The 144,179-nt window shown below is 36.4% G+C and overlaps 5 protein-coding genes and 1 pseudogene across 6 annotated transcripts; 5 read left to right on the plus strand and 1 right to left on the minus strand.

The window, feature by feature from the left end:
* The first annotated feature begins 27,872 nt into the window (after positions 1 to 27,872).
* On the plus strand, positions 27,873 to 33,561 carry LOC140814027 (protein AUXIN RESPONSE 4-like; annotated as a pseudogene).
* On the minus strand, positions 33,225 to 34,413 carry LOC140814028 (protein SRC2 homolog). Its single transcript, XM_073172878.1, has one exon. The coding sequence runs from the start codon at positions 34,177 to 34,179 to the stop codon at positions 33,340 to 33,342; it is 840 nt and encodes a 279-aa protein (XP_073028979.1). The 5' UTR covers positions 34,180 to 34,413; the 3' UTR covers positions 33,225 to 33,339.
* Positions 34,414 to 36,978: 2,565 nt separating this feature from the next.
* Positions 36,979 to 39,474, plus strand: LOC140815187 (uncharacterized). Its single transcript, XM_073174307.1, has 4 exons — positions 36,979 to 37,147; positions 38,021 to 38,192; positions 38,774 to 38,890; positions 39,094 to 39,474. The coding sequence occupies exons 1-4, from the start codon at positions 37,038 to 37,040 to the stop codon at positions 39,265 to 39,267; spliced, it is 573 nt and encodes a 190-aa protein (XP_073030408.1). The 5' UTR covers positions 36,979 to 37,037; the 3' UTR covers positions 39,268 to 39,474.
* A 9,237-nt stretch (positions 39,475 to 48,711) lies between these two features.
* LOC140814411 (folate-binding protein 1-like) lies at positions 48,712 to 53,386 on the plus strand. Its single transcript, XM_073173371.1, has 5 exons — positions 48,712 to 48,896; positions 50,742 to 51,100; positions 51,466 to 51,788; positions 52,308 to 52,477; positions 53,039 to 53,386. The coding sequence occupies exons 1-4, from the start codon at positions 48,806 to 48,808 to the stop codon at positions 52,432 to 52,434; spliced, it is 900 nt and encodes a 299-aa protein (XP_073029472.1). The 5' UTR covers positions 48,712 to 48,805; the 3' UTR covers positions 52,435 to 52,477; positions 53,039 to 53,386.
* A 12,585-nt stretch (positions 53,387 to 65,971) lies between these two features.
* Positions 65,972 to 70,103, plus strand: LOC140815373 (homeobox protein knotted-1-like 1). 2 transcript variants are annotated; one of them, XM_073174498.1, is made up of 6 exons: positions 65,972 to 66,213; positions 66,409 to 66,864; positions 67,052 to 67,165; positions 67,328 to 67,499; positions 69,101 to 69,351; positions 69,736 to 70,103. In XM_073174498.1, the coding sequence occupies exons 2-6, from the start codon at positions 66,628 to 66,630 to the stop codon at positions 69,937 to 69,939; spliced, it is 978 nt and encodes a 325-aa protein (XP_073030599.1). In that variant the 5' UTR covers positions 65,972 to 66,213; positions 66,409 to 66,627; the 3' UTR covers positions 69,940 to 70,103. The 2 variants fall into 2 exon arrangements, with proteins under 2 accessions (XP_073030599.1, XP_073030598.1); XM_073174497.1 differs by lacking the exon at positions 65,972 to 66,213 and having other exon boundaries at positions 66,220 to 66,864.
* Positions 70,104 to 108,634: 38,531 nt separating this feature from the next.
* Positions 108,635 to 111,804, plus strand: LOC140814053 (uncharacterized). The gene is made up of 6 exons (XM_073172913.1): positions 108,635 to 108,816; positions 109,203 to 109,442; positions 109,546 to 109,719; positions 109,871 to 109,977; positions 110,100 to 110,359; positions 110,435 to 111,804. The coding sequence occupies exons 1-6, from the start codon at positions 108,715 to 108,717 to the stop codon at positions 110,935 to 110,937; spliced, it is 1,386 nt and encodes a 461-aa protein (XP_073029014.1). The 5' UTR covers positions 108,635 to 108,714; the 3' UTR covers positions 110,938 to 111,804.
* Positions 111,805 to 144,179: the final 32,375 nt, after the last annotated feature.

Below are 144,179 nucleotides of genomic sequence, written 5' to 3' on the forward strand. Positions count from 1 at the left end.
AACCTGGATAGCATCTTTCCATTTTATCCAATCCTGTCGATTTTTACATTCACCAAAAGATTTGGTTCATGATCTTCATTATCATTTATGATGTCGATTGCCACATTATAAGAAAATATATCATCAATTTCTTCTATATCTTTTCGGTTCCATATTTTTCCAGTATTAATGTAATTGATAGATATTTCACGATTCTCGTCAGTTTGTGGTTCTGACAGAACATTTTCATCATCATGTGTTTCTTCAGGAACATCATTATCTATTTTGTGATCATCATGTGTTTCTTCAGGAACATCATTCTCTATTTTGTGATCATCGTGTTTCTCTATGAATTTTCTTTTTCGAGGATTTTTATCCTTGGAACCGACTGGCCTTCGACGCTTCAGGCGTTTAATGACATCATGAGTATTTTCAATTTGTTTCTTTGGAATTTCAATTCGAGCAGGGGCATTTGCAGCATGTATATATGATTTAGTTACCCCTTTTGTGTCTGCAAATGCATCTGGTATTTGATTTGCTATTCTTTGCAAGTGTACAATTTGTTGTACATCATTTTCACATTGTTTTGTTCTTGGATCCATATGTAACAATGATGATACATACCACGTAATTTCCTTTTCGGTATGTTTCTGTTCTCCCCCTAACATTGGGAAGATTTCCTCATTAAAATGACAATCAGCAAAACGTGCTGTGAACACGTCTCCTGTCTGAGGTTCAAGATATCGAATGATTGATGGACTATCATAACCGATATAAATTCCAACCTTTCTCTGAGGTCCCATTTTCTTTCGTTGTGGTGGTGCAATAGGCACATACACCATACATCCAAAAATTCTCAGATGAGAAATGTCTGGTTCTTTACCAAATGCAAGCTGCAATGGGGAGTATTTATGATATGCACTTGGTCTGATACGAATTAATGCAGCAGCATGTAAAATTGCATGTCCCCATATAGAAATATGGAGCTTTGTTTTCATAATCATTGGTCTAGCAATCATTTGCGGACGTTTAATCAATGATTCAGCCAATCCATTCTGTGTATGTACATGAGCAACAGGATGCTCAACAATGATTCCCATAGACATACAATAATCATTGAAAGTCTGGGAAGTAAATTCACCAGCATTATCAAGTCTAATTTTCTTGATTGTATAATCGGGAAATTGATTCCTCAATTTTATTATTTGAGCAAGTAATCTTGCAAATGCAACATTTCGAGTTGACAATAAACATACATGTGACCATCTGCTGGAGGCATCAATCAATACCATAAAGTATCTGAATGGTCCACATGGTGGATGGATTGGTCCACAAATATCACCCTGAATACGTTCAAGAAACATTGGTGATTCAGTTTGGATTTTGGTTGGTGATGGTCTTATAATAAGTTTTCCGAGAGAACATGCTTTACATTGAAACTTATTATTCTGAAAGATCTTCTGGTCTTTCAATGGATGACCATGTGTATTTTCTATAATTATTCGCATCATTGTTGAACCAGGATGTCCTAATCGATCATGCCAATTGATCAGTATTGAAGAATTATCAACTACCATGTTTGATTCAATTGGACTTATATATGTATAATGCAATCCAGTAGGTAGCATTGGTAGTTTTTCAACTACATATTTCTTTCCTGATTTATATGTGGTAAGACACATATATTTCTCATTCCCTTCATTCATTGTTTGAGTATCATACCCATGGGAATATATATCATTAAAACTCAACAAATTTCTTTTCGATTGTGGTGAATATAAAGCATCATTGATCAAAAATTTTGTACCATTAGGTAACAAAAATTGTGCTTTACCACAACCTTTAATCAAGTCTACAGGACCTGATATTGTATTCACCATTGTTTTTGTTGGTTTTAGTTCCAAGAAATATCTTTTATCTCGGAGGATAGTGTGCGTTGTACCACTATCAGGTATGCAAACTTCATCTTTGTTCATAGTATTTTCCATATTTGAACTTCAAAAAAAAATATGCACCGAAATAAAATTACTGACAATACATTTATAAAAATACAATACAATACATATGCCAAAATATAACACACGATAAAATATTATCATACAATTACATGAAAAATAAAATGTTTTACATATTTATTCCACCCGCAAATTGATCATTGTCTGAGAAATCAATCAAAAAATCTCCAGCATCAAAATGATTTGAATTACTCAAAGGTTCACTGTTTTCAGCGAAGTTGGTCTCCTTTTCTTTCCCCTTTATTGATTCTTTATAAAGTTTGCAAAGGTGCTCAGGGGCTCGACAAATACGGGACCAATGTCCTGGAGTACCACATCTGAAACAAGAACTTTCAAATCTTTTTGAGTGATTTTCATTTACACTCATGTTCTCTTGATGCCTTTTCGGTGGATGATTTGGGACGTTCCTTTGAGATGAGTTATTGAAGTAACTATCTCGATTATTTTCAAAACCACGGCCGCGTCCACGACCACGACTATTTCCACGTCTCCGACCACGTCCACGACCACGACCACGACCTCGATTTCGTCCTCGACCAAAATCTTGTCTATAACTTTGATTTTGGTTGTCAGATTTAAATTCATTTTTGCTTACGACATTTGCTTCAGGAAATGCCGTTGAACCAGTAGGTCGTGCCTGATGATTTCTCATTAATAGCTCATTATTCTTTTCCGCCACAAGGAGACAGGCGATAAGTTCAGAATATCTCAAAAATCCACGCACTCTATATTGTTGTTGTAGAGTTATATTCGATGCGTGAAAAGTGGAAAATGTTTTCTCAAGCTTTTCCAATTCTGTAATCTCGTGCCCACAAAATTTCAACTGCGAGATTATTCTATACATCGCCGAGTTGTAATCGCTGACTTTTTTAAAGTCTTGGAATCTTAACGTATTCCATTCATCCCTAGCGATCGGAAGTATAACTTCCCTTATATGTTCGAATCTTTCTTTTAATCCCTTCCATAAAGCCATGGGATCTTTTTCAGTCATATATTCACATTTTAATCCATCGTCGAGATGTCGACGCAAAAATATCATGGCTCTTGCCTTTTCTTGTGATGTGCATATGCCATTTTCTTTTATGGTCTCATTTAGACCTAATGACTCAAGATGCATTTCTACATCGAGAGTCCATGGCATATAATTTTTCCCAGTAATGTCAAGAGCGATGAATTCGAGCTTTGTCAAGTTTGCCATGGTGGTACTAAAAATCACGATGCATTTTATTAGTTAATGAATATTGCAATACAAAATAATGAATAAACAACAAGTACAAGTATTCGTAAAAATAAAGAAAACACACGAGGAGGATATTCTCCGATAAATACAAGACTCGTGAGTATGATAACTAAAATAATTAAAAATAACCTTGCGAAAGTCATCTTCTTTTTTCTCCGAAAATTTGATGAAGAATAATTTTTAGAGAAGAAGAGAAAGTTGGGGTGATTGAATGAGTTTGAGAGATCATATTTATAGGGCAAAAACTAGCCGTTTTGTTACCGTTTATGACCGTTGGTGAATAAAAGAATAAATGTATGTATTTGTATAATTTTATGGTAATAATATGGTATATATAATATTAGACATGTTTAAATAATTATATATATCATATCATAATATTATAACGACTGTCATAATTTATTTTGTTTAAAAACCTTATAGGCTTTTATACTTGTCGTATCCCTTGCCGGGAGTGTGGGATGTCGTCTTAACATCCTCCCAGGATTTATAACAAGTTTATGAAAAATTTATTTTATTATTTCTAATAATAACATTATATTGTATATTAAATAAATACACAATAAACAAATAACAGTAAAATAAATATAATTACTTTTGTTACTTTTTTTTCTGTTTGGAGCTTGGAAAAATATGTAGGACTTTTAGAGCTTCGTGCTGCTAACGTGTTGTGAAAAATTAAAAATTTATGGTAAAAAGTAAAAATCTCAAACACTCAAAATTTACCAAACTACACACTTTATAATATTTTTCTCTCTACTCAATTGTGATTTTCTTCACAAATGAGAGATCTATTTATAGAGTTTCATTACACATAATCCAAAAATAAAATACATCATTACCTACATCATCACACACAAATTTCTAACTTTACAACTCTTATTTTCAACATTCAAATATTCAACTATTACTTTTTCAATATTTAAATATATTATTTTCAACAGCCAATACATTTATTCTTCATATCTTCTTGAAATTCCGGGATTCATCTATCTAAACCTAATTTAATTTAACTAAACCTAATATTCATATCTTCTTGAAATTCCGGGATTCATCTAGCTAAACCTAATTTAATTTAACTAAACCTAATTTATCATTTGAAATTTGAATCGGTGATATTTGATTTAACTAAATGAAATCCTTACAAAAATAGGTAAAATTTCATGAGATTTCATGAAACGTTTGATAAAAAAAAAATAAAATAAAAAATAAAATATTTTTACTAATAAATTTTTATAACTTACTCATAAATTTTAAATATTCTTCTCAAAATTTATAAAATATTATTTACCCAAAAATACGTATTATCAATTGACAAATATTTATATTATATATTTTTGAGAAAATTATTTCAAAATCAATTTTCAATATTTTATATTAAAAAATTATATAAATAATACATTTTTTATTTAAAAATTTGTTGTTTTAATAGTAAAACTTTATTTATCAAAATTTGATATATTCATTTTTAACGATAAACTTTAGAATTTTGCATTTATTAAAAAATTGTTCAATTAATTTTTTTTTTACATTTTCAAAAATAATTTTGTTAATAAAAATATAAATATTTATATAAATATTGTTAATAAACAATTCATTTTAAAAAAATTAGCCATTCAATAAATTTTAAAAATATAATAAAATAGTTTTAATAGTTAAAACAAATTTCAAATTACATTTAAATTTTTTACCAAAATCCCAAATCCAAATCCAAATCCAATCCAATCCAATTTTTTCCTTGTCTAAACATACTGATAGGGTTTGGCCCTCACCATTGTCACTAACAAATTTTATATAATTTTGAAGCCTCTTACTGTAAATTGATGCTCGTGTTTCCTGGAAATCGAATTTAAAAAATCAATGTGTTAAAATATATAGATTCGTATTTAAATCAATCTTAAAAATTAGCTCAAAGAGATGATTGTTATATATGTAAATTTTAGATATTTTATCAAACCGATGCGAACAACTAACACACCCTCTTACATCCAAGAATAAACATATGAAGATTGAAATTTACAAGACAACGAGTGACTCAACTATGAGTAGTCCAATATATAATGATAGAACATGATCTCTGATGCATTGTTAAAATTGAGATTTTCACATAACTCAACTTCAAAAGTTAGCTCAATATCGGATGATTGTTTAAGCTCATATATACAACTCCCTGAGATTTTATTCAACCAATGTTAGGCAACTAACCAAATAAAAGGAGTTGAATTTCATATTTATGGAATTTTGTAGTACTTAAATTGATTTTTAAATTCACTCATTTTGGAATGATAATTTCATAGTGCGGGATATATATTCGGGTTTTCTCATCGCTTTCCATATTGAGAAAATTTTGGAATTATCGAGATGAGGATTTCAAAGTTTGGTACATTTAAATTCGAAATTACATTTCAATTTGATAAAAATAAAAGAACACAAAGAGTCAAGAGTAAGTCTCATGTGAGACCGTCTCACGGATCATAATCTGTGAGACGGGTCAACTCTACACATATTCACACTAAAAAGTAATACTCTTAGCATAAAAAGTAATACTTTTTCATGGGTGACCCAAATAAGAGATCCGTCTCACAATTACGACCCGTGAGACCGTCTCACACAAGTTTTTGCCAAGAGTCAAACTTTGGAAGAACTATTCGAGTGTTATCACAAATATTCATAAACATAGAAGATTATCTTGAGACGAGAAATGAAAAATGATTGTCACATTAGATAAATGCATTTGACATAATTAACATGTCGGGATAAATAATTTTCTAGAGTTGTCTCGTAATTTTATTTGGAAAAACGCATCTTTTTGTTGTACAAATTACAGCGCCTGAATCAATATAAACAACAAAATATTATGTCTTATATTGTTCGTATAACATTCATACTGGAATGTATATCGAGAATGGGCTTGTGCTCGTTGAATTTTCCACAATTTATCCTCGGTCATAAACTTCATTTCGTATTCTAGACGTTTCCAAGATTTATGTTCTTCAACAAACTCTAGCACAAAAACCAATCGATCTGGTTCTTTTCTTGGAATTCCTTTGATATGAACTTCCAATTTGTCAATAATGATCAATCCTTGGTAAATTTCTATCATAGGTTGTTCTAAATAGTATATGGTATTACAAGGAAATTGATTCATTTGTTTCATAATATCAAATAATATTTCTACTTCCTTTCACCCTTCTGGACATCTAACCTTTCTTATTGTCAAAAAGCTTTTTAGTACCTTTTGGGTTTCTTGGACAAGTGTTTTCCCCACCTGTAGATAGTAATTCTATCTCTTTGAAAAGATTGTCTTCTTAATTCCAATCTAAGACTTTGATTCCTCTGTAGAATCGGTTTGTCTTGTATTTGGATATCTGTTTTCTGTATTAAGGGAAACTCAACTTTTTCTGAATAAATTGTCTGAGCCACTTTTCCAAAATATCTCAGCTATTTCAATAAATTCATTTGTAATAAAAAAATTTTGAATGATGTGTATTAGATAGAGCATATAAAATTTGATAGGTAATAGAATACGATCTATTACCCTTTTTCATCAGCTTTTTTTTGAAGTTCTGATGTAACGTCAAAACTCGACTGAAATCTCCATCTGCCGGGTTACAGAAAATTCTTGGATAAATTACTTCTACGATTTTCCTGCACAGAGATTTCTTGATATTGTTACTAGTACTGAATCTTGAAGGTTACCCGTTTGTTTATCACATATAGAGATATCAATATGTGAATCTATTCATTCTTTAAAAGTAGCTTTTATCATAATCTAGATTACTCCGATATGAATCCAGGACACGGTTCGTGCTACTTTTATATTGAGTTTTTGTAATTTTTCTTTAATTTCTTCGGAAGGAATTAGTTGCATCTCCATTCCATTTCCTGCAAGTTCAATCGGAATTGTCATTTCCCTTCTGGAAACTTTATAGATTAGATGATGCTTTCTATTCATAGGTCAAGACTTCCTAAGAATTTTTCTACATGTCCTATAGAGAGACACTGATAGGTCTGAAGACTAGGATTTTTTCTCGTGATCCTTTGGACCATGGTATGCGATATTGTTGTCATGTTAAAGAAACCAGACAAATCTTCATGTGTTTCGTGTCGAAACACCCCGTCTTCAGTCAGATTCTGATTATGTTCCATTAGATCCTTCATAACTTAAAACTTCTTCTTTTTCATATATACTTTCGTCTGAGACAATATCCTCAAATCGGTATACTTGAATAAGATCTTGATAATAAGATACTTCTTCAATATCCGGGGTTGGATCAAAGCGTTTAATACCTCTTTTTTCATTTTCTAGACAGTTGGTTAAGATATGACATCTTTCTCCACATGTCCAGCTGTTACAATCCTTAAAACTTTCATTAGTTCGAGTGTGAGTTCTTCTGAAAGTTTTCTTTGTAGGTGTTCTTCATGTGCTTCGAGATGTACTCAATGTTTGAGATGATATTATACTTCTTAATGGTCCACTTATTTGCCCAGATTTGTAAGATCTGGCATTTTGTCTAGACCAAACTGTTCTTGGTTTCCAAAAACTTCTTCCACTTCTGGCATAAGGATGAGTTCTAAAACTTTTCCTCCTCTGTCTTTGTGGTTTACTTCCAATAATTGTTGGAAGATCATTTTCTTTACAACACAAAGGAATACGTTTGTTAATATCCCTTAATCGTTTGTAATTCTTTTGTAATGTTGTCAGATGACACCATTCTGTCAATTTTTCTTTGAGAAAATAGGCTCTTTGTGCTAATGTATCTAGATTGACATGGATATATTCCCTTATTAGTATTTCTCTCCACGGACTTGGCATTTTGGCGAAGAAAAGTTGCATTGCTCTATCTTCTTCAACCCCTGAATTCCATCTATATTTAGTGAATAACATAATATATTCATCCACTAAACATATGTCATGTAATTCAAGACTATACAGAGCTTAAGTATATTTTTTTTCTATGTATCTTGACTATTAAAATAATCTACCCTTATAAATTGTGCTTTAAAAATGGTAGACATTCTTCCCGCTATCTCGCTAAGAGATTCTTCGAGTATGACTTATTCTTTGGTTTCTACTGATGTCATGTCCCAAGCAATTTTAACTGATCTCTTGAGACTCATTTCTAAGGCTTCATTTGATTTGTATGATGGGATAATTGAGTAAAAAAAATATTTAAATGATTATTTATACAAATATAAAGATAGTTGATATAATGTGATTAAATATACAGTGTTTGATATGAATGAATAGAAAATTGGTATAAATAATTGAGTGTTTGGTGCAATTGATTATAAAAGTAAAAAAATTTAAAATATACCTTAATTTCCTAAAATGCCCTCAATTGAACCTTCTTTCAATACCTATGCACAAGAAATCACCCAACCCTTCATGTGTCTCTCAGGCCAGAAGAAAACTTCATTATCTCTTCAAAAACCTTCGCATAAAAAAATTGAGTTGCTGCAAAACATCTACTCATTCGGAGACGGTAGCCGACTTCACCAACTTCATCCGATTTCACGGTCGATTTTTGACATATTTTTGCCTGCTTTTTAACAGATCTGCAAATCCATGATTTTCGATTTAATAATTTAGTTCCTCATTTTCAATAGGTTTGTTATTTTTTGGGGGCTACCGATTTCCTCAAAATTTGCACTACTCTCGTGTTATTTAGCAAATAAGATCAGCGCAGAGTCATAAATCTTGTGTATTAGAAATAATATCTTATAACTGAAAAGAAATAATTGTTATTTTCTTTTTTCTGATTATCTTCTCACCTAATAATTGACTTGAAGTAGAGATCCCATGTAAATATGTAAAATTAAAATCCAATTTTAGTTTTATTTCAATTTATCTGTAATGTGGATTATGTAAAATGTATGTTAGCATAATAAAATATTGTGTTGGTAAGAGTTATATTATGTATGAGGTTATTGCTCATGATGAATGAAACCTTCGGCATGTTTGATATTGTAGTTGTCATGGAATTCAGAAAGCCACCACAATGCCAGTGTGGTAATGGTTTCATGCTTTTGCGCTAGGCAGGTGAATTTGCCACTCGTCCAGGGAAGCATTACTACATTTGAATCATAGCATACATACCTTGAACCATTTTCATGTTTCGTGCGAGCAAGTCTCATCCACATGAACCGGCTTCGCAAGAAATATTGTGTGTAGCATAAGAATTGCTTTAAGTACTTCATCGAAGTAAGGGCTTACAGTGTGGCCACTTCAGAAATAGTCGTGTCCAATTATCCTATTATTTTTATGATGCGCTAATATTGACAAGAACATCGCAACCTTCTCCTCGACTCTAACATATCGAGAATCTAAAATCCCATTGACATGCCTTACCAAGTAACATATCCTTCCAAATGCGTTTCAACACATCATTAAGTTGACAACACACTGCACATCACTGGCTTCAATAATTAGGGGTGTCAATCGGATGGGTTGGGCCGGGTTTCGGGTCAACCCGCGAAATTTTTTTTTTTTCAACCCGAACCTGAAGCAACCCGAAAACCCCCAACCCGAACACGAACCCGTATAACCCGACTCAACCCGTCTAACCCGCCTAACCTGAATTTTATTAATTTTCTTTAATTTGTTTTAAAAAATTAATGAAAAAAATTCAAAAAAATAAAAACAAATAATAATATTTTAATTTAAACACATAATAACAAAATTTTCGATTTAAATTTGAAAGTTTAATCGTCGAAAATTAAAAGTATATTTACTAATCAAATAAAAAATTGTTAAAAAAATAAAAATATGCAAAATAAGTATTAAATGATGAAAATTTATCATATAAATATATAATAAATTTTGTTCAAACATACAATATATAAAAATATAGTTAATATTTTCAAAAAAAAAGTTCGCGGGTCAACCCGCGACCCAACCTGACCCAACCCGAAACCCGTCTAACATGCCACTAACCCGAATCCACCCAACCCGAAAAACCCCAACCCGAACATGATTTTTTTTCGTGTCGGGTTGACAGGACATGTCGGGTTGACGGGTCGTGTCGCATTTCGACACCCCTATCAATAATCCTATGCAAGTGGTTTACTTGAGTACATATTCTTTCTGCCACATTGTATGAAATATCTGTTCGGCGACACCTATGCTTACGTGGTACTATGAGCTTCTGGTAATACCGTGTTACAAGACTCAAGAACACAAATGAGGACATCACCTGTTGATATAAGACTAAAGCATCGTCAATATAATAATCTTCTCCATCCATGGCAAAAACAGCAGAAATGTCCCTGTCATATGATTAGTAAATTAATACAAATTCAATGAACTTGGGTACAACGCATAAACACTTAGGCCAGTTATTTCCTTTATTGTAGAAACTTGTAATAATATTTTTACACTTTGTTTATGGAAAATTATATATCAATTCGCATTGGTATACATGTATATAGTTGTTTGCGACTATATGATTTGAACATAATGAAAAAGCACTCGATCTTTCTCCTTTCAACTGACAAAATTTATCCACTTCCTTAAATTAATTTAAACTGACTGCAATAACTATATTCTAAGCACAAGAAGGATTTGTAATAAAAGGGCGAAGTAGATGATAGTACCGTGTGTATTTACGTCTTATTCACGATCATTTCTTTGTCAATGCAACCCCTTATAAAAAAAATTGTTGCTACAAGAGAAAATTAGTATTCAATAGTAGGAGATAAAACCAGAAAGTGGAAACAATCTCGAAACAAACACCATGCCATTAATATATACAATATTCTAAAATAAATTTAGATACACAATGGCGATAACAGAACTTTGAAACAAAAAAAACAAGTAAATTAAAGCACAAAAAAACAGTTCTTATGTTTGCCCAACACGCTGTATCGACACATCAAAGAAAACACAAATAAAAATTTTGAGCATTTATTCGAAAAAGAGGTTATTGACAACAAATGTTTCGAAAAAAATATGGACAAATAATTATTCCTTAAATCAATGTAGAGATCTCCATCTTCAGAAAATTAATTGTTGGTCTATGTTCATAACAACAAACTTCAAAACAAAGAATGGTTAAAATTCTTGAAGAAACTAAGCATTGTCATGAAGATCGACACACTTACCTTGGTCGATGCTTGCTATACCTTCTGAAATTTATTTTTCTTCATTTCATCGTACAATGGTCATGGAGGAAGAGGGTAAAATACCGTATTTTTTCCCTGCAAAAAAATATTGCCACTTCTCATTCTTGTAGGGTATATTTGGAGACAAAAACTTGTGTGAGACGGTCTCACGGGTCGTATTTGTGAGACGGAACTCTTATTTGGGTCACCCATGAAAAAGTATTACTTTTTATGCAAGAGTATTACTTTTTATTGTGAATATGGGTAGGGTTGACCCGTCTCACAGAATATGAGACGACTTTTCGAACCGGGGCAACAGGTGTTATTATTCAATTCCCGACTGAGGTTGTTTCCTGGTAAGTTAAAATCACGATGGTCTGGACCATTCACAGTGGAAACAGTGTACCCACATGGGCAATTGAGCTAAAATGCAAAAATGGCGAGACATTCAAAGTCAATGGTCAGAGGGTCAAGCATTACTTTGGAAATGAAGTGCGACACATGGACAACATCCCACTGGGAGAACCAAAGTAGACTGAAGAAAGTCAGGCTGATGACGTTAAACCAAGCGCTGTGTGGGAGGCAACCCACATTTATTTATTTTTGCATTCAATTTATTTAATTTTTATTTCGATTCCTTCGCTTATTAATTTTCGATTCAAGTATTAATTTGCATTTTGTTATTCTTTTGCAGGTATTTTATTTATATATAAAAAATATGAAGTACAGTTTTCCCCGCGCACATGCGCAACATTGGCCGAGGGCTCAGCGCACATGCGCCATTCCGAGCGTGCACATGCGCAAAATTTCCAGTAGCTTTAGCGCATATGCGCGCAAATTCCAGAAAGATCGGCGCATATGCGCCATCAAGGGCGCGCATATGCGCCCACTTCCAGCATGCCGGCCAGTAGCTTCCTCGCATATGCGCCGCTTCAAGGCGCGCATATGCGCGCGACTCAGTTCTTAAAAAAAAGGGGCATCGCGAAGCTTATTCAGAAATAACAACAGAAAGCCACCGTCCCTCTCAGAAAACCCTCGCCGCCGCACCTCTCTCGGAACCTCACGCCGCCGCCGCACCTCCCTCGGAACGCCACGCTGCTGCCGCCCTTCCTCTGAAAGCCGGTCACACTTCAATTTTCGGTAACTTTCTTGTGAACTCAAGGGTCTATTCGGATTTTCGATTCAAATCTCGAAAATAGTTGAACTTGGTGTAAATCTATATTGGAAATTTGTGAGATTGTGAAGTGGGTACGTCGAATTGGTATAAATTCTCTGTGATTGGGTTGTACGTTGAATTGCTTATTGGCTTATTGGTGTGGTGAAATTATATTGTTCAAGTTTGGGAAGTCCGATTGTCTTCAATTTTGGCCTATTGTGGGTTGAGTTTGGTGTTGATTGTTATATTTTGATTATTGAATTGAGATGGCACCGAAGAAAAAATCAAAGAAGGGCGCCTCTTCTTCTGCGAGCTTTGATTCGTACCGATTTTGGAATGAAGAAGCACAACAAGTGTATGAGAGCTCGATGACTCGGTCGATTATCCCAGAGAGGGGATTTAATTTATCGACATTACGTGGTTTTATTGAGCGTGAACTTCAAAGAAGACAGTGGGTTGAATTTGCTCAACCACCTCCAGACGCTGTGATTTCTGTCGTGAGAGAGTTATATGCCAATCTGCGGATACGGCATGATGAGTCAAAGGTACTTGTGCGAGGAAAATTGGTATCGTTTGATTCTCAGACGATAAATACGATATATCAGATGCCGAGCCTCGAAGAGGACGAGTACAGTGCATTCTTAGACGATGGGGTTGATTATTCAGAGGTAATTCGGACTGTGTGTCAGGCAGGCGCCGTATGGAAAATGAGCGCGAGTGGTCCAATCTCACTGAAGAAATCCGAGATGAATCCTAATGCAAGTACGTGGACGTCATTCGTGTCGGCTCGGGTTCTCCCATCCTCACATTACCACGACGTAACCAAAGACAAAGTTGCGCTTGTCTTTGCGATTTTGATGGGCAAATCTGTGAACTTGGGAAAAATAATATATGGATCGATCATGAGAGCCGGCATTGGATTAACTCCGGTCGCCCTGCCATGCCCCCACATTGTTACCGAACTCTGCAGACAGACCGGCGTCTCTTGGTCACCTGATGAGCAAGTACTTAAGCCGAAGGCTCCCATCGTTGCGCCCTATATGCCTCCCGTTGATTCAGATGACGAGGACCTGCCACAGGCACCGCTTCAACCACTACCACCACCGGCAGCAGCCAAAGAGCGCAGGGGAGACAGATTGAGGCGATTAGAGATTGAGATGCAGGATCAGAGGAGATTACTAGTTGAGCAGTGCCAGGTGCTGGATTCGCTTCAGTACCGCACATGACTATGCCATGGGTTATATGATGGACTTCACGTCCGTTCTTGCTCAGCGGTTCCCACCTTTAGGTCCAGATGATCCCATGTTTTCCCAGCCACCTGCTTGGCCACCACAGCATCCACCACCACCACCACAGTATCCAGGACCTCCTCCACAGTACCCACCCCAGCACATGGATGAGGACGTTGATGATGATGACGGCGAGCACTGACGCTCGTCGTGTGAGGTATGCTTGTCTCGTTTATTTCTTGTTTATACATTGAGGACAATGCATATTTTAAGTTTGGGGGGGTTGATTTTATCTGATAATCTGAGTAGATTATTTGCTTTAGTTTTTTTAAATTTTTATGTTCATTTATTTATTTTATAAAAAAAAAATCGTTTATTTATTTTCATTGCATGTTAGAATTGTTAGGACTAGTCATGGATAAGCTATTGTGAGGCCGATCATGAAAATAAAATCGTGAGTCTGAAGCATGAATGTATTCGTGATTACTTGGGAGTCACATTTTATTGCACTGTCATGTTTGTCGATATTGTTGGTGCTCAGAGACTATTTGCGTGCCGTTGATGCCAATTAAACAAGAGAAGTCTGATTTTAGTAACCATACATGACATTAACTGACACTTTTGCGAACACAGAAATGATCTAGGCATTCTTTCGCAATATCTTTGGGACCTATCTTCTTTGCTCATTATCAATTGTTAGCCCATCGAGCTTCGAATTGATATGCTTAACTTTTCTTTGTGCACATATATCATATATCATTTTGATTGAAAATTGCATGTGACTGGTTTGTATGAGTTGACTAATGGATTGACGGAATCTAGAACTTGTTTGGACACTTTTCAAAGCGAAATACGGATAATATGTGACATAGGAATGATTTAGGCGATAACCGTTCAAGCCTTCGAGCCTACCTAACGAACATGAAATATCCCTAGTGTCCCATTTTGAGCTTACTAAAAATCAAGTGGTGTATGTCAATGACACACAATTAGCCCTCACTTGTATTTATTCTACATCCCAAAACAACTACCTAATGAAGCTTATACACTTATTATCCTACCTATATTTTGAGAGAAATAAGTTCATTGGTGTTGGAATGATTCAAACACTCCTTGAAAAGAAAAAGAGAAAAATTGAATGTACAGAAAGGAGTTCAAAAAAAAAAACTATGAAAAGAATGAATCAAAAGTGGTGAGAAAGAAAGCATTTGAGAAATGATGGATATGAATGAAAAGAAAACAATAAATGGGTGGTGAGTGAAAAGAAAACGAAAATGAGTGAAATTGATGAAGTTCAAATATTTCTCTCAAATTTTGATTTACATGCCTTTATTGTAGCCATGAGCCGTAGCCTAACGTTACAAGCCTACAAGACCTATTAACCTTGTCACATTTATCCAATATACTAGTGGAGAAAAGTTGTTCAAATCAAGCCTGTGGATACCTGATAAACATGGTTAATGAGTATAGACTTTAATCATTTGCATGTAAGCATCTCCTTGTGTGACTTCAGCTTTGGTATACTTGTGATGAATATCTTTTGAGCCAAACAATCACCAATAAAGCCCTTTGTGATCTGTGTAAGTAAATGTGTGTTTTAATGAAGTGTAAGTTGCACCGAACTGAGGACTTCTTAAGTTTATGAGGCGATTTGGCACTGTGAATCTATTTGCGCATTCGATGAGGTAGATAAACATTGACATACCACACACGCACGTGACTCTCAAGTAAATACGAATCACATAAAAATAAATGAATCTGAGGCCACTGTCACTTTTTGCATATCTATGACTATAGTTGTTAGTGTTTATTTCTTGCTTGAGTCTGCATTCTTATTTTTACTTTTATTTTGCTCGGGACTAGCAAAAGTTTAAGTTTGGGGGGATTTGATAAGTGCATTTTATGCACTTAAATTATATTTATAATTTATACAGATTGTTAGTCTTTTTGGGCAGAATTACGCGTTCCGTGTTGTTTTTGGTGTGAGTGCAGGAACTTAGGTACGATTACGACGTGGGCATGAAAATGCATTAAAATGGTGCTCATGAGAAGAAGGGTGAGAAAAACAGGAGCCAAAGGCAAGGCAATGGCGCACATGCGCGCAACTGGCAGAAAGAGTGGCGCATATACGCCCCCAAAGCCGCGCAAATGCGCGGCCCATACAGTGTGATTCGCGCATATGCGCGAGAAATGCCCCAAGAAGAGATAACGAGAGCAGCGCGCATATGTGCCGCTCATGGCGCGCATATGCGCCGCTCATGGCGCGCATATGCGCGCGACGCGAGATCCAGAAATAAAAAGGGTTCGGCGTTGATTTTAAAAGGGATTTCGGAAATATTTTAGCGCGGCCGTCACACCACTCGAGGGAAAGGAGAAAAAGTGAGCGCGTACGGAGCACGGGACGCGAAGAACGGAGATAGAAGACGCTGAATCCGGACACGGAGACGCACTTCCATCTCTCGCCCACACGTTCTTAATTCGGTTTCTTACTTTTACGTTTTTTAATGATTACAAACAGGTTTTGTGGTGATTTAATTACGAATATGAACTAATTCTATTTTGTAGAGATTGATGTAGTCTTGGTTGAACCTATGTTATTGAATTTTTAACTTTTCATCTGATTAATACGTCGTATTTATTTGTGATTTCTTGTGATTAATGCTTTTGGATTACTGGCCATAATTCGATTGAGTAAATAATTAAAATCTAACACTTGAAAGAGGGGATTGAAATTAGGACAAGAGAAATCACATCGTTAGGTATTTATAACGTGCAAAAGACGTATAACTCTGACGAATCCATAAGAGGACCTTGGTTGCATTTATTACGTGTTGCTTGATTTTGAATAGACATATTAAAATCGGTAATAGGTAATACAGTTCTATTTATCACTCGACAGAGGGAGTAGAAACATTGCGAGTTCTTGGTTATAAATACGATGCAATTTAATAACATGTTAGTTAATGCCGATTTAGCATAGGGGAAGCCAGACGAAATCATATCTCTAGATTTATTTCTTCAGTGAATTCTATACTGCGTGCTAGAATTCCAGTAATTGCTATTTTATTTGAATTGATTACAAACCAACTATTCGATTTGTCTAAATAAAGTTGAGCTATGTCAATTATGGTAATTAATATATAACTTTGAATAATTACTCCTCGTGGGATCGATATCTGTACTCATACAGTACTAAAACTTGACACCGTATACTTGCGGTAGTGAAAACACGCAACATTCACCCCAGTTGTGTTCATCTTTAGATCTACAACCTTGAGATTTGCAAAAGATATGCAAGATCTTGGAGATCATTTAGACAAATCATTTCTAAAGTTGTCATCAAATTAATTTCTTTTATGAGACTGTTTTGATTAGATTAATCTTTTTTCTTCTTCAGTTAAAGGTTTTGGCATCAATTTAGCCTTCCCTTTTTGATGTACTAAGGGTTCAGTGCCAAAATGATAGTGGTAACCTTCTTTCTGAAGTTCTTCTACTAAAACTTGGTTGTTGTTCTAGGTTTTGAATTCTTGTTCGAATATCCTTTAATATAGTAAGAATTTCTTCTCGGTTTTCAAGGATTTTCTCCACATTTTGTGGTACATAATACAACATATTGTCATAATTCTGTATTGTCTTTTCAATTTCTCTAAAATCTCAGGAAAGTTTAGAGCAATCCAGTACTTTTCTAGAAATCTATTATTTTGAATCATAAGTTTAACTTAGAACTCTGATAAATTCTCCCGTTGTCTTGATATCTAACATTTGTTAGATCTTTCTATTTTAAATATTCCAAAAATTTGGAATAAATCTTGTAAATAAATACTCTCGAATCTAGGTTCAGATTCATGTTATTTGAGTAAATTCTCTTCCTCAAACATTCAATTACATAATAATAATAAATGATATCATTTATCACAGGAAAATCAATAATTAACATTATAAGGCTATTAAGGGTATTTTTGTCTTTTTAATGTTTTAGATAGTGAAAAAAAATTTAGGTGTAAGGAGTTAGGATAAAGTTGAGTTTGGATTTAAGAATTTATCTCCAATCTATCCTTTTACTTACATAATTAATTTTCAGACTAATAATGCTATATCGGGATGCAAAAAAGACACAAACTGAGTGATGGGGGGAAGTGAATCAATATTGTAATTATACTTAGAAGAGAAGAGGGTGGCTTGTAAATTGGATTATAACAAAATTTAGTGAGACGATCTTATAAATTAATTTTTGTGATACATAATTTTTATCGTTTAACCCGTATTTTTATTTATAAAAATATCAAAAAATACCAGTTAATTGTTTATATATACTTGGATAAAACTTTTTAAAAAATATTTACAAAAGTCTTATTCATTATTATTTTTCTGAAATTACACATAGCTCTTTTCTCAGATCAATTGAATTATCTCGTGTCATTCAAAAAACAAATAAAAAATATCCAATAATGGGAAGAAAGCAAGTAGAAAAAGTAGGTAGAAAGATCAAAGCTCGCAACTTATTCATATATACACTATGTTGTGGACCAAAAATCTTGTAAAATTTTAATATTTACGACTTGATAAACTTCACTAAATTTTTTAATAATATATTATTTTAATAAAAGATCGATTTGTTTGTTTTGACTGAACTTTTATACCAAAAATTGGAATAAAAAAAAGACTAACCAATATTTTTAAAAATTAAAACCGAACTTTCGAACAAATTAAACTGAATTTTCAAATTAATTTGGTTGGATCAGTTATTTCTATTAAACTGATATTTTGCTCACTTAGAATAAAAAATTTGGAGATTGATAATAGATTTTGTATTTTATTTTTATTTTTACTTTTATTTTTTTTGGGTTAAAGACAATTTTGGGCATCAACGAGGGATATTTAGGTATATAGACTTCATAGAAAATTCAATTAAAATTTTGACCTTCCCCAAAAATTCATTTTGATAAGTAACCTCCCTTTCAATTTTAAAATCTTAATTAATTGCCTTAATATAAACCCGCTTTTAAATGGTATCAGAGCAAGGTTAATTTATTTCAAACACAAAAATTTTTTATTACTAGCAACTAAATGTATGAGAAGGAGAATTCCGAAAATTATGAATCCGAGCTTTAGTTCGAGAAAAGTAATTTACAAGAACTATTCCAATATTTTGGAATATACACAAGTTTATCTAACTATTGTTAGATATCAGAAACAGAAGAACAAAGGGACTACCATCCAGTCCGAAATTGAAATTATTTCCCTGGAAATAATTCAATTAGAACAAGAATTACAGCGAAGTACCTGCTTCACTGAACTCAGAACGAAAGGTATGCGTTTACAAGGTTTAAAGAACCGTAAAAACATACTTCAAAATCTACTCAGAAGAAATTCTTCAGAGAACAATGGATCTTTATAGACAGAAGATCTACGAAGGGAAGCAACAGCGCCCTCAGGTAAAAATTTATGATTCAGAATAATAAATTTCTGGAGATAGTACCAGACTCCTCTAAGCTCTCTCTGGATCTTAGAGAAATACAGAAAACGGTACAAAATTATGGCAATATGCTATATTATGTACCTCAAAGGATTGAAAAGGTCCTAGAGAAACAAGAAGAAATTCTTGAGATCTTAAAAGATATTCGAACAAGAATACAGAAACTAGAACAACAATCAAGTTCTAGTAGAAGAACTTCAGGAGGCTGGTTACCACCATCCTTTGGTACCGAACCTTTGTTACATCAACAAGGGAAGGCCAGAGTGGTGCCAAAACCCTTAACTGAAGAAGAAAAGATGATCAATCTAATTAAGACTGTCTCAGAAAAGAAATTAATCTGATGACAACTTTAGAAAGGATTGGTCTGGAGGATCTACAAGAGCTTGCGGAATCTTTCGCAAATCTCAAAGTAGTAGATCTAAAGATGAATACAGCAGTAGGTGAAACACCACCTGCAATAACCTGGTCATCTTCTCAGGAACCACCAAGGGAAAGTATGGGATCTCATAATGTAAATATGAGAGAATCTCAGACTGATTTCCATACTGGTGGAGGATCACACCCAGCGGGAACAAGGGCAAGGAAAACTCAAATTCCTTTGCACCAAACACCCTATGGGAAAACTGTTTTAGAACCTATACATCCTTACGGGGTTATGCTTAACCTTGATGTATTGGACTTCAAAAACAGAGAAGATCTCATAGACGATTGGACATCTGCTATGAGGATTGCAGCAGGAACACTTGATCTCAACAAAGAAGGATTCATTAAACTTTTGGAAATGAGTCTTATGGGATCAGTAAAAATTGCTTGGGACATGACTTCAGCAGACATGAAAGAGTCAGTCCTAGTTGGGGAATCTCTTAGTGAGATCGCTGGAAAGATGGCTACCCTATTCAAAGCACACTTTATAGGGGTAGACTATTTCAATAGTCAAGATACAGAGAAGAAGAAAAAATATACTCAAGCTCTGTATAGTCTTGAATTACATGATATATGTTTGGTAGATGAATACATTATGTTATTCACCAAATATAGATGGAATTCAGGAGTCGAAGAAGATATAGCTATGCAGCTTTTCTTCGCAAAAATGCCAAGTCCTTGGAGAGAAATGCTCATAAGGGAATACGTACCTGGTAATCCAGATACATTGGCAAGAAGAGCCTCTTTCCTTAAAGGAAAATTGGCAGAATGGTGTCATATGGCAGCGTTACAAAAGAATTACAAACGACTAAGGGGTATCAACAAAAGAACTCCTTTGTGTTGTAAGGAAAATGATCTTCCAACTATTATTGGAAGTAAACCACAGAAGCATAAAAGGAGAAGTTTTAGGACTCATCCCTATGCACGAAGTGGAAGAAGTTCTTGGAAGCCAAGATCTGTTTGGTCCAGACAGAAAGCCAGATCTTATAAATCTGGACAGAGAAGCGGACCATCGAGAAGTAGGATATCATCCCAGGCATCGAATTCATCTCGAAGCACAGGAAGAACACCTACAAAGAAAACTTTCAGAAGAGCTCATACGCGAGCCAATGAAAGTTTCAAGGATTGTAATTGCTGGACATGTGGAGCAAGAGGTCATATCTCGACCAACTGTCCAGAAAATGAGAAAAGAGGTATTAAACGCTTCGATCCTACTCCGGATATAGAAGATGCAGTTTATTACCAAGATCTCATTCAAGTATACCGATTTGAGGACATTGCCTCAGATGAGAGTATATATGAAGAAGAAGAAGTCTTAAGTCAGAAAGAATCTGATGGAACAGAATCGGAATCTGACTGAAGACGAGGTGTTTCGACACGAAACACATGAAGATCTGTCTGGGTTTTTTAGCCAGACAACAATATCTCATAACATGGTTCAAAGAATCATGAGAGAAAATCCAAGTCTACAGAGATACCAAGGTTTCTCTGCAGGACAGGTAGAAAAGTTCTTAGGAAGTCTTGGCCTAAGAAACAGAAAGCATCACCTAATCTATAAAGTTTCTAGAAGGGAAATGGCAATCCCGATGGAACTTACAGGAAATAGAATGGAGATGCAGTTAATTCCTTCCGAAGAAATTAAGGAAGAATTACAAAAACTCAAGATAGAAGTAGCAAGGACTATGTCCTGGATTCATATCGGAGCAATCCAAATTATGATAAAGGCTACTTTCAAAGAAGGAATAGATTCACCTATCGATATTGCTATTTGCGATAAAAGAATGGGGAATCTACAAGATTCAGTACTGGGAACAATCTCAGGAAACCTCTGTGCAGGAAAAATTGTAGGGGTAATCTATCCAAGGATAGCCTACAACCTGGCAGATCGAGATTTCAGCCGAGCCTTGACACTACATCAGAACTTCAAGGAAAAAAGGCTGATGAAAGAAGGTAATAGGCCATATTCTATTACCTATCAAATTTCATATGCTCTATCTAATACACATCATTCTGAATTGTTTATTAGAAACGAGTTTATTGAAATCCCTGAAATATTCGGAAAAGTTGCTCAGGCAATTTATCCAGAAAAAGTTGAGTTTCCTTTAATACAGGAAACAGATATCCAGATCCAAGACAAACCGATTCTACAGAGGAATCAAAGTCTTAGATTGGAATCAAGAAGACTATCTTTTCAAGGAGATAGAATTACAAGTCACAGATGGGATAAAAGGCCTGTCATAGAAACCCAACAGGAGCTGAAAAGTTTTTCTACAATAGGAAAATTAGATGCCCAGAAGGGTGGAAGGAAGTAGAAATAGTATTTGACATTACAAAGCAAAGGAATCAATTTCCTTGTAATTCAATATACTATTTGGAACAACCGATGATAGGAACTTACCAAGGACTGATTAATATCGGAGAATTGGAGGTTCATATTCAAGGAATTTCAGGAAAAGAATCAGATCGACTGATTCTTGGACTAGAGTTTCTCGAGGAACATAAACCTTGGAAACGTCTAGAGTATGGAATGGAGTTTATGGCAGATGATAAAATGTGGAAAATCCAATGACCACAAGTCCATTCTCCATATACATTCCAGTAGGAATGTTGTATGAACAATATAAGGCAGAATACTTTGCTGCATATATTGATTCAGGTGCTGGAATATGTACAGCAAAACGAGGAGTTTTTCCAAATAATTTGGAAGAAGAGTTACCCAAGATTGCTGGAAGAGATTTTTCCAGAAGAATCTTAATCTTATGTAAAGGGATTAAGATGACTGAAATCATGATTGGCGGTGCTGGACAAACACCTTGGTACAAGGTAAAAACACCACCAATTTATTTTCATGATACAGGAGCTAACATATTGTTAGGAAATAATTTCCTACAAATGTTCAAATCCTATACACAAGAAAATGAGACTAGAAGATTAGTGTTCACAACACCATGTGCTCACAAAATCATGGTCCAAAGACTTAGGGAGGCATTTTACAGAAAATTGCCAATCCAGTTTCGCAGCAAGCGTGGTGATTCAGGAAAACTTCTGAACCCAAAAATGAAGGATTCAAGACGGTTTGGAGAAACAATGCTCCAGTTAAGAGCAGATAAGGAACTCCAACCAGAAGATATAGAATGCCTTAAGATAACTCTACACACAAATGAAGTAGAGTTTGAATCTAAGGTATCACTGGAAGATGTCAAGAAGAGGATCAAAGAAAATTATAACGAAGATCCCTTGGCATGGTGGGACAGAAATCAACTCAGGGCTTGCCTTAAAATCAAGGAAGGCAAAGAGTATGAATTTGTCCGTTGTAAACCCATCCCAATGAACATCATTGATCAAAGGGATATGCAGATTATAATCAAGGAACATCTGGACCTTGGATTAATCAAAGCAGGTATGTCACCATACAGCAGTCCAGGCTTTCTGGTAAGAAATCATGGTGAGATTAAACGAGGAAAACCCAGATTGGTTATTAATTATCAAGAAATTAATAAGATTCTGGAGTTTGATGGGTATTTTATACCTAGTAGAGAACACTTGATTAGTTGCATTCGCAATGCCAAGATATTCTCTAAATTTGATTGCAAGTCTGGATTTTATCAGATTCGGATGCAGGAAGAAAGCAAGAAATTCACAGCTTTCTCCACACCTCAAGGACATTATATTTGGGAAGTATTACCAATGGGATTGGCTAACTCACCCCAAATATTTCAAAGAAAGATAGATAATCTTTTCAAAGATTATTTCAAGTTTATGTTTGTTTACATCGACGATGTTTTAATAGCATCCAAAGATATGAATGAACATGTTAAACATTTGGAGATTTTCTCTAATGTTTGCAAAAAAGAAGGACTGGTTTTATCTGAAAAGAAAGCAGTCATTGCTACAAGAAAGATTGAATTCCTCGGAATTGAAATCGATGAGTCAGGAATAATTCTGCAAGAACACATAGTAGAAAAAGTGCAGAATTTTCCAGAGAATCTCAAAGACAAGAAACAACTTCAAAGTTTTTTAGGGGTTGTTAATTTTGCTGGGATGTTTATTAAAAACCTAGCAAAACACAGGAAGGTGTTCAGTCCATTATTGAAAAAGGATGCTAAATTTATATGGACAGACGAACACACAAAAGGACTTATCCATTTAAAGAAGGTTTGCAAAAATCTTCCAAAGATGGCTATTCCTCAAGACGAGGATGATCTGGTATTATATACCGATGCCAGTGATCATTGGTGGGGCTGCAGTATTAACAAAGCTCACACCAGATGGAGAACAACCATGCAGATATTGTAGTGGGTTATTCTCAGATGCAGAAGCCATAAGATGGCATATCAACGAAAAGGAATTTTATGCAGTAAAGAGGGCTTTTGAAAAATGGCCGTTATTTTTACTTGCAAAGAAATTCACTTTGAAAGTTGATAACACTCAAGTTAAAGCCTTTTTGAGGAATAGAATTGAATCTAAACCGGAGAAGGCTAGATTATTACGATGGCAAGCTTTATGTCAAAATTATATTTTTGATATTATGATAATAAAATCTCATGAAAATATTCTTGCAGATTTTTTAACAAGAGATGGACAGCATTGACATTGATGCTATTATCAAGATGCAGAGGCATTTGAGGGAACACCTTGAAATGCTTCAAACCGAGTTCAACAAGTTAGCTGTTAACGCAGAAGTTGCGGGAAGGCTACAACAAGCTGATAAGAGAATTGTCTCTGATCGGATTACAGGATGTTTACAGGCATATACTCAGTTATGGTCTGTAACGCAAAGGCCTATCCTCCAGGGCATTGAAAGACCACTGGTTTCTCAAATGGAGAGTTTTCGAGTACAGGACTCTATACCTGTAGCGGGGGATTCAAATACCCCTTGCACAAGTGTTAAGTCGGGATCATCACGAGATGAGTCGGCTGAAACAAAAATTGAGACTCCTGATCCTTATCTTGAGTCCTCAAGTCAACCCTTCACCTCGGGGATTGAAGAGGGAGAGATCAACCTTAGGCCTCGTATTGACAAAGGCAAAGCTAAGGTTGGTACTAATGAAGGTGTAATTTCTCCATTTCAGGTGTATCAGCAGAATTGGGAGAAATTAAAAACACGTATTGGCATTAACCCAGCTACAAACAGGGTTGATGTTTCAGGAAAATATCCAAGGGTATGGATGAAACAAAATTCGTATCCAAAGGAGGTTAAAGCTTGGTATGAATTTGGGGCTCTTGCCTCAGTTTATACTACATCACCCAGCTTTCCAGAAATTTCAGGTCTACCAAAATGGATCCAGGAAGCTGTTCACGAAACTTGGGCGAATAATGATTATTTGTCCAGAGGAGATGTTTTGGAGCTATACTTTTTTAGTGCAGCACCAGAACCAGCAGGGAAAGGTTCTCACGAAGCCTTTCATTTCATCAAGCTAAGGAGGCCAGATTCAAATGTCCAGAAATTTATCAAGGACCCTCCGACAGAAGAAACACCCCTGGTGTCTTCAATAACTGAAGATGACATTTCTACCAGAAGAGCTTGGGGTATTTGGGTCTGTCTCACTGAGATGGATAAAGTCAAGTTTCCGTTCAAATTCTACAATCATTCAGTGAACGGATCATTCCTGTTAAATACCATGACAGGAAAGACAACAAGTTTTGCAGAAGATCTATTTGAGAAGAAAAGAAATCTTTTGTGGAACAGCAAGCTACCGGCAAGCAAAGAGACTCGCCGAAAGTTCTGCAATATGGCACACATAGGAAGATGGTCGGAGAACATCTGTCCTGAATGCCAAATTCAGAAAGAACCAGAGTTCGGTAAAGGTTTTAAACCGAGATCTGATCGGAAACATTTTACCGAAGCAAGAACAAGTGCAGAAGGACCATATACACATTTTCCTCGAGGATACAAAAAACCAAAGATTCCTCGACAAAATTAAAAGGGACATGTGACCCTCCATTACAAAAGGCAGGACCACTACCATATGAGTGGTAGAAACAAGACAACCACTAATTAGTGGTAAAGGACAAATGGACCACCAATAACAAATGGTGGATGACTCAGTAAACATTGGATACCAATCTAAAAGGAATCCAATGAATAAAAAGTAAATTAACTGGTCCCGAAAATTCATCTATAAATAAGGACAAGATGAAAACCAGTTAAACACACCAGAATCAAAACTTAAAAAATGTATCGAGTATATTTGAAAGTTTTGAAAAAGAGGATAACATACAAGAGGAAAGAGGCAGAAGCTCTTAAATGGTTAGTAAATCATTTCAAAGAGTATAAAAAAGATGAAATTACTGCTGATATCCTGGAAACTCATCGTCATTGGTATCTAAAAGAGATAAAGGAGGATGAGAAGTTGATGTCCAGATTAATAATCTAGACAGGGACCCTTCAACCACTACATGGTCCCCTAGCAAGCTGTAAAGGCTAATGAAAATTTGAAATCCGAGTTTCAAATCCGAAAAGCCTTCTATAAAAAGACGGAAGAAGGAAGTGAAGATCATCAGAAATTTTCTCCATTTCTTTCATACAAGGTTGTAATATTTTCTTTTCAAGTTTTATGTGTGTTAAGAGTTCAGCTACGATAAGTAGCTAAACAAGTTTCTCCTCCTCTACAGGAGGTTACTATGTAATAAATAAATATTTGTGTTTGAATAAAAGAGATCTTGGCTCTTAGCCCCTCTCATGTATTATTTTTCAAAAATTTGATCTTTTGCTGTACGCTCTAAGGTAGGAAACGAATTAGAGCTGTGCTAAGTATTGCTGAAGGAATCTACGTCAGTAACCATCGGTTGCGATCGCGTGGTTGAACTGTGAGGAGCAGTTCGTAAAATACGGTGGATATAACCCGGTGGTACTCTAGTCAAAGAGGTAAAAGATTTAATTTATTTACGGAAGCATGATGGGCCATTAAAGGAATTAATTAAGTTTAAAGGGGAGATTACTGTTCTTTAAAGGGTAAGGGTCATATATTTAAAAGAAGTTTGACTGGAGGCTATAAATTTAAATGCCCCCATCAACGACGGCTTTTTTTTAAAAATATAATAAATTTAAAAAGTTTTTATAAAAATATTGTAATTTGAAAACGTTTACAAAACTATGGCAATCCGTGGGAATCTGCTACGGATTCTACAGCGACGGTTTTATAATCCGTCGCCATTAGCGACGGTTTATCATCCGTCGCAACGAGCGACGGCTTAAAACCCATCGCCCATAGCGTCGGTTTAATAATCCGTCGCTATTGGCGACGATTATTAACCGTCGCTGTTTCTCTGCCCCTTTCCTTTTATATTTTTTTTATTTTGTTTTAATCCGGTGCAGTGAAATCCGGATTGTACTAGTTTTATAAACACTTTCATTTTACAACATTTTTATAATGTTTTATTTAATTTATAATATTTTTAAAAAAGCCGACAAAATATTGCATGATATTACTGTAAATAATAATATTGACTGCATGCGATTAATGTACTCCGTTATTGTCTAGACACAATTTTTTTTAAAATTTTTTACCACTAACAACAGCGCATATAAACATGCACACTTTTAGTAATACTATTAACGACGTGTTTTTATTGTGCGTTGCGAAAATTGCATATGTAATTTTAACAGCACATGAAATTGCATAGTAATATCCGCAAAATGCATTTATGTGTGCTGTTAAAATAACATATGCAATTTTCGCAGCGCACAATAAAAACACGTCGTTAATAGTATTACTAAAAGTGTGCATGTTTATATGCGCTGCTGTTAGTAGTAAAAAATTTTAAAAAAAATTGTGTCTAGACATTAACGGAGTACATTAATCGCACGCCGTCAATATTATTATTTACAGTAATATCATGCAATATTTTGTCGGCTTTTTTAAAAATATTATAAATTAAATAAAACATTATAAAAATGTTGTAAAATGAAAGTGTTTATAAAACTAGTACAATCCGCATTTCACTGCACCGGATTCAGACTTATTTAAAACAAAATAAAATAGAAAGGGGGAAGAGAAACAGCGACGGTTAATAAGCGTCGCCAATAGCGACGGATTATTAAACCGTCGCCTAGGGCGACGGGTTTGAAGCCGTCGCTATTGGCGACGGATTAAGAAACCGTCGCAAATGGCGACGGCTGTAAACCGTCGCTGTAGAATCCGGAGCAGATACCCACGGATTGCCATAGTTTTGTAAACGTTTTCAAATTACAATATTTTTATAAAAACTTTTTAAATTTATTATATTTTTAAAAAAAAGCCCATCAACGACTCCTTTTCCAAGTTTTGACAGTTGAAAGGATCGAAACATGGAAGAAGAAAGCAGTTCCCGGCGGTTCTACCTCGATCAAAGGCCTAAAACTCTTCACCAGAGCAACAATGGCGGTCATAACCGAAGAACCCGAATCTCCAAAGCCTGAGCAGAGGATTGAGCATCAGCCAGAGCCGCCGCCGCCGCCTATCATGGCCACCGTCGACACACATCCCTTCCAGGAACCCATTTCAGTTCTGGTTTTATTTCACTCTTTTCACCTCCCTCATTACTCTAGTCTGCGTCCTTATCTCTTCTCTATCCTCTCAAGATCCAAAGACTTGGTTCCTCAATCTTCCTCCCGATCTTCGTCTCCACTATTCCAGTGGTCTCAGCATCAAGGTGCAAACAGCCCCTAATCACCCCCAAGTTGAAGTCTTTTCCATTCAGCAGGGACCCACTAACTCGGATAGCCATGTTTTTGTTTTACATGGCATAGGCTGCAGCTCTTTTGCTTTTCGCGAAGTTGTTAAGTTTTTAGGTCTTAGAAATGTCCACGCCATGGCTCTCGATCTTCCAGGCTCAGGGTTCTCGGATAAATCTTATGTTGTGGTTGAGGAGAATGTGGGAGGGAATGGCTTTTTCTGTAGAATGTGGGAGTTTATGCAGAGATAAAGGAGAAGGGCCTGTTCTAGGGATTTGATCAGCTTGTTGAAAAAGGGTATGTGAACTTTGAGTGCAATGAGATTCGTGTTTCAAAGAAAGAGATTATTAAGTCTATTGAATTCGGTGGTGAAATAATGGGTAGGGTGTTAGACCAGGTGGTGGATTCGATTGGATTGTCCCCTTTGGACTTGGTCTTGCGATTCTGCATTTGGGATGAGTGCCAATTGGATTGCGGTAAATCGAGGATTAGTTAGAAGTGTTGTGGTCCTTGATGGTGTCCCAAGTCGAATAACATGGCCACTTTGGAATTTGGAAACGCCTATGGTGAGGCAAGTAGTGTTGGGTTTTAGGTTCGTGTTTGAGAGAGTTGTTGCAACTTGTTGTATAAAGTCGGTTGGCACGCCAAAGGTTGTGGCACATAGGATTCTATTGAAGAGGATAGATGGGGGAGGAGCAGTGGTTGGTATGGAGCAGAAGCTGAGTTTTAGCTTTGATTTGTCTGAATGTAGCAGCATAGATAGAATTAAAGGTCTGCCCATCCGAGTGATTTGGTCTCATGGGTGGTCTGGCTCGTGGACGACTGAGGGACACCATATTGTTGATGCCATTCCTCGGGCTACACTTGTCACACATTCTGGAGGACGATGGACCCAGGTGAGAGTCTGGTGTACATCCTTTAATTTATTTCACAACATAAAATGCCTCGATGGTTTGTTTCCTTGTGAATCTATGGGGTATAGCATTGACAAGTTTGTTATTTCACTATATCATGATATGAAATATCTTCAAATAAAAAGCATTGGAAGAAAAAAAGCAAAACGGAACAGATTTCGTGAACAAATATATTTCACGTGTATCTGGCTGTGGACATTACGAATGTACACTTGTAAACATATACTGTGTTGTGTTAGTCATGGCTCTGGCTTTGGCTCTGGCCCAGGCCGCGTAAGTGTTACTGCAAGATGAGTTCTTGTAGCAACTACTTTGTGTTTGTTCTTGCCGTACGAAAATAGTTAATCCTAGTTGCTAGAAGAGCCCATTAAAACCACTTATAAACTATTTTAAATTTTCATTTTTAAACAACTTGGGAGCATCACGGTGTTCTTTCATTTTACATGACTTGATATTGATGAAATCAACATATATTCCACCACCAAAATTGTCAATATTTTGAAAGACGTCAGCGAACATTGGTGAAGTTTTCACATGTTCTATCACTTTATTTTAATCCCTGAGTAGTGCGCTAATTAGACTTGATAACAACAATTAAAAAATGAAAACCAAATAACTTAACCATCTTACAACCCAAACGAAAATAAAACAATAATCTCAGTCTTAAACATTAATGCAACTAAATCAAAACCATAATCATACACGAGAATTGAAAAACCAAATAAAACCTCCGGTGGATCACCATCGAAAACCCAACTGCTCTGACCACTGCCCTGTTCATTTGAACCGTCCAACCTAAGACCATAAAAAACAAGGACGTGAGCGACAATCGCCCGATACGAGAATGTACGAGTTTACAAATTGATGTGATGCATGTGAAATGCAATATGCTCGAATATCAAGGATCAATTCAAGAATCGCATTCTCAGTCTAGAGGCACCTGAGTGTGTAGTCTCTGATCAGCTCGGGGCATGTTTTGGCACCCCTGTTCATCATCAAGACGTGTACCTCCAATGTCCAGGGTCATCAGAGCCCGCGGGTCTTGTCACACTGGAGCTCTCGATACCCAACCGTCCACAATAAAGAACAACATCCGTTGTCAGCCCGCTAGCAACTAGGGTTAACTATTTAAGGTTTTAGGATTATACCAGCATCTGTTGTCAGCCCGCTGATGACGTTTCGATCTGCGTGTTCTCGTTTATCGACCCCTCCTCGAATCGACACTAGCTCCAAAGCTTCCCGACACTAAACTGCCATAAAAAATGACTAGAAACCCTGAGGTATATGGCTAGAATTCGAAAGAAAGAAACCGATGGAAAACGTTGTAGGAAACAAATAAAATCTGCTTCCGTTTATAGGCTGCATCCGGACTGGTTCAGAATATCCGAACTCAATCTTATCAGCCATGTCTTATGATCTCGTTCGTCTAGTTAGATTTCTCGGGATAATGTAATCTGAAGTAGATTGTGTGGTTCATTATAAATTTGGTGGATCCCAACATATTGATGCTCAATATATCAATTTTTTAATAATACTTAACTGACAACTCTTTAATCATGTCTTGATTAGTACTTCATTCAAATAAAGATTCGAGTCATTACACCCTGACTTATAAAATCTAGTGGAATTGGCATGTATTACTCCCCAAAATAGTCAGCATTATTAAAAACATCATCATGAGTTTGTGCGTGTATGCCAAAGCCTTTGGACAACTTAAGGAAAAAAACATCTTTGTATTGTTTGTTGACTTCCATTTCCATAGTAAATATTGCAAAATTCATGCTAAATGGTTGAAGAAATCTCACTTTCATGCGAAATGATGCTTCACCAACATTTATGCAACACTGATTTCAAATGTTACTTTGTGTTAGAATGTGTTGAAAAGGATCAACTTAGCATAAGACTATGATATTTTTATTTGTATATCGACACAGAAATAGCATGATGAAAATGGTTTTAAAATAGTGTTTGGTTCAGCTTGTTGCTATGTCCTATCTTTTCAAGGGATTATAGCATAAAATCTTGTTGATTGATCGATCCCTAACACTTGTCCATTTGGCTGGAATCTTGTTAAGTCAAAAAAAACCATTACTTAATGGAACCTAGCTTAAGATTAGGAACTTGTTTACTAGCTAGAAGACCTTCAGTCTTTTTGCTTTACAAATGCTCGTCTCTTGAACATGGAAGATGATTACTTCTCCTTACTCAATTGTTTCATTCTGGGTGCCACCTCATCTTTGCTCCTCATCTGATACCACAATGAGTAAATAAACTGATTGGTATGCACCGATCTTAAATGCTTTAGCATCTATACTAAGCTACACCTTCATCTCCCCTGGATCAGAAATCTTCACCAGGGGCGAGCCTTGGATTTTATATGCTTTAATCTTTTGTAGGATGGTTTATTGTCTTACTGGATGGAGGCTTGGTAACTGCAAACACTAATGCAATATTTGTAGTCATGAACTGGAAATTAAGTATCAAATTTTCAAGATTGATTAGAGTGGTTGATGAACAAATTTTGACTGCGTTTGCTGTAGTGGCTGTTAATTGTGGTATTCTTATTTAAGCCCAGCCAATAGGAGCCGGAAAATTTGGACTGTATTCAAGCTTATTGATACCCCCATAAGAGCCCGGGTCATGGATGATCTGGGGGATTAATTGGATAGCCCAAACCATAGTCAATATGCATAGTACTTTTCTTAGCAGCCGGGCGTGGAGATGCCCCGGACATTCTCTTCCTGGGCAATCAAGAGCCCGGAATCTCATGCAAGTTCCCGATAACTTTCTACCCGAGCTATCTCGAGAAGCGCACCACACTAGAGTGTATTGGTATGAGTTATCTTATCTGTTAGAACAACATGGGTTTGGCGTGCGAGAAAAGTCATCATAAAGTATGGGCAGCCGACTTACCACACTTAGCAGGTGAACACTGAAAACAAGGTAATGATGAGATCTCCTCCTATAAATATTAGGTACATTTCTCATTTACAGATTCTGGATTTTTGAACTCTCAAGCATACAGATATATTCTCACATATATTGTTTGTATCTTTCATTTTCAACCTGCTGGCTTTAGCATCGAAGTAGCTACGCCGAACACTCCTCCGGCGCCCATTCACGAGTTCTTTTCTTGTTTGCAGGTGTTATTGAAGCTATTATCCTTACTCGAATTCTCTAAACACAAAATTATCTTCATTATCCGGTGAATTGCCCACTTATATCGTAACCGATTCACCCGGATATCATCATTGGTGCCATCTGTGGGAAATTGAGTCTGAGATGTTGATATGGCTCCAACAAGAAGAACTAACCAGGACACTTCCCGGGCTCCTGGAGATGGTGCGTATACTTTGGGATAAGGGGGTGTTCCTCCCACAGGACCAAATCTTATTACTATGTCCTTGGATATCATCACTTATCCTGGTTAAAGTGAGGAAGGGGACATTGCTGATGTTTTCTTTTTGACATACTTGCTGATGTAGGAACAATACGCCGAAGAGGTAGCTGAAAATATATTCGAATTCATTTCTTCTCTAACAATACCGAGTAAACTACCCATGGAAGAGCCCATATCGGAAAACATACACGTGCAAAAGATGGTTGATGAAGCTGAAAACAGTGATCACCACCATATTCACGACCAAGACCACGATCACAATGGATATATGGATAATGCATATGTTCTTCATCATGGATGGAGCGTGTGATTTCATTTGAACATGGATGGATTACAATTACAGATCGGACCATTGCGTCTCCTCCTTTGAAAGGATAGTCTTTCTTGCTTGAGTAGTTGTAGAAGAAACAAATTGGTCGTTATTTGTTTGCTCTTTGTTGCGTTTTTTGGAAGATTTTCCCGTCTTATTCATGCATGTTTTTCTGATATTTTTTAGCATCATCTAAATAATACATTGTTCCTCTTTAATTTTTCAGTTCTATTTTTTCAACCTAAATTTCAAATTATATATCTATTTATTTTGAACACACAAAGCATACACAAATTAATCAGTCAAATAATTACAAAAACTACTGTACTTAAAGATTGCATACTTTTATTACCTTAATTAATTATTATAATAATTTGAAACCTAGGAAATTAATACATCGGAGAAAGTAAAATGGAAAAGCCCGGCGTTCGGCTAAATCTAGAAGTCGCCCATATCACCCATGGCGTCGCCGTATCCATCGGCATATGCCCCTGCGTCCCCAATATCCGACACCATTTCTCCCACGAGCAATCCTCCCAGCAATCCAGCACCTAATCCCATCCCCATTGCCCCCATTCCCCCCATCTTATTCTTCTTTGGGTTCTGTCCCGGGGGATACGCAGCGTATCCTGCAGGGTACCCGTACCCCTGCGGCGGTGCTTGATAGCCATACGCACCCTGCGGCGGAGCTTGGTACCCATACCCACCCTGCGGCGGGTACCCAGGATAGCCGGCCGTAGGAGGGTACTGCGGAGGATACCCCATTCCCGGATAAGGCTGCGGCGGGTAGCTGGGCCCAGCACCCGGCGGCGCTGGATACGCCATCATGGGCTCCTCCGTGTGCTTCTTTGCCTCCGTTTGCTGCGTGAATTTCTCCCCGAAACTGTAGGAGATCTTCAGCGATCCTTTGGGTTTCCCGGACGAAGTGCGCACCTGGTACTCAACAACCTTGTCTCCGGATGGATTGTTCTTGTACAGATCATCTAGTGGGATCGTGACAGAGCCAACCTCTTTATCGCTGCCGATTGTGCTCTCCGCCTTGATCTGAAAGAGGAGAGAAAGGCCCGGCTTCGTGAGGTACGGCTCGTCGACGATGATCTCCATGCGGTGATTCCATTTGGGGTGGGTTCCGCAATCCTTGTCCACAAACGTCTTCTTCTTGGATTGGGAGTACCCTTCGATTGACACCACGGCGTAAAGGTCCATCTTGGAGAACAGATTCACATCCTTCAATCCCTCAGCCGATATCACGGTGATGTTCAATGGCCGATACTCCATTTCGAGGCGGAGATAGGATTTGTGTGATGTTGATCGAAGTGGGTAATTGATGAAATCCACACAAGGGTGATTTGATTTTGTTGGAATACGAGAGGTCGAGAAAATTGTAGCAGTTCTTGATTTGCGGTTGCAATGGATGAAAGCGATAATCTCTTGGTGTGTGTATATATATATAGACAAGGTTCGATCAGCCGACTCACGGAAGAAACAAGGAAACAGGAGATTATATAGCTATAGAATATTCTAAAGATTTGATTTTTAATTTTGAAAAAGAAAAAAGGATAGATATAATGAATGATTCCCCGTGTGCAAAACGAGTGGATCCCGTATATTAGGATGGAGTATTTTACTATTTTTTTTATGTTTAGGTCATGATTAGTATATTGGAACGAATGTAAAAAATTACGTGAGACGGCCGTCTCACGGGTCATATTTATGAGATACGTCTGTTATTTAGGTCATTCATAAAAAAATACTATTTTTATGCTAATTATATTAATTTTTACTGTGAATATGAGTAGGGTTGACCCGTCTCACAGATTAAGATCTGTGAGATAGTTTCACATGAGATTCAATCTGGAACGAAATAAAGTAGACATTGAATCAATGTTCGAATGGAATAATTTATTCTATTTAAATGATTTTACTACAAAAAGTTAAATATGAATAATTGTCAAATATTTTTTTTTATCAAATTTCAAAATAACATCTACTCAAAAATATTTATAATAATAATTACTATTTATTATTATATATTTATAAATGATAGTGATTTGTTTGATAATATTATAATTTTTTTATTATTATTTATGTATTTTATTTTTTATAATTTTAATAAATGTTCTTATTATTATTATTATTGAGATATAGATTTATTTTAGATAAGTTAAATAAGGTCATAATTCTAAACAATGAGGAGTCTAGGGGTGTCAATCAGGTGGATTGGGTCGGGTTTCGAGTCAATCCGCGAATTTTTTTTTCAACCCGAACCCGAAGCAACCCGAAAACCCCTAACCCAAACACGAAGCCGTACAACTCGACTCAACCCGTCTAACCCGAATTTTATTAATTTTTTTTAAAAAAAATAATGAAAAAAATTCAAAAAAAATAAAAAACATATAATAATATTTTAATTTAAACACATAATAACAAAATTTTCGATTTAAATTTGAAAGTTTAATCATATAAAATTAAAAGTATATTTACTAAATCAAATAAAAAATTGTTAAAAAAATAAAAATATGCAAAATAAATATTAAATGATGAAAATTTATCATATAAATATACAATAAATTTTGTTCAAACATATAATATATAAAATATAGGTAATATTTACAAAAAAAAAAGTTCGCGGGTCAACCCGCGACCCAACCCGACCCGACTCGAAACCCGTCTAACATGGAACTAACTCGAATCCACCCAATCCGAACCTGAACATGATTTTTTTTGTGTTGGGTCATGTCGGGTTGACGGGTCGTGTCGCATTTTGACACCCCTAGAAAAGTCGAATGACCATTCTCATTCAAAAGGAATGTAATGACCATTTCCATGAATAGAAGAATCATCTTTTTCCATTAGAATGACTCGTTTCTATGTCATATCAAGCATGTGTACAAAGAATGAGATGAGAATATCCATTATGTTCCCACATCATTATTTCTTACCAAGCATTAGTGTTATTGAATATAGAACTAGTGGAAACCATATCATATGTTTTGTAGGAGATAAGTCGATCTGATGTATTTTTAGAATTAAAATTATATTTTTAATATAAAAATAATATTTTTACAAATCATTTTCTCTCCTCATCAACCAAATCCATATGCCTCTCCTTCAAACAAATCCATCTGCTCGACCTATCATCCTCTTTTTTGGCTTCAAAAAAAGATGATTCAAGATCAAGCACGGTAGTGTAAGTCGGTTGTCATCCTTATGTTTTAGTAATTTAGAAAGTCAAGTTTAAATGTATGTGAAATTCAATTTATAGAAAAATGATATTCTGATTTTTTTCACATTTATCGTTTTTATATGTGATTCATGAATGTGACATTGTTGTTGTTTAATCTACCTACTTATTTTTAAGCCTTCTCAAGAAAATATCAGATCTATGTTTTCAAAAATACGAGTCTATTGTTGGTCACATGTTATATATTTTATGTGTTTTTTGATTTGTTTTAATTGTAACAAGAAAATCAATCAATATATGTTTTATTTTTATGTGTTTGTTTCGAGTAAATATTTATTTGACCTACAAAATGCTTAATTTGAGTTTCATATACTTGTTTTTGTTCTTTGAATACTCAAATGTAGTCATCAAAAATTCAGTCACAGTTGGCAGTGGTCACTATAATTATTATTTTTATTATGAGTTTGTTTTGGGATTAAGTTTATTTTGTATTTATTGTCGGCAGTGCTTCTTAATTCTATTAAAATAAGTTTGATTTTATAGATATTTTTAAAGTATTTTATAACTACTTAATTAATTTAATTTAGTTTATATTATATATGGTTGTAATAAAGTATTAATTTTTTATATAATTATTTATAATAATATATTTATATGAAATAACGTGTAATTATATTAATAAATTAATAAATAGTTATTTTATGGAATTGTAAAATAATTATCTTGAACAATTATAAGTTGAAAATAATATTTATCAAAATTAAAATATTGTATATAAAAAATTTGGTCGAATAAAAGATATATTTTTAAATTATATCAACATTTAGGGTGAATTTGTAAGAAACGATAAAGTATGGGGAGGAAATGTAATTTGTAAAACTCCAGGGAAAAGTTTCGTAGTTAAGGTTCCAAAATAAACCGCGTGGACTCAAAATCATCAACAGAGGGAATCATGGGAGACGATGGGGTGAAGAATGAAGCAATGGAGATTCTGGGATTGTTTCAGGCTCTCCCGCGTCTTGTTGTTTTCGATCTAGATTATACCCTCTGGCCTTTCTACTGGTATTTTCCTCCTTTTCTACGTATTTTCCCATGTTTTTTTTATGAATATTTTCTGCTGATTCATTTTGATTTGTGCCGATTGAGATTTACTCCTCGTGGAATATGTGAAATACATCCGTATTTGTGTATATTTTGGCTCAATTTTAAAAAAACCTTGGAAATTCCCGCTGCTGATTCTTAATTGCGCGGGATGCTTGAAGATCGAAGGTGGTACAAGTATGGATGTTGCTGTATTTTCTGTTTTTATGAATCCCTTTAAAAGGAACTGTCTTCAGGTTGATTAAATTATGTGATCCTTTGCTTAAGAATTTCAAAATTTTAGATAGTAATAAAGAAGTCAAAGTTTTTATGAACTTAATCTTTTCTTTTGTGTTAACGGGTCCACTCAAACTAATTGAATTGAACTTCTTAATGGAAATTGACACCAGTTTCGAACAGCTTCTGTCTGAGAAATGATGGTAATTGTTACTCGGTTGGTTAATGGTTGTGTTTATACCCCTTGTACCCATCCTCAAAGGCTTCGAGAGTTTAGCTCCACAACTGCCACATCTCAGTGCTTGAATGTGTTAAATCTGTTATATAACCAGTTAGAATTGGATTCGAACTGCGATTTTGGGATTTTGTATCAGCAACGACATGACCCTTTTACTTCAATAGTTTAAATTGATTTGTTGACACTTACAGTCATGGCATGTTAATTAGAAAACAAATGGTTGACTAGATTGTATTTTTTTCAATTATTCTGATCAATCTCTTTTCTTGGTGGCTTTGACTGATGTATATGCTTTAATTGTCTTGTCCTGAATTGAAGGCTTGCCTTTTCAGTTTCTTGAGAACATTGGTATGCTAATGTAATATGTTGATTTATTTCAGTGAATGTCGTTCTAAACGTGAGATGCCATCATTATATCCTCATGCCAAAGGCATTTTGAATGCTCTTGAGGAGAAAGGTGTTGATATTGCTATTGCCTCAAGGTCGCCTACTCCTGATATAGCGAACACTTTCCTTGAGAAATTAGGGGTAAAATCAATGTTCGTTTCTCAGGTGAGCTAAGTATTTTATTTTGTTTTTTCTTTGAGTGAGTGTACCAAGTTTTTTATGTCAACAGCATCCGATGATTTTTCTCCTTCAAAATAAGTACTGTGAAAAGAGAATGTGCTCCAGTATAAGAGGCTTATGCAGAAAATAATGACATTGCCTAAAATATTAAGACAACATGACTCATGGCTTCGTTTTTGTATGCTTGGAGATACATTTGATTTTTCTATACCCCAATCAAACTAGATTAAAATTTGGTCGGTTTTTTCTTTTCGAGGGAAAAAATCGATTCATTTCAGCAAACAAAAATGTGAGAGTATGACCATTAAGATGCAAGATATGAGGTGTGAAATGTTTTATGTTAATCTCTCGACTTGTCTCGGAAACATGAATGTAAATTTCACATTGCTGTCAAATGGGTTTTTGATGTAAAGATGTGATTAGTTGAGCTTGCCAATTCTCGTATGCATTTAACTTTTGGCAGTTCTCGTGTTTGAGATGTATCAGATTTATCATGCAGTGCTAAATGAAGACTTTTCGTAAATTGTTAGCAAGGAGACATGTACTGAATATTCTTAAAATTCCAGGAGATATTTTCCAGCTGGACCCACAAAACCGACCACTTTCAGAGAATCCATCGGAAGACAGGCATTCCATATAATGAAATGCTTTTTTTTGATGATGAGGATCGCAACATAGATACAGTGAGATCTCTTCTCCAGTTGTGTTATTTATTCTACGGCTTACAACTGGAAAAATACTTTTGCAATGCGCTATACTAGGAAGTTATTGATGCCCCTAATTTTTTGGAGTTTTAGTTTTACACCCCACCCCCACATTACAAAATATATGATTCCACTGCTGTTATTGGCTGTTATCACAGTTTCATTCTGTGACTCTCACATAGGTTTCTAAAATGGGTGTTACAAGCATCTTGGTGGACAATGGTGTGAATCTAGGAGCTTTTAGACAGGGCCTCTCCAACTTTTCTCAAAGCAAGGTGTCATTGGAGAAGAGCAAGCAAAGGTGGCGTAATTTTTCGCAGAAATCAAATTCATCAGAAACGAAAGGCCACTCGTAATTTTTCCACCCTATTAAAAGTATATCAACTCAAGATCATTTTAGATTTGAATTCAGATACTCATTGGTGACGCATTATTAGTTTTCCTTTGGCTTGTGGATGTCTGAATTATATGTCTCCCTTGTATGTTTATGAATCCAAGAATACCGGAATTTAGTAAGAAAATATAGGTGTCTGATCTTTAATAAGAGCTTGTGCTTTTGAACATCTCTTCCAATAGATCAAGGAAGTTCATTCTACACAATCATATTAGGCCTCCAGATAAACCTTTCTCACTTTATTAAGTGATTATTATATCTCAAAAATATTAATTTTGAATCTCTGGAAATAAAATTTCGAAAATTATCCCACTCAATAAAAAATAAAATGATACGAATGGATGATTTTGAAAAAAAAATATACACATAAAATTTATATCCATTTACGAATTTCTTAATTTTGATATGATAATTTCTTCTCAAAAAAAAATTTCTTAATTTTGATATGTAGTGCTTCCCCATCAATCTTAGTATCAAATTTGTATTTATTAAAAATCGAAGTACATACTGTTGTCTACTCTTGATCGATTTTCTTCGTGTCATTCACATGAGTAATACTCTTATTCACTCAGTAAATGAGGTGTGTGTTGAATGATAAAAATCATAACTATTCATTCAATCATGATGTATGGATGAATGATCATGATTTATCAGTCCGCACATTTAATTTGTCATGTGCAAAGTCAATGAATTAACTCCAATTTGTAATAGTCAGCCGGATTTGAAGGCTTTTTCTAAAAAATTAATTAAATACGGAAAGAATCATTGGCATAATTTTATATTAAAAATGCAATTTAGTAATTAAATGTTCTTAATATTTTCTAAAATATAAATAGCGTCTCCTTAATCGTATGATTAAAGTTGATAACGATTAAGGACCAAATCATAAATGAAAGAACGATTCACACAAATAACAAACTCCTTCATTATTCATGCATATTCTGAAATTTAACATAGTGAATAACTAAATTCGATCTATATATGCATAAACATAATATGTAAAGATACATAATACGTAAAGATCAGTATGCGGAAATATAAACAAGAATGAATTATTACTTATAGCCATTGATATTGAAAACTGTAACTAACGAGATATCACGAATACCGAAAACATAGATCTTCTAAATCTTTATGAAATTGTATAGATGGTGAACTGTATTCCTGTATAATTACATTGATTTATGGACCTTGTATGTCACTATTTATAGATGTTCTCTAATCATCACAGAGAAACTCAAGATTTGATAAATCTTGATATTTTTATCAGTATGTGATAAATCAAATTTCAAAATATTTATCATCTGAATATAAATAATATTATTGATTTACTTTTTAAAATTTGAAATGTCTCTCATATTTATCTTAATGAAAAATGTCGATCATTATTAAATTATTGGCAAAAACTTGTGTGAGACGGTCTCACAGATCGTTTTTGTGAGACAGATCTCTTATTTTGGTCATCCATGAAAAAATATTACTTTTCATGCTCATAATATTACTTTTTATTGTGAATATCGGTAGGGTTGACCCGTCTCACAGATACCGTCTTCCAAGATACCTACTCTAAATTATTTTATGGACTTATATAAAATACTTTAACAATTTTCTATTTAGTCTACATATTTTAAATAACTGAATAATTAAGATATCAATCATCATCCAAAGTTAAGAAATAAATACATGAATCATAGCGATAAGTCGTCTTATAATTCCTCGATTTAACTTAATGAATAAAACCAACGTTTTATTCTAGTTTTAATTTAATTGATTTTTTCTCAAAATAGCTTAATATGTTCATAACTAGATATGAGAAATATCACAACTGAATGAGTTTCATAAATATAAACCAAATGTAAATATCTTGAAATCTTTTAGGAACCAAATCCATCATTAATTACCATATGATCCTTAAACGTATTAGTTCGCACGCATTTATGTCATAAAACCATTAATTTAGTGATAACATATTCAGTGATCATTTTATTTTGCTTAACACATTCTCAATGGCTATAATAATTTATGTCAATATATTATTTCGACTGTCGCTATACTCACAAATACTACCACTAAATTGTCGTATTATAATCTTAATGACTTAGACATAAAATTTACAATTCTAACCAAAAATTGAAACTCTTTTGCACACACCATGCAATAGTGCTTCAAAATAAGAAGCAAATTTAGACTCCATAGTGGAACTAATAAATTACCTCTAAATTGTCGACTTGTCTGTATATATGCATGTAAAACATCAATATCATGAAGATATCACAAAATATTTTGCAGCTTTCTAGTGATAAATACCTAGATTACTATGATAATTTCCCTATAAATTCGACGCCCACTAATCTTCTGGTATACACAATGGCCCACAACGTCCTAAACAAAATTTAATGAGGATATAACATTGTAAAATCTTAAATACCGTTAATGTGATGATTGTTTCAATCTATATAATTTTATTAATCTTGCATAATAAATGCTCACATCATTAGAGAAAAATCCTTAAAATTTTTCATATAACATTCTTAATATATCTCACGAATAAGGAAAATTATTTTCACATATATATAATGTAAAATCTAAATCAAATGAGCTATTAACGTCATGACTACACAAAGAGAATTTTCTTTAATACATTAGAAATTTTTTTCATGTAGTAAATTCCTTCCTTTGAGTAAATTCCTTAGCAACGAGTCTATCTTTATGCCGTTCAGTGTCATCTAATAAGACTTTATTTGTTTTAAAGAATCATCTACAACAAATGACGGCTGGACCAACTTTTATAGTCCATTACTTACTATTGAATTCATTTGATCATCATTTATAGCAATATATCACATATTAGATTTATTACTGCTAATGGCTTTTGAAAAAATATATATGGATCATTTTCGGCTCCAAAATAAATAGTCAGATTCAAGATATATAATATAATCACTTGAAATTGTTGATATCTTGATTTCATTGGATCTTCTCGATATTATATCAACTTCCAATGTGCTAGATTGTGTTGTTCCACTGAATGCTCAATATATTGATGAGTAATAAGATCCACATAATTATGACAAACAATTTGTGGTATTTATATGACCGGTCCCACGACATACTTTTTAACTTGAGGGATATTGTCATGAACTAGTAATATACATAGCTTATGTGATGAATGACTATCATAATAACCAATATTTTGAATTTGATCGCTCCTAATGATCAAGTCATTATCAAGAAATTTCACATCTCGTTATTCCACAAAACTTATGATTCCTGATGGACATTAAAATTTACATCCTTCGAGCCATTTGATATATCCAATGAAATACCCATAAGTAGTCCTCGAGACTTAACTGGATTTCTTGTGTATTATCAACTCTTACCTTAGAAAAGGATACTCAATCATGTATATGTCCCAAACTTGGATTTCAACCTTCCCATAATTCAAATGCCGCCTTATGGACAACCTCAATTGGGGATCCAAGTTAACATATACACAGTCGTCCTAAGAGTTTCAATTCACAAGAACGTAATAAGTTTGGAGTTATTAATCACATTCCACACAATATCCATCTTCAATGTGTCTACCATAGTACTTTTTACCCTATATCATTTCATGACACTACTTTTTTACTTCCACCATATATATTTTATCGAACATTCAACACTTCATGGTTGTTATGAAGCAAATAAATATTTATGCCTTGAGTAATCATAAATAAAGGTGATAAGGTATTTTTGATCATATAAATCCATAAATATCCGTAAAAAATTATCTCCAATATGTTTAAATCTCTTTTAACCTCTTTCTTTGACATCTTGATCCACTCTCTCTTAATGTAGTCTAAATAAGTGTCAAAACTAGTAAAAACCAAAATGACACATAATAGAAAAATATTAATTCATAACACATTTCTTAATACCAATATTATTTTTAACATGCAATAGTGGATATAATTTTGTAAATTAATGTGAAAAGACCATCAGACGAAATAATACTTCCAAAAATATCAGATTTATAAAATAAACTAAATGATAAATACGAAAATTTAAGCAATATCTATTTGATACTAGTTTTGAAAATGAAATCTAATTTCTAGAAAAATTTGGACATCGTGTTTGCCCTAAAAAAAGAGCAAATTGAGGAGGAAAATAAGAGCGCATGACAGGTAATTTCCTTTTACGTGATGTTTCTGTGTATGTAATTAATTGACATTGGGCAATGAATATTTATATTGTATTATGCAAATCTACCTATTGACTAATTATAGAGCAATCATAGATTGTTATCAATATCTCGTTCAGTTTCGTCCAGAAGAAGACGAGAATTGGTTCTTCTATGGTGAGGGAGCTCAACCTCCAGTGCCAGTAGTGAATGCTATGAAGGCACATCAGGCTTTAGCGAAATAAGATGGTGGATACCTATTTTATTTTGTCTACATATCAAAGGATGTTATCGACCTGAAAAACATTCCAGTTGTTTACGACTTTCCTGGTGTTTTTCTCGATGAATTCCTGGATTTCCTCTGGAGAGGGAAGTGGAATTTGAGATAAAATTGTACCAGGAATCATACTATTTCCAGAGCGCCTTATAGATTGGTATCATTAAAGATGAAAGAGTTGAAACAAGAGTTACAAGATCTTCTTGACAAGGGATACATTAGACCCAATGTATTTTCTTTGGGAGCACCAGTGTTGTTCATTAAGAAGAATGATGGGTCTATGCGACTTGACATAGATTATCGGCAGTTGAACTTCGTTACAATCAAGAATAAATATCTATTACCACAGACCAATGACTTGTTTGATCAAGTGCAAGAGACTTCAGTGTACTCAAAGATCGATTTACGGTTTTGATATCATCAGCTTGGATTTCATCAACATGACATCTTTAAAACTGCATTTCAAACAAGGTATGGGAATTACGAGTTTTTAGTTATTTAATTTGGTTTGACAAATGCTCCAGTAGTGTTTAAAGATTTGATAAACCAAGTATTCTAGGAGTATCTTAACAAGTTCATCATTGTCTTTATTGATGGTATACTAGTATACTCTCGTAGCCTTAAAGAGAATGCACAACATTTGAGGATTATGTTGGTAACATTGAGGAATCACCAACTCTATGCTAAGTTGAGCAAGTGAGAGTTTTGGCTCGACAAAGTTGTCTTTTTGGGACATGTCATATCTAAAGATAGGATAACAATGGATAATAGCAAGATCAAAGCAATGTTGAGTTGGGCACGACCAGAATTAGTTCATGAGATAATAGGTTTTCTAGGTTTGACAAGTTATTACCAGATATTCAACTTGGGATTTTCTCATATTTCCAAGACATTGACACAATTGACGTGTAAGGACGTGCAATTCAAGTGAACACATGATTGTGAAAATAGTATCAATGAACTGCACAAACGTTTGACAACTGTACCACTTTTAGCTTTTCCATCTAAATTAGGAAGGTACATTTTTTACATTGATGCATCACTTCAATGACTTTAGTGTGTTTTAACCCAGAATTGTTATATGATTGCATATGCATCCAAAAATTTGAAGAAACACAAAGAGAATTATCCAGTTCATGATCTAAGTGTTTGCTTTGAAATTTTGGCGACATTATATATGTGGAGAGAGATTTGATATTTTTATGCATCATAAGATCTTGAAGTATATTTTCACTCAAGCAGAGTTAAATATGAACCAAAGAAGATGGATGAATTTGTTGAAGGATTATGATTGCAAAATCAAATACCATCCAAGATCAGTAAATCTCATAGGTGATGTTCTTAGTCACAAGGTGAGATTATCCGCACTTCATACAAGTCTCATCTCAAGTGTAATTCAATTTTTTTTTTCTCTAGGATTTCACTTCCGTTATAAAAAAAAGAATGAAAAACATTCGAGTAACATGTATTTTATCTGAACCGATGTTGTATATTAAAATCAGATAAACTCAATTTTCTGACCTGGTTGTGCAAAAGTTAGCAAGGTTAGCTAACAGAGGCAACACATCTAACTTTCCATTTCAAACAGATGGAACTTTTTGTCTGTCAGGGAAAATCGTAGTTCCAAAGGATTCGGATTTGAGAGGCGAGATTTTATCTCAAGCCCATAGTAGTAAGTTGGGTATCTACCTTAGAAGCACAAAAATGTATAAAGATTTGAACACCACGTTTTGGTGAAAATACATGAAGAGAAGTGTTTATCAGTTATAACCAAGTGTTTGGTTTGTCAGCAAGTGAAGATGAACATCGACGACTAGGTGGATTACTTCATAATCTTTTTATCTCTTAATGGAAGTGAGAGCATGTGACGATTGATTTTTTTACCTATTTGTCGTTGTCTTCCAAGAATTGTGATGTCATTTGGGTAGTTTTGACCAACTGACTAAATGAACACATTTTATTTTGTATAGTCGGAATATAGTTTCGATCGCATGGCAAAACTATACATCTGATATATTCTTAAATACCATGGTGTAGCAACAAGTAAAGTCACTGACAAAGACTCGCGATTTAACTCATGGTTCTGGGGAAGTTTTCATAAAAAAATGGGAACGACAATGGGTGTGACTGCCTAGCATCCAAAGATTTATGGTGAGTTTAAGAGGACTATTCAGACAGTTGAGGACATGCTACATGCTTGTGTTATTGATTTTGGACTAGCATGACATAATCATATGCCGCTTGTGAAGTTTGTGTATAACAATAACTACTATATTAGCATCGGTATGGCTTCGTTCGAAGCATTGTATGGATAAACGTTGTAGTACTCCATTGTTTTGGGACGAAGTAGAAGAACGACAAGTGCAAGGACCTGAATTAGTTCAGCAATAGATTGACCAAGTGGAACTGGTTAAGAAGAGAATTAAATTGCATAAGATCTTCAAACAAGTTAGTCAAATGCGAAGCATAGACCTCTAAAATTTTAGCAAGGGAAAATATTCCTTAAAGTTTCACTATTCCATATGGTGGTGAGATTTGGACTTAAGGGAAAGTTAGCCTCAAGATTCATCAGATCTTTTGAGATCTTGGAATATGTTGAAAATTTGGTGTATCGAATGACTTTACCCTCGTATCTGTTCATTCAAAATGTTTTTCATGTATAGTTGCCCAAAGTATGTAGTAGATGAATTGCACGTCCTTGACTCGAAAAATGTTTAGCTTGAAGAAGACTCGACTTATGTCGAGCAGTCACTCTTAATCCTTGGTAGGAAAAAGATGAAGCTCATAAACTGGACCATCCCACTTTTTTTAGTGAAATGGCAATGCCAAGTTACCACATAGCGACTTGGGAGTTAAAAAATCGTGCTCGCTCAGAGTATCCATATTTGTTTTGAGTTATATCATTGTAATCATGGGTTGTATCTTATTCATTTGTATTTGTACTTCAATTCTGATTTGAGGGCGAAATCCTTGCAAAGAGGGATGATGTAGTGACCCGAATATTTATTTGAATGAAGTACTAATCAAGACATGATTTAATAGTTATTAATTAATCATTATTAAAGAATTGATTAATTGAAGATCAATATGTTGGGATCCACCGAATTTAAAATAGAACACTCAATCTACTTCAGATTACACACTATCCCAAGAAATCTAACTAGACGAATAAGACCATGACACATAGTAGATAAGATTGAGTTCAGATCCTTTGAACTAGTCTGGATCCAACCTATAAATAGAAGCTGATTTCATTTGTTTCCTATATTGCTTCCCCTTGTCTTATCCTTCTCGATATTTAGCCATATACATTAGGTTTTTAGCCAGTTTCTAGGGCAGTTTAGTGCCGGGAAGCTTCAAAGCTAGTGTCGACTTGAGAAATTGTCAGTGAACCAGGGACACACAGATTGAGACATTATCAGCAGGCTGACGATTGATGCATGTATAATCCTTAAACCTTAAATAGTTATTTAAGGATCATTTGGAAGAATTTTGGAGCATGTTTTGTAATTTTGATTTGGTATGATATAGATTTCAGTATGTTGGTATTGTCTAGGTTCATAAGAGTAGACTTTCTGTCAGATTTTTTTAGTAGTTATGTGATGTACTGATAGAAATATCCAAACCTAGTATACATACTTATATGATACACATTTATATGTTACATTATCTTTGTTTTATTACTTTGACATATTATGCATGATATATAATGTTCGACCTGATATCTTTTGATATATAACTTGTTTGTTTAGGTTGTTTAGTCATGTTGTGTATTGTGTACGGTTGGGTATCGAGAGCTGCATTGTCCGACGAGACCCGAGGGCTCTGATGACCCTGGACATTGTAGGTCCATGTCTTGATGATGAATGTGAGAGCCGAAACATGCTTATGGCATATCAGAGACTACACACTCAGGCACGTCTAGATTGAGCATGAGATTCTTGACTTGATCCTTGATATCCGAGCATATTGCATTTCACATGCATTATATTGGTTTGTATACTCGTACATTCTCGTATTGGGCGATTGTAGTTCACGTCTTTGTTTTCCTCTTGGACACTCCATTCTATGGCGCAAGTCTTACGTTAGATGGTTCGGACGGCCAAAGCAGTGGTTAGAGCATCTGGTTTTTCGGTAGTGATCCAGATGAGGTTTTATTTGGTTTCTCATATCCTCGTACAATATTATGATTTCGATATGGTTATATTAACATTTAAAACTAAGATTATTATTATGTTTTTGTTTGGGTTGTAAGATGATTAAGTTATTTGGTTCGATGTTTAATTGTTTTTATTAAGTTTTAATCATGCATGCTTGTTAGTCTACTTTGTAGTAGCTCGGAAATGACGCTATATTTACTGGTTTCAGAGCATGCAAATATTTTTGGAATATTAGTAATTATATTTAGAGGTTGATTTTGGTTTCTAACCGTTGAAAATTTACACACCCATGTAAAAGCATGTCTAAATGGGCTAGCCAACCAGCCCACGCGGGTCGCAAGTCTAAGCGGTTGACCCCTGGGTTGAAGAGAAAAAAAAGATATATATGTATTTGTTTTAACGGAATTTGTAATTTTTTTTGTGCTAATTACTTTGTAACATATAAAAGTGTGAAATCAAGAATTTTATTAATATATTTTTAGAATTTTTTATTTATAAAATGATCAAATTCAATAAATTATATAGATTGTTTAATTTTTAATTAATATGTTGGTCTACCGATTGGCCAACTTTGAATTCAACTGAGTCGATGATTTTTGTTCGTCGTATAACCGGTTTTTGGCCCGATAGATTATTTGTTCAGATAATTTATTTTCAGATTTTTTTTAATATATATATATATATATATATATATATATATATATATATATATATATATATATATATATATATATATATATATTAAAATAGCTTATAAAATAGGCCACGAGCTATTATCGTTTATTTATATTAAATTCGATGATTTCAGTGACAGTCTTGTACCAAATCCATTATCATTCGACAATCGAATAAAATCCATGCTTCCGCAACTATTCAGCGACATGGCCCAAGAAAATAACGAATGGAGTTGAAGAAGAGAAAGAAGATGAAGCACAATCTCATTTTATTCTTGTTGCTTGCGATCTCCAATTTTTTGTTACCGGGAACATATGGTGATTGGTGTTTTCTCTTCTTCTCTATCTTGTACCAATTGGGTTTTTGACTTGGCTCGTTTCTACTTTTTCTGATTTTTTTATTTGGTGGGCATTTAGTAAACTTTATCACTTATTAGCAGCTGTTCGTGTAGCGATTTTTTTTGGTTGAGTTATTTGTTATTAATGATTAAAATTGTTTTAAGCTTTATCTGGTGTCAAATATATCAAATTTCTTTTATTTTGGTGCTGATGATTCTCCTCCTTATCTGGGGGTTGAGGTTCTCTTTGTCCGAAGGAGTGCAAATGTCTGCTCTGTCATGTTTTATCTGAACAATTGGTAGTTGTATGTGGCGAGGGCATGGAGTTTTTAGAGTGAAATTTCAGCCAAGTTCAAGCTTTCGAGCCGTTTGGAACATTATTGTTTGATTGAATCATAATTCAAGCCACCTGGGCAGCTGGAAATATGATTATTTGATTTAAAGTTGTCGCTTTTTGTTCTCGGTGCTTGTTAATTTTTGTTCCTCTTGTATTTTGCTTTTCCTGTATTTTCTTTTTTCTTGTTTGTTTGTCCCTAAGTTTTAGCAGTATCTTTTAGTTATCCTCTGTTATTCAATTGTCAAAATTTGTATGGTACTGTTGAGAAGGTGTTTTGGACATGAACTCCAAGTTGAGAAGGCATAATGCTTAGCATTAGTGAATGTGTTACCCTTTAGAGTTTCCAACTTACATCTTGTCCTGGTAGTAGTTTCTCTGATATTTTTCTATGCTTTTTCTTCAATGGGATTTGCTATGCTGGTCGTACACCTCTTGTTGCCGAAGAGACAATCTAGCATCTATGTATGTGCTGATTCTTCTGTTTAGAAATTGAGCCTGGAATCAACTCTTTTATTGGTTGTGTCCATACAATTTTCCCAATCGCTAAGCAATAAGATGTAGCCCTTGAAATAGAGTCAAACGAGGGACACCTATGGGCAAAAATTATCTTCAGTTGTAACTGAGTAATATGTGTCACGTTTTGATGACTAAGGTATCTGGGATAGATTATAATCCAGAGACATATTAGCTTTACCTTATTAACTTCGCTATTCAGTCTTGATATGAATCCACGCACGAATAAAAAAAACAAACACGATTAAATATGAATCGCGCCCTCAATTTAATAACGAACAAGGAATTCGTGTTGTCCGAATCTTTTGATTCAAGCAACACGTGATTTTCACCTCTAAACTAAGACAAGTTTAGCAACAAATAATCACAAAGAAACAACCGAAATTTGACGAACCTTCAAAGAACAAGCCCTTGACAATCCGCGCAAGAACGATCGACAAACGCGACAAAGTTAAAACTTTGATAACTTTGATTTGAAGAACAAAGCAAAGCTTTGAATGTTTTGAGAGAAAACTCTAAAACTTTGATATTCAATCAATAATAAAAACGCGTTGAGGTTGGCCTTTCTGTGCTTGTGGCCTAGGCCTACGGGTGCCTTTAATGGATATGCTTAGATATGTACCATAAAAGACGAATTTGTTCTAATGATTAGATTTTCTGAAAATTTATCTTTAGAAAAGAAGAAGCTAAGTGAGAGAATCAAGATGCCTTTCTTGATGAAGTGAGAAAATAACCTGGGGATTAAAACTCAACCATGATTTTGTGTCCATCTTATGTTTTGGGAAGTTTTTTGAATCTTGAGAGAGGACATACTAGAAGCGTCGTCATCCCATATAATTTTGATCCATATCAGTAGAACTCCATGTATAATAATAATTAATTTCAATGAAAGGAACATGAAATATTGACTGAGTTATTTGTGGTGCGAAAGCTATCAAATACATCTCGATCTTTAAATATCATTGATAAACACAGGTAAAACCGGCGAAGTGTGCATTTCTCAGGGTGGTCGGTTTCCCCAATTTGCAAATGAGGGTAAACCACCAGAAAAAGCAAGCAAGGGCCACAAGGATATGACTCTCTGCCGGGTTTTTCGCAAAAGGAGTTGCTGTGATGTAACACAGACTCATCCTGCTTTATTATCCATTAGAAGGCTTGCTTCATCTGGGGAAGCAAACCAAGATTGCTTGCGGTTATGGGAATATTTGGAATGTTCTATCTGTGATCCACGGGTTGGTGTGCAGCCTGGACCTCCATGTATATGTACTTCCTTTTGTAATAGAGTGTACGAAGCATGCTTAACTGCATACTTTTCTATGGATGTAAAGACACAGGTTTGTTGTACTCTATTTTTATCTTAAAATTTTTCTCATATTTTAATATATTATTAATTATGGAGATGCTCTAGTAAGGCTGACATGATTGTGCTTTATGGTGGGGGGAGAGGGGAGATATATCTATTGCGAGCATTCCTCATTGGATGTAGATGGACGTTTCTTTAAAAGGAAATATAACAAGTTATGAGTATGAGAGGACTGGCTTGGTGTTCATTATTTTGTACTTAATTTTGAGTAGACTTGTATTGATGACACTGGACTGAAGAGATCTGAAATTTGGAAATTTATTGCTCAAGCGATGGCCCATATTACCTTGCTGATATTCAGCAGATTTTATTGCTCTTTGGAAAATTACATGGCAGGTCTTAGCACCATGTGGATCAGGCGACTTTGTTTGTGGTAAAGCTTCTGAATGGGTTTCCAATGGAACAGAGCTCTGCTATGCATCAGGTTTCTCTGTCAGTTCATTTGACGATCCTGGAGAAACATCATGCTATGGTGGGAGGGGTGGTCTGGATTATATTACTAATTCGTGGAAGACTTCACTTTCCAAAGTTTTACACAGAGATCAAAGTAATGGGGTCCTAGAATATTTGAGGCAGTGGATGACTAATATGCCGTTTAATGAAAGAGTTTCTTGGGCTATTGGTGGGATGGTTCTTACCGCTGGAATTTTTTTTGCAAGGTCAGGCAATTTTTGCGTTGTGAAATTTTCAGCATTTTATTTGTATTTTGCAGGAGAAATGCAGTCCAAAAAGATGTGAAGCCAATATTGAAAAATCTGCAAAGGATGATGGACCTATCATTCATTCTTTTTGTCTTTTTTTTCCACTTTTACTACCCTTGAAGCATCTCTAAATTTGGTGTCTTGTTTTAATTATTTTAAAAATAGAATTGGAAATTCCTTTTAGGCAAGAGGAAGAAATGAAGAAGCTAAACAAATTTGAGATGGTTTAGGACATTGGCTGGTGTAGTGCAGGACTATATTTGTGACTTATCCATTTGAATTACGGGATGAAAACCAGCCTTGCATCTGCTTTCAGGACCATAAATTTATTTTTTTTTAAAAAATTGATTAATAAGATTTATGGAGATTTGTTTTCCATAAATGCAATTTTTTCACATGATATTTCATTAGTTGAAGGCTTTACATCCTCGGTAAATATTTCATCGGCTCACTACACTGGTTTAATGGAGAATGCAGTAAAAGGAGGAGCCACAATCAACGTCAGAAGCAAATAGCTGTTCAAAGAAGGGCAAAGAAACTGGGAACAAAGATAAATTCCGTGTCTCCCACTAGTCAAGAAAACAGAAGAGGAACTGGAAGATGAATCAGGTCCTATCTGCAAATAGTTTGTGCTTGAATGTCTTCAGGTTTGTCACTTATTTAATCATCAAAAAACTCATTTTCTTATCCTTTACCTTCAGCACGAAGTTACTAGCTTTATATTAGTAGTTTACCTTATGAGTCAATTATTTTTTATAAAGTAAAGGATATAATTTAGAATAAGTTTTTGTATATTTTTTTTATATAAACTGCCCTCGTGGTACTTCTTGAGTACTAATGTTATGCATTTGCTGGCACATCTGGTGAAGCACGAAGCCGTTTGAGGATGGGAAAGTTTGAACATAACAGTTCTTGAGAGAACGTATTTCACATTTGCCAAATAATGCTAAATCACATCCTATAACTTGAAGCAATCTTGAATTTCCCATATATGTATGATGCATGAGTAAGACGGTGAAGGGCGCCGATTATAATTTAAAACTAATGTTCGAAATAAGAGATATTATCAATAGATTACAAAATCAACCAGTGATTGGCATTGTCAACATCTGTATTAATAACTACTGGCAGTACATGTATGATATAGATATTTGATGCAAAACCAATAGTCCTGAATTATTTTGCTTTCCTCTTGTTTGCTTCTGCAGTTTAGGCGCTGCCAGGCTTGTGCTTCTAATTTGTCCCCATCAGATAGCAAGAAAATGACACATGATTTGAGCCACTAATAAGGCCGAGGTGTATCGAATTATGTATTCTTGTGGTGTCTTCAATTAGATTTTTTTTTTTTTTATACAAAAACTAAAATTTTGGATCCTGATTTGTTTATTAATACGTGTAGAGTTTCACTGTCTTTGTCCTTTAGGACAAGCATTTCTCCATCCCTTTTATTTGGTCCTTTTAGATTGCCAAAACGGACTTGTAATGCTGAGATGAAAAAGTATTGCAAGTATGCGTGTAGCAGGAACAATAATCGTCGCATAAACGAATTTGAAAAGTAGATATGTATAAAATTTCATGGAGTGAAGTATTTTAAAAGATAAAGTTTGTTAGTTTGTTTGTTTGTTTTTTTTTTTTAACTAAGTGTATAAAAAAGAGTACCATGATTGGTGGGCTAATTAAGAAAATAGAAGTGAGACAGAAAGTATTTTAAAAATAAAGATTATGATTTTTTTTTAAGAAATAAGGAGTTGACTTTGATTATTATATTAAATGCAATTTAACTCTTTAATTCTCCTCTTCTCTTTTTTCTCGGTTGACACACATATTCCCCCAATTAAATTTACGAGTCATCTACCCCTTATTCCCCAAATTGTGATATGTGGACCCTGAACCAATTTAGTCGACCCAAAATCTACTTTGAGAAAAAGCAAGAGTCCACCCAGAAGAATTGGTCGACCAAGTATTATGGGTTGACCAAGATTAATTTCTTGGTCGACCAAAATTTTGTTGGTCAACCAAGAAGAAATTATTCTTGGTCGACCAACATAATTTTAGTAGACCAAGAGGAATTCTTCTTGGTCGACCCATAATTACCCGGTGTGTCACGTTTATTTATGTTTTTTTTTATTAATTTTTGTCTGTTCTAATTATCTTATTCTCTTAATTTTTGTTGAATTTTGTAGGAACATAATTGTGATTCATATGTTAAAACAACATGTAACATAATTGTGATTCATATGTTAAAACATGTAACATACTAGTGAAATTGTGATTCATATGTTAAAACACCATGTAACATAGTATTGATATTGTGATTCATGTGAAATTGTGATTCATATGTTAAAACACCATATAACATAGTAGTGATATTGTGATTCATATGTTAAAACATATAACATAATTGTGAAATTATGATTTATATGTTAAAACATGTAACATAGTTGTGAATTGTGATTCATATGTTAAAATGAAATTGTGGCTCATATGTCAAAATACATGTAACATAGTGCCTCATATGTCATAACATGTAACATAATCATGTAACATTATAAAACATACTTGTGAAGTTATGCGATTCATATGTTAAAAACATGCAACATTGGTCAAAATTGTATCATTATCCATCAAAAGTAAGTAATTATCGGTCATATTTATCAAATCCATGGATTCATGTGTTAGAAAAATGATCGACCCAAAAGCAACCTTGGTCGACCCAAAATAAACATGGGTCGACCCAAAGATCAACAGGGTAAACCCAAATAGAAATCACCATGGTCGACCCATAATCAACATGGTCGACCCAGAAATCACCAGTGTCGACCCAAAAACTGGCCAACAACAAAATTCAACCATAAATACTTAAATCAAAATTAAAAGACCAATAGAATGCCTAATAATTAAAAGATCAATACAATGCCCAATGATTATCAAACATGTCACGCCCCGAAACTCGGAGTTGATACCGGCGTCGTTTACAATCACACAATTTAAAACGACAAGCCTTCGTAGCACAGTTTAAACCGAATCCAGTTTATAAATCATAATCTCAATAAAATTGTCTTTACAATAACGAAATAACTTAAAGGACAGAATTCAATGCGGAAGCGTAAGACTGAAATAAAATAGCTTAAACATATTAAATCTTTCTCGAGCATTCACCATCCCCAAAACTGCTCGGATTCTTCCTCCTCAATCTGTTCTTCGAGCTTATCTGGGGAGGGTCGTAAGGGGGGTGAGTATTTTGGGAATACTCAGTAAATGGGGGAAAAATCGAGCGCAATAAATACAACATGCATAATTTCGAAACATAAATCATGAGTTTCATACGTACTTCATAAACATGCATAATCTTGACACAGCACTGCGACTCATCTACTTTCTACGGTTTACTGACGTCAGTCCCTAATTTTTACTCCTCTAAGGGGGCGAGGCCGTATAGCGGTTATGTCCCCCACCGCGTAAGGGTACGTCGTGGTTGGGATTCCCTCCCGTATACAGTTGACTCCTCACAGTGCGTTTAAAATCGTATGACAATACAAGAAAGGTAGAAAGAAGATTGTACTCGACTATTTATTTTTCGTTTAAAAATCGAACACATGCATACTAAATTCCGAAATTTTAAAGTCTTAAAACAAGCCCACTTATAGTAATTAAATTGCTAAAACGTGGATGCTTGACTTCGAAAATAGGTCGCTCCTTGATCCTCGCTTCGGCAGCACTTCGGCGCGATTTCTTGCACGACCTTGGAGCAGAATTTCGGCTTGGATGCTTGCTGGATTTTCGAGGGTTCTAGCTCTAGGATTTCGAAAATTGGAGTGGAGAATGAGTGAGGGTGATGGCCTATTTATAGGTGAAGGGAGGGGAGCCAAATTTGGCACTCACATCTTTACCAAAAATCATTCAAAATCTCAAGGATTGGCTCAAATATTCCTTGCTATATTGCTGATGATTCATCTCCCTAATCCTTGAGATTTAAATCCTTGGTTTCCTTTCTCTTAAATTTCGAAAGGGTAGGTGGCTAGGTCCACGATTTTGTGCCAAAAGTTTGGTGGATTATTTCCAATTTACCTTGTATCCTTACCTTATATCCATGCCTCCCAATATTTAGCCATATACTGGCACATAAATTTCGAAAATTGCTTAGCAATATCATGCCTTAATTCCTTTAGAATTGTATGGTATCCCAATCTTGTAAAACTCCTCCCAAAATTTCGAAACTAGGCTTGTATAAGTGCATGGAAAAGAAAAATCTTGACATTAAAGATTCTCCATAAAATATTCTCCAATATCCTCCCTTATTTTTAAAACAATAATCCACAAGAATATTTTCTACACTTAAATTTCCTTACACTTGTTAATCATATAAAAATTCTCGGTTCTTACAAAACATATTATAGGCTAAAAAATATCGAACTCAGATACAAGTCTATCATCTAAATTTAATACTATGTGCTCATTGTCCCTCAATAAGGCATATCCAGCAGCAACTAAGACAAATGTTTCTGTGGATAGCTATTTAGCAAAAACCAGCGCCCATCTGTGTGGACAGGGATGAGAAGTCTTTGTGCCTTTTCCCACGAGAGGCAGAGCCATTCTGGATCAATACCTTTAATTATCCCCTATATTGAGAAATTTGCTTTTATCTTCAACCACTGCTGAAATCGAATTGTAGAATTTTCTATCCAGCTAAATATTGGGTCACTACTGACATCGAAGTAATTGTAGAACCAACGTTGTCTATCCAACCACTACTGACATTGAATTGTAGAACCAATGTTGGGTCAACAAGCATGGGTGGGTCGACCCAAGCGTGGGTCGACTGGTAGACCCAATGTTACCCACATTTGGGTTGACCCGCGCTTGGTCTAGTAACATTGGGTCTAGCTCTTGGTCTACCCAAATGATTGCCCAACCCTTTCTTTTTCAAACGAGTCGAAGAAACAGAAGCAATAAATCGAAATAAACGTTAACATTATTAGATTTTTGTCAGCCATTTGTCCGATTGAGTTTGCTTAGATTTTTCAGCCATTTGTCCGATTGAGTTTGCTTAGATTGGAAGGGATCTGCGTCGAGAATTGCCGGAAAGGGAAAGAGGATTTGCGTTGAGAATCGTTGTCGGAAAAGAAATAGAAGGGGGTCGACGGAAGAGAAACTCGGTTTGGAGTCTACTGAATGAGATGGATGGATTTAATGTTAGAAATTTAAGTTAATGGTGTTTTTACACTTAAACAGAGAGACATTTATGTAAATTGACTTGTGGTTCTTTTTTTCAAAATAAGTCATAATGAAGTCCCTCTTCTCTAAATTTCCCCATGATTGGTTCATTTTTTTTATGGAACTTGAGAATTTTATTTGTGGGAAGTTTGAAACTAAACTTGTACCATGAAAATCCTAAACCTATTCTTCCTAATCCCCTCCGCCTCCCCGCCCTATCCGCCAACTCTTCTGCAGCTCCGAGTCCTCCACGTTACCCAATTCCACATATTCAATTCGTCCGCACGAGCTGCTAACACCAAACGATGCCCAGGGCGCTGCAACAACACTCTAGCCGGCTATTCCGAGACCGTGCATCAAGACCCAACTTTGCTAACTCGTGCAACCATCTTCGTGAGCTTCTTCAAGACCAGAAGCATAGCTCTCTACGTCGGCAATCTCTCCCATGAATCTGGAGTACTAGGAGCCAGAGAAGGAGACGACCCTCAGCCTCGGCGGTAGTTTACGACTGCTTCACGCTTCTGAGCGATGCTGTGGATCACTTTCGTGGTTCCCTCCGCCAGATGGTTGTCCTCAATGGCAGCAACGAGGAGACGAAGTACGCGATGAGCAACATACAAACTAAGCTGCGGTGCGCCGACGAATGAAGTCTGTGAAGGTTTATGTTTATTATATTAAATAGAACATATTTTTAAATAAAATCCAATTTTTTTGAGAAAGTTTAAAAAATAAATTGTAGTAAGGGAGCTATAGATTTTCGCATTGTTGGAAAGAGATATGGATCTATATTCATGAGACGGATTGATCCATTCGATATTCACTGTAAAAAATAATATTTTTGAGATTTTTTTCATAAAATTTTTAACTCAAATTAACATATATTACACAATATTTTTTTGAAAACATGTCTTACAAAACCATAAGGCAATAAAACCGGCCTTTATTCACGATGGTTCTCTGTTTTTATAATTCGTTAAGTTGGACTAGAGAATAAATAACAAAATAAGTTAGATTCAACAAGCAACAATTCATTCCTCAAACAAAAGAAATGGTGAATGACGAAGTAAGTGTCGATCACAAACTGTTTCCTCCATGATTCCTTCACCCCGGTTCGTATTTGTTTGTCGACCAAATCTTGATCTTATCTGGTTTGTGGAACCATTTCCAGGATCTCTTCTAACACCATCAATAGGGGCGGAGTCACCCTTGGGCTAGGGTGGGCTCCAGCCCCACCCAAATTTTACATTTTTTTTTTTGGTTTTTCAGTATTTTTTTTAGTTCTGTCTTATTCTTGAGTTTTTTATCTTTATTTATTGATGCAAATTTGAAGAGTTTTTTCTCTAAATATGAAGAATTTTTTAAAATGACATTCTACAAATACCTATAATCAAATTTGACTTTTGTTCGTATTTTGTTCAAAAAGTTGAAGAACTTAATATGATTTGATTTTTAAAATTAGCTTTAAGTTCCAAATATATTTTTAGACAATATTTACAATAACAACAAAATTGAGCTAATATGATAATATAATTATGCAGTTACTACATATTTTATTATATTTTTATTTAATTTATATTAATACTAAGGCTGCGTTTGGTTGGAGGATAAAATAAACTAATGATTAGTATGTAAATGATAAAGAAAATGATTGTTGTAGAAATATAACATATAATGTAAAATAGTATTCTGTTTGGTACGATTTTTAAGTGTAGGATAATTTTGAATTTTTTTTTAAAAGACAAAATTGCCCTTTCTTCTTTCTTTTTCTACTTCTACTCCGACGGCGGCGGTCCGGCATTCCGGCTATGATCCGACGGCGGTACGTCGGTGGTACGGTGACGGCTGTGCGGCGGTACGTCGGTGGTACGGCGACGGCTGTGCTGCAGCGGTCCCGTGGCGGCGGCGACGACGGTACGGCGACGGCGATGCGACGGTGTCCGACGGCGGCGGTCCGGCAGCAGAGGTGGTTCAACCGTGGTAGAGGAGGAAGAGTAAAATTGGAAAGAGAGTAGGGATAGAGGAATGATTAATAATCCTACATAGGAAAGATGTATTATTTAATCACACGTAATACAACCTAATCAGTTATAGAAGTGATTGAGTTGGTTAAATAAAAGTCATACCAAACGTTGGATAAAGTAGGATAAAATAATCTATCATAATTAATCCCATTAACCAAACGCAATCTAAAAGTTTTATAGAATTTTAATTTTTTAGTATGAACTAGTGTATGTTTATAAGAATTGATTTTGAGAAAATAAAGTAATGATTTTGAGAAAGTGTGCAAATTTTCATTGTGAATCAAATAATGTGATATTATATGATTTATCAATGATTTGAATTTTGTGCATAATGACTTAAATGATATATCTATACATTTTTTTGCTGCTGGTTTTAAAAAGAATGTGAACTGACTTTGGCTTTTGGCGGCAATGATTCTCAAGAGCAAAAAAATTTTAAAAACTATTTTGGAATTAAGATAGACCATACGTTAATTCAGTCTAGAGATGAACAAAATAGTGATTTCAACCCAAATAACTGATCGAACTGGATTAATTTGAAAAATCAGTTTGTTTAATTGGAATTTTGGTTTTAGTTTTTTAAATCTGGTGCAGGTCGTTCTTGTCAACAAAATGATTCAATCACATATGAACAAACTATTGATTGATGTATTTACAGCTACAATAGAATTTTTAGCTGAATAACTAAATAATAGATTCAAGGATGAGGCAATTTAACTTCTTAGTTGTGCTTTGGAATCTAAAAAAAACTTTAAACTTCTTAATGTTGATCATATCTATCGACTTGTTGAAAAATTCTATTATCTTGATTTCGATTAACAAGATTTGCATCACTTGATAATGCAATTGGATCATTATAAACTTGTTGTTGCTGGCTATGAAAGATTTCAGGTTTTATTAACTATTTTTGAATTATATCGAAGATTAATTGAGACAAATAAATTAGGAACCTACTATTTGATTGACAGGTGATATATAAATTTTTATCTACGTCGTTTACTTATTTATCGAATATGATATATTTATTTAATTGACAGGTTGATTCGTCTTGTTTTAACTCTCTCCGTTTCTACAGCAACAGTGGACGAACATTTTCAGAAATGAAACTTGTTAAAACACCTCTTCATAACAATATGGAAGCATAGTTTTTTGGAAATTCTCTATTAATCTACATCGAACGAGATTTGATTGAAAAAATTGATAACGATTTAATAATTAATGAGTTTTATTCTAAGAAGAATCGAATATCACAACTTCAGTAGTGTTTTAGCTTCATGTTTTTGAAGGTATTAAATATTAAATACATTTGTTCTGTGTTTTCATGAAGTCAATGTTTACATATTTTATATTTTAAATTTTTTAGTTAATTATTTATTTTTATTAAATACAGTATGGGATGAAACCAGTCCAGGTAATTTTGAATCTTATGTCCGCCTCTGACCATCAGCCTCACGACCCCTCAAAATGGAGAGTAATTTTGAAGAAAGAATGACAGTCGAAAAGCCTATGAGCTTGTGTCGAAACAAAGAATGCATGAATCATTCTCACTTTCTCAGAAGATATGGTAGGCTTGTTGCATGCATACCAGCGAATCGTTCCATTAAAGAAGGTTCAAAACAAGGTTCATACCAAATTTCAGTCAATTTTGCATCAATTTGCTTCCATGAATTGGAGGTTGAATTGTACAAATACTATGATCGCCAGGACTGAACAACCTTGTAAGCTTTCGAAACACACCTAAGTTTTAACATAGATTTCACTGGAAGGCATATCAGAATTGGATGGGGATGAACTAATCATCTCGTTTCATCTAATAACATTTTAAATTTATCTGATATTGTGTGAAATTCACAAGATCATCATGTGTAAAAAGTACACAACACCCGATGTTGTATTTTTAACACATCAGTCAGCACATCATCTGGCAGAGGTGAATCTTCTTATTGCATGCGCACCTCCGAGATCAAAGCACTACTTTATCCGATTCTTTATAATCTATTGTGTGCTCTGCTTTGCACATTTATCTCTTGAGATATGTAGCATTCAAATATATACCTTTCTATTGTTTCGGGGTGAAATTTCTTAAAGAATGGTGCAAAATAGGGAAAATTGTGTTTTGGTAATAGATGTTTGTTTTTTAATGATTTCAATCATTTGTCCAATGTAGCATCAAAGCGGCAATGATGTATATAACGTCACATTAACAATTCAATAAATAAAAAATTATCAAAAATTGAAAGATACACGAGTTAATTTAAAATTTGATAGCGTAGAGAACCAAAATCGTAGATAGACGAATATACAAGACCAAAAATACAATTTTCCCAAATGTTCTACTCTCTGTCTTACATCTCTGTGGTGTGTGTAAAAGGGTAGATGAGATCTTATCTATGTGGGCACTACCCTCACTTCATTTCAACTGGTAGGATCTTGTCACACATACAATTTTTTTTTTAAAAAAGTGGGTCATATATATGCATAGGCAAATCTTGGTCATCCATCCTATCATGGGGACAATGTCCACATGGGTAGGATGAAATAAATCATGTAAAGGAATGTTAAGAAATTGGTGATGAAAAATAAGTCGCCCTGGATAGTTATCTAGGTTGAGTTATATTTAGAAAGTAATTGTATGAAATATAATTTTACTTATTTTTCAAAAGAGTTTTATCCATATGAAAAATTGAAGCGATTGATATTATACTGAGATCATGAGTTGGGTCGTCCCAACAATCTCTGGATGGAAAATGTTGGTGTGTTACTAAGCAATTCTTAGGCAAAAACTTGTGTGAGACGGTCTCACGGGTCGTATTTGTGAGACGGATATCTTATTTGGGTCATCTATGAATAAGTATTACTTTTTATGTTAAGAGTATTAAATTTTATTGTGAATATGGGTAGGGTTGACCCATCTCATAGATTAAGATCCGTGAGACGGTTTCACATTAGGCTCACTTCAATTCTTATGTGCATTTTGTAATTTGATGAATTTTCGGCTATAGTAACAAGCCTGACCTATTGGAACACATGTGTGTAGCTCGCACCTTGCCACTAGAAAAAGAAGAAATGGGTTATGATTTTGTCGACCCGTTTTGTTTATGGGTCATGCCGAACTGACTCGCCAATTTTTAAAAAATAATTTTATATCATTTTAAATGATTTATAAACAGTTAATGAGTTTTGAAAATTTTATAATATTTACTAATAAAAAGGAAAGTTCTAAAAACTGTGAAGCGTCCTGAAGCGCTGATGTCGAGCTCCAAACTTTTCAAGCTTACGCAAGATTAGCACGATCTTAAGCGTGAAAAAGCGTTTTTTATCTTTAGTGTAGTTGTAATTATCTCAAACCAATAAATATATAAAATAATACATAAATATGATAAATTTAAGTTTGATGCATTAATTCTCATATTTATAAAAGCATAAAAAGTTCAAAATTACAACCTTTATTTGTTTTTGCAACTAGAACACTTTAAAAAATTCTAAATATTTGTCAAATCATTGTCAGACACGCTTAATCATAATTAAAATTAAAAAATAAACATCTAAATTATAAAACTAATTTATTATTTTAAAATAAAAACATACCTTCAAAAAAATAAAAATAAAAAAAATAAACATACGCGATTACTTGTGTTTAAGCGCGCTTAATTAAACGTTTTAATCACGCTTAATTTGGTCAAACTGTAGTTTGACCGTTTTTTCCGCTTTTATCCGAAGCGTGACGTTTTCATCGAGTTTCAAGCTTAAACGAAGTGTAAGTGGACTTTTTAGAACACTGGTAATAAGCATATGAGTTGCATTTGGATAACAAATGTAGGCGAACTATGAATAGTTGTAAATTTTGCAAATACATATAACACGATTTATTTCTCTTCTTATTCAATATAAAATGTTGTTTCATAATTTATTTATCATTTTAAACAAACATAATTTATTCAACGCCTTCAATTTTTTCTTGATTTTTGCCTCATTCAGTTTCTTTTCATTTTATTTTTATTTTCTTTGCTTCTTTCTTCGATTAAATTCAACAATGTTTCCTTCATATCTGGACTCTGATTTCCACGTTTTTTTTGTCATTATCCGATTCGATTTTGATTCTTCTTTTTTATACTTAAGCTTGTTTTTGCACACGGTCTTCTTATTTTGTTTATCGAGTCGTTCAAGTTCTGGGCATTCTTTTTTTTTTTCTCCTCTTGTTTGTTGAAGAGTCACTCCGTTTTTTCACATCTTTCACCACCTTTGTTTTCTATAACGAATTTGAGAAAAAACTTGTGTGACTCTGTCGGGTGATCATCACAAATTTTTAGTCCAACCTTAGCCCACATAGTGTCATTTTATTTCACGTCCCACTGTAAATTTTTCAACCAGAAAATCTGTTATTTTCAGATTATCATTCTTTGGCCAGACAAGTAACCAATGCTACAACCCCAGTTTTATAGTCCTACGTTTTATACTTTCAGCCATGCGTCACCCAAAATCAAATAAAGACAATTCAAAATTTTCTTTCAGAGATTTTGAAAATTTATGTCTCCAAATAATAAAACTTTCAATCATTAAATCATAAATACATATACGAAATATAATGCAACAAGAGAAAAGCTTGTAGGCAATTAGTGGGATTATTTTATAAATAGAAGATCTGACATATGTTATTTCTATAAAACATTAACAACACACTAGAAGATCATTTATGTCGTGTGACGTAAAGTTCAGCTATTGGATTGAGACACTAACAAATGTACCTGTAAGGAAAAATCTAATAAACAATTCTATACCAAGAAATGAAGGGCAAGATCTCACCATGATCATAAATTAGTGTTGTTAGAGTGAAATATTTGTCTATGTTGTTGATATAGTAATCGAAACGTGGTGTGCTGCTGTATCATTTAAAAGATTTGAGTTGAATCATTACCACCGGCTATAATTTTTTATAAAGCAGTAAATGATCGATCCTACAATTGATATCAGAGTCAAGTTCACGAATACGAAATGCATTGTTGGAAGGAGGATTGTTGAGTGCAATAATTGTCCTCGCTGCTGGTAGAGCAATTGAAACGTGATGTTTGAATAGCTGTACAATTTAAAAGATTTGAGTTATTCCATTAACACCAGTTATAACTTTTGGTAAAATGACAAGCACTGAATCCTACAATGGCTTTCTTAGAAATCAAAGAAGCTCAAAGTGAAAACAGATGGTCAATTTAATTATCATTTCACCGAGTTCTCTTTTAAAACATCAGAATGGAAGATAAATCACAGTTCTTTAATTGGAAGTAACCATACATGTTCAAGAAGACAATTTACCTACGGTAAGGAATTATATGTTTTCTCCGATTGATGCACCATTTTTTATCCGAGATATTTGGGAAAATGGACCAGATCAACAATTTTTTTTTTTTAAAAAACTCCCAATTGTATTTAAAATATACAGTAAAATGTCATTTTTTAAAAATAATAATTGATCAGTTTTATAAAACAAAATGTCATTTTTTATCCATGGTCGGAATCTTTAATCCTAGCTATCTATATTAATCTATATTTTAATCTTTTGCTTCTCTATATTGATAACTAAAACATTAATTTATTATAAACATAGTAGATTTTTAAACATTTTTTCTCATTTCAATATATGTATTAAAAAATATTAGTGAATTATTTAATTTTGATATGATATTGAATATTCACGCATGATAATATATTGAGTAAAAATATATGTCCTAGAATTTAATAGAGTGTATGGTAGCGGTCGATCCCATAATTACTATTTATATTTCATCTAATAATTGATATGACATCAGATATTGCGGACATGATTTCATATATTATTGATGTTGCTGCAAAAAAAAAAAGGATTAAAAGTAAAATCAATGACTAATATATTGGACTCGGTTTTACGTGACAAAATTGATTTATAAAAAAATCCAAGGGTCAAGATACCCATTATATTGTGTAAATCTATCATTGTCTAAATTTTTATATATTTAATTTATTCATTTTTTAAAAATTTGAAATATCAATCTTGCTGACAATGACACAAAAATCGAAATTCGATATAATAAAATTTCAAATTTAGGAGTATGACATTTTTAATCGTATATCTTCCATTAAATTAAGTGTAGTTCTATAACTATATTTTGACATTCAATTTTAGTCATTCTACTTCGAATCATATAAGTAAAAATTGTAAATTTTGTACCATTACACGTTAAAACTAAATGCATTTCACGATATATTTTTTAATAGTTAGAACATTTATTAAAATTTTTTAACTAGATTTGTTTCATGAAAAAATATATTTTTTATTTTAAAAATATTTTTTTTTTGTAAAACTTATAAACTGAAGACTATAATACGAGAAAAACAACGAAATTATAAGGATGAGGTATTTAAAAAAGAGATAACCAAAAACCAAATCGAAATTTAATAAAATCTGGGCAAAAACTTGTGTGAGACGGTCTCATATGTCGTATTTTGTGAGACAGATCTCTTATTTCGGTCATCCATGAAAAAATATTACTTTTTATGCTAAGAGTATTATTTTTTATTGTGAATATGAATATGATTGACCCGTCTCACATATAAATATTTGTAAGACCGTTTTACAAGAGATCTGATATAGAATCTGACTGAACCATTACATAAAACAATAGAAACATACACTCCATGTACTTTCTCTTCGGAAAACCCTCTTCCTTGTAAGGTCAACACCTTTGGTTCTGGTTTTCCTCCCTTCCCACACAATATGTTCTTTGGCCTATCACCGAAATTACTAATGAATATATATATTTAAAATCCAACTTTTGTGAAATAAATTTTTCTTTGAATAATAAATATGTATATGTTGTGTCTGAGAATGTAGAGCACCGTGAACAATGGACTAAACCTCCACCCCTAGTGGGAGTATTGCTTCTCTCTTCCTGTGACAGACAAGAGCTGAAAAGCAGTACACAGTCAAAAGTAAAGTAAACAGTAGTATCCATGTCAGTACTCTATTCCCTGCACTTCCTCCCGCCAATCATCTCTCGAAAGGTGGCGGAATGTCTTGTCATTTGGACAATCAAAACTATCGAGTCTCTCTTTTTACAGTGTAATAATCCATATTTGAATGATTTCACAGGCAGTACTAACCTATAATCCTAGTTAAGGTACGTACTGTTAGGCAGAGTGAGAGAACGTGTGCCTGATCTCTTCTCTCTTTAGTTCTTTCCTATAACCAACCACCCTAATTTCCTATCTCAATGTGTGTGGTGCGTGTTTTTCCTGTGTTTCTATGTCTTTCCCTATAAGTGTCTGCAGCAGATTAAACGTAAAGGTCTGGTCTTTTTCAACTTTTTTAGCAGGTGTTGGATTTTCTCCCATTATCTTGCTTCGACCCAGTTTCACGAATTCTATGTCCATCACGGTTTCCAAGTGAAAGGGTTACGTCTGGCAGATGGGTTTCTGTTTTCGCAGACAAAAACACGCAATAACGTGGCTGTGTGCTAATCGAGAAAATATGTGAGGAAACCACAGTTATTTCTCAGTTTCAAATCCGAAAACAACTGTTGGTGGTGAGACTAATGGATGAGTTATACGGATTTCGTTCCTCTGTTGATACTGGTTTCAATGGAGATGTTGGTAACGTAATCGGTGTTGGGCTCAGTGATCGGCAAAATCAACAGATGATTTTAACAGCAGAAGTTCCGGAAATTCATGGAGGCATAACAGGAATTGAGATGTCAGATATAATCAAGGCGCAGATTGCATATCACCCTCTTTATCCTGATTTATTATCTGCTTATGTTGAGTGCAGAAAGGTGAAATAACTTTTGCTGTTCACTGGTTGTGTGTGTAGTTGGGAACAAATTTTACACACGCGCACGCTCAGGCACTGTTTTTTTACCATTCTTTTATATATAATAATGGTAAATAATAAAAGTTCCTACATGTATGTGCATCGATCTGGGGGGAACTGACTTTTTTACATGGGTTTTTTCTTTGGAGGTGGGAGCACCACCAGAAATGGTTTCACTTCTTGAGGAAATCAGCAAAGAAAACTACCCTTCATCATCTTGCAGCAGTCAGATTGGAACTGATCCCGAGCTTGATGAGTTCATGGTAAAAGAAAAGTCAAATTATTATGATAAGATATTGGGGGAAGGGTGTTTTTATTATATTTATTACAATATCTTTCCTTTTTGTGATTTTTCTACATAAGCTAATCATGGAAATATACATCGGTTATTTTTTGTTTTTTGTTTTGTGGTTTTTGTTTTGAAGAAATCATATTGTGAAGTTCTACACAAATACAAGGAGGAACTTTCCAAACCATTTGATGAAGCCACAGGTTTCTTGAGCAGCATTGAATCTCAGCTCAATGATCTCTGCAAAGAAACCCTACCTTCTGTCACTTCTAATCCTTCATCAACACCTATTAACTATCATTCTGCAGGTACGTCCAAACCTTCTTCCGCCATGATTTTTAGATTTCCAATATAATTTTTATGTATTTATCTGTTTTGGACCAGTCTCAGTTCTCTATTTCACTTCCATCTTGATGATTTCTAGTGAATTACACTGGAATTAAGATAGATATTAAATGTACTGATGTTTTAATTGTAGATTGGTGAACATCTTGTTTAGTTTTATGAGTTTCTTGAGCATCAAATTTCACGTAGATTTGCTTTAAACATTATTTCTTGCTGTGAGATATATGTCCTGAATAAATTTGAACTTTTATCTACGGTCTACGCTCAAATATTTGGCTTCATTTGTTTAGTTCTTGTTTACAGATTCTTGATTGAAACATAGTTTAGGTGAAACTAATTCAGTTGAGATGCTATCTTCAACGTGTAGTAAAAGTTTTTTGAGAAATTGTTCAAACGATTGTGTTATTTTAAGAAATATGTTTTTGCTTCAAATGTAAAAATATTTTGGCGTACACTAAAATAAGAAATTTGTAGAAAAAAGCTTTGACATTTTCAAGAAATCAGGCATGACAATTAGAGGTAGTGGGAACTTGGAAGAAATTAAATATGCCGGATCTGAGTTCGGCTTTTCGGAAAAAAGGTGAATTTAAAGGATGTATTTGATATAAAAAACATGAACGAAGTCGGTATACCAGACGAAGTCGGTAGATTAATGCAAATGAATGTAGGTAAGAGATGTATAATTACATTGTTCATGCATAGAAAGAGTGGATGTATGGAGTTCAGAAGAGCTACATCTATTAGCTAAGATTAGTGTGATGCTGCAAGAACAAGAACGTGTTAAAGGAAGCAAGAATAAATGGAAGATAAATTATCCTTTGGATCGTGTATCTTCTGATAATACTTCTAACCAATGTGAGGCGCTGTGTATAAATATCTCTCACCTATCAGACAAGAACTTTTCAACTATCAATGTAATTTAGGTCATTACCTGATGTATACAGACCAGCGCAAATTTTTGCTAGTTTGAATGATAAATGTTTCTTCTTTCTCTTTAGGAAAAAGAAAATCATTGTCGATTTTAATGTAATCATCTACAATTTTGAATTTGTATGTTTCATTTATCTTTCTCAATATGTATCTGTTTAAAGTTGGAATCCATGTGTACTACTGATTAGTGTGGCTTCTATTATGTTTATTGAATTAAAATGTTAATATTCGAGTTATAATCATAAGAAGCAAGAGTCGAGTATGAAGAAAGACGAACATGAGAACTGTCATCATTTACCTAAAATAGTTGTTTTAGGGTTTTAATGTAGAAGTCATTTGGTGGCAGCTTTCGCAGCCGTATTCGACAGCTTCTATGTATGATGATAGCTAATTTTTACTTAACTAGGTGTTGGACGAATGAAACTTGAACTTGTTTGCCCTTTAGTTTGAACTATTTTTGTTATTTATTGTTAAATAAATTTACTTCTGGCCTTATTGATTTTCTATCTGGTATGGTCTTTTCCCATATTTTTACATTTGATTTGAGCTAGAACAATGTACATTTCACCTGAATAAGTCCATTAATTGTATTCTAAAAAAATGTTATGATCTTTTTAATCTCCCTACTTCCCAGATGATGTTGGTGGTCGGTCCGATGGAGACGTAAGTTGTGGTGAACTCGAGGCGCCTGAAAGCATAGAATCCTGTTTTAACCAACAAGGAGACGAGGAGCTAAAACAAATGCTCATGCGCAAATATAGCGGGTATCTCAGCAGTTTGAGAAAAGAGTTCTTGAAGAAAAGGAAGAAGGGAAAACTCCCAAAGAATGCTAGAACAGCCTTGCTCCATTGGTGGAACACGCATTATAGGTGGCCATATCCGACGGTATACTCTACTCTCTTGTTCTTCGATGGAGAATCTGTTTTCCAAAAAAATACAAGTTTTTCGTTGGAAGAAATGTGTATTTACCCAATACAGAATATATACTTCACCAAGTTAATTATAACCTGCCATATTGTTAGATATACTATTAGGTTTTAACAGATGGCTCAAGAAAGTGTATAAACGAAGAGGAAGCTATGACAATGTCAGATGTTATTCGACAATATTAAACGTCGAGGGGCGTGGGAGGAAGCTAAGGAGGGGAATACACATATTCTTAGACCAATTACACATGGAATCTTGATATAAATATATAGATCCAGATTAAGTTTTGATATGCTAGTTATATATATGCATATGATATATCATTATGTGATGACACCGCAGGAAGAGGAGAAAAATATGCTGTCGGAGACGACAGCATTAGACCAGAAGCAGATCAACAACTGGTTCATCAATCAACGAAAACGGCACTGGAGACCGTCGGAAGACATGAGATTTGCTGTTATGGAAGGTGTGAGTGGTGGCATTAATCACAACTATAATATTATCCACGGTTCAGAGGGTCTTGAAAACGAGGTCTTGTTGTAGAACAGCTGAGATCTTCTAGTCCTACCAAGTTCCAAGCATTGTAGCATAGTGATGATGCAATGCTGTAATTATAAGGATGATGTTTCTGATAAAGGACACCATATTAGGTCATTTCTAATTCAATGCAAACCAATCTAAACTCATGCAATACCAATGTTTTCATTAACCGAACTCGCGATCGATCCAGTTTAGTTTGAAATACAGTTCAACCGGTCGGATCGGAAAACAATTATATTATATAAAATAATAATATAATACAATAAATAATATCTTTTAAATTATAAAGATTTTAAATGTGTATATTAATAATTAAAAAATATAGTTATCCAAGTTTAAAATATAAGTGTTTCGTATAAGATGTATATAAATATAAAAAAATTTACTTGCTGAAAATTGAAACTTAAATAAGTATATTCATATTTTCAAAATACTAAAAATATAGTTATATATTTTTTTAAACAAAAACAATAAATTATAATAAAATAATATTTTTAACTAAATCTAAATTTCAAATAATTATGTATAAATATAAAAATATATAAATGTTATGATTTAAAAAAAAATTCAAAAACAAATAAAAAAATTCGGAAAACCGGTTGAATCCGGTTCATTGTCGGTTCAATTAGTTTTTTTTTATCGGGTTTGTACTGTTTGACCTCAAAAAAGGTTTTTAGGGTGTTTCGGACCGGACTCGTGATCGGTTTTCGGTCGAATCAATCGAACCGTCTTGTCCGGTTCTGAAAACAAAGCAAACCTATTGTTAAAAAAAAAAATTTCCCGCTAATCGTAAATTTCATTTCGACTACGTGGACTCTTTGTATGAAAAATAAATAGCACCAGATAAGAAGTTATTATGGCAATCAAGTTTACATTCGAGACCGATTTATAAAATATGTTCTCTAAATTTGCGACATATAATATATTCGGTCACTAATTCAGCGACCAATCTGAAATTTAGGTTTCTAAAATTTAGCAGCCAAGAAAATTAGCATGAGAGCGCTTCGGTCACAAACTGCGAATAGAGACAGAAAATCGGTCGCTGTTTTCCTTTTCTTTAGGGGCAATCAATCTGGTTTAAAATCAAATATACACCAGTGAGAGTGGTCGGATTATAGGTCGATTTTTGACATATGATTGCAGTGAAAACTAATACTTGATAAACTAATAAGTAGTATGTAAATGATAAAGAAAATGATTGTGGTAGGATTGTAATATATGGTGTAAAATAATATTATGTTTTGGTAAGATTTTTAAGTGTATGATAAATTTGAATTTTTTGATGAAAAGACAAAATTGCTCTTCCCCTTCGCGGCGGCCGGCCGGCAGCCGGAAATGGTCGGTCGAAAACGGCTGACGGGGCGGCGGCAGAAAACGACCGGCCGGCGGTTCGTCGACGGTCGGCCGGCGGCGGTCGTGGCTGGAAGTGGTGGTGAGTTTGAATATAAGAGAAGGGTAAAATTGGAAAAATATGAGGTATTAAGAGTTGGATAAATAATCTTATGGGGTGAGGAGGTATTATTTTAACCCACCTAATATAACCTATTCATTCATAGGAAGGATTGACCTGGTTAAATAATCATGCGTACCAAACAAGGGATAAGGTGGGTTAAAAAAAATAAACCCACCTTATCCCTCAAACCAAACACTCCCTAAAATATTAAAAGTAATATTATTCATAGATCAAATGCTTTTCAATCAAATCAGTATATATTACGTAATATTTCTTCATAACGTAGCTAATAATAAAAAAATGATATTTTTGCATTGAAAAATAATTTATTGCAAAAAAAAATAATACTTTTCATGAGTAAAATATTTTCACTCAAAGTAACATATATTGACAATAATTATTCTTAAAATAACTAACATAAATTTATACTTTTACAATGAAAAATAATACTAGGAACATACAAATAATAATTTTCACAAGTTGAATATTTTTCACTCAAATCAACATATGTTACACAATTTTTTCCATATATAACTAACATAAAATGATATTCTTGCATTGAAAAATAATATTTTGGATATATATAAGTAAAAAATCTCATGAGTCAGGTCGAGTCGAAGATCCGCCTCATAAAATCGACGAGTTGACGATCTCTTCAAAGTTTTTGTATACATTTTTTGAGTGTTAATATAACGTCGGACATTTCCGTAATACCTATTGTTAGGAGAACCGAACAGAAATATTTTTCCATAACCGAACCGACCGAATTTTTTTTATAACCGATGAAAACCGAACCGAATTAAAATCGGTTAATTCGGTCGTTTATCGAATTAATCGATTAGTTTTTTTAAAAAATTGTTATTTAGTTTTAATTATATATATAATTTTTTTTGAATACTACAATCTACACAAATGCATAAAAACATAAAATCACACACGTCACAAATATATAAGTTTTGTTTCAACACAATTAATACATATTACATCGATTTTAAAATTAAAAAATATATAAAAATTGATAAATAATAAAAATTTATTAAATAATAATATTTGTTATATCGGTTAATTCGGTTAGCCGATTTCAAAATTTTGAAAAACGTAACCTAACTGAATTAACCGATATAACCGAATTTTTTAAATTTGAAAACCAAATTTTCGAAATAACCGAACCGAATTTCCGAATTGGCTTGGTTCGGTCGGTTAATTCGGTTTAATCGAAATCTTGCTCACCCCAACATATTGTCATGTTAACATTTCTTTAAAATAGAACTAAAATGGAGGAAGAGTTGAGTTATTGCACTAGAGAGTGTTTACAGTCACTTAAAATGATTATTCACTTTTAACTAAAAAAATAATCTGTTTTTTGTTACATTTTGCTTCTATTTCTGCTCAATTTAAGTAAAACTCAAACCTGGTGTAATGTCGATTCTGATTCTTCAAAACTAATTATGATAATTTGGTAAATAAATGAAAAATCTTCTAGACAGACACACTTACCCCGAATATTATTTTATAATCCAAATCACCTTTTACATTCATTCAAATAAATGAAGAACTAGATAAGTTATCTAATAAGGATATTTGTGTATTTTATTGAAAAGTTAGTATAATAATCATTTATTTATCGAACATTCTACCTAAAAAACATTTCAGCCCTTTGTTTTTATTTTCAAACGTTTCGAACATGTTAATATTCTATTTTTTATAATCTATAAATGTAATCACTTTTAACAAAAGAAATAGATTAGTCTTAGGAACAAAATTCAGTTTAGACTAAATTATAAGGCCAATTTTTATATTTTCATATGCATAAATTTGTATCGGGCTGGAGTTACAATTAGTGAGATTGAGAAGAAATACATGTTTGATCCTTAAATATTGTACTAATGATTAGAACAACCATGATTTCTTTTACCCTAAATTTTGGGTAATTGACAAAATAATAACTCGAGCTGTTGCAAAAAATCATTCACTTCATTGTTTTATAATTCAGGTTTCCAATCACTGATTAAGAAGTCAGAAATCTCAAGCTATTTAATATTTTCAAAATGCAAATCACAAAAAGTTATGACCGGAACAAGATTTTAAATAAGCATTCAATGTAAACCTTTACAATCCAAATGTCATTCAAGAATGTGTGAAGCAAATAGATATTTTTTTTCCAACTGTTCTGAAACTACTTGTTTTGGTATAATACTACAATATCTCACCAACTCCCGATGTGACAGAAAGTTTCCTAGTATGTCGAAAGTCAAGTTACTTTTCAGAATCTGTTAAAGCTAAAGAAGAAATAGAAAACGAATATTAAATGACATTTATTGCAGTGTAAGATGTTGATAGAGACAAGACCATTATATCGGGAATTATTACAAGTGATCATTGAAAAGTATATCTGACCGTTGGAGCTTTTCAACAATATATATATATATATATATATATATATATATATATATATATATATATATATATATATAGAACCCGATTTCAGTACACGTATAACCCATGCATCTATTTAAATTATTAAAACATTCAATTTATTTTAAAGGAGTTTAGTCATGCATAATTTATTTAAATGCACTATTTTAAATTAAGTTATGTTACGTCATGCACGTTAAAATGTCTTTTGAGTTTCATGTTTCAGGCGATTATTCGAAGCGGGATTGAGGAAAAGACTCGGTGACGATTTTTGGCAATTTTAAAGATGGTATTTTATTTTAAGTTGAGTTTGAGGGCATTTTTAAATAATTTAGTGAGTTTTAGCATTTTTGAGCCTAAATCATTATTTAGCAATTTTAAGAGTTTAAAACTTTTAAAATTAGTATTTTATGAGATGTTAGTATTTTAATGTATAAGATAATTATTTAGTAATTGTAAGACGTTTAAACTTTTAAGTTTAGCACTTGCACTATTTATTTTTATTAGAGTTGTGTTAAAGTAAGGGAAAGTTAGTATATTCTTTATTAAGTTGTCAATTAGTCATTAGCAACTTTTAATTATTAACACTCACACACACATTAGTGCTCAAAACACACTCCAACACACTTTTACACGCAGTAATCACACGCACAAAACACACACTCTTCAATCCATTCTAGTTTGTATTATTTTTGAGAGTAAAATCTTAGGGTTCTTTGCAAAACAGCAGCCGCCCCTTTTATTCAATATTCCCAGCGATTTTCGTTGGTTATTTTCAAGGAAAAACGATGCCACGTTCGTCCCGGATCAACCTCGCTCCTATCTCCGCTTCGGTGTCGTCGTTCGGTAATGTTTATCGTTAAAAAGGCACGTATATTCTGTTCTTGCTGTGTCGATCAAGTCATATATCGAATTGCGTTGTTTTTATGCGTAAAAGTTATGTATGATGATAGTAGTTTGAGCGGATCATGTATTGGATCAATCTCGAAGGAAAATTTTTAGATCTAAAACTCGTTTTTACTGTTCATGTCAAAACTGCGATTTTCTGTTCATATTTTGGGAAAACTTTCAACGGCAAAAACGTAGAACTTTTCGATACCTTCGATTTGACATAAAATTCAAGATTTTTGGACGAAAAATGAGAGAGTTATGATATTTTTCGTGTGACTGCTCAAACTGAAATTTTAAGAAAAGTTTGGTACCATTGTATTTTTGAAGTTTTATGTTGCAGGCTTCGTTGGAAATCGACGGGCGATCGTCGCTGCATATGAGTATGTTAGTATTGAGGTTTGTTGTAGGTCTCAAGGTTTTTTTGGACGTCGTTAGGTGTTTGAATTAGTTTAAAGTCGTAGGAACTCGGTTGATGTCAATTGCCAATTAGCGCTGTATTGGGTAGCATGGTGGACGTCGTATCTTGAAGTGTTTATATAAGTTTTATGCAATGTTATGGTGTCCTTAATGTGTTGAATCATCGTGTTCAAGTGTCAATTTGGGTGTGTAGGCATGTGCATAAGTTTTCTCGCAGGTTTCTTCGTACAGTGTGCAGACGGACCCCCACACGGACCCAAGCACGGGGTCCGTGTCTTTGTTTTCCCTTGGTGCGTCTTTACAGTAGGTACACGGACCTGGTTCCGGACCCATACACGGGGTCCGTGCCCCTTCCCTTCCCGAGTAGTCCTTTTACAGTACCTACACGGACCCTCACCCAGACCCTGACACGGGGTCCGTGCCTTTGTTTTCCTTCGGTGTCAATGTCCAGAGCCTACACGGACCCCTACACGGATGTAGGTACCGGGTCCGTGTCCTTCATTTTTTGGGGAAGGAAAATTTATTATGCTTTGAGGTTAGACGTCATGGGTTAGTACAATGATTTACAAAGTCGAGTCATGGGGAATTGTAGAACGTCCTAAGAATTTAATGAACTCGTAAGTGAGCATGATTTACCTACGTCTAAGTATGCAAGTTAAGCATGTCAATCCATGATCAGTATGTGCAGCAACGGCCCCGATCGAAGCCCAACGAATCCCTCAACGCCAAGTAAATATGTTTGACGTGCAAAGAAAATATGTTTAAGTTTTTGAGGTATGCTAATTGACTTGTGACCAAATTATGAATGGGTTTGGAAGTCGGTGAACGTGGCCGAGGACCTCTCCGCCCCGTTAAATTATGAACGGGTTAGATCGTGGTTGGAAAGCGTTAAATTATGAACGGGGACCAACCAGCCCGTTAAATTATGAATGGGGATCTCATGTATGCGACAGTGGATACGTCCCTGTCAGCCCAGTACTGTGGTGTGTCTGATCAGGCGTTTATTATGTATGGGTCACTTGCTTTGAAACATCCTCTACGAAAAATGATGAAGTTATGTATGTTTACGTATGCAGTATGTTTATGAAAGTTTATGATGATGGCACGTCTAGTTTTGTATGTATGTATGTTCAAGTTCAAGTTTATTTCAAGTTGAAGTTTATGCAAGTTCAATTTAAAGTATGTATGTCCTATTTTAAAGATGCATGCGCTTTTATTATGTAATACTCATTATTTCCAGTTTATACGTGTTGAGTCTTTAAACTCACTAGACTTGATCGATGCAGGTGAGTACGATGAGCAGGATTTAGGAGGTGGCGACCAAGGGGCAGGCTTGGGCTGAGCGGCAGGCTAAACCCGAGGACCGCAAGTTTATGTTTATGCAAACTTTTAAAATACTCTGATGTTATGATTTGAATGTGAGACGTTTTGAGACAGCGTTCTTTTAGCAAACTTTTATTTGATGATGGATTATTTTAAAGATATTTTATGAATGTTGGGTGACTACCGTACGGATGTTTTATTTGAATGAAATTTTTATTTTTCCGCAAATTTCAAGTAGTAAAAGTACGGTACGTTACAGTTGGTATCAGAGCGGTGTTCTTGTAAAGGGTTACGCCTACTGCCAGTCGCAAGAAGCTCTCGAAGTCACACCTCAAGTCTGTAAGTTTTAAAGTTTTGAGTTATGCTATGTACTATGCATTAGATCATGATTTCAGCATGTTTATGTTTTAAAGTTCAAATTACGTGCATCTTAAAATATTAGTATTATATTCATGCTTGTTGGGTTTACGTGTTGGGTAATCTATTGGAACAGTATGCCTCCTAGACGTGTGATCGACCGGGAAACAAGAGATGAGAACAGAGAGCAGCGAGAGGAGGAGATGGCCAATCCTCCACCACCTCCACCACCAGATATGCAGGCTCAGATGCTTACTGGTATGACACAGTTCTTCGCACAGTTTGCGGGGAACCAGGCAGCAGCAGGCGCAGGGGCGAGGCCCCAACCAGAGGCAGTATATGAGAGGTTTAGGAGGATGAGTCCGAAGGAGTTTTCGGGTACTACTGACCCGATGGTCGCTGAAGGATGGATCAAGTCCATCGAAGTAATCTTTGACTTTATGGAACTGACCGACGCAGATAGGGTCAGATGTGCCACGTTTCTTCTGACAGGGGACGCCGGATTATGGTGGGAGAGTGCATCTGTGGCAGTCAACTTGCAGGTGCTGCCTTGGAATGGTTTCAAGGAAGTTTTCTACTCCAAGTACTTCACTGAGGAAGTACGAACCAGACTCACCAACGAGTTTATGACGTTGCGGCAGGGGGACAATAGCGTGGCAGATTTTGTTAGGAAGTTTGAGAGGGGATGTCACTTCATGCCCCTCATTGCTAATGATGTCCAGGCGAAGTTGAGGCACTTCTTAAATGGTTTGCGGCCGATCTTGCGCCGTGACGTGAGGGTAGCTGGCCCTACTTCTTATGCAGTTGCAGTCTCTAGAGCTCTGGCTGCAGAGCAAGACCAGCGGGATATTGAGGCGGACAGGCAGGGCAAGAGGCCCTATCAGACTCCACCGCAGCCACACCATCAGCAGCAGAATCAGCGACCCCACTTTAAGAAACCGTATCAGGGGCCACCAGGAAAGAAACTTTTTCAGGGTCTTCCGAAGGGCAAGGGTCCCGTTCAGCAGCAAGGGGCGCCGCAGAGGCCCGTTGTTTACCCAGTGTGCCAGAAGTGCAACCGTCAGCATCCCGGACAGTGCCTATGGGGATCCGGGAAATGTTTTAAATGTGGGGCTACAGATCACGTGTTGAAAGAGTGCCCACAGTGGAAGCAACCAACCCAGGGCAGAGTATTTGCCATGCATGCACAGGAGGCGGATCCAGACACCACCCTACTGACTGGTAAACTTTTCTACCTAAGCTCAGTATTATATTGCCTTGCATGTGGAATTTTTCTTCTTGGGATTATTAGCGTGCTATTAATACTTTGTGTACCTAAGGTTATTGAGTTCTATTGTGCTTAAGGTTTATGGTATAAATTTTGAGATATAAGTTAGTTTTGTGTTGTGCTAACGCGTCTCAGGAAACATTTTCATTAAGAGACTATCCACAACCGCGTTGATAGACTCAGGAGCCACTCACTCCTTCATATCAGAGACGTTTGCTAATCATTTGGACCTCAAGTCCATAGGCCTAGACGTGAACTTTTCGGTGACAGTCCCGTCAGGGGAAGAACTGTTGGCTACCAGTGTGATCAGAGACATTGATCTAGAACTACATGGCCACCTGGTATGCGCAGATTTAATCCTATTGCCGATGCCAGAGTTTGATATCATTCTGGGAATGGATTGGTTGACCAAGAACAGAGTCTTAATCGACTTTCAGAAGATGTCAGTTTTGGTTAGACCGCCGGGCATGGAGCAGTTTCTTTTTGAACCAGCCAGATGGAGGAGTTTCCCTCGCATGATCTCGTGCATGCAGGCAAGGAGGCTAATTTCTAAGGGGTGTCAGGCTTTCTTGGCTAGTATTATCTCAGCGCCTGACGTGTCCACTCCATCTTTATCAGAGGTACCTGTAGTCAAAGAATTTCCAGACGTCTTTCCTGATGACGTCACCGGCCTTCCACCAGAGAGAGAGGTGGAGTTTGCAATCGATCTCGTGCCAGGCACAGCGCCAATCTCTAAGGCACCGTACAGATTAGCTCCAGCTGAGATGTTAGAGCTCAAGCAGCAGATTCAAGAGCTCCTCGACAAAGGCTTTATCCGCCCTAGTTTCTCACCGTGGGGCGCACCAGTGCTCTTTGTGAAGAAGAAGGATGGGAGCATGAGGTTGTGCATCGATTACCGTGAACTAAACAAGGTAACGATCAAGAATAAGTACCCACTTCCAAGAATCGAAGACTTGTTTGATCAATTGCAGGGAGCTACAGTTTTCTCTAAGATAGATCTTCGATCAGGGTATCATCAGCTGAAAGTTAAGGATGCAGATGTTCATAAGACAGCCTTCAGGACCAGATACGGGCATTACGAGTTCTTAGTAATACAGTTTGGATTGACCAATGCTCCAGCAATTTTCATTGACCTCATGAACCGAGTATTTCAGCCGTTCCTCGATCAATTCGTCATAGTATTCATTGACGACATTCTAATATACTCGAAGAGCCATGAGGAGCACAACCAGCACTTGAGGACAGTATTACAGACATTGCAGAGTCGCAAGTTATTTGCGAAATTCAGTAAGTGTGAATCTTGGTTAGAAAAGGTAGCATTTTTGGGGCATATAGTATCTGGCAGTGGAATCGAGGTGGATCCAGCGAAAGTAGCGGCTGTCAAGGAATGGGTTGAGCCGAAGAATGCATCTGAAATCCGCAGCTTCTTGGGTTTAGCAGGCTACTACCGTAAGTTTATTAAGGGATTTTCATCCATAGCGGTGCCACTCACTTCACTCACCAAGAAGAATGCTAAGTTCGTGTGGAGTGAAGAATGCCAGAAGAGCTTCGACACGTTGAAGCAAGCTCTCATTTCAGCACCGGTGTTAGCCATGCCGTCAGGGCAAGGATATTATGTGTTATACACCGATACATCTAAGCTCGGTTTAGGAGCAGTGTTGATGCAACATGGTCGAGTTATAGCTTATGCTTCCAGACAGTTAAAGGTGCGTGAGAAGAACTACCCGACTCACGATCTTGAGTTAGCCGCCGTTGTCTTCGCACTGAAAATTTGGAGACACTATCTATACGGCGAGAAATGTCAGATTTTCACCGACCACAAGAGTCTCAAATATTTCTTCACGCAGAAAGAGCTGAATATGAGACAGAGACGGTGGTTAGAACTTGTGAAGGACTATGATTGCGAAATTAGCTACCATCCGGGAAAAGCTAACGTCGTGGCAGACGCTTTGAGCAGAAAAGTGGCAGTCATAGCACAATTGTCAGTTCAGAGGCCGCTTCAGTCTGAGATTCAGAGGTTTGGTCTAGAGATTTATCATAAGGGCAGAGCTCCTAGACTGTCTAATCTGACAGTCAAATTTGATTTACTAGACCGCATTCGAACAGGACAGCCTTCAGATGAGCAACTACGGAAATGAAGACTGAAGGATGAAGCTAAGGGCAGTGTTTTGTACACAGTGTCAGATGGTATCGTGAGATACAGAGACAGAATGTGGGTGCCTAGTAGTGATTCGATCCGACAGTATATTCTGACAGAGGCACACGCATCTCCGTATTCTATTCACCCAGGAGGTACCAAGATGTACAAGGACCTACAGTTATTGTATTGGTGGCCAGGGATGAAGAGAGACATCCGCAGATCTGTATCTGAGTGCCTCACTTGTCAGCAGGTGAAGGCAGAGCATCAAAGGCCAGCAGGTTTGCTTAAGCCACTCCCTATCCCAGAGTGGAAATGGGAGAACATCACTATGGATTTCGTCGTTGGGTTACCTAAGTCAGTCAAAGGGTCTAATTCTATTTGGGTTATCGTGGACCGACTCACTAAGTCAGCGCATTTTCTGCCAGTGAAGACGACTTTCTCCATGACGAAGTATGCGGATCTTTATATCAGGGAGATAGTCCGTTTGCATGGGCTCCCAGTCTCTATTGTGTCCGACAGGGACCCGAGGTTCACATCGTCCTTCTGGAAGAGCTTGCATGCAGCTATGGGGACGAAGTTACTGTTCAGTACAGCATTTCACCCGCAGACAGATGGCCAGTCTGAGCGAGTGATTCAGATTTTAGAGGATTTGCTAAGGGCGTGCATGATTGATTTTCAAGGAGCTTGGGAGTCTAGGCTACCCCTAGTGGAGTTCACATACAACAACAGCTTCCAAGCATCGATTGGTATGGCTCCCTATGAAGCGTTGTATGGTCGGAAGTGCAGATCGCCAGTTCATTGGGATGAAGTTGGTGAGAGAACAGATCTAGGCCCAGAGATAGTTCAGCAGACTGCAGAAGTGGTGGTCAAGATCCGTGACAGAATGAAGACCGCCCAAAGCCGTCAGAAGAGCTATGCCGATAAGAGAAGAAGAGATCTCGAGTTTGCCGTTGGGGATCACGTCTTCGTCAAGATAGCACCCATGAAGGGTGTTATGAGATTTGGGAAGAGAGGCAAGTTGAGTCCGAGGTTTATTGGACCGTTTGAGAATTTGGACAGGGTTGGGACACTAGCTTATCGTGTTGCCCTTCCGCCGAATCTGCCCGGGGTGCACAATGTGTTCCATGTCTCGATGTTGAGAAAATATTTGGCAAATCCTTCGCACATTCTAAGTTATGAGCCTTTGCAGCTTGCTCCAGATTTATCTTATGAGGAAAGACCGACTCAAATCCTCGGCAGACAGGAGCGCAGACTCCGGAACAAAGTGACTAAGCTAGTCAAAGTTCGGTGGCGGAACCAATCAGTGGAAGAGGCCACATGGGAATCAGAGACAGATATGAGACTTCGCTACCCGGAATTGTTCGGTAAGACTTAATTTCGAGGACGAAATTTATATAAGTGGGGGAGGAACTGTAGAACCCGATTTCAGTACACGTATAACCCATGCATCTATTTAAATTATTAAAACATTCAATTTATTTTAAAGGAGTTTAGTCATGCATAATTTATTTAAATGCACTATTTTAAATTAAGTTATGTTACGTCATGCACGTTAAAATGTCTTTTGAGTTTCATGTTTCAGGCGATTATTCGAAGCGGGATTGAGGAAAAGACTCGGTGATGATTTTTTGCAATTTTAAAGATGGTATTTTATTTTAAGTTGAGTTTGGGGGCATTTTTAAATAATTTAGTGAGTTTTAGCATTTTTGAGCCTAAATCATTATTTAGCAATTTTAAGAGTTTAAAACTTTTAAAATTAGTATTTTATGAGATGTTAGTATTTTAATGTATAAGATAATTATTTAGTAATTGTAAGACGTTTAAACTTTTAAGTTTAGCACTTGCACTATTTATTTTTATTAGAGTTGTGTTAAAGTAAGGGAAAGTTAGTATATTTTTTATTAAGTTGTCAATTAGTCATTAGCAACTTTTAATTATTAACACTCACACACACATTAGTGCTCAAAACACACTCCAACACACTTTTACACGCAGTAATCACACGCACAAAACACACACTCTTCAATCCATTCTAGTTTGTATTATTTTTGAGAGTAAAAGCTTAGGGTTCTTTGCAAAACAGCAGCCGCCCCTTTTATTCAATATTCCCAGCGATTTTCGTTGGTTATTTTCAAGGAAAAACGGTGCCACGTTCGTCCCGGATCAACCTCGCTCCTATCTCCGCTTCGGTGTCGTCGTTCGGTAACGTTTATCATTAAAAAGGCACGTATATTCTGTTCTTGCTGTGTCGATCAAGTCATATATCGAATTGCGTTGTTTTTATGCGTAAAAGTTATGTATGATGATAGTAGTTTGAGCGGATCATGGATTGGATCAATCTCGAAGGAAAATTTTTAGATCTAAAACTCGTTTTTACTGTTCATGTCAAAACTGCGATTTTCTGTTCATATTTTGGGAAAACTTTCAACGGCAAAAACGTAGAACTTTTCGATACCTTCGATTTGACATAAAATTCAAGATTTTTGGACGAAAAATGAGAGAGTTATGATATTTTTCGTGTGACTGCTCAAACTGAAATTTTAAGAAAAGTTTGGTACCATTGTATTTTTGAAGTTTTATGTTGCAGGCTTCGTTGGAAATCGACGGGCGATCGTCGCTGCATATGAGTATGTTAGTATTGAGGTTTGTTGTAGGTCTCAAGGTTTTGTTGGACGTCGTTAGGTGTTTGAATTAGTTTAAAGTCGTAGGAACTCGGTTGATGTCAATTGCCAATTAGCGCTGTATTGGGTAGCATGGTGGACGTCGTATCTTGAAGTGTTTATATAAGTTTTATGCAATGTTATGGTGTCCTTAAGGTGTTGAATCATCGTGTTCAAGTGTCAATTTGGGTGTGTAGGCATGTGCATAAGTTTTCTCGCAGGTTTCTTCGTACAGTGTGCAGATGGACCCCCACACGGACCCAAGCACGGGGTCCGTGTCTTTGTTTTCCCTTGGTGCGTCTTTACAGTAGGTACACGGACCTGGTTCCGGACCCATACACGGGGTCCGTGCCCCTTCCCTTCCCGAGTAATCCTTTTACAGTACCTACACGGACCCTCACCCGGACCCTGACACGGGGTCCGTGCCTTTGTTTTCCTTCGGTGTCAATGTCCAGAGCCTACACGGACCCCTACACGGATGTAGGTACGGGGTCCGTGTCCTTCATTTTTTGGGGAAGGAAAATTTATTATGCTTTGAGGTTAGACGTCATGGGTTAGTACAATGATTTACAAAGTCGAGTCATGGGGAATTGTAGAACGTCCTAAGAATTTAATGAACTTGTAAGTGAGCATGATTTACCTACGTCTAAGTATGCAAGTTAAGCATGTCAATCCATGATCAGTATGTGCAGCAACAGCCCCGATCGAAGCCCAACGAATCCCTCAACGCCAAGTAAATATGTTTGACGTGCAAAGAAAATATGTTTAAGTTTTTGAGGTATTCTAATTGACTTGTGACCAAATTATGAATGGGTTTGGAAGTCGGTGAACGTGGCCGAGGACCTCTCCGCCCCGTTAAATTATGAACGGGTTAGATCGTGGTTGGAAAGCGTTAAATTATGAACGGGGACCAACCAGCCCGTTAAATTATGAACGGGGATCTCATGTATGCGACAGTGGATACGTCCCTGTCAGCCCAGTACTGTGGTGTGTCTGATCAGGCGTTTATTATGTATGGGTCACTTGCTTTGAAACATCCTCTACGAAAAATGATGAAGTTATGTATGTTTACGTATGCAGTATGTTTATGAAAGTTTATGATGATGGCACGTCTAGTTTTGTATGTATGTATGTTCAAGTTCAAGTTTATTTCAAGTTGAAGTTTATGCAAGTTCAATTTAAAGTATGTATGTCTTATTTTAAAGATGCATGCGCTTTTATTATGTAATACTCGTTATTTCCAGTTTATACGTGTTGAGTCTTTAGACTCACTAGACTTGATCGATGCAGGTGAGTACGATGAGCAGGATTTAGGAGGTGGCGACCAAGGGGCAGGCTTGGGCTGAGCGGCAGGCTAAACCCGAGGACCGCAAGTTTATGTTTATGCAAACTTTTAAAATACTCTGATGTTATGATTTGAATGTGAGACGTTTTGAGACAGCGTTCTTTTAGCAAACTTTTATTTGATGATGGATTATTTTAAAGATATTTTATGAATGTTGGGTGACTACCGTACGGATGTTTTATTTGAATGAAATTTTTATTTTTCCGCAAATTTCAAGTAGTAAAAGTACGGTACGTTACAATATATATATATATATATATATATATATATATATATATATATATATGAAAATTCAGTCAAAAGAATTCACTTGTGCTCTTGCTCTCGAACTCGCATATTATCTTATTTGTATTTTAAATATCTTTGAGCACTCTTAAAGCTATAAATTTGCAAGCCTCTCACTAAACACATGCTCAACAGTTCATATCAGATCTTTTAGGGATAGTTATTATGCTACTTTACCAACTCAATTGGTATATTAATTTTTAAGTATACTCGTTTTAACAGCCTGAAAACTGTTAGAACAACTCGCTTTTAATAAAAAGTTGTTACAGAGTTTATTCACCCTCTCTAAACTTTGTTCCAAACCCAACAAGTGGTATCAGAGCTGGTTTTTTTTTTTTTTTTTAACTCATATAACTATACTTTCGAATGATACAAAATTCATATGTTTTCCAATGAAGATTATGATAACTGAAAAATATTTATGTAGTCACATTAGCGGCTCAAGAGTCGGTCAATGATCTTAAAAGACAATCCACTCGTTGCAGTATCTGATGGTGCTCCACAGATGGTGGAAATTCACCGGTCCGAGCGGACAGCTGAGGATAAGAGAGCTAACCTCGTCAATATGGCCAATGATATCCTCTACAAAACTCTGGACAAGAACATGTTCAATATAATCAAGACTTGTTCTACAGCCAAAAAGATTTGGAAAAAAACTGACCCAGCTCTGTGATGGCAATGACCATACCAAGGAGAAAAAACTAATTGTTGTTATCCAAAAGTTTGATAATGCAATAATGAAGCTCAGAAAAACTCTAAACGAATTTGATGACTAATTTAGCAGCATCATTATCAAACTTGCATATCTCGGTAAGGAATATTCTAATCGTGAGATTTCTTTGAAGGTAATGAGAGCACTTCGCAGAAAGTGGGATGTAAAGACGGTGGCCATGAGGGAGTCCAAAGAACTCAACAAACTATAACTGCATGATTTTTTTGCCGACCTGAAAGCATACGAGTTTGAGCTAGGGATCAAGACAGAAGAAGAGCTATCAAGTCCCCAAACCACAAAAGCTCTCGCCAATATGAACTCCAACCGTTAATGAAGAAGCCTATAGCGAAAAATCTCTGACCAGTTAAACAATAATACTATGTCTTTATTTATTAAAAAATTTGTTAAATTTATGAAGAAGAATCAGTCCAAATTCAATTCATATCGTAAAAAAAAATAAAGATGATGAAAATCGAGATTTTTTAACTTAAGGAAACTAGGCCATTTCATTGCAGATTGTAATAGGACTAAGAAATATGAAAATAAACATTTGATAGACGACGGTCCAAAGATAAAAGAAGATCTTTCGAGAAGAATAAAGATTAAAGAATGTTTGTTGTTGAGGAGAGCAAAAGCAAATGGGCCGATTCAGATTCAGAACAATCTAGTTCGTGGACCTCACCAAGTGAAAAAGATTATGAGAAGGTGCATTAACTCAATTGAATTTACATGCGAGGATCTTGTCACAACACTGCACGACATGCTAGGTAAGTACAAAAGACTCTAACAATTATCATATGAAGCCAAGGCATAAAGAAAAAAATTGAAATAATAAGTCAACCAATTCTAGATGTTGGTATTGAAAGGAGGTTGATGGTCTGTAAGTAAAAGTTTTTAGCCGCTGAGAATGATGATATGCTGAGAGTGTTTCAATCAATGTTGAATGCAAATGGTTGACACTCCTAGTCCACTATTAGAACAAATCTTAAGCTTTCATAAAAGATACATGAGTTGCAAAAACCAGCTGGTGATAGAATTGAGGTAGGGTTTGACAATAATGAATCCAATAATTCTGAGGTAAGTACTCAATCATGTTTATACAAGAGCAAGTAAAAAACTATTAACTTTAGTATTTTTACACCAAACTTGGTACCATTCATGTTCTTGATGTGAAGGATTTTTAGTAAAATTTTCACAGAATTCGGAGACCGAAAATTTTTGAGCTATTTCTGCTGTTAATTGTACAGACAGTACTGATTTTGTTCATTCCAGTATTTGTCTATAACTCCACCTATATTGTTGAGCTCATTTCTGAACCTTTACCCTTATGTTTTTGGATGTAGGATATGGCGGACCAAACTAGCTACATTAAGAGCTTAGAGAGGAAGCTAGAAAAACTCAAGGAGAATAACTACTGCCTAAAGTTGGACAAAGATGAGTTAGAGCGTCGAGCAGAGCACTTAGAGGGTGATGTTCAACGTTATGCTCACTATCTGCATGAAGCAGAGGAGAGGGATAGGAAGACTCAAGAGGAGTTTGAAATATCCCAAGAGACGGTGGCAGAGTTCATCGAGCTACGTGATACACTAGTTGACAAGATCCAAATACTCAAGGATCAGAATCACCAACTCGTACACCAGCATAATCAGTATAGAGAACATACTGATGATCAGATTCAAGAGCTGCAGGACACCGTGGAAGTTCTTAGTGACCAGAATGCAGTTCTGCATGGCCATATTGAACATCTACAAGCAGTAATAGCCAACCAAGATGAACCTGAAGAAGAACCAGAAGAGGAAGAAGAAATTGAAGAGGATCCTATGGAGTTGAGATTAGGAGAAGTGATAGATTAGACATTCAGTAGTAGTTCTTTGTATTACCATGTGTTCCATTTGCATTCATGTTCTCAATTTCGATGTTTCGTTGTAATCGCACTTCTTGAGAAATCAATAAAATTTATTTCAATCCATTTGGTTTCATATTTAATTTTTGGAGCAATTACTCAATTGTGATTCTTTTGATTAGTCTCTATTCTACCATCGACCTTAGAACTTTCTTAATTGTAGGAAATGGACGGACGACCAGTTAGAAACAATCGCAATCCTCGCTACGGCAACCGCAACAATAACCAAAATGATGAGGATGCACAACAACAACCCCAACAACAACCACCAGTAGTTGGCCTCAGTCAAGTGGATTTGATGGCGATAGCCACGATTGTGGCAACCACGCTACAAGGGTTGGTGAACCCTAATGCTAATCAGCCACCACCACCACCACCCCCAGCTCAGAATGGGATTAAACAGCATTATGAGTCCCTCCGAAGAGCAAGAGTTCCTAATTTCGATGGAAGCACCGATCCAGAGGTCGGACAGAATTGGATGAAAGAGGTGGAAAATCATCTTCGACTACTTGAGGTTCCCAAAAGGATCAGAGTAGAGGTGATTACACCTTTTCTTGTGGATAAAGCCGCCAAATGGTGGGAAGGAGTCTCACCAGCTATGTTAGAGGCGGGACCTATCACTTGGCAAAGGTTCAGAGAGGCATTCCTGAGGCAGTATTTTCCGACAGTAGTTCGAGTGCAAAAGCTGTCAGAATTTGAAAGCTTGGTTCAAGAACCAAACATGACAGTGGTGGAGTATTCGTCCAAGTTCCACTCGTTGGGAACTTACTCCCCAACCATCATGGGAGATGAAGCATTGAAGATGCATCGCTTCAAGAAGGGATTGAACATCCGTATTCAATCTGCTCTTGCCGTTATAGAACCCAACAGCTTTGAGGAATTGATGGGAGCCGCCATTAGGGCTGAAAACGACATTAAGAGGCGTGAAGGAGAAAACGAACTCAAACGTCCTCAGCAAGGCCAGTACCAATCGGGCCAACAATTCAAGAGGCCTAGGTATTCAAGCAACCAATTCACCAGTGATCCAGCCAAAGGAACCACTTCTTCCCTATCAAGCAAAGAGGGAGTCAAGTGCCAAAATTGTGGATTCACTCACACTGGTGAATGCCGCAAAAATTTTGGAGCTTGTTTTCGTTGTGGAAAGATGGGCCACCGCATTGCTCAATGCCCTTTTCCGGATCCAAGGAATGGACCAGCAGGAGGAACAACTCCAAATAAGCCTAAGGAGAACAAGCCAAATGCTCGAGTCTATGCTATAACTCAAGAAGAGGCTGACAACTCCAATGATGTCGTAGCCGGTACCATTCTAATCAATGATATACCTGCTTATGTGTTATATGATTGTGGTGCTACGCATTCATTCATGTCTAAGAGATTTTCCAAGAAATTAGGAGCGAAACCTGATAACTTAGAAGAACCCTATAGAGTAGCCACTCCTACAAATCGAATTTTAGAAACACAGACTCTATATCGGGATATTAGTGTTCTAATAGAAGGTCAGAATTTCAAGGCAAACCTTATTCAACTAAACATGGTGGAATTCGACGTAATTCTTGGAATGGATTGGTTAGCCAAGAATCATGCTTTAGTGGACTGTCACGGAAAGACGGTAACCATCCAAGCTCCACACCAAGGGAAACTTTTATTTCATGGCAAGACCAAAGAACGAAAGACTCTCCTTTCTGCTTCTCAAACTTGGACAGCCATGAAAAGTGGAGAAGAAGTTTACCTAGCCATGTTAAGCGAGGTAAAACAAGAAATTGCACCTACACTAGAAGAAATTCCGGTAGTCCAAGAATTCCCGGATGTCTTTCCTGAAGAACTCCCGGGCGAACTTCCTGATCGCGAAGTGGAATTTGAGATTAACTTAGTGTCCAATGCTACACCAATCTTAAAAGCACCATACCGAATGGCTCCAGCAGAGTTGAAAAAACTCAAAGAGCAACTTCAAGAGTTGTTGGACAAGAAGCAAATCCGACGAAGCGCATCTCCGTGGGGAGCTCCTGCCCTATTTGTAAAGAAGAAGGACGGAAGTATGAGGATGCGTATCGATTACAGAGATCTGAACAAGATCACAATCAAAAACAAGTATCCGCTTCCAAGGATAGATGACTTGTTTGACCAACTTAAAAGAGCTTCAGTCTTTTCCAAGCTCGACTTGAGGTCAGGCTACCACCAATTGAAGGTCAAATCGGATGATATTCCAAAGACAGCTTTCAGAACAAGGTACGGACACTATGAGTTCACAGTGATGCCGTTCGGATTAACAAACGCTCCGGCAGTATTCATGGATCTGATGAATAGAGTGTTTAAACCATTTCTTGACAAGTTTGTGGTGGTATTCATCGACGATATTCTGGTATATTCGGCAAGTGAGGAAGACCACAAAGAAAATCTTCGTCTCACCCTCCAGACGCTGAGAGAGAAGGAACTGTACGCCAAGTTCAAGAAATGCGAATTTTGGCTAGAGAGCGTCGCATTTTTGGGACACACAATATCAGCAGCAGGAGTATATTTGGACCCTAAGAATGTAGACGCAATCTCGGATTGGCCTAGACCAAAGAATGTGACCGAAATACGAAGCTTCTTGGGATTAGCAGGCTATTATCGAAAATTTGTTGAAGGATTTTCCTCAATAGCCACACCTCTCACCAAGCTCACACAGAAGAGCTCTAAGTTTCAATGGAGTGAAAAATGTGAGCAAAGCTTCGAGACTTTGAAGAAGAAGCTTACATCCACACCAGTGCTAGTATTACCTATGGAGGGTAAAGACTACACCGTCTACAGTGATGCATCAAAGAAGGTTTAGGATGTGTACTCATGCAGGAGGGAAGGGTGATTGCATACGCATCAAGGCAGTTGAAGCCGTATGAACAAAATTACCCAACGCATGACCTCGAACTAGCTGCAGTGGTATTCGCACTAAAGATTTGGAGACATTATCTTTATGGATCCAAGTGCGAGATTTTCACCGATCACCAAAGTCTCAAATATCTGTTCACGCAAAAGGAACTAAATATGAGACAAAGACGATGGATCGAGCTCATGAAGGATTACGACTTGACAATAAGCTATCATCCAGGCAAAGCCAACAAAGTAGCAGATGCTTTAAGTCGAAAGAATATGAGGAAGGTAATCTTGACATCACTTTCAGCACAACCATGTCATCGAGAGACAATCAAGATAAGCCAAGATAGAGATTCCGCTTTGGTGAAACTGAAAGAGCAAGCCAAAGAAGGGAAATCACAAGATTTCGAGATAGACAACAAAGGAATCTTGTGGATGAAAGGACGATTGTGCGTGCCAGACATTGATGACCTTCGACAAGAAGTAATGTCTGAAGCACATAAGTCAAAATTTTCAGTACATCCTTGCAGTACCAAGATGTACAGAGATTTGAAGAGAAATTTTTGGTGGAGTGGAATGAAGAAAGACGTAGCAGTGTATGTTTCCAAGTGTTACGTGTGCCAGCAAGTCAAGGCAGAGCACCAAAGACCTGGTGGACTTCTTCAACCCTTGGAAATCCCGGAATGGAAATGGGAACATATTTCCATGGATTTTGTAGTAAGCTTACCCAAGTCGAGACAAAGTCATGACGGCATCTGGGTAATCATAGATAGACTCACGAAATCGGCGCATTTCTTACCTGTCCGCATGAATTATAATTTGGACAAGCTAGCCATCTTGTACATGAATGAGATCGTGCGATTACATGGAGTACCGGCTAGCATACTATCAGACAGAGACCCTAGGTTTACATCTCGATTTTGGAAGAGCTTTCAACAAGCTATGGGGACAAAGGTTACTCTTAGTACAGCCTATCATCCTCATACCGATGGCCAAACAGAGAGAACAATTCAAACTCTTGAGGATATGCTGAGAGCTTGTGCTCTAGACTTCAGTGGTAATTGGAGCGAACATCTGCCCTTGATCGAATTCGCATACAATAATAGTCACCACAGTAGTATTGGAATGACACCATACGAAGCTTTGTATGGACAAAAATGTCGATCACCACTATATTGGGATGAAGTCGGGGAAAAAGCCATCGTGGGACCCGAACTGATCCAAGAAACAGTGGATAAAGTTGCTTTGATCAAAGAAAGATTAAAAGCTGAACAAGATCGACAGACTAGTTGGGCTGACTTGAAGAGACGACCCGTGGAATTTGAAGTTGGAGAAAAGGCATATGTAAAAGTGTCACCCATGAAGGGTGTAATCCGATTCCATAAGGCTGGGAAACTGAATCCCAGATACGTCGGGCCATTTGAAATTCTTGAGAAAGTGGGAACACTTGCTTATAGATTAGCACTTCCACCCGAAATGTCAAGAATTCACAATGTATTCCATGTTTCGCAGCTAAGGAGATATATTCCTGACCCAAGTCACATTCTGGAAGCTGGACCACTTCTGGCCGAGAGTAATCTAAATGAAGAGCTGAAATATGAAGAGATTCCGATTCGAATTGTGGATCACAAAGACCAATTACTGAGGCGACGAATTATTCCATATGTCAAGGTACAATGGTCCAACCACACCGAAAGAGAAGCTACTTGGAAGTTGGAAGAAAATATGCGAACACAATATCCCTGTCTCTTTGAAGATCAAGTATAGCCAAGTTTCGAGGACGAAACTTTTCATAAGGAGGGAGGGATGTGAGAACCCGAATTTCCAGCAAAAGCATTTCAGCAAGCAATGCAAAATTTCCAGCAGAAGATAATATTCAGAAGCTGGTATTTTTCCAGCAGACATGCATTTTCCAGCAGCAGCAGTAGAAGAACGAGAAATCAGCAGCAGCAGAAGAGCGAGAAAGAAGCAGCAGACAGTTACTGATTCAGCTTAGACTTGTAACTGAAGCATTAAAATGGAATCAAAGCTGTTAAATGCAGATTATGACCATTAATAGGGGACCTAACAGTCAGATTTCGGCCTATAAATAACACTCTCAAACCTCTGAATTGGGTTACACAAATCTTGAGAGTATCACTTGAATTTTCGAGCTAAGAGAGTGCTGATTTTCGAGCAGTAGAACCAGTAGCAAGAACAAGCAGATTTCAGACTTCTACCGAAACACTTTGAGCAAATTACTGTAAGTGGGCTTATGTATAAATATCTTGAAAACCGTTTGATGATTTCTGTTTTAAAGCAAAGTATATTCTTGAATCCTGTTATCTGATTTCGAAGCACTGAAACTTAGTGAACTAATGGTAAGAATATATATTCTGAACATTACTGATTACTGATTACTGGCCTCACCCCTTAGAGGAGAGAACATATAGGGGACTGATATCAGTTTAGCCATGAAATTCACTAACGTGCTCAGTGCTTATTTAATAAACTTCTGATTTCCGATTACTGAATACTGATTACTGATTTCTGAACACTGAACATTGAACACTTATTTATGTTATGAAAATAAGAATTTCTGTATATTTTTGTATTATTGTTCTGTATGAAAATGATTTCGAAAACTATGAGTTATTCCTGCCCCCGCTTACTGAGTGACAACCATATCACTCACCCACCAAAACATCTCAGATAAGAACGATGAAGAAAGGCTAGAAGAAGAGGAGCTGTAGTATCCCGATGCCTAATTTGAGTTAATTATTGGATTAATTATATTTCGGTGGGATCGGAAGGACCGAACCGGGTTCGGATCGTCCGAATAGGGTTCGGATCGTCCGAAGAGGGTTCGGATCGTCCGAAGACAGGTGGCTGGACACGTGGAAGACATGCAGAGTTCGGATCGTCCGATCAGGGTTCGGATCGTCCGAAGACAGGTGTCTGGACACGTGGAAGACATGCAGGGTTCGGATCGTCCGATAAGGGTTCGGAAGGTCCGAAGGGTACAGGGTTCGGATCGTCCGAAGTGGATCGGATCGTCCGAAGAGGATCGGATCGTCCGATCGTTGTCTATAAATAGAGGCGCGAGGCTTCACTTTTTACTCGCCAATTCCGAGTGTTCCAGAGCATTTTAGTCGTTTCTGATGGGTTTCTAGTCTTTTCCCGAGGTTTAGGCACTAGCGGGGAGCTACTGGTTTTGTAGCGGAGCTGTGCTCTAGTTGGGAGCTAGCGGCATCAGTGGGCTGACTACGGACGCAGGCTTGATTCTAGGGCTGATTTCTAGGATCTACTGGTTTGAGGTACGAAAGTACTATCCGAGATAGCAGGATTGAGTATGCTTTACTATGTGTTGCATGTTTATATGTTGCATTATTATCTGTCATATGATGCATGGTTTATTATGCGGCATTTGCATAATCATGTTGAGCCTGATTATCTTTGAGATAGCCTGTTGAGAGGGTGCTCAGCCCTCGTTTGTTGTGGATGGTTGGACCCCGTTGGCCGACGGTGGTCAGGTCACCGGTATATCCACAGGTTTATTTCGGTATGGGAGCCACCTCCTGGTGCGACGGCGCAGAGTGCTACATACCTTGACGTCATTTATCTGAGCAGTATTTCGATATACCCAGATCCTGGTATCCAGTACATTTTGCATACATGCATGTCATAGTCTTGTATACTCATGCTTTCGGTGCTGAGCGTTTTATGCTCACGTCCTCGGTTTATCTCTATTTTGGACACCCTATTCGATGGGGGCAGGTCTCAGGTTGGACGGTCCAGGAGGGAGTGGACAGGGAGCTGGCAGAGATTGACTTGTAGTTATTGGTATTTGTTATTGGAATTTAGTTCGATCTGGTTGTTTAAGTATTTTGTACTTACAGATTCGATTGGGTTGTATTACTGTTTTTCCGCTGTTTTACCTGATTCAGTTTTAATGTTAATTTTGCATGCTTAAGTTCTGATTAGTAGGTGATTCTGGAACGGGTCACTACATTTATGGTATCAGAGCATGCATTAAGATTTTGGGATTTAGAACTGTTCTTTTGGGTTTAATCTCTGGTAACTTTTGTAGCTAAAAGATGTCTGGTTTTGACGACGATGCTAGTAGTCATGGCAGCGTTGGACGCTGGGGAGACCACGACGATCGGGAGCGTCGTCGAGAGCATCGAGAACGTCGTCAACACCGTCGTGATGAGCCTCGGAGTTTTAGTATGCATCGGTTCTTGCAGATGGGGCCGAAACCTCTTTCGGGCGGTGAGACTCCGGATGTTGCGGAGAACTGGCTTGAGAGGATGGAGAGCTGCTTCAAGACTTTTCAGTGCTCGGCGGAGCAGCAGATTGATACCCTTGATTTCTTGCTGGAGGGTGGTGCGCGCAAGTGGTGGAGGTCTACCTCTGCACCGATAGTTCAGCGACAGGGTCGAGTTCTTTGGGCCGATTTCCGAGCCGCTTTCATGTTGCTTTACTTTCCGCCAGCTCTTCTGCAGACCAAGGCGATTGAGTTGATCAATCTGAAGCAGGGAAGTTTGTCTGTTGATGAGTATCAGCAGAAGTTCTTTGAGTTGCTTCCGTATGTTCCGCATGTCAGTGACAATGCTAGTGCCAAGTATAACCATTTTCTTCAGGGCCTCAATCAGGAGATTTATGATCGGGTTGTTGTCTGCGATGATCCGACATCGTATGAGGGCCTTGTGAATCGTTGTCGCCAGGCTGAGGGCAGTTTGCTGAGAGGTCGAGCCATGCAGTCTGCTCGTCCTACTAGTTCTTTGGGTCCCCGCGCCCAAGCATTCAAGAAAGCTGGATCTACTTCTTCTTCCTCTGGATCTGGAGGAGTTCACCATTTTGGGAAGAAGAAGGGCCCGTGTCAGCATTGCGGGAAGGATCATCCGACGGAACGTTGTCGCAAGGTTGCGGGTGCTTGTTACAAGTGCGGTGAGTTGGGCCACATGAAGAGAGATTGTCCACAGACGGGCGGAGGATCAGGATCTGGTTCTCAGGCTTCAGTTCATCAGAGGCCACAGCAGGGACAGTCTACTCAGGGTTCTAACCTCCGACCGCGTACTCAAGGGCAGGTCTTTGCTCTTAACCAGGATCAGGCTGCTGAGGAGAACGAGAGAGTTATCGCAGGTTTATTTTTATTATGTGGATTACCTGCTTACGTTCTCATTGACACTGGTGCATCTCATTCATTCATATCTGCGAGATTTGCTAAGCGTCATGCATTACCCTTCACTTCTTTGGGCGTTGTGGTATCTGTTTCCACACCGATGGGTCATTCGGTGTTAGCTAAACGTCTAGTTTTGGGTTGTCCTCTAGAGTTTGAGGGTAATGTTTTAACTGCTAATTTGATGATTCTTGCGATGGAGGATTTTGATTGCATTCTGGGAATAGATGTGCTGACTGTGTTTAGAGCTACTGTGGACTGTTATCAGAAGTTTGTGCAGTTTCGTCCAGTTGAGGGCGACAGTTGGTTTTTCTATGGAGAGGGAGCGCGACTCCCGATGCCCGTGGTTTCTGCTCTGAAAGCCTGTCGTGCTTTAGAGTCAGGCGGGGAAGGCTACCTTATCTATGCTATTGATTCGTCCGCAGTTAGTGTCGGTATCAGTGACATTCCAGTGGTTTGCGATTTTCCGGATGTTTTTCCCGAGGAGATTCCTGGTTTTCCTCCCGTTCGGGAAGTGGATTTCGGCATTGATTTAGTGCCAGGCACGGCACCAATCTCTAGAGCTCCTTATCGTTTAGCTCCATCGGAGATGCAAGAATTGAAACAGCAGTTGCAGGATCTTCTTGACAAGGGGTATATTCGACTCAGTGTGTCCCCGTGGGGAGCACCAGTTCTTTTTGTCAAAAAGAAGGATGGTTCTATGCGGCTCTGCATAGATTATCGGCAGTTGAATCGTGCTACGATAAAGAATAAGTATCCGTTGCCACGGATTGATGATTTATTTGATCAACTACAAGGTACCTCTGTGTATTCCAAGATTGATTTAAGGTCTGGTTATCATCAGCTTCGAGTTCATCAGGGAGATATATCGAAGACTGCATTCAGGACCCGGTATGGGCATTATGAGTTTCTGGTTATGCCTTTTGGGGTGACGAATGCACCAGCAGTTTTTATGGATCTGATGAATCGGGTTTTTCGGGAATTCTTGGATAAGTTTGTTGTGGTGTTTATAGATGATATCTTAATCTATTCGCATGATAAGCAAGAACACGCACAACACTTAAGGATTATTTTACAGACACTTCGCGAGAATCAGCTTTATGCGAAGTTGAGTAAATGTGAGTTTTGGATTGACAGGGTTGTATTCCTTGGTCATGTCATTTCTAGCAAGGGAGTTTCAGTTGACCCAAGTAAGGTGGAAGCGGTATTGAACTGGTCGCGTCCGACGACAGTAGCCGAGATCCGCAGTTTTCTGGGATTGGCTGGGTATTATCGCCGTTTCATTGTCAACTTCTCTCAGATTGCTAAGTCACTCACTCAGCTCACTCGGAAAGATGTTTCATTTGAGTGGACATCAGAGTGCGAAGAGAGTTTCTTGGAACTTCGCAGACGTTTGACATCTGCGCCTGTTTTGGCTTTACCGTCTGGATCTGGTGGTTTCAGTGTTCACACCGATGCCTCTTTACAGGGACTAGGGTGTGTTCTGATGCAGAACGAGCATGTGATTGCTTATGCGTCGAGACAGTTAAAGCCTCATGAAGAAAACTATCCTGTTCATGATCTAGAATTAGCAGCGATCGTTTTTGCTTTGAAAATCTGGCGCCATTATCGGTATGATGAGCGATTTGAGATCTTCACTGATCATAAGAGTTTGAAGTATCTGTTCACTCAGGCTGAGTTGAACATGCGTCAGCGTCGTTGGATGGATCTACTCAAGGATTACGATTGTGAGATCAAGTATCATCCAGGATCTGCGAATCTCACGGCCGATGCTCTTAGTCGCAAGGTGAGATTGTCTGCTCTTCAGACTTGTGCTGTATCTGGAATTATTCAGGATTTCTGTTTGATGGGATTCAATTGTAAGCATCGGAAGGGAACAGAGAGTATCCGTATAGCTACTATTTTGTCCGAGCCAGTTTTGTATTCTCGGATTAGAGATGCTCAGATGTCTGATTCTAAGGTTCAGAAATTAGCTCGGTTGGCTGATGGAGATAATACTTCTGGATTCCACTATCAGTCCGAGGGTCTTTTGTGCTTATCTGGTCGTGTTGTTGTACCAGAAGATGACACTTTGAGGGAGGAGATTTTGTCCCAGGCTCATCGTAGCAAGTTGAGTGTTCATCCTGGGAGCAACAAGATGTATAAGGACTTGAGGACTCGATTTTGGTGGAAAGGTATGAAACGTAATGTTTATCGGTATGTCTCCAAGTGCCTAGTCTGTCAGCAGGTGAAGGCTGAGTATCGACGACCTGGAGGTTTGTTGCAGAATCTTCCTATTCCGGAGTGGAAGTGGGAGCATATCACGATGGACTTCGTGACTCACTTGCCTATGTCTGTGGGGAATAGAGATGCTATCTGGGTGGTAGTGGATCGGCTTACTAAGTCTGCCCATTTTCTTCCATATAACAGAGATTTCACTTTCGATCGGATGGCACGGTTGTACATTCAGGAGATTGTACGGTTTCATGGTGTGCCCGTGAGTATCGTTAGTGACAAAGATCCTCGATTTACATCTAGATTTTGGGGTAGCTTTCAGCAAGCTTTGGGCACTACCTTGAGTTTGAGTACTGCATATCACCCAGAGACTGACGGTCAGTCAGAGAGGACTATTCGTACTCTTGAGGATATGTTGAGATCTTGTGTGATGGATTTCGGGCCAGCTTGGCAGGATCATCTGCCACTGATAGAGTTTGCATACAACAACAGTTTTCATAGGAGTATTGGTATGTCTCCGTTTGAAGCATTGTATGGTCGACGTTGTCGTACTCCTCTGTTCTGGGAAGAAGTCGGAGAACGACAGGTCGAGGGTCCAGAATTGATTCAGCAGGCCATGGACAAAGTTCTTGTGATCAAACAGCGGATTAAGACTGCTCAGGATCGACAAGCGAGTTATGCGAACTCCAAGCGCAGACCTCTTCATTTTGATGCAGGCGAGAAAGTGTTTCTCAAGGTATCACCTTTTCGGAGGATTCTGAGATTTGGACTCAAGGGTAAGCTATCTCCGAGATTCATTGGTCCTTTTGAGATCTTAGAATGTGTGGGAGATTTGGCCTACAGATTAGCTTTGCCACCGTATCTGTCTAGTGTTCACAATGTGTTTCATGTGTCCTTGTTGAGACGATACGTAGCGGATGAGTCTCATGTTTTGCATCCGACAGAAGTTCAGCTGAATCCGGATTTGTCTTTTGTAGAAAGACCGGTTTCGATCTTAGACCGGAAGGATAAGGTACTGCGGAATAAGACTATTCCTCTTGTCTTAGTGCAGTGGCAGCGCCGAGGTACTGAAGAAGCTACTTGGGAACTAGAGAGTCGCATGCGGTCAGAGCATCCAGAGTTGTTCTAGTTGTAGTATTTTCAGTTATGATTGTAATTTCAGTTGTGCTTTCAGTTGTAATTCATTCTTAAGTTGAATGTATTGTTGTTCAGAATTGTCATTCTTCAGACTCGATTTCGCGGACGAAATCCTTTTTAGAGGGGGAGAATGTAGTATCCCGATGCCTAATCTGAGTTAATTATTGGATTAATTATATTTCGGTGGGATCGGAAGGACCGAACCGGGTTCGGATCGTCCGAATAGGGTTCGGATCGTCCGAAGAGGGTTCGGATCGTCCGAAGACAGGTGGCTGGACACGTGGAAGACATGCAGAGTTCGGATCGTCCGATCAGGGTTCGGATCGTCCGAAGACAGGTGTCTGGACACGTGGAAGACATGCAGGGTTCGGATCGTCCGATAAGGGTTCGGAAGGTCCGAAGGGTACAGGGTTCGGATCGTCCGAAGTGGATCGGATCGTCCGAAGAGGATCGGATCGTCCGATCGTTGTCTATAAATAGAGGCGCGAGGCTTCATTTTTTACTCGCCAATTCCGAGTGTTCCAGAGCGTTTTAGTCGTTTCTGATGGGTTTCTAGTCTTTTCCCGAGGTTTAGGCACTAGCGGGGAGCTACTGGTTTTGTAGCGGAGCTGTGCTCTAGTTGGGAGCTAGCGGCATCAGTGGGCTGACTACGGACGCATGCTTGATTCTAGGGCTGATTTCTAGGATCTACTGGTTTGAGGTACGAAAGTACTATCCGAGATAGCAGGATTGAGTATGCTTTACTATGTGTTGCATGTTTATATGTTGCATTATTATCTGTCATATGATGCATGGTTTATTATGCGGCATTTGCATAATCATGTTGAGCCTGATTATCTTTGAGATAGCCTGTTGAGAGGGTGCTCAGCCCTCGTTTGTTGTGGATGGTTGGACCCCGTTGGCCGACGGTGGTCAGGTCACCGGTATATCCACAGGTTTATTTCGGTATGGGAGCCACCTCCTGGTGCGACGGCGCAGAGTGCTACATACCTTGACGTCATTTACCTGAGCAGTATTTCGATATACCCAGATCCTGGTATCCAGTACATTTTGCATACATGCATGTCATAGTCTTGTATACTCATGCTTTCGGTGCTGAGCGTTTTATGCTCACGTCCTCGGTTTATCTCTGTTTTGGACACCCTATTCGATGGGGCAGGTCTCAGGTTGGACGGTCCAGGAGGGAGTGGACAGGGAGCTGGCAGAGGTTGACTTGTAGTTATTGGTATTTGTTATTGGAATTTAGTTCGATCTGGTTGTTTAAGTATTTTGTACTTACAGATTCGATTGGGTTGTATTACTGTTTTTCCGCTGTTTTACCTGATTCAGTTTTAATGTTAATTTTGCATGCTTAAGTTCTGATTAGTAGGTGATTCTGGAACGGGTCACTACAGGAGCAGATTCAGTTCTGGGGCTGGTGAAGAAGATTGTTAATTCTCAGTTTTATTTTTGTTGTTTTCCGCTGCGTCTGTAAGACATTGTGATGTCTGGTTTGTTTTACATTTCCGCTGTAAAACATTAATTATTCGAGTTGTATCAGACATTGAAATATTCAGTATTTATGAATAAAAGACTGGTTTCTGAATTTCGTACTTCTGAGGCTTGTTGTTTTCGAATGTAAATTTGAGAGCAACGCCGATGTCAACCAACCCCCGTCCCGGGGCGTGACACATATGAACTATTCTCTTCTCTTCCCTTCTTCCTCTCTATTTCTCAAGTGATATAAGAGAGTGTGTGTGAGATTGGAAATTGCCCTCGGTTCGTTGTGCTGTCTCGATCAGTGCCGTTGCATGCTTTGTGTGGTGAGTTGTGTGCTTAGGGGCTATTCGCTTAGGGTTGAGTTGGTTATCAGTAACCAAAGTTTTGATCGAGAAATCTTTGTGGTCTTCGCCTTGGTTTACTGCGTATTTGGAGAGGCCAAAATCAGTTCGTCTGATCCCCGTTTTATCCTACATATTATATTGTATTGTTTCTTGTTTTGGTTGAAAGTTTCAGGTTTGCCAGCCAGCTATAGAAGGCACGATATCACCGATAGATTCATAACAGTGGTGTCAGAGCCATTGGTTGTTGCCAGGCGTGCCGTCGCCGTCGGTTTGTCGGAATCTGAAACTCTTACTTAGGGTTTCGCTCTAGTATATTGGCTGAAACCTCTTTTACTGCTTTAATAGCGTAACCGCTTGCCGCAGATTTATGTGCTGGGATTTGCTGCTGGTAGAACGCTAGGTTTTATATGCTTGTTGTTCACTGTTGTGTTTTCATTTTCGTGGCTAAAAGTTGATTCCGCTGTGTTCGTTTTGATCGTGTGTGATTTAAATTTTTTCTGTGTGAAAATTTGTTTTTTTTGTTAACTGTTGTGTTTTTTTTTAAAATGGCTAATATAATCTTGAACCTTTTGATGGAAAAAAGATTTTTCAATATGGCAGCAGAAAGTGAAAAGTATTTTGTTACAACAAAGAGTTTTTAAAGCGATAGACTTGTCATATCCTGCTGCTGAAACTCCTGAAAAAAGGGCTGAAATGGATGAGTTTGCTTATTCGTCTATAATTCTGAACTTGTCCGACTCTGTGTAAAGAAAAGTTGGTAAACTGAAATCGGTTAAGGAACTTTGGGAAACATTAGAAGAACTTTATACTAAACTTCGTTGCCCAGTAAATTGTTTTTGCTTGAGAAATTTTTCCGGTTGAAACTTGATTTAAACAAGGACATTGATGAAAACCTTGATGTGTTTACCAAATTAGTTCAAGATATTAAGCAAACAAGAGATAATAATATTGATGATTACACCCCTATTGTTCTTTTAAATGTTATACCTGATTCTTACATTGATGTTAAATCTGCTATTAAGTATGGTAGAGATCAGGTAAGTTTAGAAACTGTCGTGAACGGCCTAAAAAGCAAAGAGATAGATTTGAAAACCAATAAGGGTGGTAATAATTCTGGTGAGGTTATGTTTGTTAGAGGAATGTCTAAAAACAGATTTCAGAATCAAAAATCTTCAAACAACCACAACTAATATTCTGTTAAAAATAGATGAACGAATAAGGCAAGGTCCAAGTCGAGACTCAAGAATAGAAAATTCTATAATTGTGGTGAAACTGGTCATTACATTAGAGAGTGTTCTATGCCTAAGCAAAACCAAAACCAAGATTTCAAAAATCAGCATAATTACCTTGCTAATATGGCTTCTGGTAGTGAAAACACGAGTGATGTTTTTATTGTGACTGAGGTATGTGATATGTCTGTGGTGAATTCTGTGCATTCAAGTTCTTTGTGTGAGAATGAATGGTTAATTGATTCGGCGTGCACTTTCCACATGTCCCCATTTCAAAATCTGTTTTCTAATTAAGTGAAGCATGGGTCTGTTTCTATGACAAATGAAAAATTGTGTCAAGTTGCTGGTCTTGGTGATGTATCGCTGAAATTTGATTCTGATTATGTGTTGACTTTGAAAATTGTGAGGCATGTTCCCGATTTATGTCATAATTTGATTTCTTGTGCTGCATTAGAAGATGATGGTTTATAGGATAGATGGGAAAATGGGGTTATGAAAATTATGAAAGTGTCTTTAGTGGTTTTCAAAGCTGGCAAAAAGAGAAATTTGTAAGTTTGTCATGCTGAATGTGAATCTTGTGTGCAAAATTCTGTGAATGTTGTCTTAAGTGGCAAAACTGATTTGTGGCACAAAAGATTATGTCACATGAGTTCTAAAGGTCTTGAAATTTTGCACAAAGATGGTTATTTTGGTAGTGATAAATTGTCTTGTATGTCATTTTGTGATTATTGTGTTCTTGGCAAACAGTCCAAAGTTAAGTTTTCAAATCCCCCTATTCCCAAACACTTTGCCACTTCTGAAATACTTGAGTATTTGCATGCTGATGTGTGGGGTCCTGCAAGTGTGCCAACTCATGGTGGAAATCAGTATTTTCTATCAGTTATTGATGATTTTTCAAGAAAAGTTTGAGTTTTTTTAATGAAAAACAAATCTAATGTGTTTGAGAAGTTTAAAAACTGAAAAAACTTGATTGAAAATCGAACATGTCAGAAAATTAAATTCTAAGAACTGATAATGGTCTTGAATTTTGTAATTATTGTTTGATAATTTATGGGTTGAATCTGGTATTCAAAGACATAGGACAATCCCTTATACGCCTCAGCAAAATGGTGTAGCTGAGCGTATGAATAGAACTTTACTTGAAAGGGTGAGGTGTATGCTTGCAAGTTCGGGTCTTTCAAAAAATTTCCGGGGTGAAGCTGTTTGTACGGTTGCTTATTTGATAAATAGATCTCTTTGTGCCTTTGAATGGTAAGTGTCCAGAATCTGTGTGGTCTGGTACGCAAAATTAATTTTTCAAACTTGAAAGTTTTTGGTTGTTCTGCTTTTGTGCATCAGAAAAATGACAAACTTGAACCTAGGTCTATTAAATGTGTTTTTCATGGCTATCCTGATGGGGTTAAGGGTTATAGATTGTGGTTAAGGGACCAACTTGGTTTTAAAGTGTTAATCAGTAGGGATGTTGTTTCAATGAGTCTGAATTTCCCTATTTATCTGTTCCTTTACCTATTCTTGAACCTGCCAATACTCCAAACAAGGTGGAGCATTTACTTGGTCCAATTCATGATCCTAAAAATGTGCAGAATGTTCCTGATGTGAACAATTTACCTGAAAATCTGTCTGAAACCTTTTTTTGATAATCAAGTTGATGTTGATTTGCATGAACAAATTGCTGAAAATATGCCTGAAACTGATCTTAGTGATTCAAATGATTATCAATTGGCTAGGGATATATCTAAAAGAAATATTAGACAACCACAATGTTTTGATGATTTTTATATTACTTCTCATGCATTTAGTGTGATTGAGTCAATTGATAATGTTGAAACTAAGTCATATGAAGAAGCTTTAAAATCTGAAAACTCTGTGCAATGGTTAAATGCGATGAATGAAGAAATTAATTCGCTGCATGTTAGCAACACTTGGATTCTTGTACCTAAACTTGAAAATTGTTCTGTTGTGGACTGTAAGTGGTTATTTAAGGTCAAGAATGAATGTGAATCTGTCAGATTTAAAGCTAGGTTAGTGGCTAAGGGCTTTACTCAAAAGGAAGGGATAGTCTGTACTGAAATATTTGCTCCTGTTGTAAAGTTTACTACTGTGAGAATTATGCTTGCTCTTGTTGCTCAGTTTGATTGGGAGTTAAAACAATTAGATGTTAAAACTGCTTTTTTACATGGTGAACTTGATGAAAAAAATTTTGAGGCAACCTGATGGTTTTGTTGATTCTAAGTATCTTGATCATGTTTGTTTGCTAAAGAAATCTTTGTATGGATTGAAGCAATCTCCTAGACAATGGAACAAAAAGTTTGATGAATGCATGTTTTATATGGATTTTACTAGAAGTAATTATGATCATTGCTTGTATTTCAAACACAATGCTAAAGTTCCAGTTTTCTTGCTTATCTATGTGGATGATATGCTATTGATTAGTCCTTGTGTGAAAACTATTGATCATGTCAAAAATTGCTTGAGTGCTAAATTTGATATGAAATTCCTAGGAGATGCTAAACGTATTCTTGGCATGAACATTTATAGAGATAGAAAACATTATGTCATTTTGTTGTATCAGGATGTTTGTGTTAAGAAAGTTTTGAGTAAATTTTCCATGTCGAATGCAAAACCAGTCAATGTGCCTTTAGCTGGTCATTTTGTTCTAAGTAAAGAGCAATCTCCTAAAACTGATTTTGATGTTAAAAACATTAAGAATGTGTCATATTCAAATGCTATAGGTTATGTCATGTATTTAATGGTTAGCACAAGGCTTGATATTGCTTATTCTGTGAGTTGTTTGAGTCGGTATATATATAATCCTGGTGTTTACCATTGGCAAACTGTCAAATAGATTTTGAGATATCTGAATGGTTCTGTAAAGCATGGTTTAAAATTTTCAAAATCTGATTTTGGTGTTAAATTGGTTGGATATGTGAATTCCAACTATGCAAATTATAGGGACAATAGAAAATCAACAACTTCTTATGTGCTTACATTGTGTGGTACTTGTATTAGCTGGAAATCCCAATTACAACACATTGTTGCTCTTTCAACCACTGAATCTGAGTATGTTGCTGTCACTGAAACTTTAAAAGAAGATATTTGGTTGAAAGGTCTTATTTCTGAAATTGGTTTTCTCGAAGGTGAAGTTGTAGTATTTTCTGATAGCCAGTCTGGTATACAACTATGTAAGAATCCTGTTTTTCATGATAGAACTAAACATATTGATGTTAGATTCCACTACATTCGTGATGTGGTTGCAAAATGCATAGTCTATCTTGAAAATTCCTTCTCAATTCAATCATGCTGATATGGAAACTAAGTGTTTATCTGTTGAAAAATTTAGATCTTGTTTAAAAATTTTAAATTTTGATACTTCTGACTGATGTGTTCGGTTTCTGTTCTTTTATGTAGCTTACATAATGTTTGCTATAAATTGGTACTTGTACTAACTTTGTGTTTTCTGCAAGTGAGACAATGATGATGGCTGTAGGTGACTCTCATGTCCAGTGAACCGGCGTTGAGCCGAAAGGTGGAGAAATGTTTGGTTTGGCCCAACTTTTTCCCAAGCCCATAACCCAAATCCCATTCCCCTAAACCTAGGCCTATTAGGTTGTTTTGTAGTATTCTTAAATACCGATTTGTTCCAAGCAGTATAGCGTGAGTTTTCTGAGAAAGGCAGTAGCTTGAAATTGTGCACTGTACGTTCCATTCTTCTTCGGCGTGCAGTGTTCTTTGCTTGGTGCATGTGACCTATTCTCTTCTCTTCCCTTCTTCCTCTCTATTCCTCAAGTGATATACGAGAGTGTGTGTGAGAATGGAAATTTCTCTCGGTCCCTTGTGCTGTCTCGATCAGTGTCGTTTCCTACTATGTGTGATGAGCTGTGTGCTTAGGGGCTATTCGCTTAGGGTTGAGTTGGTTGTCAGTAACTAGGGTTTTGATCGGGTAACCTTTTTGGTCTTCGCTTTGGTTTACTGCGTATTTGGAGAGGCCAAAATTAGTTCGTCTGAGCCCCGTTTTATCCTAACATATTATATTGTATTATTTCTTGTTGTGGCTGAAAGTTTCAGGTTTACCAGCCAGCTATAGAAGGTACGGTATCACCGATATATTCATAACTTGTATAATTTATAACTTATTAAAATTCAATTCCTCAAACACTTTCAAATAACGTCAATCATGTAAACAAAATCAGAGACGGATAAACCTATCCAGTCAAAGGACCTATGTAAAACTTAAATCAACAATATAAGCCAATCATTTCTCATAGAAAAAGTGCTCTACCTTTGCATGCGGAGTAGGGGTGGACAACGGTCGGTTTGGTCCGATTTTACTCTACAATGGTTCGATTTTTCGGTTTTCGATTTTGAATATCTCTAGTCCGAAAACCGAACCGAAAAACCGAATTTCATAAATTTTAAAACCATAACCGATCGAAAAATCGATAAAACCGAACCATTTAAACAGAATTATTCGGTTTTTCGGGTTTTATGCCCACCCCTAATGCGGAGACCTCTCCCAGATTTCCTGATATCAGAAAATGGTTTTGTATACCGGAATGATAGGGGATTCAACGAAACATAAACACTTTGAGTGACGACCCATAGGAAATTGAAGTAATTTTATCTTGGCAAGATTATCGACTGATGCCGACGACACCAAATATAAGGAAATTGTTGATCTAAGTTGTTGGTAACTGATCAACTCTCCTATTATCTATATAGATAATATAGATATATATTATGTTTCAATAGTATTATAATGTCATGTCTTTTTCACTAACTAATTAACGAAGATTAGTAATTGATTATTCTTAAAAGCTTATTAGGTGATGCATGCATGTGCCAAACGGAGACAACTCAAATTTCGAACAAGAAAAAGCTCCAAATCTAGTAGAATCTTATCCCCAATCTACGTACTTTTACCTAAAATTAGTAATTAATTTAAAAGGGTCCCAATAAGATTTCATGCATGCTACTTCTAAATGTCCACAAAGCTCATTTCCTAATTAAAAATTCGATCTCCATTCCCAAATCTTACGTTCCAAATATTTTCCATATATTTATACTAAAAATCATTTGATTTGATGAAATATAGTTTAAGATTACTTTTTTTATGAGAATTTCTATGTCATACATATAATATGTGTCAAATCGTATAATATCATTAAAATTCAAGAAACACCCGACCATATATATTAGTGTGGATCGAGAAACTTCGTGAATAGTTTAATAATATATTTATATATTATATAAAAAATAATTTTTTGGGTGGAGGAATGATTTGTTAGAAAAAAGTGTGCACGTGATATAAAATTCAAAGATTGCAATTATATATTATTTGATAACATGAATGACACGCAATAATGGATAAATTTTGGGATTGATGACCAAAGTTGGACCCTACTACAAAGATAGTGAACTTTGCTGGTTGCTTGATGTAAGATATTGTGCTTTCGTTTCACAAGTAGCCGACTAGTTTTGAAAAAATTACATATTGTTTATTCTCCATGAAAATTAAGTGAGTATATATAATTTTTTTAGTAAAACGACAAATGTTTTATCATACTTATAGCTTATTTATAGCATATCTATAACCATAGATTACCAAATTATAGCTCGATCGTGTATAAATTTTTTTTGATGAAACGACAAGTATTCAATCTTATATCTAACATATTTTTAATCATATATTACCAAATTATAACTCGATCGTGGACTGAACTATCAGTTTGTTAAGTTGTACGATACACTCAAAATTTCTCTCTTCTTATCGATCAAAATGGATTGCGATTAATTTGGGGTTGTAAATGGGACCAGATTATTGTCACGCTGCCACCATTGAAAAAAGTGAAGTTAGCACGAGTTTTCCCTTATATTTCCTCAGAAAGTGCGACGAATCCAAGATTGAAAGAAACAGTCTCTATCATATATATCATGTAAGATAGGCAATCATCATGAAAGCAAAAGCAATGATTATTCACAATTATTATATACATCATTCGTCAAAAATGTTACGTCCCCATTTTTTGATTAGATCAAATTACATCATTCATTCCAAAATTATATATATAACTATTCATTTGTGCGCATGCAGCCTAAGGCCCCACCCTAAAATTAATATAGAAAATCCTTGGCAATATCCAAATTAAACAAGTCTTAAATAAAACATCACGTGTTCTTTATATATATATATATATATATATATATATATATATATATATATATATATATATATATATATATATATATATATATATATGACGTAAGCTAGGTAAGTTAATTTATTAATTTCATATATTGTTCATGAATGTGGGATATATTTTAGATGAATCCGACTAGGTTGCTGATTTCAAGAATCAAGTTGAAGTAAAACTTTTGAGTTTTAAATTTTAAACTAATTGAGTATAATATTTATTTAATCGAAACAAATTACGGCCAATCGAGCAAAGTCATGGCTCCAATTTTGAACATTTTTACTATATGTTTCGTAGAATTATATTATATATGTTTGTAGAAGATTATTTATACATGTTGGATTTAATTTGTACACATAGCTATCCGGACTTGGGTTTTTATACTGTTTTAAAGATTTTGTGAGTGATACCGTTAACATCAGCTATGATTTGTTAGTAAAACAATAAACATTGGATGATGCATGATTTAAGTTGAAGAGATTAAGGGTATTTTTATTTTCGAAAAGAGAAATCATAAAATTGAATGATGACTTGATATTTTTTCGAGGAACTTAAACATATACAAACTAATTGCGTAGAAATCATAAGAAAATTTCGAAATTAAAAATGAGATATACACATGTATCAAAAAAAAAGATGTATATATACAAACACAGAATATATATATATATACACGCACTTTGGAAATGAAGAATTAAGACAAAGAATGGTAAAGTATCTGTATATGTAGAATAAAGTTATGAATTGGAAGAGCCACTATATGCATGATTGATTCTGTATATATATTTTGTGAAAATAACCACTGCTTTCTCTACTTTCATTATTTAAATTATTTTTCCCACTTTTTACAGAACTCCGCCAACCTCATCCATGCATGTAAACCTCGCCTATAAATATAATAACATCGTAACGGTGAAAAGAGGCTTAATTAAGCTCAACCCATTCAACTCAGTTGATCAGAAAAACAAGAAAATAAGCAAGAAAAAGTGTGTTCTAATTCATACAAAAATGGGTGAGAGAAAAGGAATTATATTTGGAATTAACAAAGAAAAATGGTGTCGAGGAAATCTTCAGAGCAATCATTTTTCACCTGAGTTTATGAATCTTCAGGTTCTTTAATTTTCATTCTTCTATTTATTATTTTTTGATACGCACATATTTGAAGGAATTTATCAATGAATCTTGAAAATTACCTGTTTGCTTTAGAATGGAGATCTCTCTCTTTACGTGGGATTTTTTGCCTTTGTGCATGGCTGATATTCTTCGACCAACATGGCACCAAAGTTTCATATTTGATGATATTTTTATGCTTTAAAGATTTAACTTCGAAATTTTTGCTTTTTCTCTTTTTGTTCATCCAAGGTTGAATCGAGCTTCAGGACTCGAACAGATAGAAATGCAAACTTAATTTATATACTTCTGTACTAATATTTTCATTTATCTTCTCCAAGTCTCCTAAAGTTTTGAACTTTTTTCTGTTTGTTTTATTAATGCAGAAAGAATGGTGTGAGAGTAGTTCACAGTTGAGTCCTCTCGGGTTGAAACTAAACAAATCAAAATCTTTTCTGGATTTACTGCATGAGATGTATGGGAAGAAGCAAGAAGATCAGTTGTCCACAAATGAAAATCATCCGAACTCGAACCATAGCAAGCCGAAAACAGATCCAACCAACGTTTCGGGATACCGGAAGGCTTCAAATTTTCAGGCAGCTCTAATAACGATTGGATCTTGGAAGGTATATAACATTATCCCACTGTTTTTATGAATTGGTGATTTTTTTAATTTCATTCCTAAATCAAAGATACATGCAATATAAATTATATAATGCCTGTGGACAGAAGCTTAGCAGGCGTGCAGGAGACTTGACAGCCAAAATTTACTATGCCAAACGTAAACTCGTTTGGGAGGTTTTAGAAGGAGCATTGAAGAGTAAAATGGAAGTAGAATGGTCTCAGATTACAGCCATCAGGGCCTCTCTGCCCGCTAATAGTTGTGGGATTTTGGAGATTGAGGTAAAATTATATCAATTAGTTTCATACAATTTTAATATAAATGAATTTATAATAATGTTTTGTAACATTGATTCATATGATCTCTTTCTTCTTATGGTATCATGTCTGAATATAAAATAAATTTCTTAATGTGATTTAATATTGTGTGTAGTTGAGTAATCCACCTTCGTTTTATCAAGAAACTAGTCCTCAACCCAAAAAGCATACACTTTGGCACCAGATACCTGATTTCACAGGAGGTCCAGCTTCAAATTACAGGTATCCCACCATTACCTCATTATTTAATCTCATAAATTAACTAAACAAAAAATTCAAAAGTACGGCCAAAGTGAATCAGAGCCCGGTAACTACATTCATGGTATGAGTTCATTCCTCTGCAGGAGGCATTTGGTAATATCCCCTCCCGGAATACTCGACAAACATTACGAGAATCTTTTGCAATACGATCCATCACTCTTTGCTTTAAGTCTGAAGCCATTCCCAAGTTCAAGAAGTCCTCTTTTCGACCCGCCTTCACATGAGAACTCGGGTTTTTCTTTGAACTGCAGTGGATATGAGTCTCAGGGTCACCCCTATAGAAACTATCCTGCAACAACAAAAGAAGTTCATATCACATCAAATCAAAATTCATCAGTATCAGGTATTGATCATATCAGTAGCTTCTACAGTTCTGATATCCCAACTTCTCTCTAATGCATCAAATGTTTGGTTACAGATACGTATCCGCCTTACTATATACCTGTTACTCATAATCCAACAACTTGGAATCAAGCTGGTCCAGAATTTGATATGGTAAATGGTAGCATTCAAGGGCAATCAGATACGACTTTAGTGGCTCAAGGCAAAGAGACTTTTACTTCTCAAAACCATCACTCAATCATGTTTGAGTTCACCGATACTGATAACTATTTGCCAGGGGATTCTCAAGATTATCAAGTGGAACCGTTGCATTCTTCTCATGGTTTCTTAAATGCAAATTTCAATAACAGCAGTTGGATGGACACGGAAATGAATTACCAAATTAATGATAATGATCAAGTTATGCAGAATGCAGATGGAAATAATGCCATTTCGGGCTATGCTTGCCTAAATAATATGGACGTGTGGGTGGCCCATCAAGATCCCAACCAGAGATCTATGATAGCTACAATGGATGATTATTGCCCACTCAATCCATTTGGTTCAGCTAATGGAGATTTTCTGGATTCTGTATTCTGATCAAGTTAGGATGAGAATAGGATAATACTTGGCCAAGTGTGAGTATATATATCATGCATCACTAACCCTTTTCCCAATCGGGTTTTTGTTTTTATTGCAAGATAGGATGAGCTCGTAATTTGATGCAAATGCTTCTTGATAAAGACCTAATACATTTAGTCAAATAAATGTAATACAAGCCCATGATAAGAAAAACCCAATCAAATTCAATGCTGGTGTCAGCGCAGTGTGACACGACATTTTCAAATTATACATCAAAAAACAACAAGCCTTATAAGTATAAATTTCAGAAATTCAACCTAGTCTATTCCTCATGATATTGAAAATATGTTGTCTTTACATAAATTAAATCAATAACAGAAATAACAGAATGTCTATCAAAACACAAAGTAATAACAAAAAGTTAAACTTAATGGCAGCAACGATTTATCTACTTCACCATACCCAGAATTGGATCTGAATTGCATCATCAATCTCTTCCTCATTCTTATCTGAGAGGGATTTTGAGTGGTTGAATGATATGATCATCACTAAGCAGGAGAAAAATCCTCCCAACCTTTAAAATCATTTTCACATAAATCTCGAATACAATATTCAGAACATAAACAAAATATTTTTCTACTGGAATAATTTTAAATATTTGATATATTATGAATTTCATGGCTAACTGATATTAATCCCCTACATTTTAATATTTTAAAGGGTGAGACATGAATCGTGAATGTTCAGAATGTATATTTCTACCTTTTGCTCATAAATTTCAGTGGTTCAAATATACAAATTTCAAGAATCAGAGTTTAAATACATAAAATACATGTTGGTCGGTTTTAAATTAGATTACACGAGTTCAAATAGAAAGCTTACTTATAGTATTATGCTTAAAAAAATTTGATTGATGATCACAAAATCTGCCTTTGCAACTGGAATGTTGCTCGAATAAGTATGCTCCTTGCTCGAATTTGTTAGAGTAGGTGCCCGTCGAGCCAAGTGTTGGCCGAGTGTTCACAATGAAACTCTATGTATAAGCAATCTTTATTTTAATAATATTTGAATTTATTAATTTGGCGCATCTTTATCTTTATACCCATGCTAGTTGCATAGATAAAGTCCTTGAATATACAAATAGTAGAAAGAATATGAGATGCTCATATGATGAGTATCATGAAACTCATATTTGGAATACTGTATATTCTAAATCGTTCCTAGTCGATTCAGCCGCCACTAAGAAGGATAAAGGCCGCTCGAGTTAGAGACTAGTATCTGCGATGTGAGTACCATGTTTCATTGGTAGGGGACATTGTGATGTCCGAGCATGCAGATAGGTGCTCCTGGTAGAGTGCACTGAACAACCCTCCATAAAAGGACTTTCCAAGTGGTTCTCACTTATCGAGTGGAAAAGTCCTGGTTTATGGTTGTACAGAATTAGTCCTTATGACCCGGGACAACATTGAGACTCTATGTGCTAGCGTTTCACTTTGACTTGTTTACCGACTCTTATGGGGTCATTAGGTGGCAAGGTTGGGTGTTACGGCGAAACATATAGGAGTCGATGCATTGTAGTCGGGGATTCACCGCTTACCTTCGGGTATGGATATCCTATGTGTTTTTCATGTATATGTGGGTTGAAATCTCTGATCAGAGTATGGTGGTAATTATGAAAGGGGTTTCATAGATTACACCATCGATGCAACCACAACATGACACATAGTATCGATTCAATGACAACTCTCGATAAACCAATAGTTGTCGAATCGGTCGGGATATATGAGTTGAAGGGACCGTACTGTACGCTAACCATAATTGAATGGTTCTTGCAGGCACTATCATGTGATACCTAGGGAATCACGTAAGCGATGCTGCTAGGCGTTTAACGTGATTGGTTGGGTACTATCAGACTTGAGTTCTGACGTTCTTACTATCAAGGAGTTGATAAGTAAGAATGGAGCAATTGGGGTATGCTCGTATAAGGACATGTTTAGTCCGAATCACATGGAGATGTGAACCCACGGCTAGTTGTATCAATGAACCATTGAGGGCCACACAAGTACTGGCTTTGTAAATCCCGATGAGAAGTAAAATAGTTCAATGTGTTGAACGGCTTATAAATGTGTTTATAAGCATTAAGAAAAATAGAAGTATGACTTCTAAGAGAGAAACATAAATTTTAATTTATGGAAGTGTTCCTAAGATTAAAATTTGGCCAAGTAAATAATGTAGTTGAAAATTGTGATTTTCATAAACATTATTGGGGACTAAATTAAATTAATTCAAGTGTTGAATTAATTAAACACTAGTGGACCTAGTAGAGTCCAAATAATTAAAAATAATTCAAGTGTTGAATTAATAATATTGAGTCTTGTAGAGCTCAATTAAAATAATTATTTAACTAGTGGGACTTGAATAAATTCAAGTAGTATTTAATTAATCTCAAATGTGTTTGAGATAATTAAAATTTAGTCCATGGTTTTTTAATGTGTTAAAAACCATATTATATATGCATGACATGCTAGGGTTTGCATGCTTGGGAGGTGAAGAGACTTTGAATACTTTTTAATAAAATAATACATGGCATGGGGATCAACTTTTTCACTTTTCCCACACCCAAGTCTAGACTTCACTCCCTCATTCCAACCTTGTCTTGGCCGAAATTTTCTAGTCTTTCTCTCCCAAAAATTCTTCTCTCTTTTGTTCTTCAAGTGTTGGAGAATAAAAGATTTCTCATTGAAAAATCCTCTTGATTTTTCTAGTGCAAATCAAGAGGGGTTTTACATAGCTTGTGGTGGGCTTGATTTTGAAGGAAAGGAAGTTGGAGGCTTGTAGATCTTCAACCTTGAAGAGCTTTGTTGTTTACAACAAAGTTGGTGCCATACATCAACCTCAAGAGGTTGATAGGTAAATTTCTTCAAACACCCTATGAATGAGATTTATTGTGTTTGAATATGTAAATATTGCACAATACTTGGTGGCCGAAATTTCTTGTGTAAAATTAAAAAATTTTTGACTTCCGTTGCGCTTCCGGCCACCGTAACCGGTCCGCTTTCAAGTGGTATCAGAGCTATGGTTACGGTTTTTGTGTAATATTTACGTAATATTATGTTGAGATCGATTTCTAACCGTTTGAGATTTTTTTGTGCAATAAAACATCAAGGCCGAAATTTACAAAACAAAACAAAAAAAAATGTTTTTCGGGGCTGCCCGAAAATTTCGGGCAGCCGAGGGGCAGCCCAAGGGGCTGCCCGAAATGCTTCATTTTTAAAATAAAAAAAAAAAATTTTTTTTGTGTTGCCGGAATCCGGCGACGGAGCTCCGGCGACGGCAATGACGACTAGGGTTTCAAAAGTGTTTTGGATAATCTTAGTGTCATGGGCCTTAAGATGTTGGGCCATTGGATGGCCAACATAATTTGTGAAATTTAAATGGGCCAAAATATTTTTGGTGAAAAATGGTTTTTGGGCCCTTAAGTTTAAATTTACAATTGTTGCACATATTTTCTCATAAAATAAATAATTGAAGTAGGACTTTAATTATTTATAGTAAATTGTGATTTACAAGAAATTCGATTATAAATAAATTAATTTGAAAGTAGACAAAGGTGTTTGTATACTTTGTTAATTTAATTTATAATTGTGGCGGTTAGTGATTGGATCAAGATATATAATATTGGATCAATTAATTATTGTGATAATTAATTGATGGTGTATGATATGTGATATTATGCATGAAGGATGATCAAAAGCCCAAGCCCAATTTGCTAGGTGTATGCTAGGATATTTGTGTTGTATGATTGTAATAATTATCAATTTAAAGTGGGCTTGGTTTATGGCCCGTTCCCACCCCATGAGATGTATCCCTATGTGCCATGGATATTTAATTGTAAATATTAGAATAGTGGAAGATCAAGATTGGAAGATGGTGGCCTTGATGATTATGAAGATCGAAGACATGTAATATTGGATGCTAATGTAATAATTTAGTTGCATTGCATCCCTTGCATTTACCCTAGGATTGGACCTAGGCCCGTGTTTGGCTCACACGGGCCATTAGTTTTGGGGCGATTGATCATCCTTGTACTGTTTTCTATTTATAATATATGCATGATATGTTATAAATAATGAGTATGTACGTTATTATTATTATAATAACAAAAGTTGCATGAATCCGGCAAACATACGATCAAACATGGCGAGCTTTTAAAATAAAATTAATGATGAGACCTTTCAAAATTAAAAACCCTCATTTTGAATAAGATTCAAAATTAATATCAAGTCCGAAAAGGGGAATTATAAATTTGTTTATAATTTCCTTGTCTTCCATCGACAATGGATGCATGATGAACGCTACCCGTACTCGGGGCTCGGCTCATATTATTGAGGGGGCCCTGGGTGCCGGAAAGCTGTGACATCCATTGACATGGTGATGTGAACTACGTGGAACTCCCATGATTTCGGCTCATATTATTGAGGGAACTCATGGCGACCGTCCATTAAGGTTCAATATCGATGGGTTAGGCTTGACACGTTAAGATGAACGACGTCATATTATTGGGTCCTAATCAAACGTGAGACAAAAGTATACGTAGAGGGTTGCATGGCGATGCAATTGGAAACTACCTTTTAGGAGTTGTGATGGCCGATATTATTCGGGATCACAATTCGCTAATTGGACCTTACGTACCTACTGAGGAAAGTGTTTCCCGTTTTCACTAGAGGGTAGTGAAAATGTCAAAACAGTGGGAGCGATAATTTATGAAGTTAAAGTCCAAACTTCATATCTTACTAAATATTTAAAATAGTCATCAACATTTATCTGTTTTTACTTTTCAGTACAAATCGACAATGTCTTCGATGCGCAATCCGATATCTATAATACTCGACAAACACATATTAACTGGACCTAATTACCTCACTTGGCTAAGAAACCTGAAAATCGTCTTGAATTCGGAAAATGTAGCATATACACTGACTCAGTCGCCCCCTGTTGAGGCTCCGACTGACTGCACTCCTGAGGAATTGCAGGCTTACAAGGAATGGTGTGACCATGACTTGATAGCCAGGTGTTATATGCTAACTTCTATGAACGATGAGCTGCAGAGGCGTTTTGAGGGTGCAAAGAATGCTGCTGACATTCATTTGCACCTCAAAGAGCTCTTTGGAGAACAAACGCGTCCTCTTAGGCATGCTACCGTCAAGGAGCTGATCACTTTGCGCATGCGAGATGGGACCTCGGTCCATGAGCATGGCCTAAAAGTGATCGGGCTCGTGGACAAGCTCGTTGGCATGGATCTGATCTTGCCTTCGGAGTTGACCACCGACGTGTTGCTGTTATCGCTGCCTAGCTCATTTGATCCTTTTGTGGTGAATTACAACATGAACAAGATGGAACCGACCCTTGAGGAGTTGGCAAACATGCTTGTTACGTTTGAATCCACCATCAAGAAAGAGAAGTTGGTTCTTTATGTGGGTTCTTCATCTGGTACGAAGATTGATCCACATGGGAAGGGAAAGAAGAGTTCTTTCCAACGTCCCAAAAAGAACGTGCCCTTGCTGAGGCAATCTCCGAATCCTGTTGAGACAGCCAGACCAGTTAAGGCTGACAAGACTGGTGATGTTTGTCATCACTGCAAGAAGCCTGGACATTGGAAGCGAAATTGCAAGGAATATCTGGCCCAGAAGTGTTCTGGAAACGGTATGTTCTAAATTTAAGTAAACATTTCAATTAACTCTACTTCTTGGGTATTAGATACCGGTTGTGACTCACATCTCTGTAATGGGTTACAGGTGATGGGAAGAAGTAGGAAGCTTAAGGAAGGTGTGACCTTCTTGAGGATGGGTAATGGAGCAAGAGTTGCTACCAAGGCTATTAAGGATGTTTACTTATTGTTGAACAATGACTTTAAGTTAATTTTAAGAGATGTTTTGTTTGTACCTGTTTGGTGTAAAACATTGTTTCCATTTCTATTGTGATAAAAATGGATATTCTTGTTTATTTAGCAAAGGTGTTTGCAACATTTACAAGAATGAATGTTTAATTGGTACTTGAGAACTTGAAAACGATCTCTATAACTTAAAATTAAAAGATATTCCATTAAATGTCCATTCAAAGGCAGACACCATATGAGATATGGATGGGTAAGCCTCCCAAATATTCTCATCTTAGAATATGGGGAGCCCTGCTTATGTGAAGCAGGTAGTGGGAGATAAATTGGATAGTTGATCCATTTTATATTACTTTGTGGGATATCCAAGGAATTAAGTTGGATATCATTTCTATCATCCCCAAGAAACAAAGGTGTTTGTTTCTAGGAATGCAACCCTTTTGGAAAGGGATTTTCTATTGGATAGAAAAAGGGAGATGATAGAACTCGAAGAAGTTCGAGAGAAACCCGCAATTATAGAACCCACACCCGATGAGCCAAGAGAGGAGATACAAGCTCCTAGCAGGTACGAGAAAGTATCGAGACCAACTATGAGGTATGGTCAGCTTCTTGAAGAGGGCCATGATGAGCCTAACCATGGATGTGATCCAAGGACCTTCAAGGAAGCATTATCTGATGCCGATTCATCCAAGTGGCTTGAAGCAATGGAATCTGAGTTGAATTCCATGCATTCGAACCAAGTGTAGGATCTTGTGGATCCACCTGAGGGAACTGTTCCCACAGGGACTTGGGGCGGATGGGAAGGTATTGACCTTCAAGGCGCGATTGGTGGCAAAAGGATGTACTCAAAGACAAGGAGTTGACTTTGAGGAAACCTTTTCCCAGTCGTAATGTTCAAGTCCATAAGGATTTTACTAGCCATAGCTGCATGGTATGACTATGAGATATGGCAGATGGATGTTAAGACAGTCTTTCTTAATGGGGATTTTAAGAAAGTGATTTACATGTCTCAACCTGAAGGGTTTACATCTGTCGGAAGAGAGCATATGGTATGCAAACTTCAGAGATCTATTTGTGGTCTAAGAAGGCATCTAGGAGTTGGAACCTCAGATTCGAGAGTATAATCAAATAGTTTGATTTACTAAGAATCCTGAGGAACCCTATATGTATAAGAGGGTCAGTGGGAGTGTTGTGACATTCCTGGTATTGTATGTTGATGACATTCTACTCATTGGGAATGGTGTAGGAATGTTGCAATCAACTAAGATATGGTTAGCGAGTAAGTTCTCGATGAAGGACTTGGGTGAAGCATCTTTTATATTGGGAATACAGATCTATTGAGATAGATCGAAAAGATGGCTTGATCTCACCCAGTCCACATACATTGATACCATCGTGAAGCGGTTCTCGATGGATGAGTCCATGAGAGGACATCTACCAATGTGTCATGGCGTGTCCCTATCCAAGTCAGTCTCCCAAGACTGATGCAGAGATAGTGGCGATGACACGCATTCCGTATGCTTCGGCAATTGGTAGCATCATGTATGGGATGATATCTACACGTCTTGACGTGGCTTTCGCACTAAGTGTAGTGAGTAGATATCAATCGAACCCTGGTCTTTCACACTGGAAAGCTGTGAAAGACATCCTCAAGTAGTTGAGAAGGACCAATAAATTGTTCTTGGTCTATGGGGTGGAGAACTAAAATTGGAAGGCTATACCGACTCTAGCTTCCAAAGCGATATCGATGACTCGAAGTCAACCTCTGGTTTTGTATTCATGCTCTATGGTGCTGCTGTCTCTTGGAAGAGTTCCAAGCGAGACAATATTACGGATTCCAGCACAGAGGCCGAATACATTGCTGCATCAGATGCAGCAAGGGAGGGTGTTTGGATAAGGAATTTCGTCCAAGAGTTGGGCGTCATTCCTAATGGAGTTGCTCCTGTCCCGGTGTTGTGTGACAACACGGGAGCTATAAGTCAAGCAAAGGAGCCTAGGTCTCATCAGAAATCCAAACGAGTATTGAGAAAGTGCCACATCCTCGGAGAGATTGTGGAAAGAGGAGAAGTGTCTTTTGACAAAGTCGGCTCCGCCGATAATGTTGTTGATCCACTAATTAGGCCTTTACCTGGACCATTATTCGACAAGCATCGCGAATCAATGGGTTTTATGCATATGGGTAGTTGGCTCTAGTGCAAGTGGGAGATTGTTAGAGTAGGTGCCCGTCGAGCCAAGTGTTGGCCGAGTGTTCACAATGAAACTCTATGTATAAGCAATCTTTATTTTAATAATATTTGAATTTATTAATTTGGCGCATCTTTATCTTTATACCCATGCTAGTTGCATAGATAAAGTCCTTGAATATACAAATAGTAGAAAGAATATGAGATGCTCATATGATGAGTATCATGAAACTCATATTTGGAATACTGTATATTCTAAATCGTTCCTAGTCGATTCAGCCGCCACTAAGAAGGATAAAGACCGCTCGAGTTAGAGACTAGTATCTGCGATGTGAGTACCATGTTTCATTGGTAGGGGACATTGTGATGTCCGAGCATGCAGATAGGTGCTCCTGGTAGAGTGCACTGAACAACCCTCCATAAAAGGACTTTCCAAGTGGTTCTCACTTATCGAGTGGAAAAGTCCTGGTTTATGGTTGTACAGAATTAGTCCTTATGACCCGGGACAACATTGAGACTCTATGTGCTAGCGTTTCACTTTGACTTGTTTACCGACTCTTATGGGGTCATTAGGTGGCAAGGTTGGGTGTTACGGCGAAACATATAGGAGTCGATGCATTGTAGTCGGGGATTCACCGCTTACCTTCGGGTATGGATATCCTATGTGTTTTTCATGTATATGTGGGTTGAAATCTCTGATCAGAGTATGGTGGTAATTATGAAAGGGGTTTCATAGATTACACCATCGATGCAACCACAACATGACACATAGTATCGATTCATTGACAACTCTCGATAAACCAATAGTTGTCGAATCGGTCGGGATATATGAGTTGAAGGGACCGTACTGTACGCTAACCATAATTGAATGGTTCTTGCAGGCACTATCATGTGATACCTAGGGAATCACGTAAGCGATGCTGCTAGGCGTTTAACGTGATTGGTTGGGTACTATCAGACTTGAGTTCTGACGTTCTTACTATCAAGGAGTTGATAAGTAAGAATGGAGCAATTGGGGTATGCTCGTATAAGGACATGTTTAGTCCGAATCACATGGAGATGTGAACCCACGGCTAGTTGTATCAATGAACCATTGAGGGCCACACAAGTACTGGCTTTGTAAATCCCGATGAGAAGTAAAATAGTTCAATGTGTTGAACGGCTTATAAATGTGTTTATAAGCATTAAGAAAAATAGAAGTATGACTTCTAAGAGAGAAACATAAATTTTAATTTATGGAAGTGTTCCTAAGATTAAAATTTGGCCAAGTAAATAATGTAGTTGAAAATTGTGATTTTCATAAACATTATTGGGGACTAAATTAAATTAATTCAAGTGTTGAATTAATTAAACACTAGTGGACCTAGTAGAGTCCAAATAATTAAAAATAATTCAAGTGTTGAATTAATAATATTGAGTCTTGTAGAGCTCAATTAAAATAATTATTTAACTAGTGGGACTTGAATAAATTCAAGTAGTATTTAATTAATCTCAAATGTGTTTGAGATAATTAAAATTTAGTCCATGGTTTTTTAATGTGTTAAAAACCATATTATATATGCATGACATGCTAGGGTTTGCATGCTTGGGAGGTGAAGAGACTTTGAATACTTTTTAATAAAATAATGCATGGCATGGGGATCAACTTTTTCACTTTTCCCACACCCAAGTCTAGACTTCACTCCCTCATTCCAACCTTGTCTTGGCCGAAATTTTCTAGTCTTTCTCTCCCAAAAATTCTTCTCTCTTTTGTTCTTCAAGTGTTGGAGAATAAAAGATTTCTCATTGAAAAATCCTCTTGATTTTTCTAGTGCAAATCAAGAGGGGTTTTACATAGCTTGTGGTGGGCTTGATTTTGAAGGAAAGGAAGTTGGAGGCTTGTAGATCTTCAACCTTGAAGAGCTTTGTTGTTTACAACAAAGTTGGTGCCATACATCAACCTCAAGAGGTTGATAGGTAAATTTCTTCAAACACCCTATGAATGAGATTTATTGTGTTTGAATATGTAAATATTGCACAATACTTGGTGGCCGAAATTTCTTGTGTAAAATTAAAAAATTTTTGACTTCCGTTGCGCTTCCGGCCACCGTAACCGGTCCGCTTTCAGAATTTTATGGTGACTTGTTCAAAGTTTTGTGTAACAATGATTCAGAATTTTGTGTGTAATTAATAGGGTAAGATCTGATGTTAGTCTCTCATTACTGTCATTTATTTGCCATAACTTCAAATTAATTCATCAGTTACGAGATTTGAAATGACTTCTGAATTTTGGGATGGTCTGCTGAAATTTGGTTGCAGCTGCTGAAAATGGTTTGTTGTATATGGCCATGTAGGCATGCTTATCGGTTCCACCGGACTAGTTTCGGACCGGTTCCTACCGGTTCTCGGTCCGGTGAGTTCGGAACCGGTCTGAACCGGTAAGAAACCGGTTCCGGTTCCAAGTTGAAATACTTGGAACCAATCCAAACCTAGACCGGTTCGGCCTCTAATAAACCGGTTCCGGTTCGGGGCGAACCGGTTCCGAACTCTAACTCTATTTTATTATATAATTAAAATTAAAAATATTAAGGGACAATTTTTTATTTAATATTAAGATGCAAATAAATGTGCATTACATTAAAAAAAAAAATTAACAAAATAACTTAAACATTTATTCGTATAATTTGACATCTAAAATTCATCACGATTTATTAAAATATATTTTGAATATTCTGGATCTTCGTCGGAGTTTGAGCTTTGAAATTCGTCGATCACGCCAGATGTCCTATTCTTTTTTTCTGCAGCAAACCAATCTTGTAGGCATGTTAGCATGGAAAGTGTTTCTGGCTTTAAATTAGTTCTTTGATCACCAATGATCCTTCCACATACTGAAAATGCTGATTCGGAAGCAACACTTGAACTTTGAATTGGTAGGACATCTCTTGCGATTGCAGCTAACACTGGATAAAGTTTAGAATTTACTTTCCACCAATCAAGAACATCGAAATTCTCCGTAGTCTCAATATATTGGCTTAGATAAATTTGGATCTCATTGTAATTGGTTGTTGTCACCGATTTTCCTTTGAATTTTTGTCGTTTCAAACTTTGAAAGAAGTTAAGTGCTCCACTTTTGCTTTTATATGTCGGCATCTCCTCCGGCTGCGCGCTCGGTTCATCACATTGTTCACTAGCATACAAATCAAACAATTCTTGGAGAGAATGCGTGATTGACTTCTTTTGATCGTCAACATTCTTCCCAAGAAATTTAGCATAATATTCAAAAAAAATGTCTAATCCTCCTTGATTTTGAGTAGGATCAAGTAATGTTGCTAAACCATGCACAATTGGTATAGTTTCCCAATATTTTTTAAATTTATTTTCCATATTTGTAACAAAATCACGCATTACAGAATCATTACGATATTCAATAAATTTATAAAACATATTGAAAAGCAAAGGTAGAAACATCGTTGAAGTAGGGTAGTTAATGCCAGAAAATTTTTCGGTTGCTTCTTTAAAAATTTCTAACAAAGAAACACATTTACTCAAAATAATCCAATCATCGTCATTTAGCATCAAACTTTCTACCGCGATATTATTATAATATGGAGTAACTAAATCTTGAAAACATAATAAAGTATGAAGCAAGTGATATAAAGAATTCCATCTAGTATCAATTGGAAGAGGAAATTTTTTAAATTTAATTCCGGTTGATTCGACTAGTGTTTTCCAGTCACGTCCATATCTTCTTTCACGTAATAATTTCCCACATAATTTGAACTTTTCTATTACAGTGGACATTTGCTCATCACATGCACATTTAACACATAAATTGATAATATGACACGCACATCTAACATGAAGCAAATTACCTTCTAAAATTGGTTTTAGTGAATCTTTAAGATATTTAATTGCAAGAGTATTGGCACTCGCATTATCTAACGTTATCGACATTATTTTATTTTGTATGCCATAAATTTTAACAACATTTAAAACATATCTAGCTATAGTGTATGCATTGTGAGACGATTCTAAATGATCTAGCGCTAAAATTCTTTTTTGCATACTCCAACTTTCGTCAATCCAATGACAGGTAACAACAAGATATGATTCATATTTTAAATTACTCCAAATATCAGTAGTCAAACTAACTCTACAAGAAATATTTGAAAGATGCGATTTTAGTGTTTCTTTATATTTTTTATAAATATCAAAACAATATTTTTTAAGTGTGTGCCTAGAAATATTGTGAAAACCAAGTTGAATAGTACTAGTAAATTCAACAAAACCTTCTTGTTCAGCTATTATAAAAGGTTGACAACATTTGGTAACAAACTTTACGATAGCTTTTCTAGAAATTTCTTTTGTAATCGTGAAAGCTTTACGACTTGAAGGATTAATTTGTTGTTGTGTTAATTCCCTACCTAATGGTTGTAGCGTATCGGGGTCAAGTTTATGTATTTTAACTAAATGTTTTTTCAAACTGCCGGTTCCACCGGAACCACCACCTGTTTTGTAAGAATACCTCGTTTTGAAAATTTTACAAACGGCGAAAGAGTTATTTGTACCTTGTTGTTCAATATCAAAGTGATCCCAAACTTTGCTTCGCTTTGCACGGGCCGTCGTCGTGCTCGTAGAAATTGTGTTGCTTGCTCGAGTAGACGATGGCGTCCCTACATCTTTGTTGGGGAGTTCCATGGGTTCTTCATCCTCGTGGCCAGGTTCGACTTCATCATAGTCGGGGATGTAGCCATAATGTTCACCAAAGTCGGGAGCGTATTCGCCACGACCACCACGACGGTCTGAAGATGATGCCATTGAAATTCTAAATATTTATATGAGTAAATTACGAAATATATTGCTTGTAGGGAAATGAAAGTTGAGAGAAAATTGATATATGAAATGAGAAAAATGACTTGTATTTATAGGTGATTTTTGGGGGTTAAAAAAAATTTATTTGCAATTTGGCCCCCAATTTTGAGAAATAAAAACTGCAGATTTCAGTAGCCGTTGCTACTGAAATCTGCAGTGTGCAGCCGTTGGACTGCTGCATTTGCAGCCCAACGGCTGCATGCAGCCTTTGGCCATCATTTGGGCCAACGGTTGCATTTGCAACCGTTGGCCCAAATTCTAATTTTTTTTAAAAAAAAAAAATTCGAAATTCGGGTTTCGGGTCCGGTTTCGGATCCGGTTCCGGGTCGGTTCCCGGAACCGGTCCGAAACCGGACCCGGAACCGGTTGAACCGGTTCAGAATATTCTGAACCGGTTCAACCCAAAAATTAATGGTTTGTACAAGGTTTCGGGTCCGGTTCTCACATACCGGATCCGGTTCTGGGCTTATCGGACCGGTTCCGGGTCGGTTCCGGGTCGAACCGGCCCGATAAGCATGCCTATGGCCATGCTGAAATCGTATGCTGAAATCGAGAATTCTTAGATTTGCTAAAATTGGTAGTACGTTGAAATTGGGTTCTCACATCCCTCTCGTGAAAAATTTCATCCTCGAAACTTGATTCATCTTGTTGTTCGAGAAGACAAGGGTATCTCTTGCGCATGTCTTCTTCAAGTTCTCATGTAGCTTCACGTTTCGTATGGTTTTGTTACGACCTGTTATTAATGGGCCTAGGATAAAACAAGCCCATGAATTATAAATCCTTAGAATATAATCCTTAGAAGAGTCTAGAAAAGGAGCAATAAATAAATATGTGAGGAAGGGAGTTGTTATGGGCATTCTTTTGTTTTGTTTCGAGGGTTGTAACTAGCTTAGCTAGAGAAATACTTGCATTTGGCAAGGGTTTGTGCACATAGATCATCTCTGGGAACATATTTATATTATATTTGCAATACAATTTGAGTTCTAAATTTGTAGATCTAACAGGTTGGACCATTGAACCTTGACGTACGATATAAACATTCTTCTCAAAACTCGATCCATAATGTCAAATATGTGGATTGGGATTTTTCGTACTGTAGGTTCTCTTATTATCTTGGACTACCAAGGGTCCCATTTCAAGTATATAACTTGGATCAGATATATAGCTTCTTAGTTGTGAATCGTGAAAAACTGCATGAATTATGGACTTGGGTTGTAAAGCCTATTGATAAGCTAATGCACTCACCTTCTTTAATTATTTCAAAAGGTCCCACGTTCTTGGATTCAACTTTCCGATTTTGTCGAATTGAATTACGCATTTTCTCTGAGAGATTTTCACGTATAATATTTCCCAACTTCGAATGCTAATGGTATTTTTTTAGGTCTGCCAAACTTTTTGACGATCTTGGGCTACTTAATTCGTTCTTTAATGATATTAACTTTATTCACGGTGGCTTGGACTATTTCAGGTCTGGTGATGATCTTCTCTCTTATTTCATCACAATACAGGGTGATAAGACACTTTCTCCCATAAAGAGCTTTGTAGGGAGTCATACCCAGGCTGCTATGGAAATTACAGTTGTAGGAAAATCTTCCAGAGGTAGGTGATCACTCGAGTTTGAGCTGAAGTCTAATGCATAGGCCCACAACATGTCTTCAAACGTCTTAATAGTTCTCTCGGTCTGTCCGTCAGTCTTCAGGTGGTATGATGTGCTAAGCATTATATTCATACCCATCTCTTCTTGGAAATTTTTCCAGAATCTCGATGCAAATCTCGGGTCTCTGTCATAAACAATGGTGAGTGGTACCCGATGCAATCACACTATATTATTCATGTACAGAGGTGTCAAATTATCCAAATTGCAGTTCATGCGTATGAGTATGAAATATGTGGATATAGTTAGTCTATCCACGATAACACATCTAATTGTGGCTTTGTCACGATTTTGGCAGTCCCACTATGAAATCCATGGAAATATACTCTCATTTCCATTTCAGGATTTCTAAAGGTTGAAGTAATCCGCCAGGTCTTTGATGTTCAGCTTTCACTTGTTGACATACCAAGCACTAGAGACGAAGTCAGCAAAAGCTCTCTTCATCCCACTACACCAAAATTTGTTCTTTAGATCCTTTACATTTTTTTGTTTCTGGATGAATAGAAAATTTTGACTTGTGTGCTTCTGACATGACTTCTTGTCGTAATTTTTCGACGTTTGACACGCACAGCCTATCTTGCATCCAAAGCACGCCGTTGTTGTCGATTTGATATTCATGATTGTTTTCTTCCTTGACTTGAGCTTTGATTTTTGTCACGTTAGGATCTTAATCCTGACTTAGCTTCATTATCTCACGCAAACATGATTCAACAGATACAGATGTGATGATCATCTTACTCATGTTCTTGTGACTCACAGCGTCAGCTACTTTGTTGGCCTTTCCCAGGTGGTAGATGATACTCAGGTAATGTCTCTAAATCTTCAGGGTAAAATACTACTTCAGCTGAATCGAGATCATGAACAGGGTAATTTTACTCATACGACTTTAACTGTCTTGATGCATATGCAATCACCCTTGCTTCTTGTATGAGTACACACGTGAGTCCTTCTTTTGATGTGTCGCTATAGATGGTGAAGTCCTTGTCCTCCGCCGAGAGTACAAGGTAGAAGCTCACTTTTACTACAGTGTTTCAAAGCACTTCTCACATTTCTCACTCCAATTGAATTTGAAGTTATTTTGTGTGAGTTTGGTGAGTGGCACTGCTATAAAAGAAAATCTTTCAACAAACATCTGATAGTAGCCTATCAGGCTTAGGAAACTTCGAATCTCGGTTACATTCTTCGGTCTTGGTCACTCCATTATCGCTTGTACCTTTGCAGGGTCAACTAGTACACCTTTAGCGGATATTATGTGACCTCAGAATGCCACATTATCTAGCCAAAACATTTCTTGAACGTGACGTAAAACTCATTCTCCCTCACTGTTCAAATAGTATTTTGGAGGCGCTCATCATGGTCTTCCTTTCTTGGAGAGTAAAAAAGGATGTCGTCAACAAAGACCACAATGAATTTGTAAATAAATTGCTCGAATACCCGATTCATGAGATCTATGAAAGCTGCGGACATTCGTTAATCCAAAAGGCAAATCTGTGAATTTGTAATGTTCATATTTTGTTATGAAGGTTGTCTTAGGAACATCCTATTCTGATGCATGAACTAATCTTTTTGATCTCTAAGTGTCTGAATCTTCCCAATCAGATTGTCTCGGAGGTCAGTGAGCTCGGAGAAATTTTCTTGAGATGTTTCCAATTCTTCCTTGGTTTTTTATGCATGCTCTTATGCCTCATGCACATAGTAAGCAAAGCTCTCCACATCAGCTCAAATACTTCTCTAAATACAACAATTAATTCTTGTGACTTGTCGAATCTCAAGCATAGGTTATGCCCTCGAAGCTGCTTTATCTCCCTTTCTATATGATTAATATAACTAATTTGGTAAGCCATATCATACACCCAAAAACTTGAGAGAAAAAGTTCATCATATGGTTCTAAATGTCTAAATCATGCTAATGATAACCAATAGTATAAACAAAATCAATCATAGTAGGTAATTGAAACATACCGTACTTTTTACCATTCAAAATTTGCGAAAAAATTTAAAATTTTCTTTAATATAAAATAATCTTCAATATTTGCCATAAAATACCACAACCAAATCCCCCATAAGAAAAGGTTGTCAAAAGAGTCGTTCATAAAATATTTGAAATTCAACATCACCAATAAAATCTGCTAACAAAATACTTGCTCAAAACATCTCCCATCACATCATATAAATCAGAGTATTTTTAAACTTTGCATAAAAACGTAAACATGGCGGTCCTCGGGTTTAGCCTCCCGCTCAGTCCAAGCCTGCCACTTGGTCGCCACCTCCTGTCTCTTCATCAACATAAGCACCTGCATCGATCAAGTCTAGTGAGTCTAAAGACTCAACACGTATAAACTGGGAATAACGAGTATTACATAATAAAACCACATACAACTTCAAAATATAACATATATACTTGAAACTTAAACTTTGCGTAATAAACTTGAACTCTTAATAAACTTAAACTTTCATAATAACTTTGAACTCTCATAAACTTCTTTGAACTTGAACATACATACTTTGAAACTTGAACTTGCATAATAACTTGAACTTTCATAAACTTGAACTTTGCATAAACTTTGAACATACATGCATACATAATATGACGTGCCATCACATAAACTTTTCTTTAAACATGCTTTCATACTTCAACATACTTAATTTCATCCTTTTGCGTAGAGGATGTTTCAAAGCAAGTGACCCATAACATAATAAATATCTGATCAGACAAACCACAGTACTGGGCTGACAGGGACGTATCCACTGTCACATACATGAGATCCATGTTAATAATTTAACAGGCCAGTTGATCCACGTTCATAATTTAACGCTTCACAACCACGATCTAACCCGTTCATAATTTAACGGGCGGATTGGTCCCCGTTCGTAATTTAACGCTTTCCAATCCTAACTTCAAACTCGTTCATAATTTAACGGGGTGGAGAGGTCCTCGGCCACGTTCACCGACTTCCAAACCCATTCACTTTTGGTCACAAGACATTTAGCATACCTCAAAAACTTCAAATATTTTCTTTGCACGTCATACATACTTACTTGGTGTTGAGGGATTCGTTGGATGTCAATCGGGTCGTTGCTGCAACATACTAATATGAATACATAAACTTCACTTGTACAACTTAAACGTAAATGTCATGCTTAATCCCAAGCTAAATAAATTCTTAGAACATTCTATAATTTCCCATGACATAACCTTGTAAAACATCATATTAAACCATAGCATAAAACCTCAAATCAAACCTTAAATAATAAAAGAATATACCTAAAATCTGAAGGTACACGGACCCCGTCCCTAGGTCCGTATCATGATCCGTGTCCGTGCGCTTAAAAATTGTTGTGATGAAATAAGAAGGCACGGACCCCGTGCCTGCCTCCGTGTCTGGGTCCGTGTCCGCTCTGTTCGACGAATTATTTTATGAAAATTTTTCGACATATCTATTCTCCCAATTAACACATAATGCATCAAGATTCATCACTATGAGACCATTCTAGGACACCATAACAATGAACTAAACTTTTATAATCACCCTACAATTCATACGACTCAAAATATTGTCATTTATATTAAAGTTTATTTCTTACGACATCTTAATAATTCAAGCTCTTAACGACGTGAATCAAAACCTCAAAAATACTCTAATCATCATTACTAACTTTCTTATATGCAGCAACGATCACCCGTCGATCCCCAACAAAGCCTGCAACATAAAAACTTCAAGAACATATTAAAATTCATAACTTTCTTGAAACACGATTTGAGCAGTCATACTAAAAACACCATAACTCACTCGTTTTTAATCCAAATAACTCGAATTTTATATCAAATCGAACGTATCAAAAAGATCTACGTTTTTGTAAGAAAAATTTTTCTCAAAATATGTACCGAAAAAAATCGCAGTTTTCGAAAGAACAGCGAAACATGAGTTTTCGGATCTAAAAATAGCAGTCATACTAAAAACACCATAACTCACTCGTTTTTAATCCAAATAACTCGAATTTTATATCAAATAGAACGTATCAAAAAGATCTACGTTTTTGTAATTAAAGGTTTTCTCAAAATATGTACCGAAAAATCGCAGTTTTCGAAAGAACAGCGAAACATGAGTTTTTGGATCTAAAAATAGCAGTCATACTAAAAACACCATAACTCACTCGTTTTTAATCCAAATAACTTGAATTATATATCAAATCGAACGTATCGAAAAGATCTACGTTTTTGTAATTAAAAGTTTTCTCAAAATATGTACCGAAAAATCGCAGTATTTTACAGAACAACAAAAACGTGAATTTGGTGATCCAAAATTGTTTCAAACTTGATCTAGACGTGATTGCTCAAACTTCTACGCATCGAACATATAATTTTTGCATAAATAACAACACAACGCATAATATGACAAGATCGATGCATCAAGAACAGAATATACGTGCCTTTTGATATTTAAAATACCGTAACGACGATACCGAAGCGGAGACGATACGGGAGACGATCCGGGACGAACTTGGCTCAATTTTCTTTGAATAAAATTAAACTAAACTTGCTGGAATTTGTAGATATTGTACGTTTGTTGAAGGGAGAGGGGAGAGAAATAAAATGAGAGAAGAATTGATATCATAGAGTTTTACAAACATTTCATTCCTTATAGTCAAAAGTTTGAAAAAGGTGTTTGAATGTGTTTTGTGTTGTGTACGTGTATATGTGTGTGTAAATGTGTGAGTGTGTGTGTGAGTCAAAGTGTGTGTGCTTGTGTGTTGATATATATATGTGTGTGTGTGTTTGTATATATATATATATATATATATAAACAATTGTAACATATATATTTAATATAATAAAAAATCTATTTAAAAACATTTAACATACTAATTTAAAATAAATCTCATATTAACCCCATTATAAATTTTAAATTTAAATAAGATGCACAAATACTACAACTCTAAAATTTTAAAATCAATTAATCATTTAAATAATTTAATTAAGCTCTTAAATTACTAAAATTAATTAAATTATTTAAAATACTCCATCCTTATCTTAAATAAAATACTGCATTAAAATTTACTAAAAATCGTCCCGATCTCCTTTCCTCGATCTCGCCTCGAATAATCGCCTGAAACATAAAACTCTAAAAAACATTTTAACGTACATTAAATAAACATAAATAATTAAAATAATAAATTTCATAAATTAAATGTATGCATGCATTAAAATCATTTAATAAAATACATAAGAAATTTAATAACTTGCACGCACTTGGTTCATATGGACTTAAAATTTTCGGGACTTCACAGTAATACTCGATGGACATAAGTTTGATAGTTAGGACAAGCTTGATAAAATTAGCCCAAAATTAAACCATCTCAAAATTGGATCAAATTTTTTTCGAAATTCCTCCCAATCATGAACATGAAGTGTGCAAAGTTTGTTATAAAAATAATGAGTTTCTGGAAATAAAAATTCTGCAAAATTTTCGAAAAATGAATATTTCAGAAAATTCGTGATATCATTTGAAGTTTGTGTGGAAAACACCTCAAATTATAAGGGTCTGTTCTTGTTCTTAGAGTGTTTCCAGCTCTATTGAGTTTAGTGTGACTTCTCTACTAATATCTAGCTCTTCTGGAACAAGGTCTATTAAGTCCAACTTTTCTAAATCAGGATCTGCTGAGTTCTGGTTTACCGAATTTCATCTACTGCATTTGGTTCTACTAAATTCGGGTCTACCGAAATCCGGTATGCTGATTTCAAGACTACTGAATTCAGGGTTGCTGATGTCAGACACGCTTCTAAAATACTCAAAGCTGTGTTGAATTCGGATATGGCTTCTGTACTGATTTGCCCAACTTTACACAATTGGTTTATCATTTCAGTGGGTCTATATGATCCTTATAATCTTCAAACAGTTAGAAATTTTTCCTACCCAGATTACGAAACCCGATTAGCTCATATACCACATCAATGTTAAGTCTCAAGATCGAGTCATATTGACACCAACGTTGTTCTCAAATTATATGTTCGAATACAACAAGACTCATAAATACATATTTCAGAAATTAAACCCAGTATATTCATTCATAATTAAAAAAAAAACATTGTTCGAATCAATAAAGAAATAACAAAATGTCTATCAAAACGCAGAGGAATAACAGAAAAAACTATAGCAGCAACGATTTATCTCCTTCACCTGCCTCAAAATTGGATTTGCTCTTCATCCTCAATATCTTTTGTCACGCCCCGGGACGGGGGTTGGTTGACACCGGCGTTGCTCTCAAATATTCATTCGAAAACAACAAGCCTCAAAAGTACAGAATTTCAGAAACCCGTCTTTTATTCATAATACTGAATATTCAATGTCTGATACAACTCAATTAATAATGTTTTACAGCGGAAATGTAAAACCAAATATTACAGTATCTTAACAGATGCAGCGGAATATAATAAACGTAAACTGAGAACAACAGTCTTCTTCACCAGCCCCAGAACTGGATCTGCTCTTCTTCTTCTAACATTTCTTCAGTACTCTTATCTGAGATGGGTTTGGTGGGTGAGTGATATGATTGTCACTCAGTAAGCAGGGGCGGGAATAACTCCCAGTTTTCGAAAATCATTTTAATACAAAACAATATTTCAAGAATATACAGAAACTTTTACTTTCAGAACAGCAATCAGTATTCAGAAATCAGTAGTCAGTAATCAGTATTCAGTAATCAGTAATCAGAAGTTTAACAAGTAAGCACTGAGCACGTTCGTGAATTTCATGGCTAAACTGATATCAGTCCCCTATATGTTCTCTCCTCTAAGGGGTGAGGCCAGTAATCAGAAATCAGAATTCAGTAATGTTCAGAATATATATTCCTACCATTAGTTCACTAAGTTTCAGTGCTTCAAAATCAGAAATCGAGAATATACTTTGCTTCAAAACAGAAATCATCAAACGGGTTTCAAGATATTTATACATAAGCCCACTTACAGTAATTCACTTAAAGAATTTCGGTTGAGGTCTGGAAATCTGCTTGCCTTGCTACTGGATCTTACAGCTTCGAAAATGCACCCTCTTAGCTCTAATTTCAAGTGATAACTCAAGATTTTGGTAAGCCAATTCAGCTGTTTGAGGGTGCTATTTATAGGTGAAATTCTGACTGTTGGCCTCTCAATTAAGGCCATAATCTGACATTAACAATCTTTATTTCGTGTTAAATGCTTCAGTTACAAGTTTAAGCTGAATCAGTAACTGTCTGATGGAATTCGCTCTTCTGCTGCTGGATTCTGTCTGCTGGATTCTAATCTGCTGGATTCTGGTCTGCTGGAAAATGTCATCTTCTGAAATATGAGTTGCTGCTGATATTATGCTATCTGTTGCTACTGCTGGAATTTCAGGTTCTCACATCCCTCCCTCCTTATGAGAAGTTTCGTCCTCGAAACTTGGTTGAACATGCTCCTCAAAGAGGTAAGGGTATTGATCTCGCATCTTTTCTTCTAACTCCCAAGTAGCTTGTCTTTCGGTGTGGTTGGACCATTGTACTTTTACATATGGAATAGTTCGTCTCCTAAGTACTTGGTCTTTGTTATCCACAATTCGAATCGGAATCTCTTCATATTTCAGCTCTTCATTTAGATTGCTCTCAACCAGAAGTGGTCCAGCTTCCAGAATATGACTTGGATCAGGAATATATCTCCTCAGCTGCGAGACATGGAATACATTGTGAATTCTTGACATGTCGGGAGGAAGTGTTAATCTGTAAGCTAGTGTTCCCACTTTCTCGAGGATTTCAAATGGTCCGACGTATCTGGGATTCAGTTTCCCAGCCTTATTGAATCGGATAACACCTTTCATGGGTGACACTTTCACATACGCCTTCTCTCCAACTTCGAATTCCACAGGTCTTCTTTTAAGGTCAGCCCAGCTTTTCTGTCGATCTTGTGCAGCTTTTAATCTCTCCTTGATCACGGCAACTTTATCCATTGTTTCTTGGATCATTTCGGGTCCAACAATAGCTTTTTCCCCTACTTCGTTCCAATATAGTGGTGATCGACACTTTCGTCCATACAGAGCTTCGTATGATGCCATTTCAATGCTGCTGTGGTAACTATTATTGTACGCGAACTCGATTAAGGGCAGATGTTCGCTCCAATTACCACTGAAGTCTAGAGCACATGCTCTCAGCATATCCTCTAGGGTTTGAATGGTCCTCTCAGTTTGGCCGTCGGTTTGAGGGTGATAAGCCGTACTAAGAGTAACCTTGGTTCCCATAGCTTGTTGAAAGCTCTTCCAAAATCGAGATGTAAATCTAGGATCTCTGTCTGATAGTATGCTAGCTGGTACTCCATGTAATCGCACGATCTCATTCATGTACAAGGTGGCTAGCTTGTCCAGATTACAGTTCATACGTACCGATAAGAAATGCGCAGATTTTGTGAGTCTATCTACGATTACCCATATTCTATCATGACTTTGTCTCGACTTGGGTAACCCAACTACAAAATCCATGGAAATATGTTCTCATTTCCATTCCGGGATTTCTAATGGTTGAAGAAGTCCACCAGGTCTCTGGTGCTCTGCTTTGACTTGTTGGCACACGTGACATTTAGAAACGAACGTTGCCACGTCCCTCTTCATTCCACTCCACCAGAAATTTTTTCTTCAAGTCTCTGTACATTTTGGTACTGCCAGGATGAACTGAAAATTTTGACTTATGTGCTTCAGACATTACTTCTTGTCGAAGGTTATCAACGTCTGGTACACACAATCGTCCTTTCATCCACAAGATTCCTTTGTTGTCTATCTCGAAATCTTGTGATTTCCCTCCTTGGCTTGCTCTTTCAGTTTCACCAAAGCGGAATCTCTATCTTGGCTTATCTTGATTGTCTCTCGAAGACATGGTTGTGCTGAAAGTGATGTCAGGATTACCTTACTCATATTCTTTCGACTTAAAGCATCTGCTACCTTGTTGGCTTTGCCTGGATGGTAGCTTATCGTCAAGTCGTAATCCTTTATGAGTTCAATCCACCGTCTTTGTCTCATATTTAGTTCCTTTTGAGTGAACAAATATTTGAGACTTTGGTGATCGGTGAAAATCTCACACTTGGCTCCATAAAGATAATGTCTCCAAATCTTTAGTGCGAATACCACTGCAGCTAGTTCGAGGTCATGCGTTGGGTAATTTTGTTCATACGGCTTCAACTGCCTTGATGCGTATGCAATCACCCTTCCCTCCTGCATGAGTACACATCCCAACCCTTCTTTTGATGCATCGTTGTAGACGGTGTAGTCCTTACCTTCCATAGGTAATACTAGCACTGGTGTGGATGTAAGCTTCTTCTTCAAAGTCTCGAAGCTTTGCTCACATTTTTCACTCCATTGAAACTTAGAGTTCTTCTGTGTGAGCTTGGTGAGTGGTACGGCTATTGAGGAGAATCCTTCAACAAATTTTCGATAATAGCCTGCTAATCTTAAGAAACTTCGTATTTCTGTCACACTCTTTGGTCTAGGCCAATCCGAGATTGCCTCTACTTTCTTAGGGTCCACAGATACTCCTGCTGCTGATATTATGTGTCCCAAGAATGCGACGCTCTCTAGCCAGGATTCGCATTTCTTGAACTTGGCGTACAGTTCCTTTTCTCTCAGCTTCTGGAGGGTGAGACGAAGATGTTCTTTGTGGTCTTCTTCGCTTGACGAATATACTAGAATGTCGTCGATGAATACCACCACAAACTTGTCAAGAAATGGTTTAAACACTCTATTCATCAGATCCATGAATACTGCCGGAGCGTTTGTTAATCCGAACGGCATCACTGTGAACTCATAGTGTCCGTACCTTGTTCTGAAGGCTGTCTTTGGAATATCAACCGATTTGACCTTCAATTGGTGGTAGCCTGACCTCAAGTCGAGCTTGGAAAAGACTGAAGCTCCTTTAAGTTGGTCAAACAAGTCATCAATCTTTGGAAGCGGATACTTGTTTTTTATTGTGATCTTGTTCAGCTCTCTGTAATCGATACACATCCTCATACTTCCGTCCTTTTTCTTTACAAATAGGACAGGAGCTCCCCACAGAGATGCGCTTGGTCGGATTTGCTTCTTGTCCAACAACTCTTGAAGTTGCTCTTTGAGTTCTTTCAACTCTGATGGGGCCATTCGGTATGGTACTTTTGAGATTGGTGTAGCATTGGGCACTAAGTTAATCTCAAATTCTACTTCGCGATCGGGAAGTTCGCCCGGGAGTTCTTCAGGAAAGACATCCGGGAATTCTTGGGCTACCGGAATTTCTTCTAGTGTAGGTGAAATATCTTGTTTTACCTCGCTTAACATGGCTAGGTAAACTTCTTTTCCACTTTTCATGGTTGTCCAAGTTTGAGAAGCAGAAAGGAGAGTCTTTCGTTCTTTGGTCTTGCCATGAAATAAAAGTTTCCCTTGGTGTAGAGCTTGGATAGTTACCGTCTTTCCGTGACAGTCCACTAAAGCATGATTCTTGGCTAACCAATCCATTCCAAGAATTACGTCGAATTCCACCATGTTTAGTTGAATAAGGTTTGCCTTGAAATTCTGATCTTCTATGAGAACACTAATATCCCGATATAGAGTGCGTGTTTCTAAAATTCGATTTGCAGGAGTGGCTACTCTATAGGGTTCTTCTAAGTTATCAGGTTTCGCTCCTAATTTCTTGGCAAATCTCTTAGACATGAATGAATGCGTAGCACCACAATCAAATAACACATAAGCAGGTATATTATTGATTAGAATGGTACCGGTTATGACATCATTGGAGTTGTCAGCCTCTTCTTGAGTTATAGCATAGACTCGAGCATTTGGCTTGTTCTACTTAGGCTTATTTGGAGTTGTTCCTCCTGCTGGTCCATTCCTTGGATCCGGAAAAGGACATTGAGCAATGCGGTGGCCCATCTTTCCACAACGAAAACAAGCTCCAGAATTCTTGCGGCATTCACCAGTGTGAGTGAATCCACAATTTTGGCACTTGACTCCCTCTTTGCTTGATGGGGAAGAAGTGGTTCCTTTGGCTGGATCACTGGTGAATTGGTTGCTTGAATACCTAGGTCTTTTGAATTGCTGGCCCGATTGGTACTGGCTTGGCTGAGGACGTTTGAGTTTGTTCTCGCCTTCACGCCTCTTGATGTCATTCTCAGCCCTGATGGCGGCTCCCATCAATTCATCAAAACTATTGGGCTCGATAACGGCAAGGGCAGATTGAATACGGCTGTTCAATCCCTTCTTGAAGCGATGCATCTTCAAGGGCTCGTCTCCCATGATGGTTGGGGAGTAGGTTCCCAATGAGTGGAACTTAGATGAATACTCCACCACAGTCATGTTTGGTTCTTGAACCAAGCTTTCAAATTCTGACAGCTTTTGCACCCGAACTGCTGTCGGAAAGTACTGCCTCAGGAATGCCTCTCGGAACATTTGCCAAGTGATAGGTCCCGCCTCTAACATAGCTGGTGAGACTCCTTCCCACCATTTGGCAGCTTTATCCACAAGGAAAGGTGTAATCACCTCTACTCTGATCCTTTGGGGAACCTCAAGTAGTCGAAGATGATTTTCCACTTCTTTCATCCAATTCTGTCCGACCTCTGGATCGGTGCTTCCATCGAAGTTAGGGACTCTTGCTCTTCGGAGAGCCTCATAGTGCTGCTTAGTCTCATTTTGAGCTGGAGGTGGTGGTGGTGGTGGCTGATTAGCATTAGGGTTCACCAACCCTTGTAGCGTGGTTGCCACAATCGTGGCTATCGCCATCAAATCCACTTGACTGAGGCCAACTGCTGGTGGTTGCTATTGGGGTTGTTGTGCCTCTTCGTCATTACGGTTGTTGTTACGATTGTTGTAACGAGGATTGCGGTTGTTCCTTACTGGTCTCCCGTCCATTTCCTACAAATACGAAAGTTCTAAGGTTGATGACAAAATATGGACTCAAGAAAAGAAACAAAATGATTGAGTAATTGCTCGTAATTTAAATATGAAACCAATGGATAAAAATAACTTTTATTAATTTCCCAAGAAAGTGCAATTACAACTGAATTTCGAAATGAAAACAGAAATGCACTACTGGTATTCTAATCTACCACTTCTCCCAAATCTAAATCCATATGATCCTCTTCAACTTCTTCTTCCTCTTCTGGATCCTCTTCAGGTTCTTCTTCATGGTTGGCTATTACTGCTTGTAGATGTTCAATATGACCATGCAGAACTGCATTCTGGTCGCTAAGAACTTCAACAGTACTCTGCAACTCATGAATTTGAGCATCAGTCTGCTCACTATACTGATTGTGCTGGTGCACGAGTTGATGATTTTGATCCTTAAGAATTTGGATCTTGTCAACTAGTGTGTAACGTAGCTCGATGAATTCTGCCACCGTCTCTTGGGATATTTCAAACTCTTCTTGAGCCTTCCTACTCCTCTCTTCTGCCTCATGTAGATAATGAGCATAACGTTGAATATCACACCTCAAATGTTCTACTTGACGCTCTAACTCATCTTTGTCCAACTTTAGGTAGTAGTTATTTCCTTTTAGTTTTTCTAGCTTCCTTTCTAAGCTCTTAATGTAGCTACTTTGGTCTGCCATATCCTACATCCAAAAACATAAGGGTAAAGATTCAGAAATGATCTCAAGAATATAGGTCGAGTTATAGACAAATACTGGAATGAATAGAATCAGTACTGCCTATACAATTAACAGAAGAAATAGCTCAAAAATTTTCGATCTCAGAATTACGTGAAAATTTTACTAAAAATCCTTCACATCAAGAACATGAATGGTACCAAGTTTGGTATAAAAATACTAAGCCATTTGGAAATGAAAATTCCTCAAAGTTTCGAAAAGTTGAAAAATTCCACGGAAATGATGATATCACTATCTAAACGATGGATTTTGGGCTTCGTCGGTGGTGCTAAACGATAAATCGTTCTAGTTTAGGTTCTCCTCGTCGAGAGCTTTCCAACGCCTACTTTTAATAGTAAAAATTCCTCTTGGATCAAAAGTTATGGCCGTTTGAAGTTTGCGCGAAAAACACTTCAACTTCTATGCCATTTGCAAGGTCTACTGCATTTGCTTGCTGGAATACACTGTCTACTGTAATTCTGATGCTACTGCAATCAGTCTGCTGCTTTCCAGCACTATTAGAACCAGTCTGCTGCATTCCGAGTCTACTGACCCAGTCTTCTGCATTCAGACCTACTGGTTTCCGTCTACTGGTTCTGGTTTCAGATCTACTGGTCTACTGATTTGTTTCCCTACTGATTTTTCCTACTGTACGTATTCAGTCTATCACATTTCAGTGGTCCATTACAGTAGCTTATTTTCAGTAGTCTATTCCAGAAATTTATTTTCAGCAGTCTATTACAGTTTATAAGAACTTATTATCTCTAGTTCCTCCTCCCCAGATTATGAAACCCGGTTTCGCTCTGATACCACTTCAATGTCACGCCCCGGGACGGGGGTTGGTTGACACCGGCGTTGCTCTCAAATATTCATTCGAAAACAACAAGCCTCAAAAGTACAGAATTTCAGAAACCCGTCTTTTATTCATAATACTGAATATTCAATGTCTGATACAACTCAATTAATAATGTTTTACAGCGGAAATGTAAAACCAAATATTACAGTATCTTAACAGATGCAGCGGAATATAATAAACGTAAACTGAGAACAACAGTTTTCTTCACCAGCCCCAGAACTGGATCTGCTCTTCTTCTTCTAACATTTCTTCAGTACTCTTATCTGAGATGGGTTTGGTGGGTGAGTGATATGATTGTCACTCAGTAAGCAGGGGCGGGAATAACTCCCAGTTTTCGAAAATCATTTTAATACAAAACAGTATTTCAAGAATATACAACAACTTTTACTTTCAGAACAGCAATCAGTATTCAGAAATCAGTAGTCAGTAATCAGTATTCAGTAATCAGTAATCAGAAGTTTAACAAGTAAGCACTGAGCACGTTCGTGAATTTCATGGCTAAACTGATATCAGTCCCCTATATGTTCTCTCCTCTAAGGGGTGAGGCCAGTAATCAGTAATCAGAATTCAATAATGTTCAGAATATATATTCCTACCATTAGTTCACTAAGTTTCAGTGCTTCAAAATCAGAAATCGAGAATATACTTTGCTTCAAAACAGAAATCATCAAACGGGTTTCAAGATATTTATATATAAGCCCACTTACAGTAATTCGCTTAAAGAATTTCGGTTGAGGTCTGGAAATCTGCTTGCCTTGCTACTGGATCTTACAGCTTCGAAAATGCACCCTCTTAGCTCTAATTTCAAGTGATAACTCAAGATTTTGGTAAACCAATTCAGCTGTTTGAGGGTGCTATTTATAGGTGAAATTCTGACTGTTGACCTCCCAATTAAGGCCATAATCTGACATTACCAATCTTTATTTCGTGTTAAATGCTTCAGTTACAAGTTTAAGCTGAATCAGTAACTGTCTGCTGGAATTCGCTCTTCTGCTGCTGGATTCTGTCTGCTGGATTCTAATCTGCTAGATTCTGGTCTGCTGGAAAATGTCATCTTCTGAAATATGAGTTGCTGATGATATTATGCTATCTGCTGCTACTGCTGGAATTTCAGGTTCTCACATCTTTCTCATTCTTATTTTAGATGGTTTTTGAGTGTGTGAGTAATATGGACGTCACTCAGTAAAATGGAAGAAAAATCCTTTCAACATTTAAAATCATTTTCACATAGATCTCGAATACAATATATTCAGACAGAAACAATATATTTTTCAGGAATAAACAAGTATCATTTTATGTACTAGACAGATTATGAATTTCATGGCTAACTGATATTAGTCCTCTATATTTTAATCCTCTAAGGGGTGAGACGGTAATCCGAATAACAAGAAATAAGAATGTTCAAAATATATATTTCTGTCATTTCTTCATAAACTCAGGTGTTTCAAATATACATATTTCAAGAATCAGACTTTAAACACGTAAAATACATGTTGATCGGTTTTGAATAAGATTCCAGGAGTCAAAATAGAAAGCACACTTACAATATTATGCTTGATAAAGTTTTGGTTGATGTTGGACAAAAAACTGTCTTTGTTACTTGAATGTTGCTCGAATAAGTCTGATTCTTGCTCAAATTTTAAAGTGATTTGTTCAGAGTTTTGTATAACAATGATTCAGAATTCTATGTTATTTATAGAGTAAAATCTGACTGCTAACCTCTCATTTAGTGTCATTTATCTGCCATAACTTCAAATTAATTCGCCAGTTGAGATTTGAAATGGTTTCTGACTTTTGGGATAACCTGCTGAAATTTGGTTGCAACTGCTGAAAGTCGTCTTCCTGAAATCGAGAATTCTTAGCTATGCTGAAATTAGTATTTTGCCGAAATTGGGGTTCTCACAGCAAGTGTATGCGAGAACATAAACTCGAGGAATGCAGTGGATCAGTATGTTGAATCGGTTGTAACAATATAGATTTTATGCTCTTTGTTAGATTTTACTTTCTGAATAAATACAGATCACACGTAATCTTTAAAGTGTGGGATTAATAAAATCAAATATTAATCAAAGAATTACTTTTCTCAAATCCAAATCTTTTCTTTAACCCTTCTCCGATAGCATGGAGATAAGCCAAGGACTCTAATTGTTGGGTTAATTGAGATTCAGTACATTTTGAAAATGGAGTTGGGTTTTAGTACATAGAAAGAGAAATTTTCTTCTAAATTGCCAAATTTGCCCTTTTGCCCTATTTAAGTTTAATTGATCCCCGCGCTTTCGAAAATGGTATCAGAGCATGGTTAATTTATTTCAAACACAAAAATTTTATTATTACTAGTAACTAAATGTATGAGAAGGAGAATTTCGAACAAATTATGAATCCGAACTTTAGTTCGAGAAGAATAATTTACAAGAACTATTCCAATATTTTGGAAAATACACAAGTATATCTAACTATTGTTAGATATCAGAAACAGAAGATCTACGAAGGGAAGCAACAGCACCCTCAGGTAAGAATTTATGATTCAGAATAATAAATTTCTGGAAATAGTACCAGACTCCTCTAAGCTCTCTCTGGATCTTAGAGAAATACAGAAAACGGTACAAAATTATGGCAATGTGCTATATTATGTACCTCAAAGGGTTGAAAAGGTCCTAGAGAAACAAGAAGAAATTCTTGAGATCTTAAAGGATATTCAAACAAGAATACAGAAACTAGAACAACAACCAAGTTCTAGTAGAAGATCTTCAGGAGGTTGGTTACCACCATCCTTTGGTACCGAACCTTTGTTACATCAACAAGGGAAGTCCAGAGTGGTGTCAAAACCTTTAACTGAAGAAGAAAAGATGATCAATCTAATCAAGTCTGTCTCAGAAAAGAAATTGATCTGATGACAACTCTAGAAAGGATTGGTTGGGAGGATCTACAAGAACTTGCGGAGTCTTTCGCAAATCTCAAAGTAGTAGATCTAAAGATGAATACAGCAGTAGGTGAAACATCACCTGCAATAACCTGGTCATCTTCTCAGGAACCACCAAGGGAAAGTATGAGATCTCATAATGTAAATATGAGAGAATCTCAGACTGATTTCCATACTGGTGGAGGATCACACCCAGCGGGAACAAGGGCAAGGAGAGCTCAAATTCCTTTGCACCAAACACCCTATGGAAAAACTGTTTTAGATCCTATACATCCTTACGGGGTTATGCTTAACCTTGATGTATTGGACTTCAAAAACAGAGAAGATCTCATAGACGATTGGACATCTGCTATGAGGATTGCAGCAGGAACACTTGATCTCAACAAAGAAGGATTCATTAAACTTTTGGAAATGAGTCTTATGGGATCAGTAAAAATTGCTTGGGACATGACTTCAGCAGACATGAAAGAGTCAGTCCTAGTTGGGGAATCTCTTAGTGAGATCGCTGGAAAGATGGCTACCCTATTCAAAGCACACTTTATAGGGGTAGACTATTTCAATAGTCAAGATACAGAGAAGAAGAAAAAATATACTCAAGCTCTGTATAGTCTTGAATTACATGATATATGTTTGGTAGATGAATACATTATGTTATTCACCAAATATAGATGGAATTCAGGAGTCGAAGAAGATATAGCTATGCAGCTTTTCTTCGCAAAAATGCCAAGTCCTTGGAGAGAAATGCTCATAAAGGAATACGTACCTGGTAATCCAGATACATTGGCAAGAAGAGCCTCTTTCCTTAAAGGAAAATTGGCAGAATGGTGTCATATGGCAGCGTTGCAAAAGAATTACAAACGCCTAAGGGGTATCAACAAAAGAACTCCTTTGTGTTGTAAGGAAAATGATCTTCCAACTATTATTGGAAGTAAACCACAGAAGCATAAAAGGAGAAGTTTTAGGACTCATCCCTATGCACGAAGTGGAAGAAGTTCTTGGAAACCAAGATCTGTTTGGTCCAGACAGAAAGCCAGATCTTATAAATCTGGACAGAGAAGCGGACCATCAAGAAGTAGGATATCGTCCCAGGCATCGAGTTCATCTCGAAGCACAGGAAGAACACCTACAAAGAAAACTTTCAGAAGAGCTCATACGCGAGCCAATGAAAGTTTCAAGGATTGTAATTGCTGGACATGTGGAGCAAGAGGTCATATCTCGACCAACTGTCCAGAAAATGAGAAAAGAGGCATTAAACGCTTCGATCCTACTCCGGATATAGAAGATGCAGTTTATTACCAAGATCTCATTCAAGTATACCGATTTGAGGACATTGCCTCAGATGAGAGTATATATGAAGAAGAAGAAGTCTTAAGTCAGGAAGAATCTGATGGAACAGAATCGGAATCTGACTGAAGACGAGGTGTTTCGACACGAAACACATGAAGATCTGTCTGGGTTTTTTAGCCAGACAACAATATCTCATAACATGGTTCGAAGAATCATGAGAGAAAATCCAAGTCTACAGAGATACCAAGGTTTCTCTGCAGGACAGGTAGAAAAGTTCTTAGGAAGTCTTGGCCTAAGAAACAGAAAGCATCACCTAATCTATAAAGTTTCTAGAAGGGAAATGGCAATCCCGATGGAACTTACAGGAAATAGAATGGAGATGCAGTTAATTCCTTCCGAAGAAATTAAGGAGGAATTACAAAAACTCAAGATAGAAGTAGCAAGGACTATGTCCTGGATTCATATCGGAGCAATCCAAATTATGATAAAGGCTACTTTCAAAGAAGGAATAGATTCACCTATCGATATTGCTATTTGCGATAAAAGAATGGGGAATCTACAAGATTCAGTACTGGGAACAATCTCAGGAAACCTCTGTGCAGGAAAAATTGTAGGGGTAATCTATCCAAGGATAGCCTACAACCTGGCAGATCGAGATTTCAGCCGAGCCTTGACACTACATCAGAACTTCAAGGAAAAAAGGTTGATGAAAGAAGGTAATAGGCCATATTCTATTACCTATCAAATTTCATATGCTCTATCTAATACACATCATTCTGAATTGTTTATTAGAAACGAGTTTATTGAAATCCCTGAAATATTCGGAAAGGTTGCTCAGGCAATTTATCCAGAAAGAGTTGAGTTTCCTTTAATACAGGAAACAGATATCCAGATCCAAGACAAACCGATTCTACAGAGGAATCAAAGTCTTAGATTGGAATCAAGAAGACTATCTTTTCAAGGAGATAGAATTACAAGTTACAGATGGGATAAAAGGCCTGTCATAGAAACCCAA

This window comes from Primulina eburnea, chromosome 15, assembly GCF_022965805.1.
Source record: "Primulina eburnea isolate SZY01 chromosome 15, ASM2296580v1, whole genome shotgun sequence".
Classification (NCBI taxonomy): Eukaryota; Viridiplantae; Streptophyta; class Magnoliopsida; order Lamiales; family Gesneriaceae; genus Primulina; species Primulina eburnea.

What these genes read in the sequence shown, in the direction of transcription:
- LOC140814411 (XM_073173371.1), top strand. Translation starts at nt 48,806, where the DNA reads ATGGAGTTGAAGAAGAGAAAGAAGATGAAGCACAATCTCATTTTATTC. An exon ending in CTATGGATGTAAAGACACAG is followed by an intron (nt 51,101 to 51,465) that starts GTTTGTTGTACT and finishes ATTACATGGCAG; the next exon opens with GTCTTAGCACCATGTGGATC. An exon ending in GCTGGAATTTTTTTTGCAAG is followed by an intron (nt 51,789 to 52,307) that starts GTCAGGCAATTT and finishes TGGAGAATGCAG; the next exon opens with TAAAAGGAGGAGCCACAATC.
- LOC140814053 (XM_073172913.1), top strand. Translation starts at nt 108,715, where the DNA reads ATGGGTGAGAGAAAAGGAATTATATTTGGAATTAACAAAGAAAAATGG. An exon ending in CTGAGTTTATGAATCTTCAG is followed by an intron (nt 108,817 to 109,202) that starts GTTCTTTAATTT and finishes TTATTAATGCAG; the next exon opens with AAAGAATGGTGTGAGAGTAG. An exon ending in TCAAAATTCATCAGTATCAG is followed by an intron (nt 110,360 to 110,434) that starts GTATTGATCATA and finishes GTTTGGTTACAG; the next exon opens with ATACGTATCCGCCTTACTAT.
- LOC140815373 (XM_073174498.1), top strand. Translation starts at nt 66,628, where the DNA reads ATGGATGAGTTATACGGATTTCGTTCCTCTGTTGATACTGGTTTCAAT. An exon ending in TATTAACTATCATTCTGCAG is followed by an intron (nt 67,500 to 69,100) that starts GTACGTCCAAAC and finishes CCTACTTCCCAG; the next exon opens with ATGATGTTGGTGGTCGGTCC. An exon ending in ATAGGTGGCCATATCCGACG is followed by an intron (nt 69,352 to 69,735) that starts GTATACTCTACT and finishes ATGACACCGCAG; the next exon opens with GAAGAGGAGAAAAATATGCT.
- LOC140814028 (XM_073172878.1), bottom strand. Translation starts at nt 34,179, where the DNA reads ATGGAGTATCGGCCATTGAACATCACCGTGATATCGGCTGAGGGATTG.
- LOC140815187 (XM_073174307.1), top strand. Translation starts at nt 37,038, where the DNA reads ATGGGAGACGATGGGGTGAAGAATGAAGCAATGGAGATTCTGGGATTG. An exon ending in ACCCTCTGGCCTTTCTACTG is followed by an intron (nt 37,148 to 38,020) that starts GTATTTTCCTCC and finishes GATTTATTTCAG; the next exon opens with TGAATGTCGTTCTAAACGTG. An exon ending in AGGATCGCAACATAGATACA is followed by an intron (nt 38,891 to 39,093) that starts GTGAGATCTCTT and finishes ACTCTCACATAG; the next exon opens with GTTTCTAAAATGGGTGTTAC.